The 110,465-nt window shown below is 43.4% G+C and overlaps 4 protein-coding genes and 1 pseudogene across 10 annotated transcripts in view; 1 reads left to right on the forward strand and 4 right to left on the reverse strand.

Moving 5' to 3' along the window:
- The window catches only part of slc2a10 (solute carrier family 2 member 10), an 18,485-nt gene extending 5,252 nt beyond the window's left edge, over window positions 1-13,233 (forward strand). The window contains exons 4-7 of the mRNA XM_086118634.1: window positions 5,852-7,081; window positions 9,463-9,585; window positions 12,873-13,008; window positions 13,079-13,233. Of these exons, the coding sequence (XP_085974760.1) occupies window positions 5,852-7,081; window positions 9,463-9,585; window positions 12,873-13,008; window positions 13,079-13,166 (1,577 nt within the window). The 3' untranslated portion in view covers window positions 13,167-13,233. The remainder of the gene's footprint in view (window positions 1-5,851; window positions 7,082-9,462; window positions 9,586-12,872; window positions 13,009-13,078) is intronic.
- Window positions 13,234-17,655: 4,422 nt separating this feature from the next.
- On the reverse strand, window positions 17,656-66,702 carry csnk2a4 (casein kinase 2, alpha 4 polypeptide). 6 transcript variants are annotated; one of them, XM_086116947.1, is made up of 14 exons: window positions 66,589-66,702; window positions 58,887-59,170; window positions 58,696-58,807; window positions 58,498-58,599; window positions 48,384-48,434; window positions 45,425-45,484; window positions 45,251-45,334; window positions 41,683-41,793; window positions 40,264-40,365; window positions 34,610-34,710; window positions 34,082-34,230; window positions 23,437-23,523; window positions 21,783-21,813; window positions 17,656-19,223 (listed from the first exon to the last, which is right to left on the reverse strand). In XM_086116947.1, the coding sequence occupies exons 2-14, from the start codon at window positions 58,985-58,987 to the stop codon at window positions 18,962-18,964; spliced, it is 1,353 nt and encodes a 450-aa protein (XP_085973073.1). In that variant the 5' UTR covers window positions 58,988-59,170; window positions 66,589-66,702; the 3' UTR covers window positions 17,656-18,961. The 6 variants fall into 6 exon arrangements, 4 of the variants coding, with proteins under 4 accessions (XP_085973073.1, XP_085973072.1, XP_085973074.1 ...); XM_086116946.1 differs by lacking the exon at window positions 66,589-66,702 and having other exon boundaries at window positions 58,696-58,788; window positions 58,887-59,029; XM_086116949.1 differs by lacking the exon at window positions 21,783-21,813 and having other exon boundaries at window positions 18,964-19,223.
- A 3,786-nt stretch (window positions 66,703-70,488) lies between these two features.
- On the reverse strand, window positions 70,489-71,669 carry LOC147200816 (general transcription factor II-I repeat domain-containing protein 2A-like; annotated as a pseudogene).
- Window positions 71,670-75,172: 3,503 nt separating this feature from the next.
- Window positions 75,173-78,083, reverse strand: LOC147200817 (transcription factor 15-like). 2 transcript variants are annotated; one of them, XM_086117821.1, is made up of 3 exons: window positions 77,064-78,082; window positions 76,522-76,966; window positions 75,173-75,977 (listed from the first exon to the last, which is right to left on the reverse strand). In XM_086117821.1, the coding sequence occupies exons 2-3, from the start codon at window positions 76,960-76,962 to the stop codon at window positions 75,912-75,914; spliced, it is 507 nt and encodes a 168-aa protein (XP_085973947.1). In that variant the 5' UTR covers window positions 76,963-76,966; window positions 77,064-78,082; the 3' UTR covers window positions 75,173-75,911. The 2 variants fall into 2 exon arrangements, with proteins under 2 accessions (XP_085973947.1, XP_085973945.1); XM_086117819.1 differs by having other exon boundaries at window positions 76,522-78,083.
- Window positions 78,084-98,956: 20,873 nt separating this feature from the next.
- Window positions 98,957-102,483, reverse strand: LOC147200818 (transcriptional repressor scratch 2-like). Its single transcript, XM_086117942.1, has 2 exons — window positions 101,917-102,483; window positions 98,957-100,459 (listed from the first exon to the last, which is right to left on the reverse strand). The coding sequence occupies exons 1-2, from the start codon at window positions 102,071-102,073 to the stop codon at window positions 99,684-99,686; spliced, it is 933 nt and encodes a 310-aa protein (XP_085974068.1). The 5' UTR covers window positions 102,074-102,483; the 3' UTR covers window positions 98,957-99,683.
- Window positions 102,484-110,465: the final 7,982 nt, after the last annotated feature.

The following is a 110,465-nucleotide window of genomic DNA, read 5'->3' on the forward strand; positions in this document are numbered from 1 at the left end:
ATTTGCATAGCTGTCAATAGACAAAGGAGATCAAGGATTCTCTGAAACAGCTGCAAAGATACGTGCTTTTTTTTTGGTTAAAGGACCCAAAAGGTTTTGAGATGAGACGTGTTGCACAAACGTTTAGTCCCGATGTCACCCTCATATATTTTGCCTGAAAAATTGTCATCTTGAAAAACAAGTTCAATTTGTGGCCAACATTTTGCATACTTTTTTTTTCAATGAAGACGGAAAAATTGGCCGTCCTGTATGGTCATTACGTTCAAGGGTCACGGTGGACTACCCGGTCATCGCAGAGTAAAGAAGAGTTTATTAAACATGTTCACATTGTATTTTAAAGTGGAACAATTGAACTTATTTTAGTTTCAAAAGTAGTTTCAGTCAAAGCATAAGCTTAACTACAGCTATAAATTTTCACATGTACCTTCGTGGACCCAAAATACAATGACCGGAACAAAATCTTTTCTTCCAACGTACTCTCACATGATGGACAGCCTAGAACTCGATAAAACATTATAGTGTTGTATTTACATGCTGCCAGTACATTTATCACAGTTTTTGATCGTGATGCATTTTTATGGTATAAAGGGCCCTTGTTAACTTGGGGATGTGGGCATGTCACAAACAACAAGTAGTCACTGCTTTTTTTCTTCCCCGCTGCTCAAAATACATACAGACAAACAGCACAAATTGCAGCATTTTTTTTCTTTAATCCCTGCACTGTATGTACATACAGTGTTGGAAAGAGTCAAATCTGAAATGAGTTAGGCAGGGTTACGGACCCAAGTGCAGGGAAGCGATGCAGGTGTGGTCTTTCAGTATTTCATTACAAAAAATTAAATAAAAGAAAACAAGGAATTTTGGAATCATCAGAAAGAAGCTGCAGTTGGGGAGCAACGGAATTTATTCGTTATGTATTGAGGATAGAAAAAAAAACAGCATTTGTATTTTGAGGTGTGAATTTATCACGTGAATTGCGAATAATTAATTACAGTCATATTTAGCGCGTTATGTTTTTGTTAATCACGTTAATCTAAATTTTAATCTCTAACTTTATTGTTTCTGTAGGTGGGTTGCCTTTTTCTCATACATGTAATAATAATAATACATTTTATTTATAAGCGCCTTTCAAGACACCCAAGGACACTTTACAATAACAAAAAACACCAAACAATACGGGTTGAGCAGCGGCAGCCAAAACGCGCCAGCGTTCACTCAACCCGGAAGTCAGAAAGAAACCACAAGGGAGGGAGAGGGGGAGAAAAAAAACCCACGCTCGAACTACCCTCATTTTGAGGATAATTTGAGTTAGGCAAAAAACTCCTGCACAAGCATATGACAGTTACAACAGGTCACAAGACATAAACAATGAAGACGGTGAAACAAGGGAATGTATGAAGAAGGGGGTGATGGTTGGGGACTAGCTTCCGTGCATACTTTCATCAGGGGAAGGTCGAGATAGCAGATGTTGTTTTGGTAGCAGGCTGCCCAAGAATTTAAGACAGACTTGAGTCCGTGGCTTATGTCTCTTTAGTGGCGTCGATCAGCCAAATCCGTGATTTCTGTCAATATTTGAGCACGGATTCCAGTTTCTCCAAGTTCTTGACCATCTTGCAGAGACGCTCCAAAACCGCAACAGTTTGTGGTTGAGTACAGTCTGAGTCTGAGTGTTGGACATCCGCACTATGCCATCCTTAGACCAGCAGCCTCTTCACTTCCAAAAGAGCCGCTCCCGTCGGTTGAATTTTGCGATAGATCAGGAAACTGCTAACACCAGACAGCAGCATACCTTTTATCGGAAGGCCGATAATGTAGATGTCATCCACATCCTCAACGGACAGTGTTGACAGGCACACCATTCTCCGCTTCCTCCAAGGATCTAGGGTGTGCCCAGCAGCAAAAGTCCCCGAGGGGCAAGTAGGCTCCCCACTGCCTGCTCTTCTCATCGAGAAAATTTTGTCGATGGCATCGAGAGACCAGCCAACCAATTCCATGTTTGTTTTTAGGATGAAAATACGACAGGAGGCTAGGAAAAGTCAGACAAAGACAGCACATGGACTGAGTGGCGAGCAGGGAAGGGTGGAGGTGGGGGTGCGGATGGGGGGACAGGAGCAGAAAGCAAAAGCGTCCGCCTTCGTCGAGAGCCAAGCAAGAAGTACAGTCAAACCTCGGTTTTCGAACGTCTCTGTTCTCGACCAAATCGATTTTCGACCAAAAATTTCGATTTTTTTATGCCTCGGATTACAACCAAAATTCAGTTCTCGATCAAACTGAGCACATTTGAATGCGCCACTCGACTTCTCTCGACTTCCTTCCATGAGGAAGTGACGCTTCCTCGGGTTGACGAAGAAGTGACGCCTCCATTGTGAGCAGACGTGTTCAATAAAGATTTAAAAAAAAAAAAAAAGAAAGAACGTCCATTGTGAGCAGACTTGTTCAAAGATTTAAAAAAAAAGAGCGTCCAGTGAGCAGACGTGTTCAATTTTATTTTTAAAAAGAGCGTCCATTGTGCGTCCATTGTGAGCAGATGTGTTCAATATAGATTTTTTAAAAAGCAGACGTGTTTGTTAAGATCGATGCAAATTGGACTGTTATTTCTGCATGGCACCAAAGAAAGCAAGTGGAAGTAGTAAAACCAAATCCAATGGGAGCCAATCAGTTTATGCTAAACCAGCCCAAACATAATGACAGCCAATCAATGTCCGCTTCAGGCTGTGACTGACAGTTGTTTCCCCACCCTCAACAGGAAGCCAACACATAAAAAGGGATACAGTCAAACCTCGGTTTTCGACCATAATCCGTTCCGGAAGGCTGTTCGAAAACCGAAAAAATGTTTCCCATTAGAATCAATGTAAAAAATTCGTTCCAAGTCTCTAAAACAACTTTTTTAAAAGCATTTTTTTCAACTATTTTACACCATAAACCAGTCTTCCTCAACTGGCGGACCGCGATCCACGAACGGACCGCCGACCTCCTCTGTCCGGACCTCCTCTGTCCGGACCCTCGGCAAATTGTATAAAATAAAAAATTATAGTGATTTTTACGTTATACATTTTATATTTTTGGACTATAATCTGCTTGTTAAAATTATCCATTGTATTCTTTGCGTGCACTAACAGATGTAATGCAGAGGACCGCAGCAGCGCGACTTTGTGTGTATAATGTTTGACTAACAGGAGACCCTGGCTGAGCAGGGCATGTCGGCGATAACGATGCGCTGATTGGCTACTCTGAACTTAAGGTGTGCCCATACATAAGTGTCAGCACGCGTCTATCCCAATACACACGCATTCAAAATGGATGACAGTGTGCTCACAGCTTCAGCCCAGGAGAGCCGCACACAGACAATTAGACAAAACGAATCGCGGGAGGTTTCGATTGTGTGCAGTTCTGCTCCCGTCTACCCGGGGATCTTTGCAGCTGTTTAACAGCCGAACACCGCAACATGGTAAATGAACATCACAATGGCGTCCTCAAACAATATTTGCATGCCTCAGACATTGCATTCAGCTTTAGTGGAAGAACAGCACTGCACATTCCTGTGCTCCCTTGTGTCAGTATTTAAAATGGTTCTTAACTCCTCTTCTGATATATTTTTCAGTGATTTCAGAGGGGATGTGAAAAGGGGAATTGTACAAATGAAAAGGATATTTTTGTTTTCATGTTTAGTATTTATTTTGGTAATATTAGTATTTTGTTTTGTTTTTGTTAAATTAAGGGAACAAAAGACAACTACTGTTTAACAAAGTTCAAGTAAAAATGTCTTGTTTCCCTAAAAGGGCTATTTCTATTATTAAGCAGGCACAACTTAACAAAATAAAAGAGTTCCTGTGCCTCAACACAATACCTCTCATTATTTGCTGTGTACTGGCAAAGTGAATAATTGTTATTTTCATGCACCCCATTATTGGTTGGTTGTGAGGAGTGTTGATTTGTATAAGCTTGGCTTTACCATACTAAATGGGCATATAGCCCTGCTCCCCACAGAACCCTGGGGGACACCTTGGGAGAGTGGGGCAGTGTAGGAAGAGTAGTTGTTGATATGTATGAATTGTTTCCTGACTGTGAGATATGAGTGAAGCCAGGTGAGGACTTTGTCGGTGATGTTTAGGGATTGTAGGCGAGAGAGTAGGATGGAGTGGCTGATGGTGTCGATGGTACTCTCATTGAATATAAAACGGTGACATGTAAGTGACTCTATTAGCATGAGTTTGCCTGGAAGAGTAAATGATTTTTATTTCGTTCACAGCTCCGAGTTTCCTGAACGCAACATACTCATAGCTGCTGTGCCATTGGCTCACCGAGCTTCATCCTGGCCTCCGATTGGCCAAGAGGGACCTCACATCTATGTGTGTAGATACTGTAGCTAGATCCGTGGAAGATAGAGTGGAATGCATCCGATTAGCTGCTCAGAGTAAATTACTTGTGGCTCGACGGACAGTCAAATAAATGAACGTTTCCTGGAATGCTTTACTTGTTATCATGCTAAAAACCTTACGCTAACTGGAGCACTAATTAGAGAGAAGGCGAGTTCCATCGCGCTAACTATGGCCATCGAGGACTACTAAGCGTTCCGTGGCTGTCTTTAAAAGTTCATTGCATGACATCAGCTGAGCAATGCTGTCTTAGGTGGCGATCGAGGGGAGGTCGAGTTAGAGACAGTGAGATAGTGGAAAGAAAAGCCACCGGGTCTGTTACTCGTCTCATTTTAGAGCAAATAGTCCTAAATTTGTTATCCTGTATTTTGTTCATATACCTGTACAGTATATTGTACTGCAGCTTTTGTGTTATAAACAGTGTTAGGAGCATATATTTTTGCATTTCATTGCTTGTGTTGGTACACATGTATTTTGTTCACATACTTGCATGTTCATAAAGGACACGCACCATGCTCATTTCCCACATAGGGAAATTCTTTTTATCAGGAAGGATTGGACAGCACAAACATGAGTCCGTACTAGAGAATGTACAAGAAAATAAGTGACTGACATTCCATTTTCATAAAGAGGTGTCGTGAAATTCTGAATGCCCCAGAAATCAAACAGTTTCAACTTGACATGATAGAGCATCATTTGCTGTTTCATTACTTGGTCTCTTTTCAAAAGGTTAATTTTTTTCCCCATATGAGGTTTTTGAGTTTTTCCTTTCGCTCTTCGGGGGTTAAGATCACTGAAGGTTTGAGACTCTTGTGATTAAGGATTATATCAATAAATTTGATTTGACGGTGTTTCACAGCCATTGTATCCATCCACACTTTTTTTCCTAATAATTGAGTTGTAAACGGTTGCATTCATGAATTCCCCATCTAACTGCTTCGTGTAAATGCACGTACAGTGGTACCTCTACTTAGGAAATTAATTGGTTCTGGAAGAAATTTCTTAACTAGAACATTTTGTAAATTGAGACGCGTTTTCCATGTAAATGCCCTAATCCGATCCAAGCCCCCCAAAATTCAGACATAAATGTTTTATAAAGCATAAAAATGCATCAAAATATATATAAGAAATACATGTTACTATTAGATTATTGCACAATAAAAGAGAGTTGTGCATAATGTAAAAAACAAATAACAGTGTAAAAAAAAAAGTCATTTAATTTTTAACACCGTCCTCATCGTTTTGTGTTCTCTGTGCAGTCTTTTTTTTTTTTTTGCCTGGCGTTTTGTACAGAACTGATCCAAGGACGTTTGCTTTTGTCGGCTTTTAACAATCCTTTGAAATTATTTCCTGTTGAGGCGTTTCGTAACTTGAAAATGTCGTATGAAGAAAAGTTGTCAGTAGAGGTACCACGGTATTGTATGATAGAAAGCGTCTGTTGTTGAGCTTTTTTGTGCATTTGTTCAACCTCCTAGGTTGCTCGACCCTCCTGTTGGCCAGTGCGGTGTCATCGCTGGGAGGTCTGGTTTTCGGTTACGAACTGGGCATCATCTCTGGTGCTTTGCTGCAGCTCAAGGCTGAGTTCGGACTCAGCTGCATCCAGCAAGAGGCACTGGTCAGCTCCTTATTAATCGGAGCTCTGCTAGCCTCCCTGCTGGGAGGAAGCTTGATCGACCGTTATGGCTGCAAAAAGTCCATCCTGCTCAGCATTGTCTTAATGCTGACTGGAAGTCTCATCCTGCTTATTAGCTCCTACCAAACCCTTTTACTTGGCAGGTTCACAGTGGGCTTCGCCATGTGCCAGTCCTCCATGTCCTGCTGCATCTTTGTATCAGAAATGGTAACCCCGGAGCGTCGGGGCTTTTTGGTAACGCTGTATGAAGCTGGCATTACTGTGGGCATCCTTCTTGCTTACATCACGAACTATGTTTTGTTTAATTTACAAAGTGGGTGGAAGTGGATGTTCGGCTTGGCTCTCATACCAACATTGATTCAACTTGTCTCTGTATGGTTCCTTCCGTCGAACACTGAGACGCGATGTATTCATTCTGAAACAGCCCTTATGGCTGCTATGGAAACCCAAGACGAAGCTTGCTCAAATGGCACCCAGGAAGGCAAGAATCTGCAATATAATATCATGTACCTTTTCCAGCGGAAAGACAACATGAGGACCCGCACCATCATCGGGCTGGGACTGGTGCTTTTTCAGCAGTTCACCGGCCAGCCAAATGTTCTCTTTTATGCCTCCATCATATTTCACTCTGCAGGATTTCAGAGCGACAACTCTGCAGTGCTGGCCTCGGTCGGTATTGGAATGGTCAAAGTGGTCGCCACTCTTACCTCCATGGTGTTTTCAGACAAAGTGGGCAGAAGGCCTTTGCTCATCGGAGGATGTTGTGTCATGGCCTTTTGTCTGATGTCCATTGCACTGCTCAGTGGACATTCACTAACCAACGTGGCCAGGCCTTGTAATTCAGATGATTCACTTGGCAACAAGACGAGTCACCTTCATTTCCCGACTGGAAATGACACACCTCCTAACACAACTCTCCATGAGAACCACAAGCTCCAAGCCGCTGGTGTACTAATGGCGGGAAACAAAGCAGAAAAACCTCAGGAACCGGCAATAGAAGAAGTTTTCAACTGGATCATACTTATCTGCATGATGGCAGTTGTCACTGCCTACTCTGTTGGATTTGGGCCAAGTTTGTATATTTACCTTGACTATATTCCGATAGACAGTTTATTCCTGCTCTATGCGTTATTTTGATGTACAGTGTTGCCTTGAGACGCGAGTTAAATTTGTCCTCTGACCACGCTCTTAATTCAAAACACTCGTATCTCAAATGATCTGTCCCCAGTGAAATGAATGAAAATGCCATTAATGCCTTTCAGGCTCACCAAAAAATAGCACACTTTGTCATGATTTTTTTTTTTTTAGCTCGAAAGAAAAATGTGTTGTAACAATTCAACAGAATGTAAAGAATTCAACAGTTTGTGCATCTTGATTCACCGCGATTCATTGCGGCTTCTTATGGTGTGCACTCGCACAATAACAGTTTCATGTGAAATGTCAGTTTTAGTTGAATATTTTTTTTTTGTGCCATGGCTGCTGAAAAACAGATGGCTGGCTGCATATGGCCCCCAGGCCGTAATTTGGACACCACATTCCTTAAGCATTATAACACTGCCATGTAAATGCTTTTTTTCTAAAAGGTTCCTATTATTTAGGTATTTGCGTAAAATTTAAATGATTAATTGACTTGCATGGAACCGGCATTATCAGACATATCTTTTTAAAGATGATTCCAGCGATATACTGGACAAATGTTATGGTAGTTTAAATGCAGTCAAAAGGCATAAATTTGTGGCCAACGTCTTAACGCTCAGTCAATGTGGGTCAAATTTTTAGCTGTGACCCTTTTTGTAGAATCCGAGTTTCAAACATTCAGAACTTTCTTATTGTTGATACTATTTCATTAATTGAAGTCTCGACACAAAACGTTTGGTGACTCTCATCCAGCCGTCCATTCATCCATTTTCGAATCCGGGCGTACTGAAGCCCATCCGCGCTGTCTTCTGACAGTAGGCGGGGTACACCCTGAACTGATTGCCAGCCAATCGCAGGACATACATGAACAATAATTCACACTCAAAATCACACCGAGGGACAATTTAGAGTGTTCCGTTATCATGCCATGCATGTTTTTGGAATGTGGGAATAAACTGGAGTACCCGCAGGAAACCCACACAGGCACGGGGAGAACGTGCAAACTCCAGATAGGAATGCCTGAGCCGGAATTGAACCCTGCACCTCTGCACAGTGCGGCGGACATGCTAACCCAGGGGTGTCAAACTCAGGTCCTGGAGGGCCGCTGTCCTGCATGTATTCCATATCCAAATGAACAGGTTCAACGTCAGGCTTCTGCAGAGCTTGCTGATGATATGATCATTTGAATCAGGTGTGTTGCAATGGGGAATCTTGGAAAACATGCAGGGCAGCGGCCCTCCAGGACCTGTGTTGACACCCCTGTGCTAACCGGTCGATCACTGTGCTGCCTTCGGTGAATCTCAGCATAACAGAAATCATAACTTGATATCATGGCTCCCATGTGTAGAAACTCAGGTCCTGGAGGGCCGCTGTCCTGCATGTTTTCCAAATCTCCCTGTTTCCTCCCACATTCCAAACACATGCGCTGCAGGTTAATGGAACACTGTAAATTGTCCCTCTGTGTGATTGTGATTGCAAATGGTCATCGATGTGTGCCCTGTGATTGGCTGGCAACCAGTTCAGGGTGTCCCCCAGCCTACTTCCTGGAGACAGCTAGGATCGGCTCCAGCACCTCCACCCGTCTCCCCGCTGTGACCCTTGTGAGGATAAAGCGGATGGGAAAATGAATGGATGGATGAATTTGGGTAATTTCCTTACCTAAAAAAAATTTGAAGGGTTTTTCTCAACTACAGATTCAGGAAATATTCTCCAAGTCTTACATCACGTGTACTTGATCTCTCGAGAAAATTTGAAGTTGTGTTTATAACTAGGACACCTGTTCCTGGTCATCATTAGTGGTGTAGTGGCATGATGAAAAAAAAATGCTTGAACATCATTCAATATGTGCAATTATGTCTGTGGCTCATTGAGTGACCACTTTTAATGGAAACACACATACCTACATTATATGTTTGCATTAAGCTTTAACTTGTAGACAAATTAACACGGTTGTTTTAATTGCCATTGTGTCATTGTTTTACGTTTAGTTTGACTTTAAACAGCTCAAAGCCTCTTTTTTGCTGTTTTGTTGACTATGCCAAACTGTTGCTTAATGTGAAGCAAGTAGAAGTGAGCTACTGTCACCATGTACAGCGCTTGTATGGATTATTTTTTTCTCTCAAGTCAAAGCTGAGAAATCGGTTTGTATCTCAAGGCATCACTGTACAGGCCTGCTATCAGCATGAATAGCATGCTCTTTTGAAAATGCTGTCCTGAAAACATACTGTCATAACTACTCTTTCATTGCCCAACGACTTGTTGACTGAATGTATGTTGTAAACACAGAAAAGAAAAGCTCTTGTTTGTTTGCTGCAGTGACCTGGCTCCTCCTCAGTGAGATATTTCCCGCTGCTGTCAGAGGAAGAGCCTTCTCATTCACCAGCTGCTTCAACTGGATTGCCCACCTCTTGGTTGCCTTCACCTTCCTGGATGTTTTCAGTAAGCTTGTGTGCGTGCATGCGAGCTTGTGTACGTGTGTGCATGTGTGAGTGAGAGAGAGGGTTGTGAGCGTGCTGGACCATATTCCAGCTGTTTTTGGGCAGCAGACAGTTTCCACCCTAAATCTGTTGCTACCCAATTGCATGGCACACATAGACGAACAACCAATGCACACAATCACACGTAAGGACAATTGGTGTGTTCCATTAACGTACCACGCGGGTTTTTGGAATGTGGGAGGAAAACCGGGAGAAACCTCCACAGGCACACACGGGGAGAATAAGCAAACTCCTCATAGGAAAGTCAAAGCCTGGAATTGAACCATGGACCTCTGTACTGTCTGGCGGATGTGTTAACTACTTCTTCACTGTGTTTTAATAGATTGATATAGTTGTTTTATTTTTGTCAGGCGGATCCACATGTTTACATATCATATAATAATAATACATTTTATTTAAAAGTGCCTTTCATGCCCCCCAAGGACACTGTACAGACAATACGATGTAAAAATAAACAAGAGAAATATTTTATAAAAACACGACATAAAATCACAAAACAAAGGAAATGGAAGAATTATGTGTTGTAGGCAGTCCTGAACAAGTGTGTTTTTAGACGGGACTTGAAAGTGGAGAGAGGTGTACAGTTTTGGAGGTCCGGAGGTAGATTGTTCCAGAGCTTTGGAGCAGCGCGGCTGAAGGCTCTGGCTCCCATAGTGCTGAGGGGTGGGCAGGGGGCACTGACATGCGGAGGGAGGACGAAGATCTGAGGGAGCGAGTGGGGGTATGCACCTGAAGAAGGTCGGACAGGTAGGGAGGGGCCAGGTTGTGGATGGCCATATATGTATAAAGGAGCAGGTTGTAGTTGATGCGGTATTGGACAGGAAGCCAGTGGAGCTGCTGAAGGACGGGGGTGGTGTGCTGCTGGGAGGGTGTTTTTGTAATGATGCGAGCAGAGGCGTTTTGAACCAGCTGGATTTTATAGAGAGACTTTTGAGGTAGGCCGAAGAGGAGAGGGTTGCAACTGCTTTTAACAACAAAGCGTATGAGGCAAAAGTGGTTAGGATTGCACGACTGTCCGTGTTTTATGTTATGTGTTGTGTTTATAAATTATTATTTTACTTTATGTTAACTGTTTTGTGAAGCGCTTTGTGACAGCTGCAGCTGATGTGAAAGTGCTATATAAATCAGGATGTATTGTATCTAAGCGGGATGTGACAAGACTGTGGACAAGAATAGCAGTGGTCCGGGGGGTGAGGGAAGGGCAAAGTCTGTTAATATTGCTGAGGTGGAAATAAGCAGTGCAGGTGATGGTGTAGATATGTGACTGGAAGGTGAGCATGCTATCAAGGATGACACCCAGACTCTTAAACTGAGGGGAGGGGACACTGAGGAACTGTCAATGTTGAGGGAGAAACTGTTTACTTTAGATAAAGTGGATTTGGTGCCAAGAAGGAGGATTTCAGTTTTATCAGAATTTAATTTAAGAAAGTTTGTTGTGAACCATGTTTTGAGTTCGGAGAGGCAAGAGGTGAGGGAGGGGGGTGGGAGTATGGAGTTTGGTTTGCAGGAAAGGTAGAGCTGGGTGTCATCAGCAAAGCAGTGAAAGTGGATATTGAATTTGCGGAGGATATGACCAAGAGGCAGGAGGTAGATGATGAAGAGAAGGGGCCCTAGGACAGATCCCTGTGGTGACTGGGGAGAGCTGTGAAGTGAAGGATTTGAGCTGGACAAACTGAGTGCGGCCGGTGAGGTAGGAATGGAACCAACTGAGGGGAGTGTGGGAGATGGAGGAGAGTCTATTGAGGAGGATAGGGTGAGAGATGGTGTCAAAGGCGGCACTCAGGTCTAAGAGGATGAGAATGGAGACTAAACCAGAATCAGCTGCTATGAGGAGATCGTTTACAATTTGGATTACGGCGGTCTCTGTGCTGTGGCGGGGGCGGAAACCAGATTCAAAAGGTTCATAGAGGGAGTGGAGGGATGGGTGGGAGCGGAGTTGAGCAGCAACAGTTTTTTCAAGGATTTTAGAGATAAATGGAAAGTTGGAGATGGGGCGGAGGTCATCAAAGTTATTGGGGTCTGAACCGTGTTTTTTTAGTATGGGGGTAACAGCAGCGGTTTGGAAAAGTGATGGGACAATTCCAGAAGAAAGTGAGGAGTGTATAATGGCAGATATGAGGGGAAGCAGGGAAGGGAGGCAGGATTTGACGAGGGATGAAGGGAGGGGATCAAGCTGGCAGGTGGTGGGCTTGGATTTGTGTATGAGGTTGGATATTTCAGCAGTCGTGGGTGCAACAAAACTGGAGAAGGGATGACAAGGAGAAGGAGGTTCAGGTGGGGAGGGAGCTGGCAGGTTTTGATGGAGGTGATGATGAATCTTAAGGATTATGCCATTGAAGTACTCCATTATGGAGTTGCAGGTTGCTGTGGAGTACAGGTGGAGGGGAGAGAATTTGGTGGCTGGAGGATTTTGTTCATGACAGAGAAGAGAGTTCTTGAGTTTCCTTTGTTGGAGAGGATGAGTAGTAGCTGGATTTGGTTTGTGCAATTAGGTCCTTATATTGAGTGATCTGGGTGGTGTATGTCCTTATGGATGGTGAGACCGGTTTTCTTGTAGAGACGCTCGAGTTGGCGGTTTTTGATATCATTGATGTCGTCTTGCATATTAATGAATGATTAATTTGCACTTATTTTAGTGTAAGCCTAACCAATCAGACCAAAACATTTATGTATATCTGATATTGTTGGATGTAATACAGATTAATTTATTGCTTGTTTGTTAAAAAATGTGAAGAAGTCCATGAAAAGATATTCTCATTAAATCACAATGTGTGTGTGTGTGGGTGGGGGGTGGGGGGGTTGCCATCAAATGTTATATATTCAGTATCGTTCAACCCCTGAACGACAGCACTATCTAAAATCCACCCTGCTGTTGTTTTGTTAAACATGGACCTTCAGTTTGTGGATCATGAATGTTGAATCGGTTGGCTATCAATGACTTAAATTATTTGTCATGTAGTTATGTAATTTCTTCCCAAAACAATGATCGAGCTGGTTTGTTTTGTTGAACTGCTGTTTTTTTTTTTTTTTTACCCCAACTGTGTGTGCAATTGGCTGGTGCACAGTCCAGGGTGCCCCCTGCCTCTCGGCCAAAGTAAGATGGGATCGGCTCCAGCTCACCAAGTGAGGACGGGCAATGTAGAAATAGAATGGATGAGATGGTGTGCAAAGTATATGCCGTGGCACAATCAATGTTGGAAACACTGGCTTGTTTGTTTGTATCACCAGATGCAATGGGTTTGTCTGGAACTTTTCTTCTGTATGGGATAACCGCAATGGTGGCTGCAGTTTTCTTCTACTTCATGTTACCAGAAACCAAAGGCAAGACACTGGAGGAGATAGACAGGGAACTGCGTTTGAAAAGGTACTTTCTTTACTGTCATACGTTGTCATATCAGACGGAAGACTAAAACACGGGTGTGCTTTTGCCCTAGGTTTCACAACAATTTGGCATGCTGTGATGTCATCAGACGAAGAAATTCCCCTCGAGAATACCAAAGAGTCTGTCAATTAAGCAGCTGAATGTTTGAATAAGGATCACTTATCAGCAGGTTTTCACAATAAACACACAGGGCTGCGTTTTATTTGACCATTGGTGCATTCTTTCTCCCATCCCAACACTTAAAATGCACTGGGTTTTTTTTTATTTTGTTTGTTTTAAAGAAATGGTTGTCTTGTTAAGTATTACAACCGTAGCAGCAAATACAGTTCGGGCATATGGTTGCATTGGATTTGTCACGTCTTTTCAGAACCACTACAGTGAAACTCCTCTACAACGAAACCTGCATAGGCGAAAATGCCCCCTAGTGTGAAAAAATCTATCTGCATTAACACCATTCCCACTTTACTGCCCCCCATACAACGAAAAAACACCCTGTTTTGCGTTATATGAAATATTTTTCTCTGCTCTTGCCTCGCAACGATATTCACTACAACGAAGTCTAATCCAACAGCGACCTCTACTGCTTCATTCGGGGACGGCAACAGCAATCACCACAGTGGTTTACACATGTGCAGTAGTCCAGGAAGTATTTGTTATTGTTGGTTTCAGACGCAGCAAGAACGTTCAATTGCTAAAATGGCTACAAAACGGACCTTTGGATGTCAAGCAGCTAAGACAAGAGCTCTGACGCTGGAAGAGAGGGTAAAAGTGATCAAAATGAAAGACGGAGTAGCAAAATAAAAGACATTATCCAAGAAATTGATATGTGAAAGTGAATGCTGATCGTAAATTTCGCAACTTCTTTTCCCTTTTTTTTCTTTCTACACTGACTATATGAAGCGTCAAATAAGTGTATGCTCATACTTATGCACTATTGGAATAAAAATAAAGAGTACACATATGTTTATGTGTGTGTGTGTTTACATCTGAGATCAAATTTGCTATAGTGAAAACCCCCCTGTTGTGAAAAATTTCTTGCTGCAAACATGATTTTATTGTAGAGGAGTTTCACTGTACCAGAATTCAAACGGCACACTTAAAGTCGGCTACTGAGCAGGGCTATTGTTTTTATGAACAATAGGTGGTTTGTGTTCATATTTGCAGAGTCCAACTATGGTAAAGTCTGAGTGTGGGGTTAAAACAATGTCCAAACATATTCCACTTTAATCGGATATATACAGGAAATGAGGATGTGTGATAATTAGAAGGTGTTGATTGATTATTCAATTATTTGGTTATCATTTGGTGTTACCTTTTTTTGTTCGTATGTGGTTGTAAATATACATATACAGACAATTTATATTAATAATTATTTTGCAATTAATTTAGGTATTGAAAGGTAAAAAATATTGGTAGCATACTGGGATAAATCCAGTAAAACTATAGTTTTACATATTCTCACTCTTTTTTTAGGATATGCAAAATTACACGAAACTGAATACAGGGGTTTATTTGCATTCAAAATTGTGTGGCGCCCACCTCCAGGTGATCAGCAGGGTGTTGGGGGACGCTCCGTGCCAGACCATTTGATATCGCTCGACCTAAAGTGAAATATCACGACGCGGCGCATGTCTCGTGCTCGGTTGAGGGAGAGAGTGGCTTCACTTTACTTCAAACGGACAAGAGGAGGAACACCCGCGCTTCATTCACAAAAGTTGACACATCGCCAGAAAGTCTGGTGGTCTACGGTGGTTGTGTTGCCAGCTAAATGCTATCTTGGTTGACACTTGAACAGCTGCAAACAATTCAATCCAGCCAGTGAAGAAAGCTGTCTGTATGGACCTCGGTCCCGCCCCACACCATATGTCGGATATGTCGGACTCGTCTCCTTGGGCGGGCGGACAAGAGGGGGCCGTTCCCACCCACCAAGATGCCATTTGAGGAATTTTGAAAACAAAACTTTTTATTTACTTTTTTTTTTTTTATCACAGTAACCATTTTGTGTTGTGGAATACTAATGTCGAGTTGGTTTTTACAAAGACATTAAAATATCAAGAAACATGGATGCCATATGCCTTTTTTTGTTTGATTGACGGCCAGTCTTATCTGCAGCAACCTGGTGACCACTGATCGCAGTTTTCGCTCATTAGGCGATGTTTCGATTCCTACAGTAGGGGGAGAGACTGTCGTCGTGCGTCCTTGTACGGCAATTCAGGAGGGACTCATAACATTAATGTCGGCAACTGACGAGCCATTTGAACCGTTTAATTAAAAATTCACGGGAACCACAAAGTTTTTGGAATGTAAAATGAAGATACATATTCTTTTCCTTTCCATTGTAAATTCTGTAGCCAGTGTTGTGTCCAAGGACCGGCAACCCGAGGCCAAGGCCAAGGACTTGAAAAATTTTCCGAGGCCAAGGCCAAGGACCAAGGACTTGCCTCAGAGGCAATATATTGGAATACATATATATTGATGTATTTGGAATACATCAATATTCATTATTCCAAACATGAGAAAGCATTCAGCAAACATAACTGGAATCGAGCAAAAGGACTCCAAATCCCAACGGCCAAACCCGGAAGTGAACTGCCGACATTATTGACTCCAGCTGTCACGCAAATTACTTGGTTCAAACAAACATTCTAGTGCCACCGCACAAACGTGACGACTGTGCGAAAATAACTAAATAAAAGACACCACTGTTACAGAAAGGCTTTACACGCTATTTAAACTGCCGATCGCGAACGGAACGAACCGTGATTGAAACTGTGATCCCGCTCTTTACACGTTGCACTGTCTGTCACCTGTCAGTGGCAGGCCCGCCCCTCTTAAAGCGCCTGATAGGTGTATTAACATAGGTTTACCTAGATGGAATTTGTTTGATTTCTTCATGATTATCGCGGTCCACGGGCCCACTTAATACGAGTGGACGAAGGATTAGAGGCTCTAATCCCTCGTTGTGTCCGAGGACCGGCATCACAAGGACAAGGTCAAGGACTTGACTCCGAGGCCAAGGACCAAGGACTTGACTGGGCCAAGGCCCGGCTCGAGGAACACATCACTGTCTGTTAGTGATGGGATCTCCGGCTCTTTTTAGAGAGCCGGTTCTTTTGGCTCGACTCACTAAAAAGAGCTCTTTCAGCTCCCAAATGGCCACTCAGTTTTTTTGTTGCTTAAATTAATTTACGACCAAAAATAATGTACAATTATGTGTAAAATGAATTACGAATGTAAAAAATATACAGTATATCAAATATTTATTATTTATATGGCTTTATTTATATTCTTCTGAGCATACTCAAAAAGTTCCAATCGCTGATTGTGTATATTTATAAGCTTTTAACTATTTACAGTAAAACAACATAAATAAGCTTTGATTACCACACAACAAATTATAAATTAAAATTTGATATTGGATATTTTAACCTTGCACAGTCTACACGCTGCCTTTGAACTATCAATTAAGTTGAAATCAGTTCAAATTTCACTGCGTTTCTTATCTATTTTCTCACCTTTCCACCGTGTTTTTTTTTCTCTGTACTGTCGCGCTATGGAGCTCTCTCTCGTCTCCCTGTCTCTCCTGTTCGTGTGCTGCTCACAATGTGCTGCTGTGTGTCTCTAACTCCTCCCCCTTCTCTTCACTGCAGCGTGTGTGTGTGTGTGTGTGTGTGTGTGTAACCCTCTTGCCCAATCACGTGCGGCTTTAACCGAAAGGGGGAAAAAACAGGAGAAAAAAAAGTCGGCTCTTATTAAGAGCGGTTCCCTATTAGGACCCGGCTCCTGTCGTTCACTTCAAAGAGCCGGCTCTAAGAGCCGGTTCGTTCGACACATCACTACTGTCTGTAGCAGACAATTGTTGAACCGGTCCGAAGCAATATGTCAGCCAATCCACTTTATTGTTTGTGGCTAGAAGTATTTAGCCAGTAATTCTGCAGGTAATATAAAATAATTGAGCTAGCGTGACATCATGCAATCAAAATCAATGATTATTAGTTTTTGCTTGATGATATATCTCCAAAGAGCAAGTGAAGGAGTCATTTTCCCAATTAGCTTCACTTTGACGGATCCAATACTGTTGGAACTCTTTACTGTTTTCCTGTAAAAGAAAGTGAGTCAGCTCAATTTACAAAATACATGCACGTTATGGTGCATGTTCAGGATAGTAACGCCTTTACCTCAATTTGAGCCAGGAAAACCCCTACATGTTTCATTTGTAATCTTTCTTTTGCAAGTACTGTATTTCCGTTTCTCCTTTACCGTACTTATTTTCTTGCTTTTTGGAATACATGTTCAAAATAAAATTGTTATCTCTCTAACTGCATATTTACCATTTTAGAAAAAACAAACAACAGAAAAGAGCATTTCAAAATAAAAAATGGCATCCAAGATTTTTTAACTTTCATTCGAAATGTATTTTTGTGATATTCATTTGAAGTACAAAAATGTTGAAAACTTCTAAAGAGAGCTACAGTAGGTGAGCAAGAAAGCCATCTCGACTTAACATCAAATGAATCATCTTTAAGTATAAACAGGTTGCCTTATTCCAGCTGGAAAAAAAGAACTTTTAGCGCATGTGAACGATGCACACTTGACGCGAATAATCTCCAAGATGACAAAACCACTAGGTAACTGATAAATAATTGTTTATTTACACAAATATTTGCAAATACTAGTCTTCTATATAAGGACATAAAAATACAGTATATACAGTGGTGTCGGGACTCAATGTACACATTTTGATTTATTTTGTATTTCCATGTTTACAGAAGATGTACAGCAGGGTCAAAAACTTTCAAGTCTTTCACACTGTGGCGCAAGAACACAGGAGATTGATGTCCTTCAAGTGCTATTCAGCATTTGGACTTGAATAAACTGGTGTAGATCCAACTGTTGGCCAATCACAGAGCCACACTTCAGTGAACTGCTGAGTTTTACTCCAAATTTAACAGCATTTCATTCACCTGTCAAGAATTGATTCCTCAAATAAAAATGCTATGAATACTCACATTGTCAATCTTAACCCATTCTGTTTTTTACTCATCGCAGGCCTGGCCACAAAACATTAAATGCAAAATCCTCACCTTGCCATGCATAAAAGTCTTCATTTTGGATACAAGGATTTGTTCGTTATACATTTGCATCAGCATTTTCTCCAGTGTCTTTAGATTACTTGTCTGTGCAGTAACGAGGGCTCAAAAGCATTCGATTTTTGTCTCAATCACCGACTCCACATCATCCAAAGATATACAGGACAACAAAAAAGATTCTACTGCAGATATAGTTATTTTGGCCATGACTCTTTCTCTCTCCTTCTCTCCCTTTTTTGTGTGTTCTCTCTCCACAGTTAAACCCTTATAGGAAAAACGAGCAATTTTTTTGCATGAAGAAAAAACAACCCAGATTTTTAAACACCTTTATCTATTGAGAGCAAACCTGGTTTGTTCTACTATTCTTTCAAATGAATGGGACTAAAACTTTGGTTCGGTCTTGAAGTATTTCAAAGAACTACAAAGCAGCATTTCTTAAGAAATAAATTACTCATCTACTGGGACGCATCCAGCGGGCCAGAAGAGTGTGAGAGTGTCTTGTGTGCGAGGAAGGTTTGGTCTCAATGTTTTGGCTGGTATGGCTGGACGTTTTCAGACAGTAATCAGACAGGAGTGTCATGCATCTGGAGCACAAAACAGCACCAGACACACAATGTGTTCAGAGTTACTGGAAGCAAAACAAGTTTATTCAAGGTGTGCTCCTTTTGGTCCTGAGGGCAAATATCTCTTGTTTGCCTTCTGCCAACGTACTTCTTAAAGTACAACATAATCCTAACAAAAAAACGTAAAACATGGATGACACAGTTTCCCCCTTGAATGCATTGCTGCATTTAGAGAAATGAACATCAGTGTGTTTTATCTACACGGGACATTCATTTCGTATGTCACGTGAGCATGTTAAACTGATAGGAAGAGGAGACAAGGAAGAACAAAAATCGTAAGGTTTTGATGAGGCTTGGCCACGCAGACTTAAGATGTAGAGAGCTAGTAGAGTTGCACCTGTCTCCATCTGGATTTGATGAGGGGGTCACTGAGGGGCTCCGGCAGCAGTGGGCACTGGGGAGCTCAGGGCATTGGTGGTGGCAGACAGCACAGGTGAGCCAGTGAGTGGACCAAGGGCAGTCGAAGCTGGCAAGGCAGAGATACCTGGAGAAGTGCCAGAGCTACAGTTTGACAACAGCACATTCACTGTAACACATGATAACCACCTGCAGGCTGCAGGTTTTATGCCAAGAGCACAATTTCCAAAAACCATATTTAAGTTGGGATCGCAATGTCAGCCCAAGCTGTCTGGATGTGAGTCTGACTATGTCTAATTGGGACTTCTTTGCCTTCCGCACCTGCTCGGGCTCCTTCCCTGTTAGAAAGGTGAGATTCCATGTCCCGAGAAATTGTTTCTGTAGCCAGGGGATCGGACCAGTTGACTGCTGTGCGCTATAACGAGTTCTTTTTAAATTTAAAATTTCACTTTGTGTAGACTCAGAGATGAAAGTGGACTTTCCTGAAAATTCCGGGGGGGGGGGGGGGGGGGTGGGGGAGGAAATATATATATACAGTATACTGTATATACCATATTTTCACGACCATTCGGCGCACCGTATTGTTGGGCGCAGTCTCAGTAACGGGTCGCTATTTCTGTGATTGACACATACACAAAACGCACGGTATTATTCCAGGCATGGTAAAACATACGCCAGCTTAAACATACGGCATGCATGCACGCACGCTAAAAACACATTCACTTCACTTATTGGCGACTGGTACCTGCTAGGGGCGTGCCTTTAGCGTCCTCTTACACGCTCACCCTTCACTCAATGGCGACTGGTACCTGCTAGGGACGTGCCTTTAGCGTCCTCTTACACGCCCACCCTTCACTCATTGGCGGACTTCCGCATGCCTGTCGTCACTCACTCCGCCTTTTCTCTATATAAATAGCGTGTCGGCCAGAAGCGCTCTCAGTCATGCTTTGGAACTCGGCTCATACACTAGACCAATGGTCCTCAACTAGAAATGCTGTAGGTCCACTTTTTTTTTTTTTTAATAAGACCAAGGTCCGGTCCCATGCGCGGCGGTCATGGGGAGCAGGGCTATATGCCCATTTAGTATGGTCAAGCCAAGCTTATACAAATCAACACTCCTCACAACCAACCAATAATGGGGTGCATGAAAATAACAATTATTCACTTTGCCAGTACACAGCAAATAATGAGAGGTATTGTGTTGAGGCACAGGAACTCTTTTATTTTGCTAAGTTGTGCCTGCTTAATAATAGAAATAGCCCTTTTAGGGAAATAAGTCATTTTTACTTTAACTTTGTTAAACAGTAGTTGTCTTTTTTCCCTTAATTTAACAAAAACAAAACAAAATACTAATTTTACCAAAATAAATACTAAACATGAAAACAAAAATATCCTTTTCATTTGTACAATTCCCCATTTCACATCCCCTCTGAAATCACTGAAAAATATATCAGAAGAGGAGTTAAGAACCATTTTAAATACTGACACAAGGGAGCACAGGACTGTGCAGTGCTGTTCTTCCACTAAAGGTGAATGCAATGTCTGAGGCATGCAAATATTATTTGAGGACGCTATTGTGATGTTAATTTACCATGTTGCGGTGTTCTGCTGTTAAACATCTGCAAAGATCCCCGGGTAGACGGGAGCAAAACTGCACACAATCGAAACCTCCCGCGATTCGTCTTGTCTAATTGTCTGTGTGCGGCTCTCCTGGGCTGAAGCTGTGAGCACACTGTGGCGTCGCGCATGTGTCTGTTTCCTGACATAATCATTCATTTTGAATGCGTGTGTATTGGGATAGACGCGTGCTGACGCTTATGTATGGGCACACCTTAAGTTCAGAGGAGCCAATCAGCGCATCGTATATGCTGACGCTTATGTATGGGCACACCTTCAGTTCAGAGGAGCCAATCAGCGCATCGTTATCGCCGACATGCCCTGCTCAGCCAGGGTCTCCAGTTAGTCAAACATTATACACACACAGTCGCGCTGCTGCGGTCCTCTGCAATACATCTGTTAGTGCACACAAAGAATACAACGGATAATTTTAACAAGTGATCGCGGTAATGCGCAGATTATAGTCCAAAAATATAAAATGTATAATGTAAAAATCACTTTATAATTTATTATTTTATACAATTTGCCGAGGGTCAGGACAGAGGAGGTCCAGACAGAGGAGGTCGGCGGTCCGGTCGTGGATCGCGGTCCGCCAGTTGAGGAAGACTGCACTAGACGCTCCGCATTATAAGGTGTCCTGTCCATTTTGGAGAAAATTTAAGACTTTTAATGGCGCCTTATAGTCGTGAAAATACGGTATATATATAATATTATTTTAACTGACTTACCAGGTTTGTCGACCTTTCTAATGTAGTCAGACAAAAAAATCTCAGATCAAGTCCTTTTCCTCAAGCCATGATCACGTGAACGTGTTCCTAACACTCGCGTCTATTGCACGTATGTCAGCTTGCCTGGCTACCTGTTTAAACATTGCGCTGGGCCCATACTGAGCAGATCACGCATGAATTAGTTTACACAAAACACTATTCAAATACTCGACATTCAATGATTAATCTGCCTTTTGTGTGCACACGTGCACCCTTTGTGGCTTCCGTTCTCGCCGAAATTTTGAAATCTCTGAGATATGGCGAGACCATGAGAATGCGAAGGGAGAGGTGAGTGTTCGTACCTCAACATGGCTACACTCGTGAAAGCAAAATCTGGACAAAAAGGGAAACACAGAGATTAGCAGAAAAACATGTCCGTCTGACCTCGAGCGTCGTGTCATCTCCGCGAGTTTAGCTGTTGTCGTAGAGCAAAGCTTCTTTGATCTGTGAAGTCGGTTGCGTCGGCACTGATCGGTTGAAACCAAAAGACGCGCGCGTGCGTACATGTTCGCGCTGACGCGCGCACAGCAGAGAGCAGCGGACTATCGAGTGCTGAGGTACGCTTCGCTCGAGTGGTGTCGCTACAAGCAAAACAAACTCAAACTCGTGTTCGTTCAATGTTGTCAACTAATATCTGGATTAATTTTAGACAAATTTTTCTCAATTTCTTCCGGAGGAACTTTCATGAAAATTTGAAAATCCGGAATTCCGGGAAAATCTGAATGTCTTTCATCTTTGTGTAGTGAATCTATGAATTTCACTTTTTGAACTGAGTGCAGAAGTTAGGTTTTCAATGATATTCTAATTTATTGAGATGCCCCTGTATTTCTCTGTTTCCCTATCTATATGATGGCTCGGAAATTCCATTGCCAAGGCACAAAGATAAAGTGGAAGAAACAAAGATATGAGTACCGTATTTTCCGCATTAGATGGTGCACCTAAAAGCATTCCATTTTCCCAAAAGCCGACAGTGCGCCCTATAATTCAGTGGGCTTGAAATATGGTATCACAGTCTCTTTATAGTCCCCATTGAATTCTTTCCCTGTTAGTGTTCCTATGCCATCTTGTTGCGATTATTCGCAGGAACCAATTGTACCCGAAAAGGGTTCTTCCCGACACTAATTCACATGTGCATTCACCAACATACACTCAAACAGACAGCTACTTTGTGAGCTCTGCACAGCCATAATGAAACGAAGATAATACAAAAAGCATAGTTAACAACTGACTAAATGAAGGAAGAAGAAGACAAGCAAGACTTGTGAGGATATTTAGCCCCTTGTGGATGTGAGTCCACGAGGCTTGTGTGCCTTTTTGTTGAATCAATTGTCTTCATAACTTCTGTCTTTTATTGTTTTGTAACGCCATTTGTATTTATGTTTCATGTCTGTGTTTGTGACCAGTTCTAATGGCTTTGTTACAACTAGAGCGCTTGTGGAGGCTCAGTAAAGATAAAGCTGTATTGTATTGTATTGTGTTCCTGTAGCATAGCACAAACTAGTGGATGTGTAGCGCAACCACAGCCATGTGCCTTATAATACAGTGCGCCCTATATTTGAAAACAGTTGTAAAATAGGCCATTAATTGAAGGTGTGCCTTATAATCCGAAGCGCCTTAAACTACAAGTAATACTGTAAATAAACATTTTGTCACTATGCGGTGACAGTTCTGTATGTTGCATTATCTTTTTCCTATGAACAATATGGTGTTTTGAAGCAAAGTACGCAAAAATAAATTGTCATTAAGATACTTGGAGGCCATGAGAAAACTGAATATGGAACTCGACCATTAATTCAAAAGCAATCTCATCACAGGTATACTGTGAAATTGATGATTCAATTTCACAAGAAAAAAAATCTTACAAGTTATAAGTAACAACTCAACCATGTAATTCATTCAAGCTAATAGACTGAAATGATTGTTGGGGGGGGGGGGGGGGGCAATGGGAGCTCTCACCAGTGATAATGCTGGCTGTGCTAACAGCTGGGTTCCCAGTGGGTAGGTTGGCGACTCCACCACGAGACTGGTCCTTCACAACGGGGACTAAAGGAACAACAAAAATAATAAGAAAGGTGTGCTGGAGGAGTGAGGCTTCAAAAACAGGCTGGATAGGAGCTACGTCAGAGTCACACGCACAGTTTTGTGTGAACAATGTGCAACTTATTTAACAAGGCAGTTAATTGACACTCACATTCAATCAATTCCAAGTGTCAGGCACACTTAAATAATGATTAACAACCTTCTGATGGAAAAAGTTCAGCATGCTGCAGTGCATCCTGGGATCCAAAGAGCAACCGGAAAGTACATTGTTTTTCCCCACAACAACTGGTAACAGTTTAAGTGCAGAAAGTGCAACCCTGGTCCCTGTACTTGTCTGCGCCTACAGTAGTGTGAAACAGTGTTTACCCCCTTCCTGATTTCTTATTTTTTGGCATGTTTGTCACACTTAAATGTTTCCCATCATCAAACAATGGAAACAGAAAATGCAGTTTTTAAATGAAGGGAGGGACGAACTAATCCCAGCCGACAGTCCACACCCCAGGGTGAAAGAATGATTGCCCGCAAAACCAAATAACCGTTTGGGCCACCCTGAGCAGCAACAACTTAAATCAAACATTTGTGATAACTTGCAGTGATTCTATGACAGTGAATTGGAGAAATGTTGTCTCACTCATATTTGAAGTATTGTTGAGGTCTTACTTGGAGGAGTTAGTTTGAGATCATTAGAAGTTTTGAATCTGATCGAGTGGCCACGATGTGGGGTTCCCCAAGGGTCAGTCCATGGAACCCTTTTGTTCAGTCTGTATAACCTTTGGTTCAAATGGATCTGAACGCCAATGTTGGCAAGCATGGTTATGCAGATGACACACAACTATATTTATCAATGTCCCCTAATGACAACAGTTCAATTAATGCATTGTGTCACCGTCAAGAGCAAATGAACAAGTGGAAGAACCAAAATTACATGCAGCTAAATCAAAACAAAACCGAGGTAATTGTAATTGTTTTAGACAATAAAGAATAGAGGACTGCTGTTCAAAAACACTTGAAGTCAGTGGCATTAAAAACCAAAGACCTGACTTTCAGCAATTATATATAATCAATCACACAAATAGCCTTTTACCAGCTAAAAAACATCCAGAGTGAAGGGTTGCATGCTCCAAGCAGAAAGGGACAAATGTATCCATGCATGCTTTTATCGCGAGTCGACTTGATTATCATCTCCTAAATGGACATCAAAGAGCAGCAGCTCATTCAGGAAGCTGCAGCGTGGGTTTTGACGAGAACAAAGAGATCAGAACATATTACCCAAAGGCTTTACACTGGCTCCCATTCAGATTTAGAAAAGATTTTAAAATTCTACTGCTACTCTACATCTCAGTGAGTGGTTTGAGTCCCGAATACATGAAAGAAAATACATGAAGTTTTTCGATCATCAGTTTCTAAACGACGACGGGTAAGTGAGTTTTTATTGCCGTGCGTTTTACTGTAATTGTGAATGATTTTAACTTTATTCACTTACGTCCTGGAGAACGCGGCACTAGCTTAAAAGCAGCACCCACTCGACATGACCGAAGAAACGTGTTCGCTTCGCCGTTTTCATTCATCAGATTCGAAACGAAGACGTGTAAGCGACTTTTTATTGGCGTGCGTTTTACTGTAATTGCGAAAGATTGTAACTTTATTCACTTACGTCGTGTAGATCATCGCATCGAAACGTAGAAGAACTGTAACGACTGGAGCGGAGCGAGTGAAATGCATCCGTTTGAGCGAGGCTGGACACAAAGTTAAAAAGATCCAACAGACACTTGGAGTCGGAAAGACGCAAATCTACGAAACTTAAAAAAAAAGGTATCGATTCAACTCCTGATGACAAGCCACCATCCAGCAAGGAAGCAATGGAAATGGCAACAAAAATCCTTCAGTATGCACAAGAATTACCAGACATCAGTGATCAACGGGACAGTTACTTGCAACTACCAAGAAAACTGTATGACACGCAGGCAAACATTGTCATAAACCAAAGAATGCATCCAACAAAACAATCCAAAATACATTTTTTTTCCCAAGACAGAAAAAAATAAACATTAAAATACTGTACGCATTTTACTGTTGTGATTTTTTTGGGATACACCTGTATTGCAGTTTTTGTTATATAAAATTCTATATATAATATTATATATAAATATAATATAATATATAATTTGTTTTTGGACAGTACATTTTTGTATTTTATTGATTGTGTTGTTACACGTGCATTTTCAACATACTTGCAGGTTCATAAAGGACATGTACCATGCTCATTTCCCAAATGAGGAATTTCTGTTATCAGGACCAATTGGACAGCGCAAACACGAGTCCGTACTAGAGAATATTTACTGTGTGTATATATATATATATATTAGAGCTGTCAAACGATTCAAATATTTAATCTAATTAAAAATGCAACTGTCATAATTAACTCAAATTCACTAAAAATTAATTGTGGTTACTCACGCATTTTTTTTATCATTTCTGAATTTCCTTTTATATTTTTTGTCCAATTTTTCCCCATTTTAATGCTCTCATCAACATGGAATCATGAATCAGTTTTCTATGTGCAAAATGCAAATATTTACTGAAATAACAATTTCGATTTTCCATTTTACATGGAAATCTCCAGCGCTTACTCTCCTGGGCTGGTACCCACAGGGAGACAAAATCATGCTTATATCAGACTACAGAGCCCGCAAGAGTGTGGGGCAGCCCCGTCACCATGACAACCCCCTTGTTGATTGCTGTGATTTCATTACTGACTCCACTTGAGATAATCACAACAAAGTGCAAGGCGGATCTCCATTCACTTAGTTTGCTTGGAATTGAATCAATACACGGACAGAAATCAAATCTGACCATTCATTGACAGTATCTGATGGGGTTCCACATGTGAAAATCACATGCTTTTGTGGTGTCTGGATAACGTTGGCCCTCCAATATTATGTAGTTAATAGATAAACAAATATATATATATATATATATATATATATATATATATATATATATATATATATACTGTATATATATATTAGAGCTGTCAAACGATTAAAATATTTAATCTAATTAAAAATGCAACTGTCATAATTAACTCAAATTCGCTAAAAATTAATCATGATTACTCACGCATTTTTTATCTTTTATATTTTTTGCCCTATTTTTCCCCATTTTAATGCTCTCATCACCATGGAATCATGAATCTGTTTTCTATGTGCAAAATGCAAATATTTACTGAAATAACAATTTCGATTTTCAATTTTACATGAACATTTTTCACTTGGAGCAGTTATTTACACATAATCTAGTGCCATTATGGAAAGTACAAAAAGTACGAGTGCCATTATGGATTGAGAGAGTCCCAAATTTCGAATTCTGAAAGGGTCTACTTATTCAATTGCATATGATAATAACACAAACAACAACATATACATACAATGATAAACAAATGCTGCAAAAATTTAAATAATTCAGGAGCAGGCCTGAGGATTTCGGGAAATTCATGGTAACCGTTTTTCGGTTCCGTCGGATTACCCAATGGGAAACCACGATTACAAATGTTGGGTTCCGTAAACGTTCATCATGGGAACCCATTTTTCTATTTTGACTGATATTGATAATCAAGAATTCCGAAACTCAAAAGTATAATGTTTCAAGGGTCAATGTTTGAAAACGATGCATTAACAATGAACATTACATCAGCAGCTGTGTACTCCAGGTTTATTCCAAAAAATAAATGGATCAAAAACTGGTGTACTCATGTGGCATCATCAGAGTATTTTTTCCAATCTCACACTGCAAAGATTAATTGACTGGTAATCATTAATACAGATAAGTATTGATGTGGCTTGACATCCTCTTCCCAAGACGATGCATGTGTAATCTACGATCAATTTGACGAAAGAATTTAGCACACGTCATCATTAGTTCTACCAACAGTTAACATGAGCATTACTACACCTTGTGACGAATGTTTTATTCATAAAGTTACCATGCTACAACCAGTAAATTATAGAATAACCAATACTGTTTCATAATATTTTTCACAGCGATTAGCCTACAAATCTAATGACCAATTTGCCTCGTAATCGTGCCTCGCGTCGTATTTCGCTCTCGCGTTCTGTGCATACGTCACAGGTGAGTTTAGTGATACGCCCTTTGGACGATTCATACGAAAAATCAGACAAGCATTCCCATTTCTTAAATATCGTAATTAGTAGACCTTGGTGAGTTTTTTTCGCCGCCATCTCAAACTTTCATCCACGCGATTCCTCAGTTTGCGGACTAAAATAACAACCCGCATGCACACATAGCGTCATCTGTTGTGTCCCCCCCCCAACACTGAAAACAAAACGAAAGTAAATTAGAAGAAACACACTCACACACCACATCACATCACAAACACACATACAGGCACAGTGAAATTGCGTGGATCACACAGTCACAAGTGCGGTGACTTTTATAATTAAACAATTTTTCGGTACCGTGAAAATGACGCCACGGAGACGACACGCTACCGGTCACGATTGTTACTGTGAAATCCTCAGGCTTGCCGTAGTTTTTTGTTTGTTTGTTTGTTTTGCCTGAGAAATTTCCTTGCGTCCCAAAAACGCACATTGTTTGGAACTGTGCGTATCGTGGCAAAATTATGCGTCTAGAACGCGGGACGCAGAGGTAACGAGATGGCTGAATCTCTAACCATTCTCTGAGTACTACTATTATTACACCTACCACTAATACTACATTAATTTAATACCTTCAACTTCACAATAATAATAATAAATAATTAAATCAACCATGATTTTTAAACTATGTATTATCAATATTCATTATTCCAAACATGAGAAAGCATTCAGCAAACATAACTGGAATCGAGCAAAAGGACTCCAAATCCCAACGGCCAAACCCGGAAGTGAAGTGCCGACATTCTTGACTCCAGCTGTAACGCAAATTACTTGGTTCAAACAAACATTCTAGTGCGACCGCACAAACGTGACGACTGTGCAAAAATAACAAAATAAAAGACACCACTGTTACAGAAAGGCTTAACACGCTATTTAAACTGCCGATCGCGAACGCAACAAACCGTGATTGAAACTAACTGTGATGCCGCTCTTTACACGTTGCGCTAACTGTCACCTGTCAGTGGCAGACCCATCAATATGGGTTTCCTTCGATGGAATTTATTCGATTCCTTCGTGATTTTTGCGGTCCTTATGCAAGGGATTCGAGGCTCTAATCCATCATTGTGTCCGAGGACCAGCGATCCGAGGCCAAGGCCAAGGCCAAGGACTTGACTCCCGAGGCCAAGGCCAAGGACCAAGGACTTGACTACGAGGACAAGGCCAAGGACCAAGGACCGCCCCTCGGTCCTCGAGCCGGTCCTCGGGGCCAAGGACCGGCTCGAGGAACACATCTCTGACTGTAACCTTCCACACAAAATAGTTCCAAACAAGTAACAATCGCGTCAGTGGCATACATTGTATACCTGTATGATACAGGTAACTTTGGTCTTGTCAGTGGAACAATCTGGCAACTTTTTAAAAGTAAACTTTCCATTCATAAACTCTTCAAATATCAGTTTTCGGTGTCTCGCGCTGCCATGGCTGGCAAAACAATCGTGCGTGGACCTATGCAGCGTGCTTGTTGTTTTGTTTGTGGTTTATTTATAGAGCAACGTAACATCCGCTGTGACGTGTGCCGCGTTAATCTCGTGAGAAAAAATTTAATCCCGTTAAAATTCATTTAAATTAATGCCAATAAAAACGCGCTAAAATGACAGCTCTAATATATATATAGCGGCTGGATAGCTCAGTTGGTAAGGCATTGTTTTGGCGTGCGGGAGATGTGGTTCGAATCCCGCTTGGGGCAAAAAATGAGCACATAACACCTGGGTCTTTGGGCAAGATCCTTCACGCAATTGCCTACTTCATACAATGATGACAGACAATAAAACGAATGACATGCCGGCTCAGACGTCGCCCGGCCAAACAAGGTCTGCGTCAGGTGCTGGGGAACCAGAGCACCTTGATGAAAAATGGGCTACTGGAACAAAGCGGAGATGGGCGAGATGCGATAACATGGCTCTGTTGGAATGCTACTACTCAAGCAACCCTAGTCAGAGGGGTTACATGCAGAGAATGTGGGCTAAATGGTTACTTCGAAACCCACAGTCACGGTTGACCACGAAACAACTAGTAGCTCAGTGTTCCCACATCCACAAACGGCAACTGCTGTCACAACTTGAGATTGATGAGGTACAACGCAGGTTCCATGGTGAAGGGCCCCAGGCTGCCAGATCAGAGGAGGAGGTCATACCAGAGATTGGGAGGCAAGCCCCAATGAATGCAGATGATGAGATTGGGAGGCCAGCCCCAATGAATGAAATGCTGAGCGAGACAGCAACTGACCTGAAAGCTAAGATCATGGCGAGAATGAAAGCTCTGCAACCTAGAAACCGATTACAACGGCTATGTGAAGTACCACCTGAAAGTCTCATGGAAAGTGTGACTGCAGCACTGAGGGCGATCCCTACCGTAACGATCACGGAAACCAATGAGCTTATATACCTGTATGCTTGAGCATCAGTGATCCTAGAGATGCTTGGCTATAAGAGCAACCATGGAAGCCATGAGATACGTTACCCACCATGGAAAAGACGGTTGGAGGCTAAGATCAAGGTGGCTCGGAAAGATGTGAGTCAATTGACGGAGGCCCAGAGAGGTGTGATGAAAAGGCCGATACCCGAGAGGTACATCCAGATGACCATACCTGAAGCACTCGAAACTGCCAAACAAAGGCTCCAAGCCTTGTCCAGCCGCCTAAAGCGGTACACGAAAGAGAATGAGGCCAGACGAATAAATGGGCTGTTCGCAACACAACCTGCGAAAGTGTACGCTCAGTGGCAGGGTCCTATCAACAGAGCTAACCACCAAGACTGGAAACTGAAAGGTACTGGGAAGGCATATGGGAGAAGGAGGTTGCACATAACAGCAGTGCACAATGGCTGGTGACCCTGAGAGAGGAGCACAGCAACCTCCCTGAACACAACCCAGTTACCATAACAGTGGCAGACATACAGGAAAGAGTCTCAGATATGAAGAATTGGACAGCACCTACATGGTCCACACCTACTGGCTAAAGAAACTCACAGAACTCCATGAGCGTCTGGCAGCACAAATGAAACAGCTGCTGAGGGATGGGACTCACCCAGGATGGCTAACCGAAGGGCGAACGATCCTGATCATGAAGGATCCCTCAAAGGGTGCAGTCCCATCCAACTATCGGCCAATAACCTGTTCCTCCACATGTCAGGCATCATTGCGGCTAAGATGAGAGCGAAAGGGACATAGACTCCCTGGATCCACACAACCAGGATCTACAGCAGCGACATCGGGATGTCATTCGGGCTTGAGAAATGTAGTCGGATGGTGACTAAGAGAGGAAAGGTCGTCCGGCTAAGATAAGCCGGACCCGCACTGAAGGGGTCTCACTCCCTGAAGGAACAATAGCAGACATTGAGGACAGCTACAAGTACCTCGGTATACCACAAGCCAATGGCAACCTCAAACTGGCAACAAGGAAAGTGGCTACGGCCAAATACCTCCAGCGAGTGAGGCACGTCCTAAGAAGCCAGCTCAATGGCAAGAATAAGACCCGGGCAATAAACAGCTATGCCCTGCCAGTGATCAGATACCCCGCAGGAATAATAAGATGGCCAAAGGAAGAGATTCATACCACGGACGTCAAGACCCGAAAGCTCCTAACCATGCATGGAGGGTTCCATCTCAAATCCAGCACCCTGAGACTGTACGCAAGCCGAAAGGAAGGAGGCCGGGGACTAGTGAGTGTGAGAGCCACCGTCCAGGATGAAACATCCAAGCTCCATGAATACATCAAGGCGAAGGCTCCAACGGATGACGTACTCAGAGAATGTCTCAGACAATGGGGAACAGAGGATGAGGCGCTGGAAGAGGGACCATCATGGGAGGACAAGCCCCTACACGGGATGTACCACCGGACCATAACTGAAGTGGCTGATCTCAACAAGTCCTATCAGTGGCTAGAGAGGGCTGGCCTGAAGGACAGCACAGAGGCACTCATCCTGGCTGCTCAGGAGCAGGCCCTGAGCGCCAGAGCCATTGAGGCCCCGATATACCACACCAAAATGGGAAACACCTCCGAAGGTGGTGGAGAATGACAGAGCGAAGATCCTGTGGGACTTCGACATCCAGACTGAAAAGATGGGTGTAGGGTGTAAGATGCTGGCAGGGAAAGCCTACATGGAACGCCATAACCAGGTGGCTGGCATAGTCTACCGAAACATCTGTGCGGAGTATGGACTGGAAACCCCAAGGTAAAAATGGCAAACACCTCCGAAGGTGGTGGAGAATGACGGAGCAAAGATCCTGTGGGACTTCCAGATCCAGACTGACAAGATGGTAATGGCGAACCAACCAGATATCGCGATCGTAGATAAAGGGCAGAGGAAAGCCGTTGTAGTGGATGTAGCGGTCCCAAGTGATGGAAACATCAGAAAGAAGGAACACGAGAAACTCGAGAAATACCAAGGGCTCAGAGAGGAGCTGGAGAGAGCCTGGAAGGTAAAGGTGACAGTCGTGCCTGTGGTGGTCGGAGCACTCGGGGCAGTGACCCCCAAACTCGATGAGTGGTTGCAACAGATCCCGGGAACAACATCGGACATCTCAGTCCAGAAATGTGCAGTGCTGGGAACAGCAAGGATACTGCGCCGAATCCTCAAGCTTCCTGGCCTCTGGTAGAGGACCCGAGCTGAATGGGGGACGGACACCACCCGAGGGGTGAGACGAGGATTTTTATATATATATACACAATGTATGCCACTGACACAATTGTTACTTGTTTGTCAATATGCTGTATATATATATGTATATACAGTATATACTGTATAGACATAGATTTATATTTCTGGCTCTCACTGAAATACATTTCCAAATAGTTTGCGTTTATGGCTCTTAGTCAAAAAGGTTCCTGATCCCTGGGCTAGAGGAATATAATTCAAGTATAATACACCACAGTTATGTTTTAACAGGACATGCAATCACCATTTCACACAGGACCATGCAGGTTTGAGTTTTCCCCCTTAACAAATAAAAGCTTCATTTTAAAACTGCATTTTGTTTACCTGTGCTGACTAATATTTAATTTTGTTTGATGATGACAAACATAGTGCTGTCAAGCGATTAAAAATGGGTGATTAATTAATTAGGCCTATAATTAATCTAATTAATCTATATTTTAATCTCATCTAAAAATTCCTGGGGGGAAAACTATTTTCATTTAAAATTCATTACATTGTTGAGGCAGATCAAAAGATAAAAGAATAAGTGGCATTATAAAGTATTTTATTGTTTTTCAGCAGACTTGGACAGATGCAGTCCTAGCCATTTGCTTTCTGCTGTATTTGAGACGAGTCAAAGCCCTACCTGCAACCTTTAGTTTTGAGCACGAGAGGGAATATCACCGTTTTGTTTTTTTAAATCTCCAAAGAATTACAAAATAAAATACAACATCAAAAGTGCTTAGGTTAACATATCAAAAACAGTAAGAACAATTTTCTGAGCAATACAAGTACTCAACACTGAACTTGCTTCAAATAATAAACAATAAATGAAACAGACCCTTCAATCACAGTGCTGTAAATTCGCATTTTAGAAATAACACTATTCATCATGAAAAACTAAAAGCATTGAAATAAACATCAATCACTTCTCGTAGTCTACGGAGGACACATCAACCATGCCTCGAGTTTAGTTAGCCGAAGAGCTTTGCTATGTATGGCTCGCTCGCTATATTGCAAACACCTTTGGTGCTAACGTGCACTCGCAACTGGGTGATTTACATTGATGTGGAAGGCTAAATTTGAGCTGCTTTGGTGGTACGCAAACTCCTTACAAATTAGACACAACATTCTACCTTTATCAATTGTGTTGTCAGGGCGTTTTTGGAATGTAAATGTTCCATTCATTGTGCCGAGAACTCTCATATGCTGCTCCACTTTCACCTCTCCACTCCTCACCGCTGCTTACAAAGCCCGCCCAACTCCAATGGGAGCCTATCAGCTTCAGCTAAACAAGCCCAACATAATGGCAGCCAACCAATGTCCGCTTCAGGCTGTGACTGAGAGTTGTCTCCCCACCCTCAACAACTCCAACACAGGAAGCCAACACATAAAAAGGGCTATTCGAAAAAGGCAGCCCACCTATAGAAACAATAATGGCAGAGATTAAATTTAGATTAACGCGATACAAAAAAAGGTGCTAAATGTACTCTAATTAATTAATCGCAATTAACGCGATAATTTGACACCTCTTGACAAACATGCAAACACTTTTTCCACACGGCTGTCGGGTGTTCAACTCACAAAAACATACCTTGGTGAACAAAACCTCTGCAGCACTTTATTTTTTTTTTTGCTAACAGTGCACTAAATCAATGTTGTACCATCAATGTTGCAGGGGCAACACTGAGAGAAGGACTACAAGGCAATTCCCATTACTAATTTAACTCTTCACTGCATGTGAGTGCTTACAGAAGTAGGGGTGATCCATGGCCTCACGAGCAGTTAGACGGGCTTGGTGATCGTAGCGCAACAGTTTATCAAGGAAATCCAAAGCCTCTGGGCTGACCAGATGCTGGTTTTCGCTGTGGACAAAGCGTTCCCACCGCTTCCGAGAATGCCTGGTAGACAAACAAAAATTTCATACCACATATGAAATGTACTTGATATATAGAGAATTGATATTCAGTTATTGCAGGACCTGAGGCTAGAGAAAAAGGGCAAGTCAACTAAAAAAAATTATTTACAATATGTTCTATGCGGCCCCACTAGTATAAGCATGGTATTCTGACTGATACAGTACTGCGTTTGGGGAACATATATTAAATATCAAAATCCACCCATTTTCAATATTAATCAGAATTCTGTGTTTAGATTAGTGGGGCCACATAGAACAAACTATCAATAAGATTTTGGAGTTGAATTCCCCTTTAAACTCCAAATTGTTTTTTATTCTTTTTTTCAAAGTGAAATTTGCAGCGACTTGAGTAGCACCTTTACCTTCCAAGTATATCGTTGAAGCGGGGTTCGAGCTCAATGTTGTACTTGTCAACGTAGTCATATAGATCTTCTGTTCCCAAAACCTTGGCTATTCTGACCAGCTGAACAACAACAAACAGGCCTCTCAGATACAGTTTGTGCAGAGAGTACCAGCAATAAAATATAGACAGGAACTCCCAATTTTTTGAATAAGACATTGAGAGACATGGGGTCAGGTAGGCAAGTGAAGCACAGCAGTACCACCCCCTGCAGGCCGTTCTCTGCAAGTGAAGACTAAAACAACAGAAAAAAAAGGAAGAACACATTCACTTATGTTCCATTTTAGTTCTATGGTCCGTGCTTTATATTGATCTTTTTTTAAATAACAGCGGTTGATACTGTTCAACTGTATAATTTGTTTGACTGAAACATGTCCGTATGTTATCTTTTTTGGAACAAGTCTCCCATTTATTTGACTTTACTTAATGTCTCAATTCAGCCGTTCAATACGGCATAGACTGATTGGCACAAGATCAAAGGTTGGCCAGTACCTTGGAAGCTGCTCAGGACGAACCAGGCCGGATTATGAAGGGGACCTACTTCTTCGAAGGACTCTTCTCGCCGCACTTCATCATTTTAAATGGACTTTGACACTATTGTAGTTAGTTAGCATTTTCCAATATTGCATTGTGTGTAAGTTGTTGCCACTCGGCATCCATTGCAGCCTGGTCAACCTAGAAGAGGGATTCTTCCCGCATCTGTGGCCCCTTCTCAAGGCCCCCCATTTTTCGCTTCATTGGGTTCTTTTGAGTCTTAACCTTGTTAGAGGTACGGAACCCAGTTAATATGCACATTCATTGAACCCTTCATTACAATGCGAGACTCGAGTTGCTCAACTTGGCATGACAAATGATGCAGATAGGATGCTGAGTCCCATCACGTTCTGTGATGCATGTGAATGTCCATATTCGTCCGGCCACTTTCTTTTTTTGCTCGACATAGTTCACATGTATTACAACATTCTAAATAAATCACACGACGTACTATCACAACAGTCACACGTTGACTACTGAGTGAAGTAAATTTCCCGCAGCACTGATTGGACAAGCAATGTAATGTGATCATCTGCAGCCAGTGATGACCAAGCGGGCGTGTCATATCTAATTGACATGTTGAGTTGGGTGTATCTTAACCTCCATGGCAGAAGCTCTGTCGAACCCCTGAGACAGATTCACCGAACCCCTGGGCTTTGATCGAATCCAGGTGAAGAACCACTGCTCTAGGGGGTTAAGATCAGGGGATGCCGTTGTGGAATTGTGACGTCCTTTTAGATTCTTCTCTGATAAAGGATTATGTTAGAGCTATCAGGAAAATTTGGTTAAATTATATATTTAGCTATTTGTTCACCATTGGATCATTGGATTTGAATAGGTGCAAGCTGTTTGGCTTGTATTTGATGTTTTATTTTATTGCTATTTTACCTACAGTAAATTTATTAAGAATGTTAAGATATCTGGGCTCCATTAGTTGTCCTGTCTTTAGACTGTTAAAAAGCCAGGTTGACGTAAGCAGCATCAGGAAGGCAGTATGGCATGGAACAACAACTTTTCTGACCGTGTTTAAAACATGTTACTGTACTTAAAAACGTGTTACCGTGTTACGACGTGTTTCGTTTAAGTTTAGTATCTAGTGGGCTAACTTTACACTACCAAGTTATGTTTGTCATTTTTTTGTAAAGCCTTAATTTATGTTCAAGAAGAAATTAAAGCGAATCATTTTTTTGGATGAACTACGATGGCCCCGTGTTTTTGTTGTCGTCGTTGTTGAACGGAAAGGCCCATCGGAGAAAGGCACAAGTCGGGAACCTTCATGCCCTGCTGACGTACTGACAAAAGTTGCCGCTACAGATTATATAAATAAATTTGACTTGATTAAACCTTTTGAATTTGTGTTTTTGAAAAGTCAACGGTACGCATTTGAAAACAAACAGAAAACAGTTTTTGTAATCATGAACTATGGCAAATGATGGACCTACAAGTATCACAGTCTATCTCAGATAATTGACTGTGTTTGCCTTATTGGATTATTATTAAATTGCAGTACAACATGCATTTAGCAGACTGTTTCATTCATACGGTACAAATTGATATGCTACGGTTTTTATCATTCATGTAGCAGCCACTATAGTTAAAAATTGGGTCTGACAATAAGTAACTTGCTCAAGTAAGTCAGAGGAAAGCAACTAAAATAAGTAAATGAGGGTTATGCTTGTACTGATCTCAGGAGCAGGTGCATATATGTCTTATGGAGTAACTGAATAAAACGGGGGGTTTAAACATCATTACGTCACGCTGGTTATGCTGCCGGATCGTCACGAAAAGTGGACAATTTGGCCAGTATAAAGCGCCATTCATGCGCCTGAGAGTCCCTACTTTACAACTAACTGTTTTACAGAATAAATTAACAGTGATGGTGAGCAATGTTCCCTCTAAGCTGCGCAACTGCGCACTGGTCGCACACTCTTAGCGCACAAGAAAACCTATCCAGCGCAGTGAATGCACTTCAAATGAATTAAATATACGGTATAACATTTTTTCTGCATCATTTTGCTGTGTAAGTCAGTGAGTGGCAGGTGTCCAGCGAATCATACGATACAATGCAATGACGCTATGCAGCCAATAACGGCATTGACAGTACTTACGCATGTTCTCTGCTCCATAACAATAACAGTGTGGCGGCGATAAGTGACGCTAATGCTAATCCTTTATCACGGTGAAACGACCGGGCAGTGAACGTGATACATCGACTCCCCAAACCAAAATAAAAATGAACTGCGGTTCTTCTAGGTTGGAATGGCTGTCGGAGTATGTGCAATTTTTTTTCTTATTTCATTGGGACAGTGCACATTAATCAACAAATGAAATAGGAGAACAAGCGGTGAAACTGGGTGAGGTTTTTTTCTTTTTCAAGTGAGAGAGGTCTGCTCTGCAAAACATGCAGCGAAGCTAAAGTTGTAAGCGAATTTTCCGATGGAAAATATGGACTAAATGGAAGCTGGACTACCTCAAGCGACACATTCAGCAGAATAGTCATTTGAATGCTGTTGGAATACTCAAGTGTACAACCATTGGAGAAGTGAGAAGGACAAACGTGAAAACTAAGGTCAAAGTCAAATCTGTGAATATTCTGGTGACATTTATTACGATGTTTTATTTATGGATATTAAGCATTAAATTATATTCTTTCGAAATTCTAATAAAAGACACGATCACGAGATACAGCCCACATCATTGTGGAAAATGTGAATGTTTTAATGTGAACAAAATGTTACGTCTGAAAGGTGTGTATGTCTCATTTCTTGAAAGTATTTTTCACTATCAAGTGGAATCATTTTTCACTTCAAGTGGGCCAAATTAGTTATATTAAAAGTAAACTTATGGAAATTGCTGTTGTAATTTGATTATTTTAATAAGCCATTAACTTTCTATGATCCCAGGTGTGATACTCGTGTGTGGCCACAGCGAACACTTCTGATGTTCGTCACAGTGGTCCTCGGTGTGCTCAGGGAGCTTGTCTGTTTGCCCAGACATATAAAAAATTTGAGGGAACATTGATGGTTTGATGAGGTTATGTTGCCTGATCATCTCACAAAAGGGGAAAAAGTGCCATTAGTCAGCACGGTTAATGTACGTTTCATAAGTTGGCCTGAAAATGTATTTGTTTTTATTTTCAAATACTCTGTCCTTTTGAAATATACCCCAACACTTCCTGTCGAACAGTGCAACTGGTTGGACAGTGCACTTCCTCCCTTGTGGTTTTTGGAGCAGGTGAGTCTGTGGGAGTGTCAGTTATGAACTTAAAGTAAGGTGAAAACAGCACGATCACGACTATGTCAAGTTGCTTCCGAACAGCCAGTTGACATGGGCGACGTTGAGCACCAGATTACTCGTGCTCTCGCCGGGGAACTTCTTTAGATTCGAGGGTACAAATTTTGCGCCGGTGAAAGTGTGCCAGCTCATGGCTTAAGGGGTAGAGCAGTCGCCCGAATGTGCTGCTTTTATTCCTTCGTCATGGGTTCACATACTTCTCTCTTCCTTGATGGTTTTACTTTTTACTATGTTTACAATTTCTTGCAGCCAGTCGTGAGTTGTCAACGAGGCGTTTTGTTTGTTGAAGAATTGAACAGTTATGCAGTTGCCCAATTTCAATGTAGTTTGTGATGAATCTGCAGTCAAGAAACACAAAATTATTGGACTGACATTGCCCTAATGGTCATGGCTGGAATCGGGAGCCAGTTAATCTGGAAGCCAGTCGGACCGTAACATTGGTGTGCAGTGCGTCTGCCGTCACACGTAATGCGGAAGCTCGTTTGTGACACACGCACGCCAGCCGGTTAAAAAATGATCATGTAAGTAAATAAAGATTCGCCTCAGGATATTGACACTGTCATATACTGTGTGTGCACATTTGAGGCAGCTTCCAAAATTGCCACATTCACTGATGTACCTCTGGATGGGAATAATTTGAATCGCTCAACTTGAATAAGTGCACTGAAAATCCAATTCTGTACTTTTTTTTCACATCAGATTTACAAACACAAATTCAAATCTTTTCCACACAGATTCAGTTTGCTGACTTTTCACATTCAGTTTCACAAGTAAAAATTCTGACTGCAAATGCGCAAAATCAGTTTGTGTGACCAACATTCTGGTACTTGAGGATGAGAAATCCATTGCAGAATCAGATCTCCTTTTTGTCCAATTAGCATTTTCCTTTTGAGCACATGACACAAGCTCTCCCTAAAAATTTCCAAAGCTGCTCTTCATCTTTTCAACACATTTCTTTTACCTTTGTGGTAGAAACCATCGGTTCATGGAGGGATGAAAAGGTACTTCCTTTCAAATTGAGGAAAGGGCATTGTATATTTAGCAGAGTATCAAAACAAAGATGCGCATAACGGTAGCCGGTAATGTGTTTTTCCATTACATTTTTTGCGAGATACTACCATCTTGACATGTACTTCTATATTGATATATTTTTGCGATCTGCCAAAGTTATTTTTTTTGTGGATAATTTCTGTTTCCATTTCTAGTTTGCTCTCGCAATTTGCATTTTGCGCATTTCTGAGTGTATTGGAAGCCCAGCTAAAGATACGGTTGATATTTCAAGTTGTTTGAGGCACTGTATTTGCAAAATCGTTCCACAAAGGAAATCTGTATTTGCATCGGTTAGCAGAAACACAAGAACCAAACAAGCAGCAGAGCGGCTTACTGTGCAGCAATCAAAGTTATTACAACAGTTACACATTGAAAGGTAACGTCAAAATCCCTGAGTGGCGGCCCGCTACGTGGGAAACAGCTGCAGATGTATTATTTTATTTTGCAGAGATTATCAATGATATTGACCGATCTGCGAAAAAAAGACAATAATGCAAAATATCGGCCAATCCAATCAGGCCTATGTTGTCTAATATGCACCATTGTGTTTAATGCATAATCCGGGAAAATCATTGGGTAACATAAAGCATATTTGATTTTAGTGTGTAGGGCTTCATCCAAATCCTATGATAGATTGAATTTATTAAGTCTAAAATATGGCTGAAATCCACAATTTCATCTTGGCGATCAGTGAAAAAGCAAGGCAATTGCTTCAAAGCTTCATTTCATTGTGATTACCTGGTCATAGTTGTCATGGCCATGGAAGAAAGGCTCTTTCCTGAAGATCATGCTTGCCAGCATACACCCCAAGCTCCACATATCCAGACTGTAGTCATACATCTGAAACACAGAGATGCCAATCCTGCAATAACTCCACAATTAATCGAATAATACACTTAGTGCTGCCATGATTAGTCAACTAGTCAAAATGACGACGACTTTGATCGTCAAAAATTAAGTTAAGAGTCGATGAGTTGTTTAGTTATGGATTTATTTATCTAGCGCTTCGTCTGTCAAACTGCTTCAACTAACACTTTTTCCAATGGATGTATGTATTGTCCTGTACAGTAGTGGTGATCCGCGTCATCCGTGATCTAAACAGGAGCATTGTGCATAATGCAGTCACATGGCAAACAAGTCAGGCGCATTTCACCCAAAACACACAAGACGAAGACACGACAAACACTCCAGAATTTCAAAAAATCCAAAACTAATTATGGCGGGTTTTCCTAAACACACTAATGAATAAGACTCCCCCCTGGTCAGCTGAGTTGGGGACAATGGTCACCAATCAGGAAGGAGCAGAGATCCTGCACACATACAAAGATTAACCCCCCTACCTAAAAATAAATAAATACATACATAAATACATAAATAGACGGCCATGAAATATTGTGGGCCATAACATCGTGACCACTGTTGGTGATTAGTCGACTCGCAAAATCTTTAATGGCAACCCTACATACAGTGCATGCATTTAGCTTCAAATAAGCGCATACGCTTTAGTAGAAATCACTCAGACACATCACCTCAGAGTCAAAGCATCAGGACATCACCGATACAAAATCAAGTTTTTACACAGCGTGTGCTGTATTGTACTTAGTTTGACGCAAATTTGGGGTGTCAAACTTTTTTTGTCGTGGGCCATTTCAGAGTTATGGCTTCCCTCGGAGGGCCGGTGCAAAATATCAACATTATTTATTAGAATTTGACATTTCGGTACAAATTTCAGCAAAAATCATGAAAGTTGACATGCATCATTTGCTCCCACAGGCCAAATAAAATGACGTAGGGGGCCGGATATGGCCCCTGGGCCTTGACTTTGACACCTGTGCTTTAAACAGTGCCCCTGGCGGTCATTTGGAACTCATAGAAATGCAGTAAAATACAATACCGTCATTTTACATGTACTTGGGTTATCTTTGTTACTTTTGGGGGGGTGGGTATCTTAAATATTAAAATCATCAAAACTACACACACAAAAAAGAAACAGGCAAACACTTTCTGAAGGCACACTATATGCTTCCTAAAAATGACCCCCCCCCCCACCCCCAAACACTCAAACATGAATTTGTTCCCAAAGTCACACAATACAATACGCACAATTGATAAAACAAGGAAATGCTCTCCTTCACACGCTAGCAATTTCATATGTACCTGATAGTCCACCAAGAGCTCGGGTCCTTTAAAATAGCGTGAGGCGACTCTGACGTTGTACTCCTGTCCTGGGTGGTAAAATTCAGCCAGCCCCCAGTCAATCAGACGTAACTACAGAAAGATACATACATTGAACAGTCAATAAATAAATAAATACTAGAGGGGCAACAATACACGTATCTTTATCAAATCATGCGATACAAGGGTTACGGTTCGATGCGCACTATATCGAAATGAAATATACAATTTTGTCTGGGCTTTTTATTTTTTAATCAGTAGTACTGTCAATCCCAGTGGCTCGTTAGTTCATTGTGAAATGAACAAAAAACGCTTTCGGCAATAAATTTCACTGTCCTTTTCACTGCAACTACACGTCTACATCGTGTGCAAGCCATTGAAATACTGTGTACTGTATATAGTGACTGCACAACTTTGTTATTTCGGGTCTTGGCAGAAGTCACAATAATTTACCACCAAAAATAGCGCAAGAAAGAACCTCCCTGTAACTATATCACACACACCCTTTACAAAATAATAAATATGTCAATTAACACCATCACAAGTGTGACTTATAACTGCAGCAAAGTACAGTGATCCCTCGCTATTTCGCGGTTTGTTTATCGCGGCTTCGGTCCATTGCGGATTTTTTCAAACAATCATGAATTTTTTTATTTCGGAAGTCCGCAAAAATCAGTGTCTAAGTGTTGTTTACTATGCGTGCTAGTGTGTGCCACTCTGCTCAAGCACGGAAGGTCCACGTGGGGCACGTGTGTGTGTGGTGCACGCATGGGCGTGCAGGTGAGTGTATGTGTGTTGCTGAGAGAGAGAGAGAGAGAGAGAGAGAGAGAGAGAGAGAGAGAGAGAGAGAGAGAGAGAGAGAGAGAGAGACTTATAAGAACAAAAGCAGGTCTCTCCATCCTTAATTGTCTAAACAACCTTAATTTCCTAATCATAAACACTCTGCTGCACGCAGCAGGATCGCTGGTGTGTGTGTGTGTGTGTTTTAGTGCACTCTGCTCAAGCGCAAAGGCCCACGTGGGGCAATTTTTAAAAATATATATGTTAATTGGTCGCTACTTCGCGGATTTTTGTTTATCGCGGGTGGTTTTGGTCCCCATTAACCGCAATAAATGAGGGATTACTGTATTGTGGGAATGCCGATTTTTATATTTAGGTGTTTTAACCATTGCCTAATTTGCATGCACTTATTCTTGTGTGGTTTTAGTCACGTAATATCAGTGTTGTGTCCAAGGACCGGCAACCCGAGGCCAAGGCCAAGGCCAAGGACTTGACTCCGAGGCCAAGGCCAAGGACTTGGAAGATTTTCCGGGGCAAGGCCAAGGCCAAGGACTTGAGAAATTTTCCGAGGCCAAGGCCAAGGACCAAGGACTGATTTTGAAGCTGAGACCTAGCCGAGGACATGTATAAAACAATGATATCATACCACTTGGCAGGTCTTCATGATTTGCAACACCCCTCCATCATAACCCCTTGCACTCCCTAACGCTTGAATGAAGTGTTTTTATTCAAAGAGTAGAACAGTCAGCGTACGTGTTATTTATACTGAGAAAACAAATAAAATCATATGATATACATTTATGAATTAACGTTTTGTAGTTTCTTAATATGAAGTAAATCAACACTCAACAGGCATGACATGGCACGGAAGACAAGTTGAGAAATGACTTTGCATAGAAGTCAATCACTGAGTGCAGAAATTATTTGGAACTGTGCGTCCCGTGGGAAAATTACGCGTCTAGGACGCGGGACGCAGAGGTAACGAGATGGCTGAATCTCTAAACATTCTCTGAGTACTACTATTATTACCACTACCACTAATACTACATTAATTAATACCTTCACCTTCACAATAATAAAAAATAATTAAATCAACCATGATTTTAAACTATGTATTATCAATATTCATTATTCCAAACATGAAAAAGCATTCAGCAAACATAACTGGAATCGAGCAAAAGGACTCCAAATCCCAACGGCCAAACCCGGAAGTGAACTGCCGACATTATTGACTCCAGCTGTAACGCAAATTACTTGGTTCAAACAAACATTCTAGTGCCACCGCACAAACGTGACGACTGTGCAAAAATAACTAAATAAAAGACACCACTGTTACAGAAAGGCTTTACACGCTATTTAAACTGCCGATCGCGAACGGAACGAACCGAGATTGAAACTAACTGTGATGCCGCTCTTTACACGTTGTACTGACTGTCATGGCGCCCCGCCCCTATTAAAGCGGCAGATAAAGTCATCAACGTGGGTTTCCCTGGATGGATTTGTTTGATTTCTTTATGATTTTTGCGGTCCTCTGGCCCACTTTATACCTGTGGACGAAGGATTAGAGGCTCTAATCCCTCGTTGTGTCAGAGGACCGGCAACGCGAGACCAAGGCAAAGGCCAAGGACTTGACTCCGAGGCCAAGACCGAGGACCAAGGACTTGACTCCGAGGCCAAGGCCGAGGACCAAGGACCACCCCTCGGTCCTCGAGCCGGTCCTCGAGGCCAAGGACCGGCTCGAGGAACACATCACTGCGTAATATACACATTCGCAGTTGTATGTGCGACGCTGTCAGTCTGATGGTAGTATGTACACACACCGTTTGTGAGTTAGTTGGATGGTATGCATCACTGGCCAGCAAGTCGTGCAGTCAGGTAAGCCACTTCACTGCCCATCTTTAAAACTCCATCCATCCATCCATTTTCCGAACCGCTTGATCCTCACTAGGGTCGCGGGGGGTGCTGGAGCCTATCCCAGCCGTCTTTAAAACTCTTGTCTGAAAACTCATTTTTATTCTTTGGCTTTTGACTCAGCATGAGACTTGATTTTTAGTTTGACTGATTTTGTGCTTTCTACTATCTTCGCTATGAATGTATTTTTAATTGTTGTACGAATTATTTTTGCGCCATGTACCGCATTTTATATTCAGCGGTGGTTGTTTTAAAGTGCTCTATGAATACAGTTGAGTTGAGAATTACTGACACCCCATGGCTTATAAATATCATTACAGTTAACAGAAAACACTTCAGTGTCCTTTCAAATTAATAATAATAATACATTTTATTTATAAGCGCCTTTCAAGACACCCAAGGACACTTTACAATAACAAAAAACACAAAACAATAGTGTATTATTGTATATTTTAATAAAGTAGAAAACATATTGGAAAACTAAAATTTATACAATCAATATTTGAATGTGTCACGGTGAAAATCAGAGTGAAAATGTTGTTGCTCATGTATATTTATCTTTTTATTGACCCGTTTTGTCAATAAGGCAGTTGAAAACAGACTCATTTGCAATGCCATGCAGGCTGCAGTCTTTGAGGCAGGCTGCCACCTGGTGGCAACTGAGTTGCATAAAAAATGACAAATGAAAGCTTTTGCCTGTCACTTCAGGCCTCTGCTCTGTCTGCTTTTACTACCTGTATTTAACTTCAGGTGACAAAGCAGGTGAAAAATGACCACAGACAGGGCAGACACTTCCATCTCATCCGCACGACATATACCGTCATATCGCCCAGTATTCCTCAGGTGTTCAAGCACTCACCTTGCGGTGTTCATGATCAATCATCACATTATGTGGCTTCACATCTCTATGCATGACTCCCATACTGTGACAATAGTCCAGAGCCTATTGAAAAAAGCCACAAATCATATTTGGAAAGAAAACAGATCCTGGAGTGTAGGTTTTTGAACAGCAGACAATTCAAGATTGACTGACCTTAAGGATCTCATACATGTAGAACCGGATGTCATAGTCTGTCAAAGTTTGGTACAATTGCTAGGGATCAGAGCAAAGTCATTAGGGTGGTCCATATTAAACAGAATAAGGACCTGCATGACAACAAAAATGCATCACTCATTGTAAAAAATGCAGTCAGAATGCACCAGTGATTGAGGCTAAAACAAGACGAGACACTGGGCAGAACTATCACATAAGTTAGTGATGCACTGAAATGAAAACGTGCGGCCAAATCCGAAAACCACAAAAGATTCATCTTAAAAACATGTTTTAAAATCCTGTGCTGGATGACTTTCTGCAATTTGCCAACTTCGTCAAGGTGTATGCTCCGTGGTTCCTTCTGTAGTGATGTGTGCCAACATAAGTGTCACCCACAGATGGCTGTCACTTAAGGGGACCTTGGAAATGTGATTGCACCAAGTGAAGTATGAACGTCAGTACTTGCAGGCTTGTTAAAAATAAGAAGTTAACTGAACACGCTTCACGTTTTCACGGCCTGCCTCAGTGGCCAGACAGCCTTTTCACTCTGAACCAGTGAGAAGATACCGTGGCAGGAGAATTTGGGGGGCGCCACCCACCTCCAGGACGTCAATATGTGCGTGACTCACCAAAGTGCACCGTCAGTGGCCAAGGCTGTGTGACGCACCTCCATCTTCAGCCAGGTCTTAGCCCCTTGCTTCCTAATTTTTTCCTAAGCCTTATCTTACCTGGCAAGAGCGCCAAACGATAGAAATTCAGCTATATAACAATTTGTCAAAACATTTCGAAAATTAAGTCAAGAACATTACAGTGGTTTGTGTGACTGTATTTGCCTTAGGTCTCCAAATAACTAGCTATGGCCCTGGTTTGAGCCAGTCCCAATGTGATTGGTGGCTCCTGCACTGATAAACAAAGCAGCTAATAGCAGTGAGAACAAATGTAAATTGCAAGATACATTGCATGGAAATTCAGTTTTGCACACTGCACAGAGTGGACAGCTTGAACACAGGGCAATGTCGCGTCTGCAAGTGGTGTGTTGACAAACGCATCTCGCAATTATCTACCAACTATTTAGGCTTGTTTTCAAACTGCGTGAGTAATTTGACTCATAATTTGTAAAATATCCGGAACAATAAGTGTGACGTAACGGGTTAGCAGAGTGATTTCTGGAATAAAATACGGACGATCCGTAATATTTGACAGCTCTGTATTACAGAATTTTGGGTGAATTTTCAGTGCATCCCTAACATAACATTCACACATGGACAAATTTGTTGATGCCTCTCTGTTAATGAAAGAAAACCCAACAGTGGTCACATAAAAATCTTAATCTGACAACAGTAACGCTAAATTTAAAAAAATTATGAAAATGAACGAATAAAAACCAGACATTGCTTTGAATTTTGGTTGAACAGTTAAAAAAAAAATCAAACTATTTTTATAACTTTGAATGAGACTTATGACCTTCAGCAGGTACGTGTCCCACTCTTCATAAGCAAACTCCTCCAGTTGTCTTAGAATTGACCGGTGCTTTTCCAGACGGCATGTTTTGGCACTTTCCACAGAAGTTCAAGATTTAAATCAAGGCTGTCTATAATGTTCTTTCTTATCTCCTGACACAACTCTCTCCTTCGCTTCCTCTGGTCCATGTTTAGTGTGGTTCACACAATGTCACCAAGCAGAGTGAGAGAGTACTTGTCACCCTGTAAATAAGATGACTGATTACAAGTTTGAAGGGACCTGGGATGCTAATTAGAGGACACACCTTGGTTCAACATGATCTTATAACCAAATTATTGTAATTTTTTTCCATGAGTATCATTTTTATCCGGGTCCGTTTTCACGAGTTTTACTTGATTTATTATTTATTATTATTATTACATACTTCTAAATAATTCTATTTATTCTCAATTCATTTTCAGTGTTTAATTTTCATATTTTTTATTACTTTTTTCTGATTCAAGTTATTTCTGTGACCACCGTGCGTTTTTCTTTCATGAATATGGGGTTACAAACAATTCTGTCCACCTGCATACATACAAACATACTTGCATGTACTGTATACCAAAACCAAAAAAGTAAAAGTATAAAATAAAATTGTCGAATTTAAGAATAATTAGTAGTTAAGAATAACAAAGGCCAACATTTTTTTTTTTTTAATTAGAGATGCAAGTAAACTTTTCTAAATGATTCTGAATCGCTTTTTTTCTGGAGCACATCTGGTTAAAAAAAAACAAAACTTTTCTTCAATGCCGCCCACCATTCAAAAGTCTCCACTGTCAGACCGAGCTTCGCTGTTGCGGGTTTTGCTGCATTATGCACGGGGCGCCAGCGTATGACGTCATTAGGACGTCATGTCAAAATGCCGTGTTTTGCAGTAAAATGATTTTCTTATTGTTCCAGAGCAGTGTAAGGCCACACGGGATATGGCTGATTGAACGCTTGTACTTTTCTATATTCATTATGATTGCAGTTGATCGTTAAAATAAGGTTTTGGTGAATTAAAGTTATTTTTAGAATTAATTGGCTACAAGGGAGGGGACATCCTCAATCAGTACTTGTTACTGAGAAAAACAGCACCCTTTTACATTTTGACTTTTTATATTAATTAATCGGAGGGAAAATGTTTTTACATAGTTCGGATATGCCATATTTATTACGAAGGAACATCTAGAACCCCGTTACAATTACAGTAATATATTTAGTAATATTTACGAAGGCTTAGGTTCAGCAACAGGTAGATTTTTTTTCTGAAACATCATAGCTAAAAAAATTATAATGCATGGTAAAATCCGTACTGTGCAGGTTTTTATAGGTCAAATTTAAAAACCTCTCAAAAAACTGCGAGAAAAAAAAGGAAAGCAATGTTTAAAATCAGTCATAAATACGTACACATACAACCATCATTGATGATTAAAATTTGCTGTTGACCAGTGGAATTTAAAAAAATAATTCTCACCTTAAAGTCAGTGTTGTTAACATGTTCAAAGACCAAAGCAGGTGTCCGAGACTGAAAAAAAAGAACAATAATGCATTTATAACAACAGATTCGGAATAAAGGATTGAACAAATTTAAACTGACATTGAAATGTAACAGTAAACAATTGGTGTGGATGAAGACCATTTACTCGTACAAGTTGGCTACATGTACGTTGTGATACAGGGCGGAATGATTTATTGTTTTTTTTCTGTCATCAAAATCGTGATCCCAGGCAACACGATGACGTGATCGCCAAAGCGATGTGTTTTTGCAGCGCTCCTGACTGACCCAGAATTTGTTGTATCATCTGTCTCACACATAAGAGCCAGCTCCCTCCTCTTCCACCAAGCTGACCAATCAGAAGCGAGAGAGAGAGCGAGATAGAGAGAGCGAGAGCTGTAAATTTGTTTTCCGTTTCTACAGTTATGCAGCTGCTTTATTTTGGTAATTTATGTTGTTATGCATGCGCCAAGAAACTTCTGCGTGTTCATGTTTTAATCTACAGCAGATTTGATGATTGTAAAGGCCTATGTAGTGGGCAAAAGACCATCATATAGCTGCAGCTTGGGTTCTGACCACAACAAAGGGATCAGAACATATTAAACTAGTCCTAAAAGATTTACACTGGCTCCCAATTAGCAGTAGAATAGATTTTAAAATTCTCCAACATATCACGAAATGGTGTGGGTCCTGAATACGTAATAAGAAATGCTAATTGAATATAAACCCCTGTAGGGCTCTGAGATGTGGAGACTTGGGTCAATTAGTGGAGCCCAGAGTTTAAAGTAAACACGGTGAAGCTGCATTTAGCCATTATGCTGCACACAAATGGAATAAATAATAATAATAATAATACATTTTATTTATAAGCGCCTTTCAAGACACCCAAGGACACTTTACAATAACAAAAAACACAAAACAATACGGGTTGAGCAGCGGCAGCCAAAACGCGCCAGCGTTCACTCAACCCGTTAAGTCAATAAACCGTGAAGTCTGCCCTGAGTGTATATGCTTTGAAATCCAGGTTAAAAACTTTGCTTTTTCCCCCGATAACTTTGATTAATGTCCTCTAAACAATTAAAGAAAATATTTTAAAAATGTTAGAAACCCACTTTTAATTCTTTACATTTAAATGTTTTTTTAAAAGGTTTTCTGTTTAAATGTTGCCAACGTACATTCTAGTAATTTTTGAAGCTACTTTTGTTTTCTCTCCTTTGCTTTTTTCTAGATGTTAACTGTTGTGTTTGTAAATGCCTGTAGGTATTGTCTTTGCTTATGTGAAGCACATTCAGGTATCTTGTGTATGAAATGTCCTGTGAATAAAACTTGCATTGCCGAGTCGACTAATCTTCGCAGCCCTTGTCTCGACATACACCCCATTGTAAAGATGGGTGAGGTAAGCAGTGGCTCCTTGCACAAAACAAAACTGTCCCCAAAACCGAGTGATTTCAAATAAGTTTGTCCTAGGTCCTCCTTGTGGGTCCTGGCCTTGCCGTGGCAAGGAGGCTTGTGTGTTCCAATGATCCAGAGAGCGTTACCGTCTGGAGCTTGCTCCAGCTAGGGTCTCCCTTGGCGGGCCAGTCTTCCGGGGAGGTTCCAGACTAACAAGGTCCCGACGGTGTGTCGGTACGCCGCTAAGATGGCAGCCCCATCATCCGTCTATCCTGCAGAGTGCCAACAACCCACTCAGGAGAAATTTATTGTTACGAAACCGACCAGAAGAAAACGGACTGCCCAAACAAAGACAAGACATAGGAACTTCTTGCTTTGCTCTCAACGAAGGCGGACGCTTTTGCTTTCTGCTCCTGTCCCCCACCCTTCCCTGCTCGCCACTCAGTCCATGTGCTGTCTTTTGTCTAACTTTCCTAGCCTCCTGTCGTATTCATACTGTGCTCAACTGCAAACTGATGCAGCTTTGGAACGGCACTGCAAGATGGGCAATAACTTGGTGAAACTGGAATTCGTGCTCAAATATTCAAAGAAATCGCGGATTTGGCTGATCACGCCATTTGAGAGACACAAGCCACGGACTTCAAGGCTGTCTGGAATTCTTGGACTGCCTGCTACCAAAAACAACATCTGCTATCTCAACCTTCCCCTGATGAAAGTATGCATGGAAGCTAGTGCCCTACCATCATCCCCTCCTTCTCGGCCATAGTCTGATAAGCCAGGACCGTCTCCATGAGATGACCTTGACGTAGCAGGTGTGGCTCTCGCACGCACACACAACCAGACGATCACCACCTTCATTGTTCATGTCTTATGACCTGTTGTAATTGTCATATGCTTGCGCAGGAGCTTTTTTGCCTAACTCAAACTATCCTCAAAATGAGGATAGTTCGAGCGTGTTTTTTTTTCTCCCCCTCTCCCTCCCTTGTGGTTTCTTCCGACTTTCAGGGTTGAGTGAACGCTGGCGCGTCTGGCTGCCGCTGCTCAACCCGTACTGTGTTTTCTGATTGTAAAGTGTCCTTGGGTGTCTTGAAAGGCGCCTAGTAATAAAATGTATTATTATTATTAACGCCCCGACCAATGAGTACGGACTGACCTACGCCCCAAGCATTGCTACATAGAACTTCCGAACGCTTCTTCAGGCTGAAGCTCCTTCACTGCTGTCCTTGGAGCTTTCCCGCTACAAAATCACCATGTCGGGTGTATGTGAATCAAGGTGGCAAGGCAGCGGCGAAATTACAGCAGAAGAACACGGCTTCATATGGAGTGGCCCTGAAACTCGGACGGGCCTCCATGGAGTTGCGCTGGCCATGTCCAAACATACACGCCAATCACTTATTAGCTGGATCCCAATTAACAATCATCTCCTGTCTGCACGGTTCCTCCACGACATGGCAAGATGACAGTGATCTTTGCTTACGCCCCCACAGATGACGCCGATGATACAGTGAAGGACACCTTCTTCGACCAACTCCATCAGGTCGTTAGCCAAGCACCACCACATGACATTGTCATCACCCTCACCGACGCCAATGCAACCTCCTCTTCCTCCTCTAAAGAAGGACCATCTCACCAAACCCCCACACAACCCATTGGCACCACCTTTTCTGCTTGGCTCTCGACGAAGGCGGACGCTTCTGCTCTGCTCGCCACTCAGTCTTCTCGTGCTGTCTTTTTGTCCAACTTTTTTTTCCCCTAGCCTCCTACCGTGTTTTCATCCGAAGAACTAACCATGGAATTAGTTGGCTGGTCTCTCGATGTAATTGACAAAATTTTTTTGACGAAAAGAGCGGGCAGTGGGGAGCCTGCTTGCCCTCCGGGGACACTTGCTGCCGGATACGCCCTGGATACATGGAGAAAGTGTGCCTGACAGTACTGTCCGTGGAGGATGTGGAAGACATCTACATTATTGGCCTTTTGATAACAGGTATGCTGCTGTTTGGTGTTGGCAGCTTGCTGTTCTATCGCAAAATTCAACCAACGGGAGCAGCTCTATTGGAAGTGAAAAAGCTGCCGGTCACTCTGGATGGCTTGGCGCGAATGTCCAACACTCAGACTCAAGCGGTGACTGAGCTCAATCGCAATATTGTTGTGATTTGGAGCGACTCCGCGCGATCGATAATACCATGGAGACGTTGGAATCCACGCTGCGGAAAGAATTTCTGGATCAGACTGATCGGCGCCACTGAGGAGATACAGACCAAGGACTCAAGGCTGTCTGGAATTGTTGGCGGCCGTCTCTCCAAAACAAACAACGCTATCTGGCCTTTCCCCTGGATGGAAATACGCATGGAGTCTAGGGCCCCCCACCGCCCCCTCCTTCTCGGCCATGGACTGATAAGCCAGGACTGTCTTCACGATGAGCAGACCTCGACGATGCAGCTATGACCTGCACACGCATACACATACATAACTGGACAACCACACGCGCATACACATCCTTGTTATCACCGTCTTCATCGCTCCGATTCTTTTCCCCCTGTGACGTGGTTCGACATGCAGAGCGCTCGTGTGAATCCGTGCAGCTGGTCATTTTTCGGCCGCGTCACGGTTACCCCTCTCAACCCCCCCCCCCCCCCTTCCCATTCATCCTCCCCCTTATTACATGTTATGTCTTGTGACTTGTTGTAACTGTCATATGCTTATTTCTGTGCTAGGGTCTTTTTTTTATCCTGGACTTAAATTATCCTCGGAAGAGGATAGTTCGAGCGTGGGTTTTTTTCCCTTTCCCTACCCAGCGTTTTTCCTTTCTGAATTCTGATTGTAATTTCCCCATTGCGGGACAAATAAAGGATATCTTATCTTTGTCGACAGCACCACAAATAATAACGGCAAACATCTGCTTCTCCTCTGCCATTCAAATAACCTCTGCATTACCGACACCTGGTTCCCCCGCAAGCGGATCTATCACTGGACCTGGTATAGTCCTGATGGAAGAACCCGAAAGGCGATAGACCACATCATCATCTCCCGCTGCTGGCGATCCTCCGTCACTAACTGCAGGGTCTTCAGAGGAGCACAGCTGGGCAACACTGACCACCGCCTGTTGGTTGCCCAGCTATGACTTAAAATACGAGCAGACCCATCTGCCAGGCCACAACCACGCTGAATGTCTTCCAGACTCTGTGACCCCACCACTGCCTCTGCATATCGCCACTTCATCACCAATGCCTTCACCGCCCTGGCCGATGATGACATCGCGGACTGGGAGACTTTCAAACTAAGCTTGGCTCTCGACGAAGGTGCACGCTTTTGCTTTCTGCTCCTGTCCCATCCCCCCGCCCACCCTTCCCTGCTCACCACTCAGTCCATGTGCTGTCTTTGTCTGACTTTTCCTAGCCTCCTGTTGTATTTTCATCCTAAAAACCAACATGGAATTGGTTGGCTGGTCTCTCGATGCCATCGACAAAATTTTATCGACGAGAAGAGCAGGTAGTGGGGAGCCTACTTGCCCCTCGGGGACTTTTGTTGCTGGGCACACCCTAGATCCTTGGAGGAAGCGGAGAATGGTGTGCCTGTCAACACTGTCCGTTGAGGATGTGGATGACATCTACATTATCGGCCTTCCGATAACAGGTATGCTGCTGTTTGGTGTGAGCAGTTTCCTGATCCATCGCAAAATTCAACTGACGGGAGCGGCTCTATTGGAAGTGAAGAGGCTGCCGGTCTAAGGATGGCATAGTGCGGATGTCCAACACTCAGACTCAGACTGTGCTCAACCACAAACTGTTGCGGTTTTGGAGCGTCTCTGCAAGATGGTCAAGAACTTGGAGAAACTGGAATCCGTGCTCAAATATTGACTGAAATCACGGATTTGGCTGATCGACACCACTAAAGAGACATAAGCCACGGACTCAAGGCTGTCTTAAATTCTTGGGCAGCCTGCTACCAAAACAACATCTGCGATCTCGACCTTCCCCTGATGAAAGTATGCACGGAAGCTAGTCCCCCACCATCACCTCCTCCTTCATACACTCCCTTGCATCACCGTCTTCATTGTTTATGTCTTGTGACCTGTTGTAACTGTCATATGCTTGTGCAGGAGTTTTTTGCCTAACTCAAATTATCCTCAAAATGAGGATAGTTCGAGCGTGTTTTTTTTTCTCCCCCTCTCCCTCCCTTGTGGTTTCTTTCTGACTTTCGGGATGAGTGAACGCTGGCGCGTTTGGCTGCCGCTGCTCAACCCGTGTTGTTTTGTGGTTTTTGTTATTGTAAAGCACATATGTCAAAGTGCCGGCCCGCGAGAATGTTTTTCAGTGGCCCCTGAAAATGATATTGATTTATTATTAGAACCGGCCCGCAGCAAGCCGGGAGCCCGCAGATCTTTTACATGCACCAATACTACATTTCCCACAATGCAACTGTGACGTGCCAAGCAGTGGCCGCTTCATTTCAATATTAGTGAAGCAGTCGTTAGCATAGCAGTGACGTTAGCTTGCAGATACCCATCAAAAATGGCAGAACGTAAGGTAAACACTGAGAACCGGGGGTTTCAAACAAGGTGGGAGTCGGAGTACATGTTCATGGACGTAGCTGGAAAACCTGTGTGTCTTCTGTGCGGAGAAAGTGTGGCGGTATTGAAAGAGTGTAATCTGAGACGACATCATGAAACGAAACACGCTTACAAAAACAAGAATATGGACATGGAGGGGGGAGGGGGATTTCATTAAAAACTGTATCCTTAAAGTTTGTGACGAAGTTTGCCCGAAAAAAAGCAACTCTTTTTAAACGTGAGCATGAGCAGAAACGCAATTGCCGAGCGAGTAGAGCAGTTGTCCATTTATCGCAAAGAGCAGCTTGTGAAAAACGGAAAAGATGTCATCGCATATTCCTTGGCTGTGGATGAGACCGCTAAAGTTTCTGACGTTGCCCAGTTGTCAATTTTCGTCCGCGGAGTGGACTTCAGCCGAAGCGTAACAGGAGTTTTTGGCTTTACATCCTATGCATGTGTTAGAGGAATCTATGAGCAAAATTGTATCATGTTTAAAGTTTCATTTAATCTGGGCACATCTAAATGTTTGGGTGCGTATCCAGCACCCCCAAATGCCTGTGCACAAAGCCGGAGGGCTGTTGAAGTCCACAATTAGCACGTCAATACAGGTGGGCGATCACAGGGGAGAGGGCAAAACTCGGTCACAAAAGGGGAATGAATAATTTGGGAACAGCGGTTGAACAACAAAAGACGAGTTGAGAACACCCGTTGCGCCCAGGCGACATTGGCCATCCACAAAGTCTGCAACATGTTAATTCGATGTAGCCCAGACAGAAAAGGCGGCAACGTACTGGTGGTTCAATGTTTAAAAACGGGTAACCAATCACTACCGAGGGGCCGGACAGGGGGTGCGGTATGCAAATATCTGAGTCAGTGTTTTCCTTGTATGTTACAATAAAAGTCTGAATTGGCGGGAAGGGAGCTCGAGAGTGTGATCGCGGAGCAACTAAACCGTCGTTCGCTCTCAGAGATCCGCTCCCGCCGATATTGAAGACAATTTTCCTGTGTGCCGAGTCATTTCTTTAACTTTGTCCAAGAAAATCTCTGACAGCATGAAAAAGATACGGCAGTGGGTGCTGTGCAGTTTGCCCGTTTCCTCCCCGACACAGTGGCCCAGCTGCGCATCCAGGCTGATCAAACGTCGAACGTTTGGCAGCACATACCTGTGTGAACAACTACTTTCTTTGATGAAGCTGAGCAAAACATCATACAGAAGTCGACTTACTGCTGAACACCTTCACTCAATTTTGAGGATTTGCTCAGCTCAGAGCCTGACCCCAAATATTAATGAACTTGTAGAAAAGATAAGACACCACCAAGTATCAGCCTCAGCCTGGAATCTGTGCCATCACTGCAGAGCTGCTCAAAGAAGGTGGTGACTCCATGGGCCATGGTGGCCTAGTGCAGAGGTGGGCAAACTACGGCCCGCGGGCCGAATCCGGCCCGTCGGTCCTTTTAATCCGGCCCGCCGAAGGTCGATACACAATTAAGGTTCGATGTAAATGATTGCATTCATTTCAATTGGACTTGTAATGACAGGCATTTCACCGCCAGGTGGTGCATTGACTTGAAGTTGCAGAACACAGGGAGGGGGGGGGCGGGATCTTTTCGACCACCTAGGACCTCTGTATCGCTCTACTTCTACTGGTCTGATCACAACCCATCTGCAGAAATGCACAGGCTAAAATAGGTCATCAACAACACTGTCGTCATTTTAAAAAAGTATATTAATACAGTACTTTCATGCTTTTGTTCTGTTGATGTTTGATATGTCAACCAATGCAGTTTATTTTTTTTAATGTACCATAGCTCGTGCTGACCTAGCCCTTCTGTCAAATTTTAAAAGTCAATGCGGCCCCCGAGCCAAAAAGTTTGCCCACCCCTGGCCTAGTGGCTCACTCACATCGTTAACCACGTGTGGGTGGCAGAACAGCCCACCACAGACTGGACCTGAGGCATCATCCTGCCATTCTGGAAGCGGAAAGGCGACAAGCAACTCTGCAACAACCACAGAGGCATCTCACTGCTCTCCATACCTGCAAAACTGTTCACCCGGATCCTTCTCACTCGTGCTCTTCCTGCCATTCGAAGCCATCGCTGCCCCCAACAAGCTGGCTTCATGCCCAACCGGTCCACTATAGATCGCATCTCCGCAGTTAAACTCATTGTTGAGAAGGTCAGAGAGTTTCGGAAGGACCACCATCTCTTTATAGCCTTCATATATCTTAAAGCTGCGTTTGATATAGTTGACCACCTCTTCCTTTGGAACATTCTGAAATACCTTGGTGTGCCACCCAAAATAACCACATTGTTCCAGCAACTCTACAACAACTCAGAGAGCTGTGTTCGTGTGAATGGGAAGGACTCAGACTGGTTCCCCATTAACAGCCGGGTCAGACAGGGCTGCGTGGCCGCTCCTGACCTTTTTAACTGTGTCATTGACCACCTTATGGTCCGAGTCCGGGAGCAAGTCTCAGGCGTGTCGTTCGGCAACTTCCACCTGACCGTCCTTGAATACGCTGATGACACCACCCTGTTCAGTAACTCCCTCCAAGACCTCAGCAGTGCTCTCTCCATATACCAAACAGAAGCAGCAATGCTGGGCCTCCAAGTAAGCTGGCAGAAAACCAAATTTATGTACTGTATATCGGCGACGGGCCACACCCCTCCCCCCTGTTCTTTGGCACAGACGAAGTGCAATTCGTCAATTCCGTCATCTACCTGGGCTCCACCATTACTAGCAGCGGCGATCTCAAGCCAGAGATTGACCGCAGACGCGCCCTCGCGGCCGCAGCTATGCAGCCACTGTGGCGGCCGCTCTGGCGCCACCACTCAGTGTCCCAAAAGACCAAGATGCGCATTTATAACTCAGCAGTTCTTCCCATCCTCCTGTCTGGTGCAGAATCCTGGCCTATAAACAAGACCCTGGCCAAGAGGATCGACGGCTTTGACAGCAGGTCACTCAGAACCATCTTGAACATCAGCTGGCACCTCCATGTTGCCAACTCAGCCCCCTGCATCCCGACTGGCCGCTTAGAGGCGCATCCGTTGGCTTGGACATCACCTCCGATTACCCCCGGAACACCCAACCCGTGCCATCTTCTCATTCTCATTCACATTCTCATTCACATTGTGAAAACCCAGCCAAATGAGACTGGGCCTCCTCATCGCAAGAGCATTTATTATTATTATTATTATTTATTATTTGTCCTAGGCAGATGTGAAGTGCACTGTAATTCTATATTCAATGTGTATTTTGTGGCAGAGGCTTGGAAACTTTGAAGATTGAAATTTGAAATGGTAAATAACTGCATCGTTCCTTTAAAAGAAATCTACAACTACTGTATTTTCCGGACTAGAAGTCGCACCAGCATAATAAAGAAGAAAAAAAACATAGATAAGTCGCACTGGAATATAAATCACATTTTTGATCTATTTCAATCTATTTGATAAAATCCAACACCAAGAAAAGACATGTCATCTTGAAAGGCAAATAAAAATAAAAATAGAGAACAACAGGCTGAATAAGTGTACGATATGCTACCGTTACATGACGCATCAACAACGAACTGAGAACGTGCCTGGGATGTTCACGTAACATATTAAAGAGTTATTCAGTTTACGATAGCATCAAGAACACGCTAACAAGTTTACCAAACCATCAGTGTCACCCCAAATCACGAAAAATCTTCTTCCTGTGTCACTTTTAAACAACTCCGGAGGTAGAAAATGCAGCGCTTCCTCTTCTATGTCGCTTACGTTAGAGTCATCTTCAGGTGTTTTTATCAGTTACCGCCAATGTGGAAAGTATCAACACAGGCCGAGAGCACCTTCTTGCGGTTTAATGTGAAAATAAGATGTGAAATGATATGTGTTAATCATTTCACACATAAGTCGCTCCATGGTATAAATTGAACCCCTGGCCAAACTATTTTAAAAAAATGGTGACTTGTAATGCGGAAAATACGGTAATTCACTTAAAGCCAGAGCAAGACAAGAACAGAAGCAGTGCAAATGTAATTGATGATCTTTCACAAGTGACAGCATTACTTGCTCGTAAAAATGGTGACAAAGAAATACGGTACCTGTACATCTCTAATTGATTTGACCATGACTGTGCAGTAGGTCAATTACGTATAATTGCACACTTACCACAGGGTCTTTCACGATGTCTATAAGGGAGATGATATTTGGGCCTCCTCGTAGATTCTCCAAAATCTTAATCTCACGTTTTATTTTCTTTTTCTTCACAGGCTGATGAGACAGAAATGTCGTTCATGTTTGTGGACTGAGAATATAGCTAAAATGATTGCAGCAACTAGGGCATCATCATTTTATGGATTTGTTTACCTTGAGGATCTTGACTACAATCTTTTCATTATTGGTGATGTTGATGGCCTCAAAGACTTCACTGTATTTGCCACGCCCAAGCTTTCGCACAAGCTGAAAGTCATCTTGGTTACTGTGAATGCATTATTCAGGTTGGAAATTCTGGCACCAATATGGTGAAAATTGCATGAAACTGGCAACAAGCATTTTACCCCCATTCCACGACATGGGATTCATAGTCCCAGTACTCCCTCGGTCGGTGAGTGTTGACCTCATTGTACACCCTGGCCCGGCTCGGCACAGGTCCCGACATGTCCGACAGCTTGGCAGAGTAGGTGGTGAGCGCTCTCTGCAGCGGAGGGCTCAGGAAGGGAGGGGTGGAAAGAAAGGTCGGGTGTGGATTTTGATTCAAAGGGGGTAAGGGTATGGGGAGTTGGGGATGGGGGGGGGGGTACTTTGAGGACAAGGGAGGGGCACCAGGGGCACGTGGTTGTTGCTTTAAAAAAAATAGAAGAAAATGAATGAAATATGAGCAATTAAATCACTGTGAGCTACAATCCATATCAATATTAAGATTAAGATATCCTTTATTGTCCCACACTGGGGAAATTTACAGTCTACAGCAGCAAAATTGGGGCGTAGAAAGAAGATAAAAAAACAGTGTTTGCATGCACAAAATAAATGTTTCAGTAGAGAGCTGTACACAGTTCAATATAAGTGCAATATAAATATATATACTGTACTGTGTGTGTATATATATATATATATATATATAAGCGGCTGGATAGCTCAGTTTGTAAGGCATCGGTTTGGCGTACGGGAGACGGTGGTTCGAATCCGGCTTAGGGCAAAAATGAGCACATAACAGTGTGGGTCCTTGGGCAAGATCCTTCACGCTAATGACTACCTCATACCTCTGCGTCAGGTGCTGGGGAACCAGAGCACCTTGATGAAAAATGGGCTACTGGAACAAAGCGGAGATGGGCGAGATGCGATAACATGGCTCTGTTGGAATGCTACTACTCAAGCAACCCCAGTCAGAGGGGTTACATGCAGAGAATGTGGGCTAAATGGTTACTTCAAAACCCACAGTCACGGTTGACCACGAAACAACTAGTAGCTCAGTGTTACAACATCCACAAACGGCAACTGCTGTCACAACTTGAGATTGATGAGGTACAACGCAGGTTCCATGGTGAAGGAGGTCATACCGGAGATTGGGAAGCAAGCCCCAATGAACGCAGATGATGAGATTGGGAGGCCAGCCCCAATGAATGAAATGCTGAGCGAGGCAGCAACTGACCTGAAAGCTAAGATCATTGCGAGAATGAAAGCTGGGCAACCAAGAAACCGATTACAACGGCTATGTGAAGTACCACCTGAAAGTCTCATGGAAAGTGTGAATGCAGCACTGAGGGCGATCCCTACCGTAACGATCACGGAAACCAATGAGCTGATATACGCTTCAGCATCAGTGATCCTAGAGATGCTTGGCTATAAGAGCAACCATGGAAGCCATGAGATACGTTACCCACCATGGAAAAGACGGTTGGAGGCTAAGATCAAGGTGGCTCGGAAAGATGTGAGTCAATTGACGGAGGCCCACAGAGGTGTGATGAAAAGGCCGATACCCGAGAGGTACATCCAGATGACCATACCTGAAGCACTCGAAACTGCCAAACAAAGGCTCCAAGCCTTGTCCAGCCGCCTAAAGCGGTACACGAAAGAGAGTGAGGCCAGACGAATAAACAGGCTGTTCGCAACACAACCTGCGAAAGTGGCAGGGTCCGAACAACAGAGCTGACCCACCAAGACTGGAAACTGAAAGGTACTGGGAAGGCATATGGGAGAAGGAGGTTGCACATAACGGCAGTGCACAATGGCTGGTGACCCTGAGAGAGGAGCACAGCAACCTCCCTGAACAGAACCCAGTTACCATAACAGTGGCAGACATACAGGAAAGAGTCTCAGATATGAAGAACTGGACAGCATCAGGCCCGGACATGGTCCACACCTACTGGCTAAAGAAACTCACAGCACTCCATGAGCGCCTAGCAGCACAAATGAACCAGCTGCTGAGGGATGGGACTCACCCAGGATGGCTAACCGAAGGGCGAACGATCCTGATCATGAAGGATCCCTCAAAGGGTAAAGTCCCATCCAACTATCGGCCAATAACCTGTCTCTTCACAACATGGAAGCTCATGTCAGGCATCATTGCGGCGAAGATAAGTGGACACATGGATCAATACATGAGCGAAGCACAGAAGGGCATTGGTAGAGATACCAGAGGAGCCAAGTTCTGTCAACCATCCTGTTCTGTCAACCATCCTGGTTGACAGAACAGTCGCACAAGACTGCAGGTCCCGACGTACCAACCTGTGCACAGCCTGGATTGATTACAAGAAAGCCCATGACTCGATGCCACATACATGGATCACTGAATGCTTGGACTTGTATAAGGTGAACAGGACCCTAAGAACCTTCGTTGCGAACTCGATGAGGATGTGGAAAACCACACTTGAAGCCAATGGCAAGCCTTGGTAATGTGGCATATACCAAGGTGATGCACTCTCCCCACTGCTGTTCTGCATAGGACTGAACCCCCTAAGCCAAGTAATCACCAAGACAGGCGCCTCAGAAATGGAGCTACAATCAGTCACCTCCTCTACATGGATGACATAAAGCTGTATGCTAAGAGCGAAAGGGACATAGACTCCCTGATCCACACAACCAGGATCTACAGCAGCGACATCGGGATGTCATTCGGGCTTGAGAAATGTAGTCGGATGGTGACTAAGAGAGGAAAGGTAGTCCGCACTGAAGGGGTCTCACTCCCTGAAGGAACAATAGCAGACATAGAGGACAGCTACAAGTACCTTGGTATACCACAAGCCAATGGCGACCTCGAACTGGCAACAAGGAAAGCGGCTACGGCCAAATACCTCCAGCGAGTGAGGCAAGTCCTAAGAAGCCAGCTCAATGGCAAGAATAAGACCCGGGCAATAAACAGCTATGCCCTGCCAGTGATCAGATACCCTGCAGGAATAATAAAGTGGCCAAAGGAAGAGATTCAGACCACTGACGTTAAGACCCGAAAGCTCCTAACCATGCATGGAGGGTTCCATCCCAAATCCAGCACCCTGAGACTGTACGCAAGTCGAAAGGAAGGAGGCCGGGGACTAGTGAGTGTGAGAGCCACTGTCCAGGATGAAACATCGATGCTCCATGAATACATCAAGGAGAAGGCTCCAACGGATGACGTACTCAAAGAATGTCTCAGACAATGGGGAACAGAAGATGAGGCGCTGGAAGAGGGACCATCATGGGAGGACAAGCCCCTACACGGGATGTACCACCGGACCATAACTGAAGTGGCTGATCTCAAGAAGTCCTATCAGTAGCTAGAGAGGGCTGGCCTGAAGGACAGCACAGAGGCACTCATCCTGGCTGCTCAGGTGCAGGCCCTGAGCACCAGAGCCATTGTGGCCCAGGTATACCACACCAGACAAGACCCAAGGTGTAGGTTGTGCAAAGAGGCACCTGAGACGATCCAACACATAACTGCAGGGTGTAAGATGCTGGCAGGGAAAGCCTACATGGAACGCCATAACCAGGTGGCTGGCATAGTCTACCGAAACATCTGTGCGGAGTATGGACTGGAAACCCCAAGGTCAAAATGGGAAACACCTCCGAAGGTGCTGGAGAATGACAGAGCGAAGATCCTGTGGGACTTCCAGATCCAGACTGACAAGATGGTAATGGCGAACCAACCAGATATCGTGATCATGGATAAAGGGCAGAGGAAAGCCGTTGTAGTGGATGTAGCGGTCCCAAGTGATGGAAACATCAAAAAGAAGGAACACGAGAAACTCGAGAAATACCAAGGGCTCAGAGAGGAGCTGGAGAGAGCCTGGAAGGTAAAGGCGACAGTCGTGCCTGTGGTGGTCGGAGCACTCGGGGCAGTGACCCCCAAACTCGATGTGTGGTTGCAACAGATCCCGGGAACAACATCGGACATCTCAGTCCAGAAATGTGCAGTGCTGGGAACAGCAAGGATACTGCGCAGAACCCTCAAGCTTCCTGGCCTCTGGTAGAGGACCCAAGCTGAATGAGGGACAGACACCACCCAAGGGGTGAGATGAGGATTTTTTTTTTTTAAGTATATATGCAACTGGTATAAGGTGGTTGTGCTATTTACAATTGTTACATAACATAGCTTATTATCACAAATAATATAAAGATGTATGTACAAATTTCAATTATGGATTAGCTTTTGTTCTTTTCTTGCTCACTCTCAATTCTAGGGGTGGAAGAAGAATTTGATGCATTGTGACACAGATGTTAACAATTCAGAATTAACCAATACATCTCAGTATGTTCTTGTTAAATAACGTAAAGCTCATTGCTGTCTGACAGTCAGTGTGGCGCAACGAATGAGTAAGCAATGGCTGTGGCATGCATATCACACAACTCAACATAAAACTGGAATGTTAGCCCTTTGTTACTTCAGAGATCTGTGAATTGATTTGTGCATGATATGTGATGGTGCCTCATAACAATACACAAGGTGTCCACAAATCCTCTTTTCAATTTTAAGACTTTATTAGAAAGGCAGTTGACATTGTAACTAGATTTATTTTAATGTAATGAGTGGTTGTCAAAGAGTTCCTCAATGTGGTGATGCAGCATCTTTCAATGTGATTTTTACAAATCTAAATGAACACTGATTACAAAAAAAATGGTTGTCTTTTCAACTGCCCTCGTAATGACTTCTATAGATTGTAAAGATACTTTATGGACACCCCGTGAAATGCACATCATGTCCTACTGCAGCGACGCCACTTGCGGCGTTCCCCGAACCTGACGAATTCTGTGCGGACGACCGAACCAGCGCCTCACGATGTCGTTCATCTCATCGAGACGACCGGTCCCGCCAAGTTCCAGCGTTCTCGACGACTGGCCCCCGCGAAGCTACGGATCGCTGAAGCTGTGTTTTGACCACATGCTTCAGCTCGGTATCATCCGTCCTTCGTGCAGCTAATGGGCCGTGAGGACACCGACTCCATCGACCGACTCAAACCGGCAGTCGCAGAGCAGCTGTTTCTTTGCTCACGAACAGCGACGTTCGCTACAGGGGGGCCCTGTAGCGATGCCACTCGAGTGAAGCGCGACTCAGCAGTCGATAGTTCGCTGTTCTCCGCTGTGCGTGCATCAGCACGGATGTATACGCACGCACGTCTTGTGGCTTCAACCAATCAGTGCTGACGCAACGGACGTTACACATCAAAGAGGTTTGATCTCTTTCAACAGCTCAGCTAGCCTAGCCACGACAACAGCTAAGCTAGTGGAGTTGAGATGACACCACGCTCGAGGTCGGACGGGCACGCTCTCTCTCCAGTTATCTGTATGTTTCTCTTCTTTTCTTTTTCTATCCAAATATATGTTTCTACAAACCATAGCTGTCCTATCCACGTCTTCTTTCGTCCCACCGGGGTTTAGCCAGTGTGATTATAAAAAGACCGAAAATCTCTTTACTACTATAAGCTTTAAGACACATTGGAACACTGCGATTTACAGGGGGGATAAGTGCAGAGTCAGATTGCAAATAGTGGAAATGCATTATTGACACTTTTATAATTGCCATGAAAAAATACTCAGCAGAAAAAAACGGGATCGGGTGTGAATGACATGAATTTTCTTGGCATTGGTGCTACTTTTTATATTTAGGTTAAAAATATCACGTACCCTATGAAGTGGCTTCATGTACCCCTGGAGGTACCCATAACCCCATTTGAGAACCACTGCACTATAGGACAGGGCATCAAAAAAAGGAAATGCTTAACTCTCCTGTACATGCTTGAAAAAAATCCCAAACTTAATGTGTATGTGTCTTGGGATGAAAATACAGGATGTTCCAAAAGTCTTGGGCACATTTGAAGTCCCCATATCTCCTTGACTATGAATGGTAATAGGATAAATGTCGTGCAATTTTAAAGCTAACTACATTGAGTTTTTCGTAAGGCTATTGATTTTTTTATTTCTTTTCAGACCAATGAATGGCGTTCACTCAACCAGAAAAGGGGTTTTGTGTGCTTGAATTTGCAAAAACTGAATCATGGACTGTTGTTCAACGTGCATTTCGCAGAAAATTCGGAAAGGAGCCACCAGAGAGGAAGTCTACAGTGAGATGGCATGGTAAATTCATAATGGATGGGTGCTTATGCTTTAAGCTGAAGGCACGGATAACAGAAGCTGTTGCAACCATTGACAATGCAATGCTGGGACGCGTTTGGCAAGAATTTGACTATCGACTTGATGTGTGTCGTGTGACCAATGGTGCTCACATTGAACATCTTTGAACATTCCATGTCAAAATTGAGATTACAAGCTTTCTGAATTTACCAGATGTGTTTTTATATCCTGAATAATTTCCGAGTTATTCAATGTCAAAATGTGCCCAAGACTTTTGGAACACCCTGTATTTTCGTATACATATCATGCCATCTAGTGGCAACGAGAAATGTCATCTTTGACATTTTAATGCGCTGAGCATGTTCACTGGATCCAACTGAAATGATGTCAGAAAAGCCCCAAGACATTGATCATGCTTTTTAGCCAATATTGTGAACTTTTCAGCGCCTCAAATTCTGATCATTTGCTGTGACATCAAAAGCTGCCCTACATTGACTTGGATTATCTTCTCAAAATGTCATAAATTAGATAAGAGTCCAGGCCTGAAGACTTCTACAAACCTTTTTCATCGAAGCAGTACTGCCACCTAGTGACAAGAGGAAATACTGTAAAATAACGTATTCGTTTTCTTCCTAGCGTCTTAACCATACATACATATCTACCTTCAATTTGCTAAGATGTTTGTAAAAAGGTTTTGAAAGCTTTTTATTTCATTGCACGCTGTTGCTGTGACGATGCACTATTTGCAAAGAAAAATTATTGTTTTTGAGGGTCTGAACCCGAGTGAAAACCTTGCACATACATCAGGCCTGGCCAAAACATTCATATTTTAGAGGGTTATTGTGTGTTTTCTTAACAATGGCTCCGTAGCGCCCCCTAAAATGTTTTAACAAATCATATTCATATGCAGTTAAGCATAATCACTCATGTTCTACCAGCTCATGCTGCTTCAAATGGGTATTGTTGTTTGTTTATTTTATTTCCTCACTAATAACAATTGGTTAACACAAATAAAAACAAAGGTGAACAGAGTCCAACTGAAGTAATTAATGAGGAGATTTCTCCTGTCATTCAAATGTCTTCTCTCGACCTATCAATTCATCGGAAACCAAGTCTACCGTTGGCGGCACTGTCGTAATCAACAACATCCAGTTACACCGCTTGACTCGAGATAAACATGGCACGTATTAGTCAGAATTAAGAAACATTACTACGGAACCAATTCCTTTTACAGCCCCTCAAAAACGACAAAAGTACTAATCCAAAATAACCCATAATATGCTGTCTGTCCAGCATTCGTCATCAGCCAATACCCGCTGACTATATCATGCAGTCAGTCAAACAATCAGAACAGCGAAATATATAATAAGAAAGTCAGGCGTATCACTTACTCGGTTTGTATTTAGTTTTAGTCGTTAGATGTCTGCTGTTTGATGAGACACACGCAATTAGATGGATTGAAACTCACATTTGAATACAAGTTGGTTATCAAATAATGTTACACATGCATGTTGACCATTTGTTTTGAGTAGTGCAGGATAAGGAAACACATTGGCCTGGCAGATTGTTGGCGTAGTAGACTGGGTTTTGACTGCTAAGAGGGTGTTGGGCGGACCCTTTACGATAACGTCCGATCCTAAGCAAATGGCAAAGCTCATTTGTTTTATCGTCCATTCTTGAATTGTTTATATCATCAGCAGATTCACTGTGTATATTTACCCCCGTGATCAATGAGACGAACGAAACGTTTCCCAGAAAATCGGGTGCTAGTCCCAATGGCCAAATTTCAAACCGTCGCCGGTATGCCTGTTCTGATTTGAGATTTCTGCTGTATCAGAGACAATATGGCGGACCACGACCCTACGTCACCAAATACCGAGACGGAATCCGCAAAGGGACAAACGCCTCGAATCGGCAGCAAAATGCTTGCGATATAAAACGTTTCGTTATATCTATATTTGACACCAAAATAGTGTAAAGTTTAATTTTGAAAATTCTATTGACAATTGTACGTGTGTGGTGCCAAAAGAATTGCGACACTAAAGGGGCGTCGCATTAGACCAAACATCCGTGAAAACGTGAAGTTTTACCGGAGGTTCGTCGCACAACACAATCCTGCCACGAACACTCCCCTCAAATCTTAGTTCCATGAGGGTAATTATGTCACCAAGCACCACACTTAAGTACTGTCGTCCAATCGAGAAAATATTCTCTTTGTTGTTTCATCCTTATTCTTACGTTTATCCAGGGGTCAGTTTGCGTAGGCAGCAGCCATAGCAGCGAATTTGACTTCTCTCTGCACATCATTTTATGACAGAGGGATCCCCAGAAGTTCCCAGGCCTTCCGGTAGGCATATACCCTCCAGCGCGTCTTGTATGTTCCCCAGGGTCTTCTTTCAATGAGGTGTGCCCAAAACACCAGGGAATCATCCAGGTGGCACCCTACCTCATTTGGCAACTCTCCGAGCCCCTTCCAGATGACTGAGCATGTTACCTGCCTCTAAGGGAGAGCCCAGACACCCTGCTGCAGAACCGCTCGTATCTGTGAACTTATTCTTTCTGGTACCACCCACAGCTTGTAACTGTAGGTGAGGGTAGGAAAAATGTTAACAGGTAAATCGTGACCTTTGCCTTTTGACTCAGTTCCTTTTTCTCCCTGACAGACAGCTGCATAGGCTGCAACACTGCAAATACTGCACCCATCTGCCTGTCGCTCTCCTGTCCTATTCTTCTTTCCTTCTTCAACAAGAGCCCAGGTTACTTGAAATCCTCTATTTGGGACAGGATCTCTTTCTCAACACAGAGAGGGCACTTCACCCTTTTCCGACTCATGACCATTGTCTTTTAACGGAAAGTGGTGATTCTGGCTCCAAATTGCTCTAGAAAAGTAAAGGCTGTCTTGATATAATTGAATCCAAACTCTGAAACCCGTTGTACAGGACTGAACAGCCCATATCAAAACGTTCAGTACCCTACTCTCCTGTATAATCACCTCCCCCCACCTATCCACAAAGCACCACAGGACTTTTTTCAGCATTTTTTGGCCACGACATTCATCAAGGAGGAGACTCTGTGCTTGGTGGTTGCGCCTTCTCGGCAGCATGGGTATACCAGCACTGTGTTTGAGTGGGAGGAATGTCGGCGCCATTTGACTGTCGTTGCTGGACAGTCCCGGGGCGCTTGTGTCTTGCGCCTGTAGGAGGCCTCAGGAAGCCCCTCACAACTGAGCCGACCATGCTAAAGTGTCTGCGCAACAAGGGGCTTGTCTTTGTTGGACTATTTAAATTGTTCTTTTTTTTGTTATTGGTTCATTACCAACTATTCTAAATTTGTAACAGTTAAAAATAAAAAGCATTTGCGATGCATATTGAATTATTTTGACCACAACTGTATCTGTTACCATATATACAAGGCGTGTTTGTATGACAGGAAAATTGTTTGAAACCTTGAATATGTAGTTGTTAATGACATTGTATTCCAAGGCAAATATTACCTTTTTTAATTGCGTATTTTGATGATGACCTCACTTATGTCATTGTTCTATTATCTCTTCTCTATCCGAAACAAATTAAATATTGGATTTATCCTGAAAGTAAGCCAAAGGCAAGATTATGGACGGAAAAACAATGAAGTGGCAGGTTAATCCAATCACACAAACAGTATGTCCATAAATATTTGGTATTTCTGCTCATGTTCTCAGCATTCACGTGTAATTTCTGAAGGAATTGCAATAGTGTTTAACGTCGTCAAAGAATTTCACAAGCTTTGTCTTAACACCACCCACCCATCCTTTTTCCATATCGCTTATCCGATTCAGGTTCACGGCAGCGGCGGTAATTTAGCCAACTGGTGGACTAAACCCTTGCCAGTTGATGTTTACACTGGCTTGACCTGTGGGCCGGATATCAAAGTACTGTACCACGCACAACCAGTCGAAGCAGAGTAGATTTTGGACGATTTTACTACATACCTTACTCTACCAGAAGAGGACGCTCCAATAATTCAGTGAGATATTGAAGAGCTCGTTATTCAGAAACCCCTAAAGACTGCTGTAAAATAACACCAAAGTTTGCCAAACTTAATCTCTTCTTCGGCTACTGAATCAGTTCATCGTATCAGATAAAGTTCAAGATTAAGATTGCAAATAACTATATACCGGAATAGTTTGAAACTCGTTCTTACTAATGATGCTCCTCATTTCCAGATGTTGTGTAGTGTTTTACACTGTGGGATGTTTGTTTTTATCATTTTGTAATATACACCCATTATCTGAACCGCTTTATTCTCATGAGGGTTGCGGGTGTATATGGAGCCTACCCCAGCTGTCATCGGGCAGCAGGCGAGGTATACCCTGAACCAGTTGCCGTCTACTTGTAGGGCACACATTGACAAACAACCACACACACACACACACACACACACGCAAACTCCACGCAGGAAGGCGGTAGACCGGAATCAAACCCTGAACCTCTGTACTGTGAAGCGGAGTGCTAACAGTCACCGTATTGCCCGATTTTGCATTTGGCACTGCATTTGATATCTGTCAATTGAGTTGTCTTTTATGTTAAAGCAGTGCTGCTTTGCAGCCAGGTCAACTCTCTTTCGATCTCTCTCAGGACTTTTATTTGGTGAAATAAATGATACAGTACCGTACTTAAATATTTCGTACCAGCTATTTATGAAATTATATTTAGAATTCCAATTCTCTGCAACTCATGTTTGGCAAGTAGGGATAAGGTCTCAGTCCTTTCCTGGTGTAGTCAGTACAGCAGTTACAAGCTTTGCCTCTCTGCTGCACTGCTCTCATCAGTGTGATTCCTGAACATTGTACCTACAGTGAAAGAACAAGTTCAAACAGGTTGGTTGGAGAAGGCATCTTTCAAGCCCGAGACAGGTACGAGTCTACTCTTTGCATGCTGTATCATTCTGACATCCCTCGTTGCATGCCTGCATGTGTGGGGTCAAGGCCAAAAATACTGTGACATCATCAGTCATGATCTAAGATAAAGATAAGATAAGATATCCTTTATTTGTCCTGCAATGGGGAAATTACAATCTGAATTCAGAAAGGAAAACGCTGGGTAGGGAGAGGGAAAAAAAAAATCAGAATGTAAACAAAATATTTGATGTTTTTTTTCTTCCTTATTATTAGAAATCATTTAAATGAATCTAGATGATAATGTATGCATGTGAGGATTTGAATCAATCAGTTTTAGATGAAGAATAAAGATAAAATGTCACATTGGCTGGAGCACGCTTGTTCTGATGTCTCTGCTTGACTTCTGTCGGACACATCATGAAACACACACACAAAAAAAAAACCCACCAACCACATCAACAACTTTTCTGAGCAATCAAGTTTGTGCCACTTACCAGAGGTTAGCGCTGATCCAATGCAAACTTGTGCAGCCATAGAACTATGCAGTTCTGTTTACCTTTTACCTTTGATTGTGTATTTCAGATAGTGTAGACCAGGGGTGGGCAAACTTTTTGGCTCAGGGGCCTCATTGACTTTTAAAATTTGATAGACAGGCCGGGTCAGCACAAGATAGATTTATTAACATATCAGAACATATTAAACATAAACAGGACAAAAGCATTAAAGTATTAACATACTTTTTAATGGGAGCAGTGTTGTTGCTCACCCATTTTAGCCAGTGCATCAAAGTCTGGTTGTAATCGTGTTGTCGCAATTCTCAGAACAGATCTGAGGTGTTCATCACTCATCTGGGATCTGTGGGGTGCTTTGTTGGTGTTCATCACACTAAAAGTCTGTTCACACACATATGTCGAGCCAAACAACACCAGCATTCTCAGTGCCATCTTCTGGATGTTTAGAAATTTGGCTGCACTTAACGAAGCATAAAACTCATCCAGTTTCAGGGAGTGGGACTTGTCCTTTAACATCATGTCACGTTGGAGATCTATCAGTTCCAACTGCAACTCCTGTGGCACTGTTTCCGGGTCTTGTGAGAAGGGACATGACACCAGCTGAAGTGCCCTGTCAATTTTTCCTAAATCACAAAAGCGACGGCAGAATTTCTCATGCAGGTCATCCAGTGATTTTCTGTATTTTTTCACATGTTGTGGTGCCTCCATTAACGTAGCCAGTGTGGGGAAATGAGCAAATGACTTGGCTGACATTTGCTTCGAAAATAAAATCGGATTGCTTTTGAAGGCTTTGACGTTTGCTTGCATTTCATGCACAAACTGGTTTTTCCCTTGGAGCTTCATATTCAGTTCGTTCATATGTGTCAGTAGGTCCACAGTAAAAGCAAAATCACAAAGCCAATCTGTGTCATTCAGCTCAGAAAACTTGTCACTGTTCTCAAATTGCTCTAAAAATGAAATCATCTCCTGTTTGAGCTCCCACGCACGTTGATATACTTTCCCCAAACTTACAGTAACCAGCGGGCATTAGAATGGTACAATAAGTCCGTGCGATCAGCGTCAGCTTCTTCAAGGAAATGAATAAATTGACGATGGTGAAGTCCCCTCGCTCGAATAAAATTGACAAGTTTCACAACTGGCTTCACTACGTGGTCAAGCTGCAGCACGGATTTACACAGTGCTTCCTGGTGAATTATGCAGTGTAGGAAAATTACCTCCTGCTCAAGGTTGTCCTCTTTCACCCTGTCCTGAATTCTCTTCAGCATCCCGATATTTTTTCCTGTCAGATTCGGTGATCCATCTGTGGTAACGTTGGTGAGCGTTCTCCAAGGTAACTTGTGCCTCTGTATGACCGCTGAGACGCTGTTAAATAAATCCTCTCTTCGAGTTTTTCCTTTCAGGGATTCCATATCCAAAAACTCCTCCGAAATCTCGAAATTCTCATTAATCCCTCTGATAAAAATTAAGATATGAGCGGTGTCCTTAACATTGTTGCTTTCGTCCAGTGCCAAAGAATATAATGAAAATCTCTCAATTTTTTTGTTTAGCTTGCTCGTTAAGTGTTCGTCAATTACTTCAATCCGGCGAGTCACTGACCTGCGTGATAAGCTAAATTTTTCAAATTTGTTCTTGCTCTCAGGACATAAAATACTTGCTGTCTCTAACATGCACTCTTTAAGAAACTCCCCTTCGGAGAAAGGCTTGCTGGCTCTTGCTAGTTTGAATGCCAGTAAAGAACTTGTCATCGTGCTTGCTTCTTGGATGGAAGTTGATCGAATAAAGGTGTTTTGTTGCGCCTGCAAACTTGCTAGCAACCTGTCAGCGGTAACTGTACGTTCTTGTGTTGAAAGGTTGCTGGCGTAATTAGCATGCTTAGTGGAAAAGTGACGGCTGATGTTGTATTCTTTTAAAACCACAACAGTTTCTTGGCATATGTGACATACAGCCTTGGATCGGACTTCGGTAAAAAAAGTATTTTCCTTCTATTCTATTCCTTCTTAAACACCCGGCACTCACTGTCGACGTTTGTTTTCTTTGACATTGCTGCAGATGGCTTGCGATCTAACCAGTAGAAGTAGAGCGATTACTGAATTGGAAATCTCTCTCTCTCTCTCTCTCTCTCTCTCGGCACTGCAAAATCAAGTCACAGCGCCACCTGGTGTTGAACGCCCATCATTGCAATTAAAAATGAAATAAATTGCAGAATTCAGATCAAGCCTTGTACTGTATTCTGAACCAATCTTCGGCGGGCCGGATTAAAAAGCCCAACAGGCCGGATCTGGCCCACAGGCCGTACTTTGCCCACCCTGGTGTAGACTTACAGACAGACACAGACTGTTGCTTGTTATAGATACTGCTCCTAATCAAGTCTTGTTGTGAAGTCATGGTTTGGAAAAATTTCGGTGGTTATATATTAATATATTAGCCACACAGTTACATAATATATTCAATATTCAAGTTATGTAGAAATACATATGAACATGAATACAAACTTAAAAAAGCCCCACAAATTAATCCCTTCATATAAGCGCATTTGGCCTGTTTTTATTTCGTAGTGCAGTACATATTGCATATTGTTTCACATTTATCCATCCATCCATTTTCTGATCCGCTTATCCTCACAAGCATCGCATTGCGTGCTGGAGCCTATCTCAGGTGCCTTCGGGCAGTAGCCGGTTTTCACCCTGAACTTGTTGCCAGCCAATCGCAGGGCACATATTGACGAACAATCACACCAAGGGACAATTTAGATCATTCCATTAACCTGCCATCCATGTTTTTGGAATGTGGGAGGAAACCGGATTACCCGGAGAAAACCCACACAGGCATGGGGAGAACTGTAAACCCCACACAGAAAGGCCAGAGCAGAAATCAAACCCACAACCTCTGCACTGTGAGGCCAACATGCAAACCTGTCGCCCACCGTGCCGCCGTCTCACATTTAGTCATTTACAATTCCCTGTTTTGTGACAAAGAGAAATGCATTTTTTACAGCTAGTCCTCAGGCATCTGGGTCCCCATTGATGTCAAAGCTGGCACTGACCCAGGATCCAAGGCCCCACGGGGAGGGTTTCAACAGGGTCAAGCCTTTCGGATGTTTCCTTTCTGTTCTTCAATGACATCTTCCTGCTTCAGGATACCTCTGGGAGCATTTAAGCAATATTCCACCCGGCCTGAAGAGCTGCAAGATAATTCTGAACGGCAGTTTCAAATTAGACCAAAGCACAGATGAAAGACAGGTGAAAACATTCAAGGTTTGGGTGCTTTTTGAAAAAATGCGTTTTGTACCCCTTGACTGTTTCCTACAAAATGATTAAAACCTTAGATTCCAGGGCCAAGTCTTAATGTACTGCGCATGACTGAGATGCAAAACAAAAATAACATTAGTATGACATTAACAATCATTCACACATGATTCAAACCTATGGATAACTGAAATACCCAATTTAAAAAAAAATCATGTTTTGGAATGAAAGAGGAAGTCTGAGTATCAGTGTTTCATCATACTGTTTGATTTTTCATTACAGTAAGTTTTTATTTCGCTTTGGCTTATGTTTTTTAAATTCTCTTTGGTTTAAATTCATTTTTTGGGCGAATGTGGATGAAAATGAACAACATTTTCACGATGGAGTTAGTTTTTATGAACGTAAAATGTAGTTTTTTAAATAGCACTTTTGTTGTTCATTTTATTTCATTAACCAAGAGTTGTTTTCAATTTAAGTATTTCATGAGTTTTCATTAACTAAAATAACCTTACTGAGTACCAATAGAAAATTTACAGAATCATGGGGAGAATATGCAAACTCAACAGATGGTGGCCTGTGCTGAGATTCAACCTTGCGACCTCAAACCTATGACGGAGACGTGCTTACTACTAAACCACAGAGCTTCCTCATTATGATTTTTAACATTATTACATGATCTCGATTCTCAAGGATTCGCTCACTTTTTTGCCTGATTTGCTCCAATACCCTAACAGCAGCTGTGTTTGTCGGGACAGGGTGCTAGGTGATATTCGCTGTGACTGATCAACACCACATGTGTATCCTCTCATGGGGGATTTAGTAGAACACAGTCATGCACAAGATGCAGCCCTCATGTTTCTGGACAATATCTTTCAAACTCTCATTTGAGGATTTTCTACTCTAGTCTTCCTACATTTAGAAAGATTGTTGTTTCTGTCAAGAAGGCCTAGACTGTTGAATGGGCATTTCCTTTTTGAGGTTGAGCTTGTTGCCATATGTCCAGCACAGTCGTACTGTCCCATGAGTAATCATCAGCCATTACAATAGATCTAACAAAGCTAATTTGTGCCTTTCCTGTTTTGCCTTTATACGTTTCCCAGAGTTGACACTGATTCATACCTTCCTAATTGGCGCTCACTATGAACTACCACTCCAAAAACCAGGGTAAGATACTGCTGAAATGCAGGGATTCCACAGTGATCCCGCTGAGAAAGAGATTAATGGCTTCCTCTGTTGTGACTCTTTGGCATTACAGTACTCAAATCGAGAAGGTTACTTTCAGTGGAATTCCCCGTGCAGGTTCCCAGGTCACAGGACAATAATACAGAAACGTTTGAATGAGTGTGTGAATAAGTGTGTGTTTGTGTGTGTATATGTGTGTGTTTGTATACTGTAAATACAAACACAATCAATGTGCACAGGGTGTCTGACATTGTAATTGATACCCTTTTTCCACACAATTCCACTTTCCCTCGGACAATGCAAAGCACACATTTCCCAAAACATAATTAAAGTGATTTTTTTCATTTCAAATGAAATAGTATAAATATATATATTGCATCTACACAACTGAACACAGGTTTGAAAATAAATGACTGGATTTTACAGCACTGCAATGTAACTGACACATAACACGTATTTGTGTAAAATTAAAATCCAATGCCATACATATGTAAACATAGTTTTAATCCTTTCAGAGACATGTAAAGGTCAAACATAATAATGTTCCTCTGGCTCCCACTCACCTGCTTAACCTGAGGCTCGGCATATATAGCATATGTGTGAATCAAATGTAACAAAACAAAGACAGCTCCCGATTACAATATGAAATGTGGACACTATTGCTGCTTTCCCATGCAGGATTTAATTGTTGTTCAGCACGCACTGTTAATTGAACTCCATTTGGTGAACACATTTAACTAAGAAACCAAAAAACTCATCAGTCGTCAGTCAATCTGATCAACCAACAATCAGACTCTGCTAAACTGGTAAAAGTGATTGATCTGAAGCAAGTTAATGTGTCTAAGAACGTTCTACAAACATCATGAAGGAATTGCAATATTGTCAACTATTAATCCTTTTTATTTTATATTCCAGGAATGAGTGAATTGTTAGGATTCCTTAGTGGTGAAACGCACAATGCTACAGTCCTTCCTGTGTACAAGAGCATTGTTATGAAATTGGCCATGGTTGACTATGAACATGAACAATATCTCGAGGCTTTATTCTTAACTTTTCTCAAGTTAACATTATCCACTTTTGGGACTATAAAGCATTAGTAGTGCCACACTCTTGAGCCACAACTAATCTCGGATCAAAAATACACAGAGAAAGAGTCTTTGGTTGTGCTGTGCATGGCTTTCCTCAAAACAGCAGGACATTTTCAGTCCCAAATAAGGAAGAGTTTTATCGAGAAGGTATTTTTCTCACTGCCCCTCCGTGCATTTTCACACAATATCGGCTGTCTTTAACCTGTAAAACAAAGAAGGAAATGGCTGTCAGTCAGGTAATTTCACAGCTGCAATGTTCAGACCATTTCAATGTAGCCTACTGTAGGCCTATATTTCTGCTATCCAAAGAAAACATTGGCAGGTTCAATGCAAAGACAGAGGTCTGGAGTGAAAAGAAAATGTTTCCTTTAAAGACATTTTTGATAGTTTGATGGACAATGCTTGTTATATCTTATATTCTAAATCCATGTTCAGGGAATTAACGTAAACTGTATTAATTGAAAATGCTACATTTTCCTTAATTGTTCCTTATGTACCAGCACATTGGTAGGTTTACACATGGCATGATTAATGACATATACAAAGCCATTGTAACAACACCGACATTTATTTGTACTGTACCTATTTTGGACAGAATAGGAAATGCTGTTGACATTCTGGTTTTGCTATTTGATGTTATTCTCAAAAGTAGATTAGACTCTGACACGGATATTAAATATAGCCTGATGCTTTGTGTGTGTGTGTGTTGTGCGGATTGGAGTGCGAATGCAAATTTCAATTATTACCCCTTTTCGCTGTTTGCTGAGGCAGAATGTGCAGATGCTCCGGGGCTGCCCGGGGTCTCCTCTGCCCCTCACCTCCTTGTACACGGCGCTGAGACATGGCGCGCCGTCCTCCCTCTCGTCGCCCACCACCAGCACATTGGCCAGGTGCGAAATATAGCTGGACGCCAGACGCAGCGTTTCGATTTTGGAAAGTTTTCGGTCCATCGGTTCCGTGGGAATGAGCGTCCGTAGCGCGCTGAAAGCCGTGTTGACGTTCTGAGTCCGGTGTCTCTCTCTGGCGTTGGCGGCGTTTCGCTGGTGGACCACGACCCCGCTGGTGCCGGGCACTGCGCAGCAGTTGTAACCCTGGTCCGTGCTGCCTTCGCTCTCGCTGCGGTTCCCTTCTTCCTCGTCCGACGTCAGGGTCAAGTCAACGGAGAAAGCGAAGCGATGAGCCGACATCGGCCTGAGCATCGTGAAAGTCATAGCGCCGAGAAGAGGAAGACCGCTCTCTTACTTTCCAGTTCAACATCTGCATATAGACAGGAGCAAAGTAGGCTTACCCAGCTAAATGTTTGGTCAGCCGCGCCTGATTTCACGTTTCAAGAAGATGGTGTCTGAGGGTCTTCGAGGGTGGGGTGGGGGCTCTGCAGAGTCACCCCCTTTTTTTCTCCTCAAGTAAAAGACAGCATACTGTAATCGTTTTATAAATGTCCCCATCTCTCTCTCTCTCTCTTTCTCTCTCCCTTAGTGAATGTGTGTGTGCGCGAGCATTTTAGGTGGAGCAATCTACGGCCCGCGGGCCAAATCCGGCCCGTTGGTCGTGTACCAACCGAATGTTGGTACACAATTAAGGTTCGATGTCAACGACTGCATTCATTTCATTTGGACTTGTAATGACAGGCATTTCAATGCCAGATGGCGCAGTTACTTGAAGTTGCAGAGCATAGGGAGGGAGGGGGAGACGATACGGAAGCCCGCAATAGCGCCAAGTCAAGCAAATCCCATTCGATACGACGGAATAAGTGTGTCCGTGCTGCTATTTTCTATCATTGGATCCAAAACAGCAACATGCAAGTGACTATTGCAGTGAGTTTTACTGGAATAGCGAAAATCTTTATGTCCTGTAGATCATGGCATCCAAACGAAGAGGAACAGTAATGGCTGCGGAAGAGAAAGTGAAGTGTATCTGATTAAACGAAGAGGGTTACAAAGTATGAAACATTCATGAGACGGTTGGAGTATGAAAGACTCAAATCTACAAGACTTTGAAAAACGAGGAAGCGATTCTTGCTCAGTCCGATTCTGGCTGTTTCCATGCTCGGAGTGAATTGCATGCGGCTCGATGGACAGTCAAGTAAATAATAAACGTTTCCTGGAATGGTTTGACTGTTCTCGTGCGAAAAAATTTCCGCAAACTGGACCACTAATACGCTGTCTTGTGTGGTGATCGAGGGGAGGTCAAGTTCGAGACAGTGAGTGAGTGGAAAGAAAGCCACCAGGTCTTTTACTCGTCTCATTTTGTAGCAAATAGTAACTAACTTTGTTAGATTTTGTCTTATACCTGTACTGTATGCTGCAGTTTTTGGACAATATATTGTTGCACTTTGTTGCTTGTGTTGTCACACATGTAGGTTGTTAACATACTTGGACGTTCATACAGGACATATACCATAGTTGTTTCACTGTTCTCATTAAAAACAAGGATGTTAATACTTTAATGCTTTTGTTCTGATGATGTTTGGTATGGACTGTCAACATATACAGTTTTTAATATGTACCGTATCTTGTGCTGACCCGGCCCACCTGTCAAATTTAGAAATCAATGTGGCCCCCGAGCCAAAAGGTTTGCCCACCCCTGAGCTAGATACACATAAATTCATTGTATATATCAGCCTTACAAAGGCATAATTGTCAATTCAAAGTGTGTTCTAAGTCAACATCCCATGAATATAAAGGCCTCTTTATACTTCCGAGTACAGTACAGTACTGGAGAGCAACAAACATGGACTTCGTCCATGGCTACAACACCGACTTATATATGATGATATGATTCAGCGCAATGGTCACCAATGTGGTGCCCAGGTAGCCCTCGAGGCCCACATGAGTAGCCCGTGGGCCTGTTTTAAAAATAGCTCGGCAGTGGTGTGATTTTATGATTATTTAGTCATGTTGTAAAAGTAACAATTTGAAAATGTAAACACTGGCAGAGATTTCTAGAAATAAAGTGTCACATGTTGACATTGATGTTAGAGCTAAGATCGGTCCTAAAAAATCAAGCCCTACCCGAACCGGCCCGAGGGTATTTAAGCCCGACCCGGCCCGAGCCCGATCACTTAACTTGATTTGCAGGCCCGAGCCCGAAGCAAACCCGACATTTCATATTTTATTTGTGAGGGATCGGGAGGAGGAGGGGTGATTTCTGATAACAAAGCCTATCTTTTGTAACGAAATCTAAGTTAAACAAGACTGTATAAACATTTACCTCTTTTATATTTCTGTTTTGAAGAGGTTCCATTAACCGACAATTTTCCATCATTGACGGATTTTTTTTTAAGAGTGGACGGGGAAAATTTAAGGCCATCCGTCATTTTGACGGGTTGAAAATTGGGCCGTTAACCACCGCAGCAGTACGTCTTTAAGAATCTAGCACGGCACTTTAGAGTAGCAGAGAGACAAAGACGAACAATGACGGGTGGATACTCGACAGAGACTGGAAGGAGTTCTTTGAATTGTCATTGCAATAGTTTAGTATAGTACGTGTCTTGATGAGGCGACATGTTTTTTTTTTGCGAACCACGGTCTCTCGTAGCCAAAACTATTCACGGCCTCAAAAAAAAAAAAAAAAAAAAAGTCAGCGAGAGAGAAGCCCGGCCCGACCCGAAGCAATGATTGACATTTTAAGGCCTGACCCGACCCGAAGTCGGGTCGGGTTGGGCTCGGGCGGCCCGATCTTACCTCTAATTAATGTTTCCTAATTATGAGATGTGAGATGAAATTCTATAACAGCAACATTATCCATATATCCATCCGTCTGTCTATTTTCAACACCGCTTATCCTGAACTGACTTTTTTACAGCAACATTATCCATCCATCCATCTATCCATTTTCTGATCCGCTTTATCATCACAAGGGTCGCAGGGCGTGCTGGAGCCTATCCCAGCCATATTCGGGCACCCTGAATCGGTTGCCAGACAATCGCAGGGCACACACAAAAGAACAACCATTTGCGCTCACAATCACACCTAGGGACAATTTAGAGTGTTCCATGAACCTGCCAAGCATGTTTTTGGAATGTGGGAGGAAACCGAAGTACCCGGAGAAAACCCACACAGGCAGGTGGACAACATGCAAACTTCACACAGGAACTCCAGAGCCGTAATCGAACCCTGTACCTCTGCAATGTGAGGTGGACGTGTTAACCAGTCGATCACCATGCCGCCACATTTAAATCATTTCTTCAAATAGGTTCTTGCAGGGAGATAACAGCATATCTCCACCCAGTCAGTACAAATCACACAATGTTTTGTGAAGTTACTTCGAATAACTAATGTAATGTAAAAATAAATATAGTAATATATGTGAAGCCAGATGGTCGGGTCCCTTTTTTGTCCCACAACTTTTTTTCACTTTTCCTGGTTTGACGTCAGAAAAATCTGACTTCTCACTTTCTTTAAATCTAGCATTAGAGCATTCATATGTATGTCCGTGGTCACGGAACCCCTGCGTTCCCTCTGCAACACATGCCATGCACTCGACAGAAATTGTCACTGCACATAGAATGTTGCACGGATCATCTCCTGTGATTGGCCCGTTTAGTCGTATGGTGTGATGATTTTCCACGGTGAATGTAAATGCTATTGAACAACTTTCATTCAGTGGCCGCATATATGATGTACACCACCATCGATTTGACAATCTAATTAAACGCATCATCTGGTTATCTAAGTCCATTGGTTGTATTAGGCAATGTTCCATGTTGTCATTTTGTTTCTTGATCCGCAAGGTAAAAGGTGTGTGACATATACAGTAGAGGAAAAGGTTTATTTTGCATTGTGCTTTTCCAGAATATTGTTTGTTACGATGCTCCAACCACAGGGAGCTTCGCATTAACATGGAGCTTGCCGGCTATTTGGTGAAGAATGAATCTCAGAGGAAATATGGAGAGGGTGCTGTCAATAAAGTAAGAGAAAGGATTGGGACAGATTTGAAATGTTCCTTCTGTATAACGGTTGTTAGAAAACTACAGTCGATTGTTTGCATCCGTACTTCATAAAAGCAAACAAACTGACAACGCCTTGATCAAGATGTACTGTCAAATTTTAGGCCCATTTCCAAACTACCTTTCATTTCATTTCAAAAATTCTGGTTAAAATCGTTCTTGGATGAAGATAACATCTTGGAGGTCTTCCAGGCAGGTTTCAAGATGATGCAAAGCACAGAGTTAGCCCTGTTAAGTGTTTCTAATGACATCCTCGTGGCAAATGGCAGTCGAGACTATGCGTGTCTGGTTTTATTGGATTTAACTGCAACGTTTGATACAGTGGATCAGTGGCGGTTGCAGGGCCTGCACCACCACAGCAGGTTTGGAGGACGTCCGTAGGGTTTGTGCCACCAGTGCAGTGTCAAAATGCTACTGCAAAAGGTGTAATGCTAGAGTAGGATTAGAAGGCGGCAAAGACAGCGCATGCCCCAACTGGCTCTGCAGAGGAGCTGAGACTGGTACCTGGTGCTGTCAACGTGCCGGGGCGACTACCTGGTCCTGCCGAGGCAGCTGCAAAGGTGCTGGCACGAGTTCTAGCCTTATCAACCTGCCACCATAGAAGTTGGAGAGATCAAGAGACACAAGAGGCCAGGAGTACAGCCATGAGGAACGTGACAGGAAGAAAAATTACAAACAGTATGAGGTGAAGAAGTAGACAGTGAACGAGAGGACGAAAATGGCAGAGAGTGAAGTGGCTTGAGAGCAGGTTCTGGTTGACACGACTTGCAAAAGGCGAGATTACAGAAGGAACAGAAGGAACCTTGATCTGGGTGCCTATATTGGCCATGCCGCAGAGGTCTCAGATAAATGGCCAACCGGGCACCCAAATAAGTGTCTGAAGGGAAAGGTCTGGGTGTACACTGAGGGACACTTAAGAGACCCGCCAGGGTTCTCGTTTTGTCCCCCCCCCATGTTGGTTATTGCTGTCTTGTCCATGTTCCTCTAGGTTTCCATTGAAAATGTGTGGCGCATTATGAAGCATAAAAGACAAGAACCGAGACCCCGGATTGTTGCAAGATTGGGAAACAATAGTACAAAGCTTCAACAATGAGTGTCCTCAGTTCCCAAACGTTGACTGAAACGTTAAAGGAAAAGGTGATGTAACACATTGGCAAACATGACCCCATCCCACTTTTTAGGAACAAGTTGCAACCATAAAATTCAACATGAACATTAGTTTTCATGTTTTTCTATTTACTTTCTATTGCATATAATTACATATCGGTTAAACATGATTTGAAAATCATTGTATTCTGTTTTTATTTATGTTTAACACAAGGCCCCAACTTCATTGGAATTGGGTTTGTACATACTGTAAATAAAAAATAATTGGTGACTATTTAATGAGATACAGAGTGTGGAAGCACAGTTGACCACAGTTGTGGCTTATGCCCTGAGAGGGTCAATGTGAGCTGTAGATTTTTCATTATGTCTAATGGGTTAAGAGCTGAGGGTAAATAAACACTCAGCAGATGCGAAGGGTGATGAAGTCTGAACTTTCTCGTTGGAAACTGAGCAAATGGCTTCCAGATTGACTCATGCTATGGAGGCAGTGTGGGACTGAGTGGCGGAGAGAGACACGCCATCACAGCGCCTGTTTTTACAAACACCACATCTCAACACATCAAACCAGGCCACCGGCGGCTCCTGGCCTCCAGCTCAGCTGCACTAACAACTGTGACCTATGCAGAACCTGGCTCTGCTCATAAAGCAGGACACCATGGTGTTTTACCACATTCAGCTCGCCAGCAACAGGACCCCACTGCACTTTCTCTCCCTCAGTACCTCCGTCTCGTCACAGTTTGGAATCGTAAATACTTCACCCCTGCTTTCCCCCCAAACACACACACACACATATACACACGGTGTCTTAGACAAATGGCATTAAATACCCGCTGAAGGCATTAAAGCACTAATGAAGTGTAGGATTGCATTGTGTCAGAGACCAATGTGAGAATGCCACTACAGTAAATATTCTCTAGTACGGACTCGTGTTTGCGCTGTCCAATTGGTCCTGATAACAGAAATTCCTCATTTGGGAAATGAGCATGGTACATGTCCTTTATGAACCTGCAAGTATGTTGAAAAAATGCACGTGTAACAACACAATCAATAAAATACAAAAATATACTGTCCAAAAACTGTTTATATAACAAAAACTGCAATACAGGTGTATCCCAAAAAAATCACAACAGTAAAATACATACAGTATTTTAATGTTTATTTTTTTCTGTCTTGGGAAAAAAATGTGTATTTTGGATTGTTTTGTTGGATGCATTCTTTGGTTTATGACAATGTTTGCCTGCGTGTCATACAGTTTTCTTGCTAGTTGCAAGTAACTGTCCCGTTGATCACTGATGTCTGGTAATTCTTGTGCATAGTGAAGGATTTTTGTTGCCATTTGCATTGCTTCCTTGCTGGATGGTGGCTTGTCATCAGGAGTTGAGTCGATGCCTTGTTTTTTAAAGTTTCGTAAATTTGCGTCTTTCCGACTCCAAGTGTCTGCTGGATCTTTTTAACTTTGTGTCCAGCCTGCTCAAACGGATGCATTTCACTCGCTCCGCTCCAGTCGTTACAGTTCTTCTACGTTTCGATGCGATGATCTACACGACGTAAGTGAATAAAGTTAAAATCTTTCACAATTACAGTAAAACGCACGCCAATAAAAAGTCGCTTACATGTCTTCGTTTCGAATCTGATGAATGAAAACGGCGAACTATTCGTGGCCGCAAATAGCTAAAATACACAAATAATAGTTGGGAAAAAATCTTTCAATTTCTTGGAAAATGCTGATAAATCCCCAAGAAGAGTTTTACTCAAAAACAGGGGATCTCTTACCCCAATAAATAAATAAATCAAGTCTGCAACAATAATGCGGGGGTCAGCCAGTCAGAACAGTAGGAAGGTGCCCTACAATTGGAGTTAGATGGTTGTAAAATAAGACTCAGCACTTAAATTGAATTCAACAAGTTATAGTTGAATGTATTTAGCTGTTCATATGTGGTTTGCACAAAGTTAAATCCTGTCACTAGCATTTACATATCATCAGTTGTGCTCAATGGTGTCATTGGTGCTGTGACATTGTACTCACTTGGCCTCTGTGCAACCAGCATGGGTTCAATTCTCGTTGAGTGATGGTGTGAAAGCTTGTCGCTTTACAGTTGTGTTTAAAAATGTGAGTAGAGCTCAAAATCCTGATCGCTTTTTCAATATTTCAATGCACATGCACATTGAATTGTACACTGTGCGTTATATTCTAAATCAAAACGTGTACATATCATATACAACATACATATCAATAAAAGGCAAACTGCTTACTTTGGATGACAAAACGTTTTTGAATGCCTGAAAAGAGAAAAATCAATGGTAAAGAAAATTCATGAAAAAAAGAACTCACAGTCTGAAACCAAGTATGAAGCACATAAAAATGAATTAACTTCTCTATTAAGAAAATGTAAGGGGTACAATCAAAGGTTGCGAGAAAGAATAAAAATAATGTCAAAGGAATCTGCCAACTGCTAAAAGAAGAAGAACCAAGAGAAAAACAGGCAACGTGGTTACATATTACATGTAAAAATTGAATGCTGTCTGTTGTAAATCTTTTTTTAACCCTTTTATGCACCCTGTAACCTGATACAGTAGCACGGATCAGCTGTCCACTGCAGTGACCGCTGTCCCTCAAAGCGTTAAACCAGTAGATGAAATATAAATTATTTGCATTGTAAACTAAATTAAAAACAAAAGATCAGGTGATTGTGAAAGTCTGTGTATGGCTTTAGATATAATTTTTAAAAAATTAAAGAAATTGCAAAATCGATAAAAACGTACATGTAATCTCTTCGAAATAGAAAATTTCCTGCGACAATGAAAATTACAAAAGTCTTACCAGTTTTTTAAAAAACGTGACAAACCCCCAGTTGCTCACTACATGCCAATTTCTTTGCTACTACAATTCTCAACAATTTTAGATGAGCTTTATACTGTGAGATTGTCATTTTATTGATAAATACAAGCTCCTCAACAGTAACATTAACAGTAGCAGTAGAATTAAATCTTAAAGCAAAACAAAATACATTTTTTTGGAAACAAAAATAAATAACATGGAACTGAAATTAGATCATGAATATACTTGTCATGATTCGGTTTATAGACCAACAGGTGGCACTGTAGGGCTCCCCCGGCAGCTGCACACCTGTTGGTCATAGGTAATTAGGGCCTTAAAAGGACTCCCAGCCCAAACACTCAGTGTCGGGTCATTGTTGCTTCTTGCTACTGTCATGTTTGTTTGTTTGCTGTTCCTTTGCTGCTGTCATGTTTTTTTCTGGTAGTGTTTTGGTTATTGATAGTTTTTGTTTAAGTCATTGTTTTTGTTTGTTACTTTGGACTTTGTTTAGGATTTAGTTTTCTGTGTTTCAAATACACCCTGCTCCTGCCTGCTTTTTGGGGTCCACCACCACCTCGCAAACGTGACAATACTGTACATAAATTATCCATCCATCCATTTTCTGATCCACTTTATTCTCACAAGGCGGGTGCTGCAGCCTATCCCACCTGTCTTTGGGCAGTAGGCGGGGGACACCCTGAACCAGTTGCCAGTCAATCGCCGGGCACACAGAGAAAAACAACCATCCACGCACACACTCACACCGAGGGACAATTTTGAATGTTCAATCAGCCTGCCACGCATGTTTTTGGAATGTCGTAGGAAACCGGAGTACCTGGGGAAAACCCACGGAAGCACGGGTAGAACATGCAAACTCCACACAGGGAGGTCGGAGCCGGAATCAAACCCTGCACCTCAACACTGTGAGTTTGACGCGCTAACCACTGGTCCACCGGGCCGCCTGTCTATAAATTACATAATAAACATATAGAATCTGTCATCTGTCACACTTTGACTGTAAATGTCACGATCCTGATCTTGTTTCCACAGCAAGTGGCAGAGGAGGGCTGCCCCTCCAATTTGCACACCTGCTGCCAGTTTAATCCGCTGACTATTTAAGGATTCCTATATTGTCATGTTGTCAATTCGCCTTGCTCAAGACTGTCACCAAGTGTTTAATTGGTCTTGACATTACATGTTCTTGCTCTTCATTTTTGTTCTTGCCATGTTTACTACACTTACCTTTGTAAATAGTTTTTTTTGTTGTCGTTATAGTCAAGGTTTTTGTATTATACTCATTTGGGTTTCTTCTTTTCTATTTATTGACAAGCAATTTCCGTGTATGTTTTTATTTTAACATTCTTTTGCAAGCGGTTATGGTTGACTCTTTTTCCTGGTATTGTACTAGCGTTCTTTGTTGAATTTTGTCGGTCTATTTTTGTTAATGAACTTTTTTTTTCTCAATTCTTTCGAGTTTACATTCCTGGAGTCCAATTCTGTTCAGAGCTTTCCGGAAACCTGACAGAATTATCCGACCACCATGGACTGTGAACTCTGAAAAGATCATGCAAGCGCTGGCCAACCAAGGTCAACTGGTGGGACAGCAGGAGTCCGCGATCACGGAACTCCGCGCTGCGGTCTCCTTGATGGCGAGGATTTGGGTCACAGGTGGAGCAGTCCCGCTTGCAAACCACTCCATCTCCGAATCCTCCACCCACAGTTACAAATGCGTATTCACCCACAGTTCATGTTCGCAAAACTCTCCTACTGCATCCTCCTCGTTATGGTGTTGACCCATGTACTTGTGAGCAATTCATTCACCATTGCTGCCTGATTTTTGACCAGCCTTGGATAATACAAAGGTTGCGTTTATAAAGAGTCTCTTGACTAGCCAGGTGAACTCTTGGCCCATAGCCGAGCAATTTACAGCAATTTGGTGCCCCTTCCAGCAGATGGCTCCTTTGGTGGCCGTCTGGTTCCCCCATGCCCCAGGGCCCAGCCCTGGTGGCAGGGGTTTTTGGTCTCAGTCTGTTGCATGCTGTCCTCTTTTATCTGTCAGGGAGGCCGGAGCTGGAATTGAACCCGGTACCTCTGCACTGTGAAGTCGATGTGCTAACCACTGGACTACCGGGCCGCCCTTCGACACATTTTATTTGAATTAAATTTATTGCGATATGTAATACACAGAGATGGGGTCTTTATGATATTTTGCCGGTCTGTCCTCTGTCTGCAACCTGGGGACCCTTTCGTCATCATCGCTTCGTCCTTATTTAAAAAGTAATCGTCTTCTGCCCCTGTCCGTCCTCGTCCTAAAGGATCTCCATCCTGACATTTCACCTTTCTGCTCCGTCCCAAATAAACGCGTCCATGCATGACAACATGGGAGAGAGGCTCATGGCAGAGGTTTGATAAATCAAAAACATTCATTAAAACTCGTTTGCTGTGTTTGCACCCCTGCTGCGGCTCCTCCTCAAACTGGCCCTTTTAGTTGGGGTACCCCAATAGAGACATGTTCCCCCTTGAGGAAGACCAGCTTGTCAAAGCTGGCACTGGCCAAGGAAGTCTTTTTTTTGTTCAGATGATGAAAAAAAATCCTCTCCACAGTAGCAGAGCTCAGGAGTGGGGTGTTGTATTCAATAAATAAGTCCACCCATGCCTCTCTGTGCTCCAGTATGCAGGTTGGGTGACCAGTGGCGCGTTTGAAGTGTTCTAAGGCTATTTTTGTCCTTAGACTACAGTATTACGCCTGAGTAGTTTGAAATGGGTGGCCCGGTGCTCGACTATTTAGTGGGTCAACCTCACAGTGCAAAGGTAGCAGGTTCGATTCCAGTTCCGGCTTTCCTGTGTGGAGTTTGCATGTTCTCCCCATGCCTGCGTGGGTTTTCTCCGGGTCCTCCAGTTTCCTCCTACATTCCAAAAACATACATGGCAGGCTGATTGATTGCTCTAAATTATCCAGAGCCTGGCGACCCTTGTGAGGATAAGTGGATCAGAAAATGGATGATGGATGGATGGATGGATGGATGGATAGTATGAAATGAACATGCTCCTTTCCCAGCTTTTTTGGAACATCAAATTCAAATTAAGTGAATATTTAAAAAAAAAGTTTGCCACATTGAACATTGTCACGTTTGCAAGGTGGTGGTGGACCCCAAAGAGCAGGCAAGAGAGGGAGGAGCAGGGTGTACTTGAAAGATTGTATTAAAACACAGAAAACTAAATCCTAAACAAACAAAGTTCAAAGTATCAAACAAAAACCCATGACTGAAGCTCAAAACTATCAATAACAGAAACATGACCGAAACATGACCTAAACATGACTGACAAACAAACATGACAGCAGCAAAGAACAACAAACAAACATGACAGTAGTCAGCAGCAACAAACAATGACCTGATAATGAGTAGTTGGCCGGGAGTCCTTTTATAGCCACTAATTACCTAACGACCAACAGGTGTGCAGCTCCAGGGAAAAGCCCCACAGTGCCACCTGTTGGTCACAAACCGAAACATGACAAATGTTCTGCCCATAGTAAAGGTTTCGGGCCATTTCATTAATATTAATTATGTTTTGAATATTCATTTAGTTATTGCGGTGCATTGTGGGTAGCAGACGCCGTGTTTCGTCAGACAAGTCATTACAGAAAGCCTGACTGTGGTCATTGCAACTGGTCCTCCTGAGTTATATTCTTCTTTCGTTTCACCTTCGAAGGCAATGGCTGTAAGTCTGCTCGTGTTTAGAATTATTTAGAAATGTGTTTCGGAGATCGTTTTCCCTCAATTGTTGTCATTGAAACTCGCTAGCTCAGAGTACTGCTAACGACGTAGCGATGATGCTAAATCAGTGCTAACAAGCTAATTAGCATGCGAAGGTACTGCAAAAACGCATTGTTTATCGTTGTTTGTCACACTTTGAGCTGCATTTACAGTATGTCTTTTGTTTAACACCAGACGATTTGTGTTGTATTTATGTACACGATGTTAATGCATGTTTTCGGTTCATTTCAGTTTCACTTTACATTTCATTGAGCTGATGTCACAGTTGTTCACTGTATGCCGTCAAGAAGACCGCAAAAAAGGAGCAAGACGCTCAGTTTCCTGGCTCATGAATAAATGAGTTTGGCTTGCTGTTGACCTGCGTTAACATACCCGGAGTATCTAACACGTAGCGATAACAGTGCAGTGAAAAGCCATATTAGCAGTTGGTGCAAGAAAGAATCACAACGCCCAAGAAGAAATGGCTTACTCCGAAGCCAGAGCATCATCCAAAGCATCATCCAAAGCTAGCTCTAAGTCCAAACACTCATCCATATTGTCCTCAAAGTCCAGTTTACTGGAAGCAGCCATCTTGGCAAGAGCCTCTGCAGAAGCTACAAATGCTAAAGCTTCATAAAGTAAAAGACGGTTGGAAATCAAGAAACAACAAGCAAAACTGGAATTAGAAAAAGCAACATTAGAGGCAGATTTAGATCTGCTGGAGATGGAGAAGTAAGTGGCGGCCGCTACAGCGAAAGCGGAAGTCCGCGAAGCAGCTGTAGCGATCGAACAAAGCAACGCTGAAAGCGTCAAGAGTGCAGTCCCACTACAAGATGCAAGAGAGCGAACTATGGAGTATGTGCAACACCAGACCCAGCTGAAGTCGCAAGTTCAACCGGCAAGGACACAATCGTTCACCTCAAGGACACCCGAACAACACCGCTCTCCACCGGTGCACAAGAAAACGTATGTAAAGGATGAAACACCTGACATACCAAGAGACTATGTGAAGCATAGTTACCATGCTTCCCCCAATAGTGATCCACCCATGGCAGACTTTGCTAAGTTCCTTGCACGCAGAGAGTTAATCACAGCAGGGCTATTTCAGTTTGACGAGACCCCAGAAAACTTTAGAGCATGGCAGTCATCATTCATAAATGCAACCGAAAAAGATGAGGCAACAACTTCAGCCGGAAAACGCGCCTGAACCAGAGCTTCAGCTCCAAGACAACACACCACCAGAGGTAATGTCACGATGCAGTGAGATCTGTCGTAAAGGCAGTCCACCGCGTTCTTGCTTGAAGGTATGTCTCGTTCGTGTTTTCCCAAGAGGCCAGCCAGAATGTTCTGTTAAGATGTACGTAATCCTTGACGATCAGAGCAATAGCTCACTGGCTCGTCCTGAATTCTTCAAGCTCTTCGGCATCAAGAGTAGCCCCCTGACTTACCAGATGAGAACATGCGCTGGTCTGACCGAAATGCTTGGCAGAAAAGCAACGGGGTTCCAAATTGAGCCAGTAGGTGGAGGCCCACGTCTAGACCTCCCACCTCTTATCGGATGTGATGAGATAGTTTTCTATAGATGTGAGATACCTACGCCCAAAATCGTGCTCGCCCACACCCACTTAAAACACCTCGCTCCTCTCATTCCAAAGTACGATCCTGATGCTCAAATTGCAGTTTTACTGGGCAGAGACATTATACAAGTCCACAAAGCACGGCAGCAGATCAACGGACCCCACAATGCTCCCTTTGCCCAGTGCCTGGATCTAGGGCTGGGGCATCGTGGGAGGAGTGTGTCCTCATGCACACAAGTCAACAGTCAACGTTTACAAAACTCACATGCTCTCCAACGGTCGCCCGTCTCTCCTCACTCCTTGTCCCAAGAGCATCACTACCAAAGAAAAACCATGCTACGGCGGGGAGCACAAGAATGGTTTCTCTAACCGCAGCTGGAAATCCGATGCAGGAGTCGAAACGCTCAGAGACTACGTTTTTGAGTGCGCAGAGAATGATGACCAGTGTGCCATGTCTTTCGAGGATGAGACCTTCTTAAAAATAATGGTGAAGGAGGTGCACCAGGGCAAAAATAACAACTGGGTCACTCCATTACCAGTCAAGTCCCCTCGCTTGCCACTCCAAAACAACAGGGACCAAGCATTGTCAAGACGTAACTCGCTCCGACGCAGCCGAATGAAAAACCCTCAAATGAAAGCCTTTGTGGAGAGACACTTCTATGTAGATGATGGGTTGGTTTCACACCCCACCGAGTCTGCAGCCATAGATTTGCTCGGGCACACATGTGCATCCTTGGCCGAGTCCAATCTGAAGCTCCTCAAAATCGCCTCAAACAGTGTCTCAGTGATGCAACCCTTCAAACCAGAAGTCCTGGTCACCGATATCAAAGATTTGAGCCTCGGCGATGACACCCTACTAATTCAGAGAAGTCTTGGATTGTGCTGGGACACAAGCACCAACTCCTTCACGTTCAAGGTAGCCGTCAACAACAAACCCTACACCCGTCATGGGGTTCTTTCAGTAATCAACAGCATCTTTGACCCATTGGGACTAGCATCAGCAGTAACAATTAAAGGCAGACTTCAGTTACGCCAACTTTCAAATGGAGTCCAAGATTGGGATGCTCCTCTCTCTCAGAAAAATGGACTATCATCAGAACGCATTTTTCACAGCCCGTTTTGTTCAGCAGAAATGTCAGTGCTGTTGGACAGTCTGCGGCTGGATGGATGGCTTGTGGAGCCGACGATAAGAAGAAAGGAGCGTCAGCGCAGAGTGCATGCGGAACTCGGAGTCGCCGTTTGGAATTGAAGCGGATTTAAATGGGACAGGAGATGTGAGCCAATCTCTTTTTTGTCAATGGACGCTACTTGTTAGCTTTCAAGCTTAGCTTGTAGCAGACGTGTGCACATTTTCAGCATGACGTCTGATCCACTGGAGAAAGGACACTTTGATTCTCTCTTCTTTCATCTAGAACTGCTTCAAACAACAAAGTGTATGTACGGCTGTACGACTGTCTGTGTCTTATGTGTTGTCTTGTATTATTTTGTCATTTTATGTTAACTGTTCTGTTGATGGCGGCGCGGACACCAGCAGCGGCTCCTCTGACTCCTGTGGTTGAGAGGAAAGAAATTTCACCAGTGCTGTATGTTGCACATCGAGCATATTTGACAATAAGGTTAACTTGAACTTGAAAAGCAGTGGCTTGGTATTAATTCAGTGAGTTCTTGCTTGTTGACTGATTGACATCTCCAAGGACCAAGTGAATGAGGCATCTTCACAAATAATTTGCCACATCCAATACGGCTACGGGGTCAACGTACTCAATAAGGCATTTACCCCCCTTCAACCCATACTTCCTTTCTGGCTGTATTTTACAGATCCTGACAGTGTGAGCTGTCATGACAGATGTGACACTGTGCCAGTTTGAGTTCAACAAATGGCCATCGTGCCTCAGTCATCCACTTCTCTCAATTAGACGACAGTTTACAGAGGGCACTTGGTTGAGAAAGGCACAGTCATAAGGCGTTTCAAGGCTGCAAATGAATGAACTGGCTTTTATTTTTACTCGAATGTGCAAACTAGTCTGTTGAAACGCCAAATGGGGTATGTTGTTACCTTTGTAAACCAAGCCCCCAACCCCCTTTCCAAGCCCATTTACGCTACGGTCCCACTATCTTGAACAAGCAGCTGCCTCTAGATCCTGGATTGATGAACAAATGTGTCCTTAACCCAGACGGGACCCTCAAACCGACAGAACATCAAGTGATCCAGGAAGTTGACGCGCATGCAACAATTCATTCAGTGACATGCACTCTGCAGTCTTCAGTATCCAGCGGGGCCTACTTTTTGGTCCCTCTCCAGCATCCGTCCGCTTCCTCCAAAGTCACCTGGGACGGCTGAGTGAAGGCTTTGGCTGATAAAGACTTTATCGCATTCGTGAAATCTACAAGTTGGTCATCAATCTCTATCCGACAGAGTAGCAGACATGCATTGAGGTCTGATAAAGGAGGCTATAAATATCTCATCCGCCGCTTGTTATGGACATGACAGTCATATCCTCTTGGTTGATTGTCAAACAGCGCTGACCCAAAGAGGTGATCTGCTCCTTTGTTTGTGCACACTCTTAGGACACGAAGGGGGCCAAGTTAAACAGATTTTTCATGTTGTTATGTTGTCCCACTGTGGAGAAGGTTTCTATACTATTGGAAGCTGCAAGGAACAGAAACAAATAAGTGACATCCGGTCGAATCCACCCTTGTCCAAGTTTTTGTAAATTTTATTTTTTACTCCTGACTGACCAATCCAAAGTGTTGAAAATGGCTTGCCCTCTTTGCAATGCAATGTCAATGGCTCAACAAATTAGTCATTTTTTGCGGTTCCCAGAAAAGTAATATGAGGGAGATAGGAGGATTCCGCCCTACGCCAGTGAAATACCACTTATGTTGTGGGAACAATTAACAGTTAAGATTTGTTGAATTGTTTGCATGGCGACTCACACAATACAGATATAATACCCATCCATCCATTTTCCGATCCGCTTATCCTCACAAGGGTCACGGGGAGTGCTGGAGTCTATCCCAGCCGTCTTTGGGCAGTAGGCGGGGGACACCCTGAACCGGTTGCCAGCCAATCGCCGGGCACACAGAGAAAAACAACCATCCACGCACACACTCACACCTAGGGACAATTTTGAGTGTTCAATCAGCCTGCCATGCATGTTTTTGAAATGCGGGAGGAAACCGGAGTACCCGAAGAAAACCGACGAAGGCCCGGGGAGAACATGCAAACTCCACACAGGGAGGCCGGAGCTGGAATTGAACTCGGCACTGTGAGGTCGACGCGCTAACCACTGGACCGCCGGGCCTCCCCCAGATATAATAGTGTACTGAAATACTTTATATAGAAAGCAGTGAAAAAAATATTTCCCCTTTCTCAAATTCTTTTTTTAAAATAGTTTCCCCACTTTAATGTTTGAAGAGCTTCAAAATATCAGACAAATGTAAGACTATTCACAGTTAGCTGGTCCTACGTGAAAAAGAAAATTGCCCCCTCAACCTCATAACTGCTTTGACCACGCTCAGCAGCAACAACTGAGATCAAGCGTGAGCTAGAACCATCAGTGAGTCTCTTACATCTTTGTAGAGATATGTTGGCCTGCTCTCATTCAGAAGTTTGGTTGCTGCTGTGTTTTGGGTTGTCTTGCATCAAAACCCAAATGCCTTTATTTTTTTAGATCTTTTGGCCGGCTTCATTTTGTCAAACCTTCTACATAAGAGATTTCTCGATTGAACCAGCCTGAAGCCAATCTGTCTTGGGTACGGTCAGCAAAGATGGGCTCGGCTTTCCAAAACAATGTCATTAGCCAGGGGGGGGGGGGGGGGGGGGGGGGGGTTGCACAGGGCCCAGACCCTATGAATAGTTGTTTTTATCTGACATTTACATTTGTTTGATGATCTTAAACAATAAAGTGGGGAAAGCTTGCCAAAAATGAAGAATTTTGAGAAGGGGGCAAATACTTTTCCAAACTTGTAGAGTACACTTTGTACTGGATGTAAGTTTTCAGTGTTGACCATTGTGTCTAAAATAGCTGAGTCCAGTCTGACGTCTTTTGAGACTCATACTTCTTATTTCCCATGAGGCGGCAGGGGCTGAGGTCACTGAGCACTTGGTATAGGGTGGGGGTAGGCAACTGCGGTACGAAAGAGCCGCTTGTTTTCAAAATGTCCCTCTTCCAAGAGACCTGATTCAAATCATCAGGAGTGTTATCAGGCTTTGAAAGAGCTTGCTGATGACCATATCATTTGAATCATGTATGTTGGAAGAGGGAAACTTTTAAAATGAGCACAAAGCAAACGGGAGACACATCCCTCACCCCGCCTCACCTTCATTTTTGACTTTCATGTCACTTCACCTCAACTTATGTGAATGTGTACAACTGACTTTAAACACAATAGTCATGGTGCTGATTTACATACACTAACAGTGCATGAACAATCATAAAACCGGTGGATGCACAGTAGTCTTCTACTACGACTAGGCAATGATAAACATCTAACATTAACAATAAAAACATGACTCTTCGCATCTATTTACACAACGTCGCTCGGCATGTTGGCACGTCACTTTCCTTCTACGTTAGGAGAGCGTGTTTTGTGTGCACAAAAAGGTGATTTAAAAAGAAAACGTATCTTTTTTTGCAAGAACTCGGAATTATATTTTCGATCAAAGTTGATTTGTTTCTTCAGTTTCTCTTGATGCCCTCATCGCAACCCATTTGCTTGCTCATAAGCATGACGCTGAACTTAGTGACGGATTTAAGAGGCATATAAGAACAGAAGACTTTATGCCCCTTTTGAGCTTCAAGCCCAAATAAACCTAAACTGGAGTCACGTGCATCGTGGCCATCATATTGAACCGGGAGTCTCGCAATGGTCCCATCCTACCCCCCCCCCCCCCCACTTTATTTCTATTTTGACTTGGGCATGAGTAATTTAAAAAAAATCATGACTTGTTGCATTTTGAAGCGATTCTCATGCAGTTTACTTTGTTGAAAACGACAGACATGTTAACACCCCTTCATTTTAGACATTTGCATGAGACCCACATGCATCTATTCGTGCATATATATACAGTATATATAATATGTACAGTATAAAACATTATTTATAGCACATAATAGCCAATACATTACAAATCTCAAAACAAGGTAATATTAATATGAATACAAAAGTACAATGTGGCACAGTCGATCAATCAACCTTCCGCGATCGACATGTTACCGCGCACGCACACGCACACACACACTTGCACAGCATGCCATGATGAGCAACAGCCATACGGCCACTAAGATGAACGAAACAGAAAAATAAAGCAGACACAAGAGTTTATGAGTTTGTCAAAATGAAATCACTGCCTACCTCAGTGGGAGACCTGACACAGAGGCATGCGACTCACTTTTGCAAACTATTGTAGCTCACATGTACCATTTTAAAATGCTTGTCTCTGCCCTCCAGATTGACATTCTTTGCGAGTGCCATCGGTGAATTGTACACAAAACGAACTTTGACTTATAATGATCATAATAATAAAATCTATATCGCAGCAGCTCTGATTGCAAGCTGCAATTGCAGACTGCTGACGGCTAACAACTTCCAGTGACGCAGGTCACGCTCCACGATAGGTTAAAGGTGACCTTGCTTTATTTTATTTTTTAAATACTTTTTGTGAAAGTGAGACTGATAGGCTGATTGGGGTTCAGTGTGTGTTTGTCTGTTTTTCTCTACGCCCCTCACGATCGACATGGGACTAGTCCACGAGCTGCCGCTCGATCGCGATCGACGTAATGGGCACTCCTGGTCTAGCATATATTTTAAAAATGAGGGAGTTTCATTGCTTAGATTTCCAAGTCCCTATGACCCCCAGTTCCAAAATCCCTCTGCGCCCCTGATGGCTTGGTCTGGACCAGCAAGCCCAGTTCTCATGATTCCTGTTTACCATGCTTCAAGTGGCCAGGCTGCAGCAGTTTCCAGACATGGCTAAATGGAAGGTGATGCTTCAGATATAAACTGCAGTGTTGCTGAACTTCTTGGAGTTTTTCATCAAAACTGGTGCAACAATCCTGACTCCATCACTTTGGAAGCCAGCTTTCGGCAATTGAACATTGGCGAGGTGCTCCCTCTGCTGGCAGTTAGGAGCAACGAACTATAGAAACAGCCTACAAATACGGGCCAGGATGTTAAAGGGAGGGGGTCGGCAGTTCAGAAATAGAATAAAAGGAAAAGCAGCATCTTAATCCATCCATCCATCCATCACTTTTCTGATCCGCTTATCCTCTCAATACTTTGGGGGCATGCCTATCCCAGGTATCCTTTTTCACAATAATTACCATGGCTATGATAACTGGGATGCCAATTGTGACTGAATTTATTTGAAACAGTTGCAAAGCAAAGTTTTGCCTGACAATAAAAACGTAATTGATGATCATTTTAAACAACTCTAATGAGCGCAGAGGTTTGTCCAAGAAAATGTCCATGCCAGCATGAGGGTAAATATGTTTCAATTACAGTACTTTCAGATTGACCAAGTTCAGCTGTACTCTAGTTTTCTGGGAGGAGAGAATGAGCATTTTGATCTTATTAAATGAGTGTGCGGTTTCTTCAAATCTCTTTTCTACCATACAGTCTGGTGAGCCCCTCATTCAGTGACCCCTGTATTAAAAACGTTAGATACATTATTTCATCAAGGGTGTCAATAATAATGTACGCCTCCCCTTTTTATTCATGTTTTTACATGAGACCAATTTTCGTCATACTTTCACAACCTGAAATGCCATGAAAACATAGCACAAAGACTAAATAATACAGTACAATACATCCTGATTTAAATAGCGCTTTCACAACAGCTGCAGCTGTAACAAAGCCCTTAACAAAACAGTTAACATAAAGTATAATAATGAACACAACACACAACATAAAACATGGACAGTCGTGCAATCCTAGCCACTTTTCCCTCATACGTTTTGTTGTTTAAACTAGTTTGAGATGAAAGAGGAGAGACTCAAAGTGTCCTTTCACCAGTGGATCAGAGACGTCATGCTGAAAATGTGCACACGTCGGCTACAGGTTTCAAAGTCAACAAGAAGCTGTAGCATCCATTGATGGAAAAAAAGATTGGTTCACTTCTCCTCTCCCATGTAAATCCATTTCAATTCCAAGCAGCGACTCTCAGTTCCAAATATGCATCTGCACTCCGCGCCGACGCGCCTCTCTCCTTGTCCACAACTTCAGCAGCCAGCCATCCATCCAGCCGCACCAACGCAGACTGTTCAACAGTGCCGACATCTCCACTGAACAAAACGGGGCTGTGAAAAATGCTGCCCATTACAGGTACAAAAACAATATGCTGGGGCTGTCCAGCACTGACATTCCTCCCAATGAAAAACAGTGCTGGTACACACGTACTGCCGAGAAGACGTAACCACCAAGCGCAGATTCTTCTTCTTTGACAAATGTCGTGGACAAAAATTGCTGAAAGCAACCCACATTGGGTCTACACAACATAACAAACACCGTGTGACAAAAGACAAAAAAAATGCAAGGCTGTTGAAGAGCACTTGCCAAAGGCTGCCTACTCAGGCGCCATCTGGGAAAAAAACAAAAACATATCTAATATAATCGAAGTAAGTGTTTCTTTTTTTTATATATAATTTTAAAAAAAATCTAACTATATTGGAAAATAATGTCCGGACTGAAAACACTTCAAGTCAACGTTTCAGTTGCAATTGTGGTGTGTGTGTGTGTATACACACACACACACACACACACACACACACACATATAATAAAATTCCTCCTCTCACCCCCCCTCGGGTGGTGTCCGTCCCTCATTCAGCTCGGGTCCTCTACCAGAGGCCAGGAAGCTTGAGGGTTCTGCGCAGTATCCTTGCTGCATATATATATATATATATCCATCCATCCATCCATCCATTTTCCGAACCGCTTGATCCTCACTAGGGTCGCGGGGGGTGCTGGAGCCTATCCCAGCCGTCTCCGGGCAGTAGGCGGGGGACACCCTGAATCAGCTGCCAGCCAATCGCAGGGCACACAGAGACGAACAACCATCCACGCCCACACTCACACCTAGGGACAATTTAGAGCATCCAATCAGCCTGCCATGCATGTTTTTGGAATGTGGGAGGAAACTGGAGCACCCAGAGAAAACCCACGCAGGCCCGGGGAGAACATGCAAACTCTACACAGGGAGGCCGGAGCTGGAATCGAACCCGGTACCTCTGCACTGTGAAGCCGACGTGCTAACCACTGGACTACCGGGCCGCCCGTGTGTATATATATATATATATTATAATAGATATAGATATATCCTTCTTTTTCTCCTTTCGGCTTGTCCCTTTTCAGGGATTGCCACAGCGAGTCATTAATTTCCATCTTTCCCTGTTCTCTGCATCCTCTACTCTCTATCTATCTATATACTGTATATACTGTATATTTTTTAAAGATCCTATTATTTGTTTTTAAATCTTTAAATAGCCCCACCGCACCTTACAGTACCTCTCTGAGCTCCTCTGCCCCTACACATCTGCCTCAGGTCTGTGGACCAGACACTATTGGAAATACCAAGTACTCAGCAGAGGCTCAGAGGGGATCAAGTCTTTTCCATCGCTCGTCCCTCTCTTTGGAATGAATGCCTACTGAACGATCGGCAGGCCCCATTGTGCACATCTTTAAAACACGCCTTAAAACAAATTTTTATTCTTTGGCTTTTGACTCAGCATGAGACTTGATTTTTACTTTTACTGTTTTTGTGCTTTCGATTGTCTTTGTTATTCATGTATTGTTTTATTGTTTGTCGTATGAATTATTTTTGCTCCATGTACAACACTTTGTATACAAGGGTGATTGTTTTAAAGTGCTATATAAACACAGTTGCGTTGTCTCACCTTTCCAAACTTTAAATATCAACATGTTTTTAAACCAAGGTGGGTGTGTTGCTTTGTTTATTTTTTGCATCATTGGACAAACAAAAAGTATTACATTTGATCAACTTTATTGTCTTCACTGATCTAATCAGACAGAATAAATATAATATGGTAGCGTATATTTTGTGTTTTGTTCTTAACAAAACAGTTCACGGCTTGGAAAACCTGTCCAGAAATAAATACAAATATATAAATAGTTGAAGCAATGAATCCATCCGTTTTCTGTATCCTCACTCAGTAGGGTTGTTGCTGCTGGTGAGCTGGAGCCTATTCCAGCTGACTTTGGGCAAGAGGCGGTGCAGACCTCGGACTGTTCAGCAGCCAATCATAGGGCAAGGGAACATACAGTGAGTATACACAAACAACCATTCCCACCTCAGGGCCATTTTAGAGTCTTCCGTTGATTTAAGAAGTGTGTTTTGGAATGTGGAAGAAAGATGGAGTAACCCCACACCTCAGATGTTCGAAGCGGACCTGCTAACCATTTGGCAGCTGTGCCGCCCACACAGAACAAACTCATTCTTCAATTAAAAAAAAAAGTTTGCTGTGAACTTACTGTCTCATGAAATGAAATTAAAATAAATAAGGGTACCAATTGAGTATAATCCATGAAAAGAGAAAATTATGAGTTTATCTTCGCATAGAATTCTTGAATAGTTTGAGTGGTTATTCAAATGTTATTGCATGGATCAAAAGGTAAGGATTAAGGGTGCATGCATGCGATAAGGCTGAGATGCAGAGATTATTTCATCGAAAGAATGAAGTCAGTCAGTCCTCTGAGCCGCACCCGTCCTCTGCTTGGTGCCCTTTGAAGCATGCTGACTCGTAGTGTTTGCTCAAGTAAGACTTGAGCGCAAAGCTTTTGTGGCAGCGTTTGCACGAATAGTGCTTTAATGCCGAATGCGTCTGCATGTGGGCACGCAGGTTGGAGCGGTCAGCGAAGGCTTTCCCACAGTGGGCGCAGGAAAACGGTTTTTCGCCGGTGTGGGACCGCATGTGGCCCTGCAGGAGCCAAGGCCGGCTGAAAGCTTTACCACACACCGTGCAACCGTGCTTCAAGTCGTGGGTCAGCATGTGCATGGATAACGCGGGCATTGATACGTACAGCTTGTGGCAGGTGGGACAATTCCTGGCTTGCTGGCTGTCCAGGCTCCGATGAGTCTGCTTGTGTCTGCTCAGATTAGATGACGTTGCGTAAGACTTGCCACACTCACTGCATACGTGACGACCTTGGGTTTTGGATTTTGGTCTGTGACCGGCTAACCTTTTAGCCTTGCTGCTGTCTGATTGACATGCCCGGCCGGGTCTCCGGCTGGAACGTCCATCAGAGATGAGGAAGGAGTTGATGGCGCTCACTGCCGTATCGGACTCGACTGAGGTGCTGGAGACTGGGCTATCTGGATTTTCCATGTCATTGTCAGAGAATTCGTCCCCGCTGCTGCCACCAACACATCCTTGGGAGTACAATGCTGCGGAGGCCACCTTGGACTTGGACAGCTTTGTGTTTTGCAGCACCGAGGGAATTATGTAATCATGGATATAGCCTGGGGAAAAGTGTATGTACATTTCATGTCAGAAACATCTTTTTGGAATGAAATGAATGCGGCGACTCTTTGACCCGAACATTCATCAACATGAAAACGAATACAGGAAGCGATTGGTGAGAGGTAGCTTCAGCAGGCTTTTGAGTATGAAATATAAATGAGTGCTTAGTGTGCAGTTGTCCCAGTCAATATATTTTGTGACTTCAACAAGTGCTCTTGAAAAAAAGATGTTCTGAAAGGCCGTCACGGCGGAATATCAGTCAAACATAATGTGATGACTTTGGCAAAACATCCAAAGTGCAATCATTTGCCTCGCAGCCGGAGCAGCATCTCGAGTGTGCACAGTCTTAGGAGTAAAATCCCCAGGCTAAATCATTTTAATCAGATCGTTGCCAATCTGTGGCATTTTTTTCAGGGGTTCATGAGCATGATAATGGGGCAACTGAGTGACAGGTGGTGAAGCGCATTTTGGCAAAGGGGGAAAAGGAGGGTCTTTATTTGGGAGCGTGTGAGATGCGCGGGGGGCTGAGGGGGCTCTGATCTTGACAGCAGTCCATGGTTTTATTGAGCCCCCACCACCTCCGTCACCGCACGCGGCGAAACAAAGGCAAGCAGACAGCTGGCACCCTGAATCTGGGGGACAAATGATTCAACTTGAATGGGGTTGGTGATGAGTGGCTGGAAAATCTGTTCATGCATTTCTTTGGATGCTCCTCACAGCCACATACAGGCAAATACAGAGCACCACATGCTGGTCCATATCACAAGTATTACCGCTTCAAATCAACTGCTTGCCACCGTAGTGCTCATGTTTCACTTTATTGGATTACCTGCAGCACTCTCTATTTCCTCGTCAATACCCATCCTCTCAAAACCTTCTCCATCACCTGTTACCGCTCCGCATATGGGCAGTTGCGGCAATCCTACTCTGTGGCTATCCTGCACGACCAGATGGAGAGACATGGAGAGATGAGGGAGGCAGGAAGTGGGGCACGATAGGAGGGGAATCTCAAGGGCACCTGCGCCGTCTAAGAACGACATGGTCCCATGTGACGATCTGTTTTATTATTTTGCTGTTTTCATTTGGAACTCGCAAGAGTTTGTGTTGTGTATTCTGCCCGGTCCCCACATAGACAGTATGCATGCCATCATCCAAGCCAAAGACAGCTGTTTGATCTTGTTTGGGTATTAATCTGACTGAGCCCATGTGACCTGAATACTATTTAGTATCCCGAGTTACAAAACAAGTCCTAGGCTTTATGGATGGGACAAAGCTGCCTGTAGAGGATTTGAGGTCGTTTCTCAGAGTGGTATTGTAGTAAAAGCAATTCATTTCTTTCATTGTTTACTCCTGTTTCTTCTAATTTTGAAGAAAAAAAACACTCCCAAAGGATCCCAAAATGAAGAAATGCTTTCCCACACAAGAAGTACTCATAAACAAGTGGAAATTAACTCACCGTTTTCACTCAAATGGACAGCCAAGTTGGTAGCTGACTCTGTGATGGCATGTGTCACAGAGTAGGAATCCTCCCAGTGCTGCTGACTCTGGTGGTAGTAGTTAGAAGGTAAGGAATCATGACCCTTGGGCTGCTTCACCAAAAATGAGCGGGGCATTTTCTTATTTAAAGAAAGACAAAGAATGAAAACCAAAGAAAGAAAGAAGGAAAGAAAGAAACAAAAACAGCCCCTAAAGACAGGAAAAGACTGTTGAGTTTGGGGGGATTTTGGTGGGGGGAGAAGATAACAGCAAAAATGCACTACACTCTTTCAAGTACAAAAAAGCCTTAAATATCTTAAAAGAAAAGGTTGATAGGAAGGGGAGAGAAGAGGAAATGTGTTTAAAAAACAGCAAAACAGCAGAGAGAAAGCATAGACAGAATGGTGATGAAGATGGAAAGTGGTGTGGAGGAAACTGAGACACAGAAAGAGAGAGAGAGAGACAGAGAGAGCGAGGGGCAGAGCGAGAGAAAGAGAGAGTAAGAGAGAGAGATAGAGATAGAGATAGAGAGAGAGAGAGAAGTAGGGGGTGGAGAGGGTGGGGGGCGATGGATGCTCAACAAGCTGAGATCAGCATTACTGCAGCCTTTTATATGTGGGGCACGAGACCCAAAGATCAGGTGGTGATTCCAAGAAGGGAGCTGCTTAGCATTAATCCATCAAACATCCCAAGGGACAGACATCAAATTACCACCACCCGTCTGTGCTTTCTCCTACATGCGCGGACACACACACACACACACACACACACACACACACACACACACACACACACACACACACACACACACACACACGCAAATGCAGCCGACCAACCACACCATCACCACCAGCACCGCCGCCGCCGCCTCGTCCCAGTGGGTCTTCCTCCCCCTTCCTCCCCTCCAAGTGGAGACAATCGTGGTGCAGGAGCATGTGGGAGACACGACACAAAACATCTTGTCTGCCATTGTCTCTCAATGAAGTAGCTAAACACAGTTTATACCACACCCAGCACATGCCACCTTCCTGCTAACCCCTCCATCTTTGATCATGCATCATAAACCAGACTTATCTGTTGGAATCTGAAATCGTAAATGACAATTGCAGTGACAATGACAATATATATATATATATATATATATATATATATATATATACACATGTATATATATTTTGCATTGCTCTATAGTATTTTGTTAGTTTCATATTGACTATGCACAGGTACAATTGGGTATAACGAGATGTTTGCGCCATTGTAGGCTATAACATTGCCTTTTCCTGGCCAATCGCAGCGGCATCTCTCATTTGCATTGAGATCAGGGCGGGAGCAGAAATAGACTCGCTGGGGTCCCAGAATGACATTAGCTGGTAAACTGCAAGATCTCCCCTTGTGGATGATGTCGTCAGCCGCACATGTGATGCGGGCAATTGGAGACCACCTGAACACCCACAACCGTGCTTCTGTGTGTGGCCACAAACAGTCGTGCCACGGTCAAGGCCGTGCTATTAAGATGATAATGATGAAAATTCGTTATTATGCGTTATTTCAACAATGATTCCAAGGGATTGTCACAGGTTCTTGTCACATTTATTAATTAAATAGATGACATCCACCAGACACGTCTGCAAAGTGCCAAATCTGCATGTCTGCACCTTGATCAAAACCTACCAAAATCGCCTTATATCACTTGCACTGCATAACAGAACTCCATTTTGGTCAGCGCACGGGCACCTCTCCACCAAAATTGGGCCCCAAATATCAATATCTTTTTCTCCACAACCAAATACTGTACCCTCTCCCCATCGATGAAAGTATTCCAAGGGGGATCCACATTACAGAATGGGGCATATAGCCTAAGAGAAGGCAGCTAGATATTGACAGCAAGTTTCAAAATTCTCCATAACTACCCCGGTCAACAAAAATTTCAGGGTCATCATACTTGTGCGCTTAGCTCAGACAGCTAATGTGCTTTGACGCCACTGTGTATGTTCCATTGACCAGCCAAAGTCATATTGCTCCTTGTTCAAAAACTTCCTTTGACAAGTGAGGCTCGTGGACGCCACCCCATCAGGTGGATGTCTCGGGCCACCGCCCTTCCTACCCTACTTTGCATACCACTGGTAATGTGGTGCCAAAATTCATTTCGATTAACTTTCATCCTTTCTAAAAGCTTACCGCGACTTGACCTTCATGCTCTCAATAAAAACATACAGTGTAACCCTGAACTGTATAAAAGGACACCCAAATTGACTTCCAGTCAGGAACAGGCTGATCTCTGTGGTTATGGGTTCACAGGTTTGCACTGTGATTTGCAAGAGAAAGCTTCAGCACAGCTTATTCACAGATGGCTCTATTCAAAAAGTGTGACTGAATGATGACAGATGAATTCCTTGTGAATTCCCAAGATAAATTGACTCTAAAATTGGTTGACTTACGCCTGTGCGCTTGGCAAAAAAAAAGGGCGTAACTTCATTTTCATGGCAACCCAAGTCCAGTCTAACGTGTTTGGAGCCGAATTGTTGTTTGAGCATTGCGGCACACGTTGTGGCAGATAAGGTGCCTCGCCTCTCTTTCATCCGACAATTTGGCTTCAACAATGTAGTCTGCGCTCAGCCTAAAAATGGAAACATTGTCATTTTCCTGCCGTGGCTAAGGTGTGGTTTAGTTTGTTTGTGAATTGTATTGACACGCTGTGCCTTACTGCACGTTTGTGCCTCGGCCCTCAGTGCAGCTGCAAATATTGTGACAAAAAATGGGCAATAATTTTAGACAGCTTTAAAGGAGGTCTTCTGGGCAGCGCAAGTGGTCAAACACCACTTTAGTGTATTTGATCGAACTGCAGTCAGTAAAATTCAACGCTCTGTGCATAAGAAATATTGTGGGCACCATCATGGGACAATTCCTCTCAATCATTGTGGAAATCAATTCATTGAATGGATTATAATCATCATCTTTTTAATAGCACCCTTGTGACCTGTCACAATTGCAGGGGAGACCGGAGGTGGGGGGAGTCATACACAGATGCAGGATTGGGTGTGTAAGGCAGCCTCCAATTGCCCAACGGCCGACTATATCATCAGCAAGGGAAGATTTTGCAGAGCCACTAAGTTCTGACAAAAAACTCACTGTGAGAGTCAGTTAGACCCTGGTGTGGGGATACGGAGGACAGCACCAAGGATGCTAAAAAGGAGGAATTGTGCAACTGCAATTTAATCGAGTCAGACCTCAATCTTCCCCTCCGTGAGCCGTCACCTGACTGTGGTGGAGGGGTTTGTGTGTCCCAATGATCCTTGGAGCTAAGTTGTCTGGGGCTTTATGCCCCTGGCAGGGTCACCCATGGCAAACAGGTTCTAGGTGAGGGACCAGACAAAGCATGGCTCCAAGACCCCTCATGATGATTAAAACTAATGGATCTAAGTTTCCCTTGCTTGGATGTGGGGCACCGGGGCCCCGCTCTGGAGCTAGGCCTGGAGGTGGGGCTCGTTGGCGAGCACCTAGTGGCCTGGCCTACACCCATGGGGCCCGGCCAGGCTCAGCCCGAAGAGACAACGTGGGTCCCCCTTCTCATGGGCTCACCACCCATGGGAGGGGCCAAAGGGGTCGGGTGCAGTGTGAGCTGGGCGGCAGCCAAAGGCGGGGACCCTGGTGGTCTGATCCTTGGCTATAGAAGCTAGCTCTAGGTACTGTCACCTCTCTTGCAGGGAAGGAGCCTGAGCTGATGTGCGAGGTAGAGAAGTTCCGATTGGATATAGTCGGACTTGCCTCCACACACAGCCTGGGTTCTGGTACCAGTTCTCTCGAGAAGGGTTGGACTCTCTTGCACTCTGGAGTTGCCCACGGTGAGAGGCGTAGAGCAGGGGTGGGCATAATCATTGCCCCCCGGCTCAGTGCCTGTACATTGGAGTTCACACAGGTCGACGAGAGAGTTGCCTCCCTCCACCTTCAGATGGGGGGGGACGGGTCCTGACTATTGTTTGTGCATATGCACCCAACAGCAGCTCAGCGTACCCACCCTTTTTGGAGTCCTTGGAGGGTGTGCTGGAAAGTACTCCTGCTGGGGACTCCCTTGTTCTGCTGGGGGACTTCAATGCTCACATGGGCAATGACAGTGAGCCATGGAAGGGCGCGATTGGGAGAAACGGCCCTCCTGATCAGAACTCGAGTGGTGTTTTGTTATTGGACTTCTGTGCTAGTCACGGATTGTCCATAATGAACACCTCATTCAAACATACAAGTGTTCATAGGTGCACTTGGCACCAGGACACCCTTGGCCGCAGTTTGATGATCGACATTTTGGTTGTATCATTGGATTTCTGGCCGCATGTTTTGGACACTCTGGTGAAGAGAGGGGCGGAGCTGTAAACTGATCACCACCTGGTGGTGAGTAGGCTCCGATGGTGGGGGAAGATGCCGGTCCGTCCTGGCAGACCCAAATGTATTGTGAGGGTTTGTTGGGAGCGTTTGGCGGAATCCCCCCCCCCCCCCCCGGCAGAGCTTTTCCCATGTCCCGGGGGATGCGGGGGACATTGAGTCCGAATGGACCATGTTCCGTGCCTCTTTTGTTGAGGCGGCCAATATGAGTTGTTGCTGTAAGGTAGTTGGTGCCTGTCATGGCGGCAATCCCCATACTCGCTGGTAGGCACCAGCAGTAAGGGATGTCAAGCTGAAGAAGGAGTCCTATCGGGCCTTTATGGCGTGTGGGACCCCAGAGGCAGCTGATGGGTATTGACTGGCTAAGCGGAACGCAGCTTCAGTGGTCGCCAAGGCAAAAACTCGGGCCTGGGAAGAGTTTGATGAGGTCATGGAAGCCGACTTCCGAACGGCTTCAAGGAAATTATGGTCCACCATCCGACGTCTCATGAGGGGGAAGCAGTGCACCAGCTAACACTGTGTACAGTGAGGATGGGGCGCTGCTGACCTCGATTCGGGACATTGTGAGTTGGTGGGCAGAGTACTTTGAAGACCTCCTCAACTCCACCAACACGCCTTCATTGGAGGAAACGGAGTCTGAGGACTCTGAGGTGGGCTCTCCTATTTCTGTGGTTGAAGTCACCAATGTGGTTAAAAAGCTCCTCGGTGGCAAGGCCCCAGGGGTGGATGAGATCCGCCTGGAGTTCCTCAAGGCTCTGGATGTTGTGGGGCTGTCCTGGTTGACACGCCTCTGCAACATCGCGTGGTCATTGCGGAGAGTGCCTCTGGATTGACAGACCAGGATGGTAGTCCCTCTTTTTGAAAAGGGGGACCGGTGTGTTCCGACAACAGAGGGATCACACTCCTCAGCCTCCCTGGTAAGGTCTATTCAGGGGTGCTGGAGAGGAGAGACCGTCGGGAAGTCGAGCCTCAGATTGAGGAGGGGCAGTGTGGTTTTCGTCCCGGCCGTGGAACAGTGGACCAGCTCTACACCCTTAGCAGGGTCCTCGAGAGGACATGGGAACTCGCCCAACCAGTCTACATGTGCTTTATGGACTTGGAGAAGGCCCAGAACACGCTGGAGAGACTATGTAACCCAGCTGGCCTGGGAACGTCTCGGGATCCCCTGGGAAGAGCTCAAAGAAGTGGCTGGGGAGAAAGAAGTCTGGGCTTCCCTGCTAAAGCTGCTGCCCCCGCAAGAATTCTTAGACTGCACTGATTGGGGCGTCTTTGAAACTTCAACGGGCACACTGGATGAATACACAGACACTGTAACATCATACATCAGTTTCTGTGAGGACATGTGTGTACCAACGAAGTCCTTCCGCTCCTTCAACAATAACAAGCCATGGTTTACTCCCAAACTCAGGCAACTCAGGAAAGAGAAAGAGGCCGCATTTAGAAGTGGAGATCGGGCACTGTACAAACACGCCCGAAACCAATTGACAAAGGAAATTAACATCACTAAGAGAAGCTATGCAGAGAGGCTGAAAAACCAGTTCTCTGCAAACGACTCTGCATCTGTATGGAATGGCCTGAAAGCAATCACAAACTATAGAATGCCATCCCCCCAAACAGTGAACAATAAGGGTCTTGCTGATGAACTAAACATGTTTTTCTGCCGATTTGAAAAGGACACCCCCATTTCCCACACACACACACCTCTACCAGAAATTACTCTATCTACCCCCCATCCTCTTTTTCTCCACTACAGATCCGCGAACAGGACGTGAGACAGCTCTTCAAGCAGCAGAAGATCAAGAAAGCTGCGGGGCCCGACAAAGTGTCCCCCTCCTGCCTGAAAGTCTGCGCTGACCAGCTGGCTCCGGTCTTCACACAAATCTTCAACAGATCCCTGGAGCTGTGTGAGGTCCCATCCTGCTTCAAACAGGCTACCATCAGCCCAGTTCCCAAGAAATTGGCAACATCGGAACTGAACGACTATAGGCCTGTCGCCCTGACGTCTGTGGTCATGAAGTCCTTTGAACGCCTTGTGCTGAACCACCTAAAAAACGTCACTGGACCCCTGCTGGACCCTCTTCAGTTTGCATACCGGGCAAACAGGTCTGTGGAGGACGCAGTCAACATAGGTCTGCACTACATCCTCGAGCACCTCGACAGCACAGGGACCTACGCAAGGATCCTGTTTGTGGATTTCAGCTCTGCGTTCAACACCATCATCCCGGAACTCCTCACCCCCAAACTTCTCCACCTCAGTGTGTCCTCTACGATCTGCCAGTGGATCCTCAGCTTCCTGACGGGATGGACACAACAGGTGAGACTGGGAGCAACAACATCATCAACACGCACCACTAGCACTGGAGCCCCACAGGGATGTGTCCTCTCTCCACTGCTCTTCTCCCTCTACACAAACGATTGCACCTCAACAAGTCCAGCTGTCAAACTCATAAAGTTCGCAGACGACACCACGGTCATCGTTCTCATCAAAGACGGCACCGAGTCTGCGTACCGACAACAAGTGGAGCAGCTGGAGCTCTGGTGCAGCCGACACAACCTCGGGCTGAACACACTCAAGACTGTAGAGATGATCGTGGACTTCAGGAAACATCCTTCTCCACAGTTGCCCCTCACACTATCCAACTGCCCTGTGTCAACCGTCGAGACCTTCAAGTTCCTGGGAATCACAGTCTCCCAGGACATGAAGTGGGAAGTCAACACCATCTCCATCCTGAAAAGGGCCCAGCAGAGGATGTGTACTTCCTGAGGCTGCTGAGGAAGCATGGCCTGCCACAGGAGGTGCTACGTCAATTCTACACGGCAGTCATCGAATCAATCCTGTGTTCTTCCATCACGGTTTGGTTTGTGTCCTATTTGTCATGTCCTTGTTTACGATAATACTAATGCAGCGTGTTATACCGGAGACAAATTCCTTGTGTGTTCTACATACTCGGCCAATAAAGATGATTCTGATTCTGATTCTGACCCGACGCCGGATAAGCGGTAGAAAATGGATGGATGGATGGAGACCTCAGTCTGGATAAAAGGAATGTGTTCATCCCTCTCTTTTGTGTTCAGATGGTCATCCATCACAAATGTCGAAGTCTTGAGGCAACAGCAGACTGCCAGCTTCATTACGAAATTGAAAAACTAAAGTGATGACAGAGAAATACATTGCAAATAAATAGCAAATAAAGCAATGTGGCAATTACTGACAACTATAGTTCACAACAATAATAATAATTCTATATTCGAAAAATAGTGAGCAAATAATGTTGAAAAGGATGTTTTGTGTGATGCAGTCAAACCTTGGTTTTCGAACGTCTCTGTTCTCAACCAAATCGGTTTAAGACCAAAAATTTAGAGTTTTCTTATGCCTCGGATTACGACCGAACATCGGTGACCAAACTGAGCGCACTTGAATGCACCACATGACTCCTCTCGCCTTCCTTACACGAGGAAATGACGCTTCCTCGGGTAGACGAGGAAGTGATGCTTCCTCGTGTAGCGTTCCATTGTGAGCAGACGTGTTCAATAATGATTTTTTTTTTTTTTTTTTTTTTTTAAGAGCGTGGTTTCGGTTTTCGAACAGCCTTCTGGAATGGATTATGGTCGAAAACCGAGGTATGACTGTGTATGGAAACCTGCGTTAGTATGACAATTACATTCCTTGAATGGTTTTGTTGTCTTTTAACTAAGGGCACTTGCTTGTATTCTACATGCAAGGCTCTACTACCCCCAGCTGAGCCAAGCAGGTGGCCGCTTGCGGGAAGTTGCGAGATGCAACCAAACCATCCATCTTATTTTCAACACCGCTTATCCTGAACAGGGTCGCGGTAAGGCCGAGGGAGGGGGGGGGGGGGGGGGGCGAGGGGTGCTGGAGCCTAGCCCAGCTGACTTCAGGCAGAAGGCATACTATACGGTCGCCAGTCAGTTGAAGGGCATGTAATAGAGATAAACTACCATTCACACACCATCCACACCATCACTGAGTGGGAACCGATCCCACCCTGCCCGCACACAAGTTACCATCAGTGACGAGATGCAACCCACGAGCTGTAATTCTGATGAAAGCCATGCTTGCCACTGGCGCTGCAATATATGATGTGGGACGAGGTCTTGGGTCACTATATCAGATAGGTCCGCTCCTAAGGGAGA

The sequence above is a fragment of the Hippocampus guttulatus genome, chromosome 8 (genome assembly GCF_054856545.1).
Source record: "Hippocampus guttulatus isolate MCC_2025c chromosome 8, RoL_Hgut_1.0, whole genome shotgun sequence".
NCBI classification, from domain to species: domain Eukaryota; kingdom Metazoa; phylum Chordata; class Actinopteri; order Syngnathiformes; family Syngnathidae; genus Hippocampus; species Hippocampus guttulatus.

Bases quoted from the DNA above. Each gene is read 5' to 3' on its own strand.
- csnk2a4 (XM_086116947.1), bottom strand. From the start codon at position 58,987: ATGTCGGGACCTGTGCCGAGCCGGGCCAGGGTGTACAATGAGGTCAAC. The intron at 45,335-45,424 runs GTCAGTCAATCT...TTTTTTCAATAG, and splicing joins ACATGTATGAGATCCTTAAG to GCTCTGGACTATTGTCACAG. The intron at 34,231-34,609 runs GTAAAGGTGCTA...TTTGTCTACCAG, and splicing joins TTCAACGATATACTTGGAAG to GCATTCTCGGAAGCGGTGGG.
- LOC147200818 (XM_086117942.1), bottom strand. From the start codon at position 102,073: ATGCCCCGCTCATTTTTGGTGAAGCAGCCCAAGGGTCATGATTCCTTA. The intron at 100,460-101,916 runs GTGAGTTAATTT...ACTTTTCCCCAG, and splicing joins TGTCCATTTGAGTGAAAACG to GCTATATCCATGATTACATA.
- LOC147200817 (XM_086117819.1), bottom strand. From the start codon at position 76,986: ATGACTTTCACGATGCTCAGGCCGATGTCGGCTCATCGCTTCGCTTTC. The intron at 75,978-76,521 runs GTAATAATTGAA...TTTGTTTTACAG, and splicing joins TCAGCAAACAGCGAAAAGGG to GTTAAAGACAGCCGATATTG.